The following is a 144,179-nucleotide window of genomic DNA, read 5'->3' on the forward strand; positions in this document are numbered from 1 at the left end:
TTCCCCCAAAGGAAATTCTGGAGTCAGACAGTCTAAGAGATGAACACTAGCTTTTAGGAAAACTCATGCCTCTTCTGAATTAGGCCAAATTTGAGAAAATACAAGAGCAGAAAATGATCCTTCATTGGTTGCATGAACCTCAACTGCAAAATCAGACAAAGACAGAGCAAAATGGGAAAAGGATGCTCCCTTCGGCCTTTGAACTTAGGTGTAGTCATCTGAAAGAAAATGCTGGCAAACCCAAACTGGAAATATACAAGTGAAGTAAGGCATTATGAGCATCCGCAGCTTTGAAGAAAAAGCTCAAGTGGGGTTTTAAAACCTGATTATGTCATTTCCCAAATGAAAGGTGAAAGATTTATGCGATCTGAAGAGAAACCAGAGTTTGTCATTTCCCAAATTAAAAGATTAAAAGATAAATAATGAGCGCCTCAATCGATACTTTAAAAAGTATACGTAGAAGACAGTACCTACTGGTGATAAAAGTACTTGGAAAGAGCAGAGTAAGAGGCAGTGCACAACTTCATATACGATGTAGAAAAACCCACACTAATCCTCATGCTCCTCAAGGGAATGGATGGAAATACGTTTTCACACTTACCGTGTTCACGCAGGCCTAAGTTCCCATAGGAGAACAACAGCTTGATAAAGGGGAGTTCATAAAAGAGCCTCAGGAGACAGTACAAACGGACAATAAGGTAAAGGAAAATCCTCAAAGCCCAGGCTTACAGAAGCACTAGAAGCAGAGCATACTCTGACCTCATGCTCTATGTCAATGGAGAAAAGAACAACCCAGATTGACAATGTGGACAGCCCGACTCAGAGGAAGTGAGCATCCTGGAGGAGTATGGGAAGAGAGTTCATCCCAGCAGTGACAGAGAAGGCTATGGAGCCAGGAGGGGGAGCAATAGGCTGCACCCTAGGAGGCAATGGTCACTTCCCAGAGGGAAGCACCAAGGACACACACGAAACCCTGCCTGCAGTCCCCCAGAGAAAGGACAGCCTTGGCCTGGGGAAACAGGGGCCTCCGGAGAGTGAAGTTGTGGAAATCAGCTGCAGATATGCATCCTCTGGCAACCACAGAGCACCAAAGAGTCAGAAGACACAGCACCAAGGGGTTTAAAGGATGCACTTTCTTGTAGTGGATACAGACTAGGTGTTGGTGTAAAGAAACCACCTCAGCAACCTAAAGAAAGTTCCTCCTGCTCCTAAAGAAACGTGTCTTGCGGATCAGGAAATAGGTACTCCAACACATCATCGAGGGAACACGGTTCTCAATGGTAGTCTCCAATGTGGAGATAGGAATGTTGAAAACCGAAATTCTTTGGGAGGCAGCAATACCTTTTAAATGCTTCAGAGGACATCCCATTGTGGCTCAGTGGCTTAATAATCAGCCTTGTCTCTGTGAAGCTGATGGTTCAATCCCCTGCCTGATGCAGTGGGTTAAGGATCCAGAGTTGCTCTCGCTCCGACTTTACCAGTGGGATAAAACTGGGAACTTCCATATGCCACTGAGGAGCCTGAAGAAGGGAAATTTTCAAATGTTACCAAAAAGAAAAAAAGGTCCCACCATTCCTTTAGAATGAATACAGAATAATGACCCAAGTAAGTGAAGACATGAAATAACACCAAAAATACAAAATCTGCATCTTCAGAATGGACATGGTCAAAGAAGAGTAGCATGTAGAGAATGGCAGCAACACTAACGCAAAAAAAAAAAAAAAAAAAAAAAAAAACTAAAGGGAAAATGCCACCCTGAAAGTGTCGACAAAATGAGGAGGTGCCCAAGGAGAATAGAAATGACTGAGGGAAGAGGATGCAAGAATGGTTGGGAGGAAGAGAGCCAGGGTCCTTCACATCCAGGAGGTAAGGTGAGATCAGGTGCCATGAAGAATAATGCAGACGGCAGGAGTGGGCAGCGCAGCATTCCTAGAAAGTCTCATGGAACAGACAGGACCTCTCCTTCGGCTGTACTTCTATACACTCTCCTTGACATTTAAAGCATTAGATTATAAGGATAAAATATTCCCAAAATATACTACACTAAATGTTCAAGAAAAGTCAGTTGGATTTGACAGCAGCATACAAAGCATATGTGCATGCTTTTATGTTATTTTTTTCTTTCTACTCATTACGATTTTCCCTTAGAAACTAGCACGCTGTGTGTTGGGAAGTAGAGAAAAAAAATGAAAATGTTCTTTAAGAATGTACACAAAGAACGTGGTCACATTTTGATGTATAAATGCTATTCAGAATTAGAGCTATGAAGTCTGAGTTTGAAACGTAAAATCAACAAAATTCATTGACTTGTGTGTTCATGGACTTTTTCAATTGGTATAAATTCTGTTTTAAACTAGATCTGCTTTTCAACGACTGAATTAGAGGTTCTTTATTTTATTGGACCCGGAGGAACATTAAACGAAAATCTCTAGGATACGCTTTAACTGTCTAGAAAGTTTAAATATCTATATTTTCACACTGACGTTGTAAATGAGAGGTACACATTTTGTATATCTTAATTTACACCTCACCACATAATGAAGTTTTTGCTATGAAAGGCAAGTTACATGGAGCAAAAATAAAGAGTTTAATAAATGAACTAAGACTCTGTGATTTGTTACATATTCGTTTTTTAATGTTTTTTTTATTGCCGCAGCAACAGCACTTGGAAATTCCTGGGCCGGGGATGGAACATGTACCCCCAAAGCGACCCAAGGCATGGCTGTCGGATTCTTAACCCCAGGCCAACAGCCAGAAATCCAACCTGTTTCTTAACAAATGAGAAATTAGTTCCTATTTAAAAATTAGTGTTTTGGAGTTCCTGTCATGGCACAGTGGAAACAAATCCGACTAGGAACCCGGCCTCGCTCAGTGGGTTAAGCATCTGGCATTGCTGTGGCTGTGGGGTTGGCCAGCAGCTGTAGGTCCCATTTGACCGCTAGCCTGGGAACTTCCCTATGCCTCAGGTGTGGCCCTAAAAAGGAAAAATCATAAAAATAAAATACAAATGAGTGTTTCACGGCTATAGGTCCGTGTCAACATGCCAGTTCTCTAGTGTGACTGGATTCACTTCAGAGCTGTGTCTGGACCTCAGGGAGAAAGACAGCCACCTCCTAGTGGCTGAAAGAGGAACAATGGTGCAGCCCTTGGACCTGCCACTAGAGAGAGGAGGCATGTGAGATGAGGCTTCAGGCTCTTTCATCTAAGAAGAAAAGAGAGAACACACTCCAAGATATGCAGGTTTGATGGCTATACGGCTCTAATATAAAATCACTCCGTCTGGGAGTTCCCGTCGTGGCTCAGTGGTTAATGAATCCGACTAGGAACCATGAAGGTGTGCTTTCGATCCCTGGCCTTGCTCAGTGGGTGAAGGATCCCACATTGCTGTGGCTGTAGTGTAGGCTGGTGGCTGCAACTCCGATTAGACCCCTAGCCTGGGAACCTCCACATGCCATGGCAGCAGCCCTAGAAAAGGAAAAAAGACAAAAGCAAACAAACAAACAAAACTAGGTCTCGACCTCAGGGTCGAAGGTCTTACAGTCAAGCTTTTTCCCACCTGGGCAGCTCCCCAGATTTCTACTAAGAAGAGCAGCTCTGGGGGCTCATATGTGTCATCACGGTGACGGGGATCCTCATGAGGTCCAGTGAGTCCAGAGGGTTTATTAACGTAGCTGAAAAAGAATGTTTTCCAGAAGAGAATATTTTGATCACATCGATTGATGATTTAAATGTTTGATAAATTTTAAGTAGCATTCATTGCTATTTTTAATTTTAAAATGACTTACTCAACTAGGACTAGAAAGACTCAGTACATTCAAAAGGATGACCTGTGAGCACAAGCAGGGGAGCAATGAGAGATCTTCCTGAGACTGTAAGGGAGTAAAGAGAAGTGACAGCTGCTCCCATGAATGTCAAGATAACGGGTGAAAATGATGAGAATGGTGAGACCGTGATATCTCTTGGTTCAAATGTGAGTGCCTCCACCCACCTGCTCTTCCCCCTCTGCTGCCCCCACCAGGGGATTTGCATGCTGTCCCCTAGGGAGGACCTGCCCTGGCCAGCCTGACATAAAAGGGCAGCTCTAGTCTGGCTTGGACTGATCAGGGCTCATCCGGGCACAGCTGACCATGAGGTTCCCTGCTCAGCTCCTGGGGCTCCTCCTGCTCTGGGTCCCAGGTGAGGATGGAGGGGAGATGAGAAGGGGAAGGGGGGCTGTGGGGGCAGGGCTGCTTTTTGTGGGCATGTGCAAACAGGTATGTGCACATCTCTCACCCTCTGCCAAGGGCAGATGTTTAGCAAAGAGAGAATGAGGATAAAACCAGACGGAATAAGTACCCATCCTCTGGTGAAAGTGTGGGCTAGTGGACACATGACCTCTAGAGATCTTTGATGTTGTAAGTCCTGGGGTTTTCTCAAGGTGAATATTTTGGGGACAACTCTCAATCAAAAATGAATCTAGCAGGAAGTAAATAACAAGTAGAGAATTGTGAAAATTACTCATGATACTGGCTCAGAATGCTCTTCTTCTCTCTCATTATTTCAGGATCCAGTGGGGCCATCGTGCTGACCCAGAGTCCACTCTCCCTGTCAGTCAGCCCTGGAGCGCCGGCCTCCATCTCCTGCAGGTCCAGTCAGAGCCTTGAGAGTTATAGTTACAATTTCTTGAGTTGGTACCAGCAGAAACCAGGCCAGTCGCCAAGGCTCCTGATCTATTTTGCTACAAACAAGGCCTCTGGTGTCCCAGACAGGTTCAGTGGCAGTGGGTCAGGCACAGATTTCACCTTGAAGATCAGCAGGGTGGAGGCTGAGGATGCAGGCGTTTATTACTGCCAGCAAAATAAAGAATCTCTTCCCACAGTGATACAGCCCTTGACACAAACCCCTCTCCTGGGGCCCCAGCTGCACACATGGGTGTGTGTTGTCTGGGGAGCAGAGGGGCAGATGCTCTGAGTCTGTGTAAGAGGAAGAGGTGGGAGAACCAGGGGCAGAGGGTGCAGCTGAGGCCTGTGGACCAGCAGAGCCTCAGCTCCTCCTCGGACACCACATGTTCAGACCTGTCAGCTGCCTGGCTTTGGTGAGATGCCCCCTTAGAAACTGGCCAGTGATAGGAGCTGGCCTGCAGGTCACCCAAAGCTTAGCTGAAGTCCATTTGTTCAGCCTTTGTTTTCTGCCTGGGCCAATCAGAACTTTTATCCTGGTGTGTATTGATAACCATAGAGGAGAGCATAACATCAGGTTAGAAACAATGGCACTACTAGAAAAGGATTTTTTTAGCTGCAATTTCAGCCTGTGTGATTCTATTTTCCAATGTAATCTCATGGCTCTCTCATGCAATGAAAATATCACATCTCTTTCACCCTTCTATTTCTTGTGGATTTTTCAATGTTGATTTTCCAAACCCTCTGACATTCTCCCTTGCTCTGGATTTTCTTGTCTTTTTGCAACTTAAATAATTTTGTGGCGATTACAAGCTTGATGGTATACTGTCATAAAAAGGAAAAAATGTCAAACATAAATAAAGTGACTCATTTCGTGAATACAAATCTCACTCACAGTTTCTAGGTATAGATATAATTAAATGAATAGCTGAAATGTCTCATTTTTTAAAGGCTTTAAATATATATCTGAATATATGTGTCCTGCACCTTTCAAGTCATGACACTGTCCCTGAGCTTATGTCAACAGCCCACTAGGGGGCAGTCAGGTCCAATTCTTACCGCACATGTCTATCCTCTTGCAAGTTTTGGTCCTTCTGGTCCAAAGCTTTTCTTTATCTGCCTACCACAGTGAGGATTACAACGTCTCTTCTGTCTCCCTCTTCACTTCTCCTCTCGGCAAATATTTACATTCAGACAAATGCTATAGCATGTTTTTTTTGTTATCTTTTTTTTAATACATATTCTTAGGTTAGTTCAATTCCACTTATAACCAACACTACGGCTTTGTGTTGCAATGAAGATGAATGATTTTTACTGAGTTTTACTTTAAATATTACCACTAAGCCCCAAAACAATAGGTGTTTACCTGTCTGGTTAGTAGGATTGCCTGCATTTCTGTGACCAGGAGTTCTTTGCTTTCATGTTTCCATAGAATCCAAGAATTCTCCTCTTGCTATTGTCTTAAATAAATCATTTTGATGCAATAAGCTTACCTAGAATTGTAGACTAATAGACAGTCTCATAATGGGTTTTAGATTTCACATGAGGCTGTCAGGGCCCAGAATTAAGAGCCCATCTCTTGATGGAAGAGCCTCCCAACTGCCCAGGATAAGAATATGGGATTTAAGATTCCCACATGGAAGTTTCTAAGAATTTATTATGGCCTATAGTTCTCAGTAAACTTTATAAGACCTCCATGCTTCCTTTCAGGAATACACATTGTATCTCATTTTATTTTACTTTCATTATTTTTTTTTAAATTTTTGCTCCTTTTTATCAACTTGGCCTAGCAATTGCTTTAGAAGAGTCCACCTACACATTTCTGGAAGCACTGAAAAGTGAGTGCAAGCAATGCTTCAGAGAGCATTTGAACTCTGGCTTATCTTTGCTTCTGGTGAAAAGTGAATGAGTGGATGAGAAGTCACTTCTGTGAGGCTAGTGGGTCCCTGAGGCAGAATTCACTGTTGTCACTACTGAGGTGGTTAGTAGATTTGTATTATAAGGTGAGGAGTGAGCACTAAAAAACTCACTCATCTCTTGTGTCTTTCCTGATATGATCTTCCCTTTTGCGTTAAACTGGTGATGTACAGGCATTGTTATTGAGCTTTAAGAAATCAATTAAGAGTTCCCTTATGTTGCCATGGCTTAAAAATCCAGGAATGTCACTGCAGTGACTTGGGACCAATCCCGAGCCTGGATCTTCCAAATGCTATGGGCTCAACAGAAAAAAAAAATCATTTTAAGAGTTTTAATTTAATGTTGGTTTTTTCCCCAGAATGTCTGCAGTGTCCCATTTTCACAATCATAAGAATTGCTAGATTCCTGAAGTCACTGACTATGAAAGAGAAGCACTGAACTTGAGAATTCTCAGCTGAGAGGCCCCATTTGGCTTTATGTGCATGACCTTATCTATGACGTTCTGAGAAAATCCGGTCTTGCTGAACCCAGGGCACAACCCAAATCTCCCTCCACAGGCAGGGTCTGCCTTGTGGGTCCCAGAACCTCCCTGTGCCCTCACTCCTCACATCTCAAGTCACCTGACATGCTTACAAGGTCAAAGAGAACCTCACATGTGCACGAGGGAGAAGATTGCTAAGCAGCCTGTACAGCCATGGCTTTGAAGGAGATTTTATTTCAGGTACAAATACTGGGTTTTAAGGGTGAGCTCAGAGTGAAGTTCCTGGAGCAGGTGAAGAACCTACAGAGCAGAGGAAGCTCAGGCAGATGATACAATGCAATGACCATCTTCCTTGGTGCAATTACTCCACGGGGAACAGGATTCAGCACATCATTTAATGTTTCTAGACAAAAAGCCTTCGTCATGAACACATGATTTCCCACTTCTCCTATTGATCATTTTTTATGTCTAAGGAATTTTTAAATTTGTTCCAAGAGAAAAGAAATAACAATGTGTCAAACATTAAATACAGATGCCTGTTAGGCAGATGGAGAGGAAGTTCTTGAGGATCCAGAAGAGTCATGTGTGGAAACATATGTTTCTCCATGTTTTGAAATAACTGATAGAGTCAGAGGTCAAAACATTCGCAGAGCCTTCCCTGGGCTTTCCATAACCCAACGTCCCTTTAAGCCATGGACTTGATCCTCTGGTGAGTGACAGTGTGCTGTTGGTTTGACAGGCAGCCAGCTCCAATCCCAGGTGCTCAGGGCTCAGGATCTGGTCCAGCCCACCTGCCCCTGGGGCCCCCTCTGCTGGGGCCTGATCTCAACACAAGGAACCTCCATCTGGATCCAGACAGGGAACAGTTCTTGCTGTCTCTCATCTTGATTGAAGCAGCCCAGGTGGGAACTCTGTGGGGTAACAAAGTCTACAAAACACGGTTCCCAGAGTGTGTCACAGTCTCCATCCTACAGAAAAATGCCAGCATGAACATAAACTCAAACATGAACAAGACAGTCTTGCCAAGCCATGAGTGTCCTGCACTGGCTGGAATGTTCAGGAAAGCAGCCCTGCATCTGGTTGTAGAAACACAGACATTGCCTGGTAACTTCAAAGCCAGGAGCAACACCCAGAATCATTTGGCTAGCACCATAAACAAAGCCAAGAAAGCAAACACTTCCAGAAATAGATACAATGAAATGGAAAACAACATTTTGACCCGATAAATATGTCACATTTGTAATTGTACCTTTACCTCTAGACCCTGATGAATGGCAGCAAAATGAGATTGTTGCCATCGTGTTCACATTATAGGTGAACATAGGTTTTGCTCAGTTACCGTTTCAGCATCGTTTCAAAATCCTATTATGGAGCATTTCCCAGGGATCATTCAGACAAAAGCTTCTTGTGGAATCTTCCATACTATTGTATTAGGTAATTTGTCTTGGTCAATTAAGCCTCAACTTGGGGTTAAATTATCCAGACTTTAATAAGAGGGCAAAGTCTAATTTTTCTAATCCCCAAGACTTTATTTTCAGAATAAAAGCCATTTAACATTGTCACTGTTATTCAGGGGCTGTTCAGGTCAACATGACCTGCATCAGTCTGAAACATTTGAGGAATCGTGTGGTTTTCCTATGTCATGACAGGTGGGGGTGACAGGCTGAATCCCTGAGTAGTGCTGGCTGGAAACCCTGGTCCACAGTGACCATTCAAAGATAAAGCCCAGGAACGTGTCTGTAACAGACACAGACTATCCTGTGACATGAAAATAAAGGACCCAGTCGTTATTCTCCTCGCAAACAGCATCTCCTTTGGAATTATTGACTCAGGGATCTGAATAAACATACATCAGTGAGAGGAGGAGGTTCTTACACCAAACAGTCAAGAACCAGGCAACTCTCGCTTTGAGGAGAAAGAGTCAACCTGGGAAATAATATTTTAGGAACACTCTCAAAAATCACATAAAATCATGCTTTTTTCATTATGTTTCCTCATGAAAAGTGAATGCTTTCTTCATAAATTCTTTGATTAGCCTGTCATGTATATAACACTTATATACACATGTGTCTGTGCATACGTATATGTAGGCATGTACATGGCATGATCGCCATATATAGATGGAGAGACAGGGCAGAGAGAAATAGAGACAGAGAGAAACAGAATTATGAAATAATATGCACCAGATTTAAACAGGTTCAGATATTTCCTTTTAGTGCCTGAGACATAACATTCTTATGCCTTTTCTTACTGTCTGAAATGGGACTATGAGCTCTCTGCACAGCAGACATAACATCTTTTTTCCTCAGTCAAGTCCTGTTTCTTAAGTGCTCTTTGAAATGTAATTCACAAGGTACCAGGAAACGATCCAATCTAACTGACTCTAACACTGACTCTAAGGTCCATAAGCAGTCAACCCGGGAAGAGCTGGCACATGGCAGCTCTTGCACCAGTTCAACTCCGTGCTGTTACTGGCAGAAAACATGAGTGATCAAAACAAATGGGGAGGGAGCTGTCCTCCCATCTGAACCATCTGGGGAGGCTCTGAGGCAGACAGCCATGCCCTCCTGGTACTGACCCTGGACCCACACGTCTGCACTCAGGGTCTCTGATGCATTCTTAGAGCAGCTGCCCCATGGACACCTGGTTCTTGCAATTAATTCAGACTTTCATGGTGAGATTCTGCCACCTGCTACTCCAAGAACTACAGATGCTATGTATCCATTTCATTCTAAACACAGGAGAACTTGATTTCCCTTAGGTCAAAATTGTGCCCACTCCCCCACCTCTGGCTCTTTCCCCTCTGCTGCCCCCACCAGGGGATTTGCATGTTGTTCCCTAGGGTGGACCTGCCCTGACCAGTCTGACGTAAAAGGACAGCTCAGGCCTGGCTTGGACTATTCAGGGCTCATCTCTTCACAGCTGACCATGAGGTTCCCTGCTCAGCTCCTGGGACTCCCCCTGCTCTGGGTCCCAGGGGAGGATGGAGGGAGATGAGAAGGGGAAGGGGGCTGTGGGGGCAGCACTGCTTGTCCTGTGTATTTGCCCACATGTATGTGCATATCTCTCACCCTCTGCCAAGGGGCAGGAGAGGTTTAGCAAAGTGATAATTAGGAAAAATCCAGAAGAAGCAGGTCCCCATCCTCGGCTAGAGATGGAGGCATAGGAAGTGCAGAAAAGTGGACAGGACATCTGGGGACCTCTTGTTATGTTGTAAACTTGGATGGTTGGAATTGGAAATTTTGTATAATAATCAACATGCAGAAAAGAGTTCAGTGTGAAGAAAAAGCAAGTAGAAAATTCTCATAATTACTCATGGGGTTTATGCCAATATACTCTTCTATATTTTCAGGATCCAGTGGGGCCATTGTGCTGACCCAGACTCCACTCTCGCTGTCAGTCAGCCCTGGAGAGCCGGCCTCCATCTCCTGCAGGTCCACTCAGAGCCTCCGTGGTAGTTATGGAAAGAATTATTTGAATTGGTACCAGCAGAAACCAGGCCAGTCTCCAAAGCTCTTGATCTATTGGGCTACCAACAGGGCCTCTGGGGTCCCAGACAGGTTCAGTGGCAGTAGGTCAGGGACCGATTTCACCCTGAAAATCATCAGGCTGGAGGCTGAGGATGCTGGAGTTTATTACTGTTTGCAAGATATACAGTCTCCTCCCACAGTGATACTGCCCTGAACACAAACCTCCCTGCCTGGGGGCCCAGCTGCCTAAGGTGCACCTTCTCTGGGGAACTGGGAGCTGATGCTCTGAGTCCATGTGCAAGGCAGCTGTGGGAGGGCTCAGGGGGTACATGGCAGCTGAGGGCTCTGGGCCATGAGCATCTGGGATGCACCTCAGGCTCCTCTGTTATGGCCCCATCAACTGCACAGCCTGGTCCTGGCAGAAGCAGCAGGGATACTTAGTGGTTCCTGTGTCCTGTAGCAACCAGGGATGTGACAGGGAGGCTGAGGGAAGGGGAAGCCCAATCCTCCCTGTTCCTACATTGGACAGTTAAATGCACCCAATGTAATAACCAATAAATGACACTGATATGTGGCAAGAAAAGTTTAACCATATTACAAATGAACCATGAGTGGCACATAATTCTCAATGTAACATTTGGTAATATTGGTGAATTGATACTTTTCCCATCTATCAGTTTCTTCCTTCCTTAATCTGTACAGGTCCACTTTCTTTAACATACTTGAGAAAGTATTCCACACGTGCTCTCCTCAGGGTGACTCGGCATGAGAATTATTTGTTAGAGACTTTAACTTTTGTTTATTAATATAGGTTGTTTACAATGTACAACAAATACAAGGTTTCAATGCCAGAGCCTATGATTTGCCTTAATTACATGTTTTGTAGCAAAAGGGGGGTTCTTTCAGTTTTTAAAATGGGCCTTAAAAATAAACTACAATCGTGAATAAAGGGGAAAATAAAGATTACTCCATTTACCCCAGGATAATCTAGAATGATAGGAGACTTGTAAAAACTCCCTGATGGGAAGCAAATGAGGACCCATCTAAACTAATAGGGTTGTAGGTCTGACACATGTGGTGGTCTGTTGTCAAAAGGAAAAGTTTCAAACAATAAATAAATGCATTTTTAATACAAAATGATCATTAAATGAAAATAAATGAAATAATATATTTTAGTGGAAAATGTAAAGAGCGTATAAATTCCTGCATTGAATAAATTCTGTAAATATCCCAGTTATACTACTGTTCCAAAGTGACATTTGACCAAATAATGTGCCCTGTCATTTACATGCCATGATAGAGCATTACAGACAGGAAAAGAAGCACTGAATTGATGAAACACCTGATCTATTTTTTCTGCTTAAGAATATAAAATACTTTAGAAATGAGGAAAAGAAATTTTATGGCAAATGAAATGAACACTTCAATGTGTCTATTCCATTAGGTCTAAAATTGTATAGAGAAATATCCATAGGAATAAGCAGACCAGAGCCCTCATGTTGTGAAACCTAAGGCACTTATTCAATTATTTGCTAACACTAATGCCTTGTTGAAATGCAGAGTTTCTGGAAGGTCCTGGGAGAAGGCAAGTGAAAGTGGGAAGCCTGGGGACTGAGTGATGCCATGGTCATCTGAGCCCCAAGTGAGTGACTATCTAGTGACCTGGAGCTTCCTCGTTGGGTGGGAGGATATAAACCAAAGGTACAGGAGCATCAGCAGATCAGCTCCTGGTGAAGACAATTGGAGCTACAGAACAGTGAACATGCATATGATGTATAATACCTGTGTATGTAAATAAAAATACAAATACACAGGTGTTCTTCCATGAGGGAGAAGGAAATCCTCCCCTTCGGGACAGCAGGATGGCCCTTGAGGGCACTATGTGAAGTGAGTGATGTCAGACAGCCAAGGAAAACACTGCCAGATATCACTTCTATGTGGAACCCAAAACAGCCCAGCTCTTGAGAACAGATGAGAATGGGGGGGACCGGAAGCTGGGCTGGGGCCTATGGGGTCCTGTTGATTAAGGGCAAAAGCCTGGACCTTGTAGACTCATAATTCTGGGGAGGGAATGCCCAGCAGAGGGGTCATAGTCAACAGTACTGGCTTAGGAGGTTCACAGCTGCCAAGAGACCAGATCTTCATTGTTTCCTCCACAAAACGGAAATGATAACTACATCATGGGAGAGAGGAGTCTGGTTATGCTACAGTGACAACCATATTGGGACATATAACTCTATCAAATGAAATGTTTGGCACCTTAAACTTGACAAGTGTGATACGTCAATTCCTTCAGCTCCCCCCTTGCCAACATGCAGTCGGTTCTCAATCCATAATAGTGAGATGTTTCAAAATGGGTCATGTTTCCCCTTTGCTCAAAACTTGCACTAGATTCCACTTCACACAGACCAAAAGCCCAAGTCCTCACAGTGCCCATGGGACTGCACCTGATCTGGACACTCCCTGGCATGCCCTGACCCCTCTGCTCGGCACCAGCCTCTGACTCCCTGGCATCCAGCCTCCCTGGTGTCCTGGCTCTGCCTGGAAGGAGCCACACCATCTGGACATCCCAGCTTTGCTCCTGATGGTCTGTCTCTCAGCAGGCAGAGCTTGTCTGCAGATGCCCAGTGGGGTGACTCTCAGCCCATCAAGTCAGCTCCAAGGTCCTCTGTTCAGTCCCTTCAGTCTATTCAACTAAACCCAGAGACTGGGCAGTCGATAAACTCCAGTCATTTACTTCTCAGGATTGTTGGAGGCTGTAGTTTGTGGATCATTCTGACAGTGAGTGTGGTTGGTGAGGGGCACCGTTCCTATCCTCATATGGAGGAAGGGACCAGGGACCCCTAGAGGTGTCTTTTTAAGAGCATGAATCCCAATGCTAAGGGCCCCACTCCCATGACCTAAGCACCTCCCTCTATAACATCTCTACCTTGAGTCGTTGAATTTCAGTGTATGGCAGAATTGGCACAACATTGGAATCCAAACATCCTTTAATAAAAATAATTCTTAATCTGTCAGTAAAGACTTTCAACACCAAAATTAAAAAAAGAAATTCAGTGTAAGAGTTTTGGGGGTACCCAAGCACACGGGCTCTGGCACCTGCTCTGTGGTCATGCCATCCTGCATTCATAGCACACTCTGCTCCACACTCTTGTTCCAGGGAGTCCTCATCTTCCAATGTACGAGAAAACATACTGCTTCATGATGTTCACACTTCTAGTCTGACTCCCTCTCATTGAACTGAAACTCCACAGGGTGAAGGACCTTTCTTTGGCAGCTGTCTGCACTGATGTATCTCTGTGCAATTGAAGAGAACATAGTGAAAATTGCTGCTAAATGCACATGGTTGTATGAGTGTTGTTCATTCTAATTAGGAAAGAAAATAACTACACACAGGTCAAATTAAGATACAGTTGGGGCATTAAATTGTGTTCTGCTACCACCCTACAGTAAGTAGGCAAGGGGATGAAGGGCTAAGGAAGAGATCCCGGATCTGACAGCAGGAACCTGGTATGTCCAGAATCAGCTGGAGTGAAGACCAGAAGTGAAAGAAAACCACACAACACCCCCTTTTATGCGGCGGGTGCAGGCACCACTTGACTGCCTTCTTCCTCCCAGGGGGAAATGTGTGATTACAAGCTACAGGGGGAGTAAGGCAGTTTGGCTCCTTAGGTACCAGGGAAACCAGTGAATAGCAGGCCCCTCACTGTCCCTTGGATCATCCATCACTAGCAGGGACCAGGGAAGATAACAAGAGGCCAGGCATGTGCACAGGGTATAGGTGAGGCAGGAACTGCTGGGGCAGCGGATGGACAGAGAGCAGGAGAACAGGCACCTTGAGGGGTCTGACCACACACTCCACCCATGCCTGCCCTGTAAGACCCTTGCAATCTTGGTCTGCCCTTCTGCTGTGACTCCACTGAGGTCAGATGTGCAGGTGGCATGGAAACCAGTTACCACAAATGCAAGAGAGACAGAAGAGAAGGCCACCCCTGGTTTCCCAAACCCAGAGCCACCCCTGTGGGTGGGAGGAAACTTTTGGTTAATTTTTCAGTACTCTGCTCCTGTAATCTGTTACTTTTTACACTGGACATTAGAATGTTAAGGGACCTCCAGAGACCCCTCAGTGCCAAGTCTCTTTGTCCTCATTACCAGTTTCAGGACAAACACCCAAATGGCTCATGTCCTTCTTGGGCTGTTGGTTTAGTGACATGAGCAGCCCTGAGTAGCCAAGGGAAAGATTTCTCTCCCAGGTCCATAGAACCATGACTGTGCCCATAACCTGAGCATGCCTTCTTGGAGAACAAAGACATTTGCAACTGAGAGATCAAGTTCAAGGACAGTAAGAAAGGTTTTGCAAGGGTGACATTCATATGAGGCACTCCTATTTCTGCATTTTGGTTCTTGAATCTTTGTATTCCAGTTATAATAAAAACCGTACCAAAAAACAGTTAATACCAACTCTGACTGTAACCAATTCTCTAAGAGGATATTCCAGTGTTCAGGCTGGTTGTATCTGGTGGAGGTAAACTCTATGCACAATGTAAGCAGAGAACCAAGGCTTCTCTGGAGCAAGAGGATGCCTATAGCCTGGGGGCAGCATTTCAGGGAGCTCTGGAAAAGCACTCCTGGATGGAGAGGAAATGTCAGTAGACATGTGATATTGGTGATGGGGGGAGGCACATGCAACCGTGCACACGTGTTTAGAGAAGGTTGCTGCTGGTCTCATGAAGGCGTCTGCTAATCACAAGGAGCAGACGTTACCATGAAGGATTTAAGTGCCTTTCTAGATATGAGGAGATGCAAAAACCGGGCTCATAAAAATTTCTCCTCTAAATATCCAACTATCCGAAGACCTGTTCTGGTAGTTTTCCCAGAGCGCAGAGTGGCTCACGCCTGATCTCCACTCAGAGCACGGTTCAGGGGGATTCAGGGTCGGCAGCTGCAGTGACTCATGCTTCAGCCCATGGAGAGGCAGATGGCAAGTGCCCATCTCCAGTTCACCGATTGTAGAAAAGGACCAATGAATTCTCTCCCATCCCTGTTGTTGAGATACCATGATGCCGAATAGGGGTTTTGTGAGCACAGGTGTGGGTGCTGGCAGAACATGGCAGACAAGAGAGGCAAGTGGACCCAGACAAGGAGCCCAGGGCTGTGACCACAAATGACCTTCCCTTCCTGACGAAGGGAGTGCATGTCCTAAAGCTGCCACCAGGTGGCCAGATGGTGCCCCAGGCTCTGAAGCCAGGGTGACAGTTTAGGGACCAGATGAGTCCCTGCCTTTGTCCTGTGGAGCAATTCCCTGAGGGAAAAGCCATATAGGTTGAGGTGAGGGCACATCCAGGCTGTGGAGCTCCTTCCTGGCCACTTGGGCCAGGTGATGCATGACCTCATTGAACAAGCACTGGGGTGTTCAGGAAACTGACATCCACAGAGCTGGTCACCTTGGCTCTCTGATCACTGAGCGCTTCCAGCCAAGGAGACATCAGTGACTGACCATGTTCATAGAGCACAGAGGTCCTTACACTAAGCCCAGTCCCAGAGATCCACCCCATACAATCAGCTTGGGATTCTTCAGCACCAATCGCCCAGGTTTTCCAGTCTCCTGAGCCTTTCACCTAACCATTACCCACTGCCCTTGAGTCTGTGAAGATCTCTGACTCAGGTTGTCTCACTGTGTGTTAAAGTGGGTTGGACACAGGACTTCATGTCCTGCCACTGAAAATACTTTCCTCTCAGGTGTACTAGATCCACTACTCTTAAAAGGGATTTAAGGCCTTGAACATCTACTTTGAAGGGATGGTAACATATCCTACATGAATTAAAGTTTCATTACTTTCTCTCCAGGTCAGGAGGCTATGGAGCATCCACAGGACTCTAGAGATGGAGGAGGAGGAAAAGGCAGCCTTGCAGCAAGGTTAGATTCCATGTGATTCTGAGTAGCCTCTGTATGTGCCTCAGGACATCTGGGCCTTGGGAACTTCATCAAGGTCCAGCCTGTGTGTCCCCTTCTACCTGATGATGAAGGCTGCTGTGCATACATAGAGTTATGTCCTGGTGCCTCACATGCCATTCAGCTCATAACAGCAGCTCAGGTCACGTGCCCAGCTCATGATGCCTAGACAGCATGTAGTCTCTGCTAGGGGTTAATGACAACCCGGGAGCCCTATGTGTCTTCTGCTGAGCAGTTACTCTGTTCTTGCTCCAATACCCCTGGTGGTCTGTCTCCATGGGGCTTTCTGTAGCCTCCATGCACTTTCCCCACCTGGGACAGGAACGTGAAAGGTCGTTTTACACCTAGGACATATGTTCAAATGCAGGTGGACTCACTGCAGAGTCTTTTTCTCTTCTGGAACTCTTGCTGAAAAGGACTCCTTCCAGGTCAGTTAATACATGATTCAGAATAACCCACTCTAAAATGTGTATGTATTGACTTCTGAATCTGCATAGAAATATGTGCTGTAATTATGTTAAATTATGTCTTCAATTTGGAGATTATTTTATCATTCCTCAGATCAGATGAATTCCAGAATAATTTTCCAGCATGATGCTAGAAACCATTGCTAAGAAGAGATATTTTGGGCCTCTATATTCAGCCACTGAACGTAAAGTTTCAAGGGGAATTGGAATTTGAATTATGCAAGTCCTAGTATTGATTTCTTAAATTAAGAACAATGTTAAGCAATATATATTTTAAAATGTTCTATAACTTTCTCCTCACCTCTTCTCTTCAGGGCTCTAATTATACATAATGTTGGAAGCCGTTCCACGGCTAATTGATGGATGTTAATTTTTTTATTTTTCATTGAAAGGCTGCACCCAGGGCATATGGAGGACCCCAGATTAGGGGTCTAGTCAAAGCCGTAGCTGCCAGCCTACACAACAGCCACAGCAACATCAGATCTGAGCCGTGTCTGCAACCTACATAACAGCTCACAGCAATGCCAATCCTTAATCCACTGAGCAAAGCCAGGGATCCAACCTGCATCCTCATGGATGCTAGTCAGATTTGTTAACTTATTACCAATGGCCAGAACTCTGAATGTTCATTTTTTTTTATCTTTTTTATCACCATTTTTGATTTTGCCAATTTTCTCTAACCTGTGACATTAAACTATACTTCCGCATTAATTAAATTTTTGGCAGCACCCAAGGCAAATGAAGTTCCCAGACCATGGACTGAATGTGCAGCAATGACCTGAGAAACTGTAGTGACCACACTGGATCATTACCCCTCTGTTGCCCAAGAGAACTCCAGCATCATCTATGATCTTCATCTGAAGCTCTTAACTCTATGGAGTCCTGCTTGTATACACTTTGTGTGAAAAGAGCAAACAGCATTGAGTGTGGGGCTACTTTGCTCCATTCCTGAGGCAAAGCCATTGAGAACACCCAGCCTGTGCGCATAAATGATGCGGGGTCTGCTTTGGCTGGTGGAGCCCCAGATAACCCTAGTCTGTGTGAGCACGGAATGCTGTGAATTTTCCTGTCAGACTTTCAGACAGACACTTCCCCAACCCTGCTAGGCTCTTCTCACATGGGCAGTGCTCAGTCCAGCAGGAATCCAGAGGGAAATTCTGCAGATATCCTGGTTCTGTGTTTGGGCAAAGAATGTGTCACACCAAGGACATCAGGTTATCAGATCGCAGAGGAATGGTCTTGAGCCTCAATTAGATCTCCAGGTACACAATTCAGGGAGTTGATTACATTCCCTGCAGTATTTTGAAATGCATCAGCCCCAACATTCCTGCTTTTTGATGGAGATGGAGCAAGAAATGGGGAACATTGAATGGAGGAAAACAAATACTCTCGCAAAAGGACAGTGCACTGAGTCCATTCTATGGTCTCCAGGGAGAAACATGTTTTCTGCAGCACATGTGTGCTGCCTGCTCTGACCTGAGTCCCCAGGGCACAGCCCCTGGGTTGTCACTGGGACCAGCCAGCCCTGCAGCTGTGCCCAGCCCTCCCCTCCCCCTACTGATCTGCTTATTCTCAGAGCACAGCCCACCACCCTGAACACTTACTAAGAGTCTTGGCCCACCCTGGGCAGGAGGCAGTAGTGCTCAGGAACCAGCATGGACATGAGGGCCCCCATGCAGCTCCTCAGCCTCCTGCTGCTCTGGCTCCCAGGGGAGGAGGGGGAACCTCAAAATGACTCCCAATGCTGACACCTACCCCTCATCCCTGCTCACTGTGCGACACCTGAGTGTCCCTATGTGTCTGGGACATGGGAGCATCCCCTTGGCCACTGGGCTCAGTACCTCTGGCCTCTTCAAGGAAGTCCTCTGATAACAGGAATGTGTGTTTTTGTTTCCCTTCTCAGGTGCCAGCTGTGCCATCCAGCTGACCCAGTCTCCAGCCTCCCTGGCTGCATCTCTAGGAGACACAGTCTCCATCACTTGCCGGGCCAGTCAGAGCATTAACAAGTGGTTAGTCTGGTATCAACAACAACCAGGGAAAGCTCCTAAACTCTTGATCTATTCAGCTTCCACTTTGCAAAGTGGGGTCCCATGCGGGTTCAAGGGCAGTGGATCTGGCACTGATTTCACCCTCACCATCAGTGGCCTGCAGGCTGAAGATGTTGCAACTTATTACTGTCAGCAGCATCATAGTGCACCTCCCACAGTGTTATAGGCAAGCCCAAAAACCTCCCAGGGAAGCAGAAGTGTGAGGCTGGGCCACCCCATCTGCTTCTGCTTCCTCCATCTCCTGAGAGCATTTCTCAGACCACCTTATGAAGTTCACTGCAAGCTTTTGGTAGAAGGGCCAGGGCCCTTCCTTGATACCCTAACTTTCTCTCCCCACCTCAGCCCTCACAGCACAGATGTGACAATGCCTCTCCTGAGAAATACATTCAGAGATGATGACCCTTGAGTCACCTTGCTTGTGATTCAAGGTGACTTGGTTCACATAGCAGGTGAAGATATTCTTGAGAGTCCAAGAAGGATTTTCTTAAGAGATATCAATTTTGAGAGAAATCCTGGTTTCCATACAAAATTCAGCAAATATACAGTGTGTGCAGATTTCATCTGGATACTGTTTTCAAGTTTGGGGGAAAACCATGGCAAGACCCTCCATTGTAAGACCGTTTTCTGTAAGAAACCACCAGCTTGTCTCCACAGGGGCTGTACCATGTTGCACCCCCATGAGCAATGAATGAGAGTAACTGTTGTTCCACGTCCTTGCCAGTATTGAGTGTGGTCACTGTTTTGGATTTAGGCCATGCTGAAAGGTGTGCAGTGGTATCTATTTTTAAAAAATATTCATTTCCTGATGACCTAGGATGTGGAACATCTCTTCTGTGCTTACTTATCCCTTGTCTGTCTCTTGGGTGAACTGTCCAGTATGCTCTTTGGCTCAGTTGTGGGCAGGTTGTTTATTCCCCTATTCTTCAGTTTTTACAAGGTTTGTTTTGTGAGTGTGTTTGTGTGTTTTGGATTATCAGTCTTTTATCCCTTGGGTATTTTGTGATTTGTCTCTGTTGGTGTTTCTTGTCAGGTCTTGTTTTAAAACAGTGAAGAAAATTTTAAACTACCTGGGGGTAAGTTCACATGGGAAGCCAAGCCTAGAAATGAGGCCTTCTCTGCACTCCCCCAAGAAGCCAGAGCATATCTGACTGCAGGTGCCAGCTGCCTACAATTCTGTGAACTCTACCCCCCCAGAATAATGGCTGCCTTTGCCTCCTTTTACTGTAGCAGACAGCAGTGGATCAGACTCACTGGGGGACTGAGGAAGGCAGTGACTGTTCCCTGTATTTGCAGTTGCCTTACTTGCTGGCCAGAAATATCTCTGGAGTATTTCTTAGGGCTTTATCCAGATGCAGGAGATTCCACATAATAAAGCACTTGGCCCCCACATGGAGTACAAGTAGAGGCCATAGGAGAACTTTGTGAAAAACAATAGACAATATTGCTAAAAATTTGCAACCCATTAAGAGACAAATTCTAAGAAATATCTATCACTTCCTGAAACTGACAAACATTAGGAAACTAGCACATCAGGATATGAGCAGAAAATTCTTCGACATAGTCCTTAAAAATATTTCCACAAAAGAAGTAACGGGCTCAGACAGTCTAATAGATGAACACTAGCTTATATAAAATTCATGCCTTTTCTGAATTATACACACTGTGAGAAAATACAAGAGCAGCACATGCTTCTTAATTTGTTCTGTGAACCTCAACTGCAAAATCAGACAAAGACCTAGCAAAGTGGGAAAAGTATGCTCCCATCTGCCTTTGAACTTAAGTGTAGACATCTGAAAGAAAATACAGGCAAACCAAAACTGGAAATATATAAGCGAGATAATACATTATGAAAATCAACTTTAATTTAAAAACTCAAGTTGAGTTTTATAAAATGGTTATGTAATTTCCCAAACTGAAAGATGAAAGGCAAAAAAAAAAAAAATGATTCCCTCAATAGACACATTACAAAGTATAGAGTAGTGAGTTCCCATCATGGCTCAGTGAAAACAAAACTGACTGCTCTCCATGAGGATGCATGTTCAATGCCTGGCCTAGCTCAGTGGTTAAGGATCGAGTATTGTCATGATGTCACAGATGCAGCTCAGAACCTGAGTTGCCATGGTTGTGGTATAAGTCATCCGCTCTATCTCCAGTTTGACCCCTAGCCTTGGAACTTCCATATGCTGTGGGTGCAGACCTAAAAAGAAAAAAAAAATTATAGAGTAAAATTCAGTATCTGTTAGTGATAAAAATACTGAGAAAGGGAGGAATAAGAAGCAATGCATACCTTAATAAAGTATCTGGAAAACAATACACTAACCATCATGCCACTCAAGGGATGGAAAAAAAATTTTTTTAGGCTTGCCTTGGTCATATAGGCATAAGTTCCCATAGAAGAACTTAGCTGTGTAAATCAGAATTCATAAAAAAATCCTCAGTACACCATAAAAAATAGACAATAAAGTAAGGAAATTACTCACAGCACAATGTTACAGAATCACCAAAAGCAGAGGATACTCTGACCTCATGCTCTATGTCAATGGAGAAAAGAACAACCCAGATTGATGACATCCACAGCCTGACTCAGAGGAAGTGAGGATCCTGGGGGATTATGGGAAGAGAGATCATCCCAGCAGTGACAGAGAAGGCTATGGAGCCAGGAGGGGAAGCAATAGGCTGCACCCTAGGAGGCAAGAGTCACTTCCCAGAGGGAAGCACCAAGGACAAATGTGAAACCAGTAGAAAAGCATGCAGTCCCTCAGAGAAAGGACAGCTGGGGTCTGGGGAATCTAGTGGCTCCAGGGAGTGAAGTTGTGGAAATCAGCTCCAGATATGCATCCTCTGGAAACAATATAGCACCAATGAGTGCGAAGACACAGCACCCAGCTTTATGCTTGATGCGCTTTCTTGTAGTGGATACAGACTAGGTGTTGGTGTAAAGAAACCACCTCAGCAACCTAAATTCCTCCTTGCTCCTAAAGAAACACCTCCTGCTGATCAGGAAATATCTACTCCAACACATCATTGAATGAACAAATGCATTCATTCTCAAGGGTAGGCTCCTATAAAGGAGAAAATGAAAGTTGAGTACTGAAATTCTTTGGGTCACAGAATACTTGTAAAACGCTATGGAGCACTCACCACTGTGGTGCAGTGGGTTAATAACCAGGCTTGTCTCTGTGGAGGTGCTGGTTTAATCCCCTGCCTGGTGCAGTGGGTTAAAGATCCAGCATTGCTCCAGCTCCTACTCCATCCCTGGCCTGGAAAATTCCATATGCCACTGAGGAGCCCCAACAAAGGAAATTTTAAAAAAATCTACAGAAAAGAAAAACTGTCACACCGTTCTTTTAGAATGAGTAATGTATAATTAACCAAGTAAATGCAGATACAAAATAACACCCAGAAGTCCAAAATCTACATGTTCAGAAAGGATATGTTCAAATAGGTGTAGAGTGTAAAAAAGGGCAGCAACACAAACTCAAGGAAAAAAAGTTCATGTGAAACCACCACCCTGAAAATATAAACAAAATGAGGAGTTGCCCAAGGAGTATAGAAATGACTGAGGGAAGAGGATGCAAGAATGATTGGGAGGAAGAGAGCCAGGATCATTCACATCCAACAGGTAAGGTGAGATCAGGTGCCATGAATACTAACGCAGAAGGTAGGAGTGGGCAGCGAAGTATTCCTGGAAAGTCTCATGGAACAGACAGGACCGCTCCTTAGGCCGTACTTCTATACACTCACATTGACATTAAAAATTCCCTAAATGGATGTACTGAAAGGCCCATCACACTCCTTTGAAAACAGAAAGAGAATGTCAACTTCGAGACGTATGATGGAAACATAATAGACCACAAATAAAAGTATTAGATGATAAAGATAAAATACTAGCAAAATGTACTACCCAAAATGTTCAAGATAAGTCTACTGGATTTGACAACAACATACAAAGTACATGTGCATGCTTTTATGTTAATATTTCCTGTAGTCATTAAAAATTTCCTTTAGACATTAGCACTCTGAGTGTTAGGAAGTAGGAGAAAAACAAAGGGAAAATATTCTTAAGAAGTTAGGGAAAGAAAATGGTAACATTGTGTTGTATAACTCCTATTCAGCAGTTATAGCTATTAATTTGAGTTTGACACATAAAACCAAGAATATTCATTGGCATGTCTGTTCATGTACTTTTTCAGTTGGTATTAATTTTGTTTTAAACTGAATCTGCTTTTCCAGCACTAAATTAGAGGTCCTGTCTTTTATTGGACCCAGATGAAAATTCACTAAAAACATCTGGTATATCTTCTAACTTTTTAGAACACTCAAAACTCTATATTTTCAATCCTATGTATATATTTTGTATACCTCAATTTAGCCCCACGCTATTATGCTGTCATTATTGAAATGAAAAGTTAAAGAAACAAAAAAAGAGTTTAATAAAGAAAATAAGACTCTGATATGTGTTACATATTTCTTTTTATTCATAGTTTATGGCCCCACCTGGAGCACATGGAAATGCTTGGGCCAGGGATGGAACCCATGGCTCCACAGGGACCCAGTGCAGCCAGATTCTTAACCCACTAACCCACAGCCAGAAATCCTACATATTCCTAATCTAATGAATAATGAGTTATGACTTTAAAATGAGTGTTTCATGGCTATAGGTCTGTATCAAAATGCCAGTTCTCTGGTATGACTGGATTCCCTTAAGAGCTGTGTCTGGACCTTAAGGACAAAGACAGACACCTCCTAGTGGCTAAAAGAGGAACAACGGAGCAGCCCCTGGACCTGCCAATAGGAAGAGGAGGCATGTGAGATGAGGGCTTATGCTCTATTATCTAAGAGGAGAAAGAGAGGACACATTCCAAAATAGGAAGATATTATAACTCTATGCCTTAAATTAAAAAAAATCACTAGGTCTGGTCCTCAGGGTTGATGGTAATTTACAGTCAAGCTGCTTCCCACATGGGCAGCTCTCCAGATTTCTACTAAGAGCAGCTCTGGGGGCTCATATGAGTCATCACGCTGACAATGATCCTCATGAGGTCCAGTGAGTCCAGAGGGTTTATTAATGTAGCTGATTAGAAATGATTTCCAAAAGAAAACCTTTTTGATCACATTGATGGATGATTTAAATGTTTGATATATTATTTAAGCAGCATTCATTACTATTTCTAATGTTAAAAATCTTACTTAAATAAGACTAGAAAGATTCAGTGAATAAGTTGTAATAGAGCTTCTCATTAAAAAAGGATGACCTGTGAACACAAGCCGGGGAGCAATGAAAGATCTTCCTGAGACTGTAAGGGAGTAAAGAGAAGTGACAGCTGCTCTCATGAATGTCAAGATAATGAGTGAAAATGGTGAGAAAAATGAGCCCCATGAGATTTCTTGGCTCAAAGCTGAGTCCCACCCAACCTCCTCCACTGGCTCTTTCCCCTCTTCTGCCCCCACCAGGGGATTTGCATGCTGTCCCCTAAGGAGGACCTTCCCTGGCCAGCCTGACATAAAAGGGCAGCTCTAGTCTGGCTTGGACTGATCAGGGCTCCTCCGTTCACAGCTGACCATGAGGTTCCCTGCTCAGCTCCTGGGGCTCCTCCTGCTCTGGGTCCCAGGTGAGGATGGAGGGGAGATGAGAAGGGGAAGGGGGGCTGTGGGGGCAGCACAGCTCTTCATGTGTATTGGCCCATATGGACGTTCACATCTCTCACCCTCTGCCAAGGGCAGGAGATGTTTGGATCTGTGAGCATGAGGAGGATCGATCCACATGAAATCCAAGTCCCTGTCCTCTGCTGAAGGTGGTGATGCAGAATGGGGGTGAAGTGTAGGCAGATTTCAGACACACTTTGTGCTTCAGAAATCCTGGGTTCTTTTAGAAGTTGATTCTTTAGGATCTCAGTTGAAACAAAAAATGATGTAGACTGAGATAAGGAAAAGGGAACTTTGAGAATTGGCTTATCAATTGTTGAGAATCTTTGACTTTCCTCTTTCCTTTAGGATCCGATGGGGCCATTGTGCTGACCCAGACTCCACTCTCCCTGTCAGTCAGCCCTGGAGAGCCGGCCTCCATCTCCTGCAGGTCCAGTCAGAGCCTCCTACACACTGATGGAAAGAATTATTTGAATTGGTACCTGCAGAAACCAGGCCAGTCTCCACAGCTCCTGATCTATTATGCTACCAACAGGGATACTGGGGTCCCAGACAGGTTCACTGGCAGTGGATCAGGCACAGATTTCACCCTGAAAATCAGCAGGGTGGAGGCTGAGGATGTGGGAGTTTATTACTGTTTTCAAGCTTTACAATCTCCTCCCACAGTGATACAGCCCTTAACACAAACCCCTCTCCTGGGGGCCCAGCTGCACACATCGGTGTGCATGTTGTCTGGGGGAGCAGAGGGGCAGAAGCTCTGAGTCTGTGTAAGAGGAAGAAGTGGGAGAACCAGGGGCAGAGGGTGCAGCTGAGGCCTGTGGACCAGCAGAGCCTTAGCTCCTCATCAGACACCCGATGTTAAGGCCTGAGAGCTGCCCGGCCTTGGTGTGATGCCCCCTTAGAAACAGGCCAGTGAGAGAAGTTGGCCTGTGGGACAACCACAGCTCAGCTGAATTCCCTTTTTTCAGTTCAGGTTTTCTGCTTGAAACTCTTCTGAGCTTTTTTCCAGATGCAGTCTTGGGAGTGATATAGAAAAGCATAATATCTGGTTAAAAATACTAATAATTGGTGCCACTGGATAGGGATACATGTAGTTGGCATTTTAGTTTGTATTATTCCATTTTCCATCACACTCTCATCTAATAAAAATACAATTTCTCCAATTTACCCTTTTATTTTTTGGACTTGTTGCAATGTTGCTTTCCAAACCCTTTAATGTTGTACCTCGAGATGAATGTTAGTGCCTTTTGGCAACTTAAAAAAAACTATTTGCGTTACAATCATGATAGTATATTGACATAAAAAGAAAACAATCAGAAAAGAACACATGTGGCTTTTCATGTGACATGTTTATTTCATGTTTATATTAGACACTAAGTTTCTAGTTATAATTTTAGAAAATGGACACATCAAATAGATCCCATTTGTTAAAATGCCCTAAAAATACGTCTGAACAAAAATGGGCATGCTGGTTGCATGCAATGACACGGTATGATCAGAGGAAAATAATTTAAGATGTCCAGGATGATAGAATCCAGTTTTTGATCAATAAATCCAATGAGAGATTATTTCATATCCAGCAGAAGAGATTCCATAGCAAGTGCAGATAAACTTGGATTTACTAGAAAGTTCAAAGAAGAAAAAGAAAGCGGCTTATGGAAGTTAGAACACACACAAAGAATGACAGGTCTTCAGAGCGTGTTTCTACACATAATCACAGTGGGCACAATTTGATCCAAAATGCAAATGGCTTGCTGCTCTGATGCCCAGTGTGGAGCCTGGGGACACTGCACATCCTCCTGTGAGCAGGACGCTCCCTGGACCCTGCACAGAGTCACAGCTCCTAACACAGGCCTCCCAAGGGGGCTCCATCCTCAGGGCACAGGAGCAGCTCTGGGGCCCAGAGGATGCAGAGCTTCCAACCAGGGCTCTGGGGAAATGTCTGGAGAGCCTGGAGGGAGAGGCCTGGAGGCTTCAGTCCCAGCCTGGGTCCCCTTCTGTGTAGACAGGGGGTATGGACCCACCAGGACAACCTCCCCACACAGGGGGTTCCTCCCATACCTCATCCAGGGAATGGCTGCCAGGGCCTCCCAGGAGCAGCCACTAGGCTCATTATCCTTCAGCCCAGTGGTCACTATATGTCAGTTGGGTCCAGAGGGCCAATGTCTTTGAGCAAGTCCCCTGTGCCTCACAGACCCAGGGGGCAGGGCTACTGGCACTGAAGCCTGCAGAGAGCAGTTTGATTTTCTGGCCCCTCTCCCATCTGGCAGATTCCATGGCCCCTGGTTCCTGAGCCAGACCAGCCCTCCTCTTGGTGGAGTGTGTGGTCTCCAGAATCAGAGAAGCTGTCAGCTGATCTCTTTCTTTAAGGAAAAGACACACATTCAACACTCTGGATGGGAATGGAAATCTCAACCTGTGTTGGGGGGGGGCACACTTGAGAGCTCACTTGCCTTTGGGGGAACATTTTCTTCAGAAGTTGCTGCCAGCTGTTGGGTGCCTGGGAATAGAATGTGGATGGCACCCCTTCTAAGGGACTTCAGCCAGCCGACAACCACCAGGAAGTTACCAGACAGCATAGAAGGAGGTCCTGGGTCAGTTTCAGCTGGTTTCCTTTCAATTCAGACAATTTCTGGGCTGGGGCTCAAGTTCAAAATTACAGGCTGTGGTCTTGGTCCTCACCCTGCTTCAGAGAGAAAAGATCAGACTGGATTGGGGATGTCTTTAGTTTCTCCATATCTGAGCTCCAAGTCCAGGGCCCTCCTCTGTAACTGGACCAAGAAGCAGAGGTGGTTGGGGAGATGACCAGCACTGGCCATGCCAGCCACATGAATGCTTTCCTCATGTCCCTCCAGCTCCACACCTGGCACTGGGCCAGGACTGGCAGCACCCCCTTGAGGGGACACCCTCCTGTCTCCCCTGTGGCTGCCATACCACAGGCGAGGCTCCCCTCCTGTCTCTGCCAGCGCCCTGTCCACACCTTGTGGGCTCCTGCCCAGGTGTCAGGTTTCTAACATCACCTTTCTCAATGGTCCATGCCTCCCCCTGCTTGAGCCCCAGCTCCCTTCCACCAACCCCTGAGAGCTGGTATCTCTTAGGAGATCTGGTGATGCAGGAAGATGCAGGTGAACCAACACATTTAGTTCAGGGAAACACAGTCAGTGGTTGGTCTGAGGAGCATCAAAGCATGTACCTCATCCTAGTCATCAGAGAATCAGACCATAGAGGAAAATTCTCCAGCTTCAAGAATAGGTCCAGGCACACAATGAAGTGGTATTATTAAATTCCCTGCAGTATTTTGAAATATTTTATCCCTGATATTCCAGCTCTTAGATGGAGATGGAGCAAGAAATGGGGAACATTGAGGGGAAGAAAACAAATACTCTCCCAAAAGGACAGTGCACTGAGTCCATCCTATGGTCTCCAGGGAGAAACCTGTTCTCTGCAGCACATGTGTGCTCCCTGCTCTGACCTGAGTCCCCAGGGCACAGCCCCTGGGTTGTCACTGGGACCAGCCAGCCCTGCAGCTGTGCCCAGCCCTCCCCTCCCCCTGCTGATTTGCATGTTCCCAGAGCACAACCCCCTACCCTGGACACTTACTAAGAGTCTGGGCCCACCCTGGGCAGGAGGCAGTGGCAGTCGGGACCCAGCATGAACATGAGGGCCCCCATGCAGCTCCTCAGGCTCTTGCTGCTCTGGCTCCCAGGTGAGGAGGGAGACCCTCACAATGACTCCCACTGCTGACACCTGCCCCTTGACCCTACTCACTGTGGGACACCTGAGTGTCTCTGTGTGTCTGGGGCATGGGAGCATCCACTCAGCCACTGTGCTCAGTACCTCTGGGCTCTTCAAGGAAGTCCTCTGATAACAGGAATATGTGTTTTTGTTTCCCCTCTCAGGTGCCAGCTGTGCCATCCAGATGACCCAGTCTCCAGCCTCCCTGGCTGCATCTCTAGGAGACACAGTCTCCATCACTTGCCGGGCCAGTCAGAGTGTTAGCAATAATTTAGCCTGGTATCAACAACAAGCAGGGAAGGCTCCTAAGCTCCTCATTTACTGGGCCTCCGCTTTGCAAAGTGGAGTCCCTTCCCGGTTCAAGGGCAGTGTATCTGGCACAGATTTCACCCTCACCATCAGTGGCCTGCAGGCTGAAGATGTTGCAACTTATTCTTGTCAGCAGCTTAACAGTGCACCTCCCACAGTGTTACAGGCCAGCACAAACCCCCCCCTCCCCGGGGAAGCAGATGTGTGAGGCTGGCCACCCCAGCTGCTCTTGGTGCCTCCAACCGCTGAGAGCATTTCTCAGACCACACTAGAAGGTCATGGCAAGTTTTTGCTAGAAGGGCCAGGGAATATTGTGTGCAGAATTCAAGTGGGTATTGTTTTCAAGTTTGGGAGAAAAACATGATAGGACTTTTCTTTCTGTATGCAACCACTGGCGTGTCCCCACAATGGCTGTACCATGTTGCATCCCCACCAGCAATGAATAAGTGTTTCTCTTGCTCCACATCCTTGCCAGCATTGAGTGTTCTCACTGTTTTGGCTCTAGGCCATCCTGACAGGTGCGCAGTGGTGTCTATTATTTGCATCTTCCTATGACACAGAATGTGGAATAATTTCTCATATTCTTATTTGTCTTCGGTCTGTCTCTTTGATGAACTGTCTTGTATGGTCTTTGTCTCAATTTTAGACCAGTTGTTTATTCCCATATTGCTCAGATTTTTAAGTTTTTGATTTTTGCGTGTGTGTTCTGGATTATCCATCTATTATCCCATGTGGATTTTGAGATGTTTCTCTCTTGATGTTTCTGGCCAAGTCATGTTTTAATACAGGAAAGAAGTGTTTAATCTACCTGGGGGTAAGTTCATCCAGGAAGCTAAAGCTAGAAATGAGGTCTTCTCTGCCCTCCCCCAAAAGCCGGAGCACATCTGACTGCAGGTGCTGGCTGCATCCACTTCTGCACACTCTACTCTCCCAGAATAATGGCTGCCTTTGCCTCCTTGCACTGTATCGGACAGCAGTGGATCAGACTCCCTGAGGGACTGTGGGTGACAGTGACCTGTTCCAAGAGGTGGAAGGGAGTGATTCTTCCTTGTATTTGCCTTTTCCTTACTTGCTGGCCAGAAATATTCTTGGAGTATTTCTTAGAGCTTTATCCAGATTCAGGAGATTCCACATAATAAAACACTTGGACCATGTGTGCAGCATAAGTTGAAGCCATAGGAGAACTTTGTGAAAAACTATAAATATTATGCCTCAAAATTTGCAAGCTGTTAAGAGGCAAATCCTAAGAAATATATATCACTTCCCCAAACAGACAAACATTGGGAAACTTACCTGTCAGGGTGATCAGAAAATAATTGGACAGGGTCCTTACAAATATTTCCACAAAGGAAATTCTAGAGTCAGATACTCTAAGAGATGAACACTAGCTTATGTGAAAACTCATGCCTCTTCTGAATTATGCCAAATTTGAGAAAATACAAGAGCAGAAAATGATCCTTCATTTGTTCATGAACCTCAATTGCAAAATCAGACAAAGACAGAGCAAAGTGGGAAAAGGATGCTCCCTTCGGCCTGTGAACTTAGGTATAGACATCTGAAAGAAAATGTTGGCAAACCCAAACTGGAAATATACAAGTGAAGTAAGGCATTATGAGCATCAGCAGCTTTAATTAAAAAACTCAAGTTGGGTTTCAAAAAACTGTTTATGTCATTTCCCAAGTGAAAGGTGAAAGATTTATGCGATCTGAAGAGAAACTAGAGTTTGTCATTTCCCAAATCAAAAGATTAAAAGATAAATAATGAGCGCCTCAATAGATACTTTAAAAAGTATACGTAGAAGTCAGTAGCTACTGGTGATAAAAGTACTTCGAAAGAGCAGCGTAAGAGGCAGTGCACAACTTCATATACGATGTAGAAAAACCCACACTAATCCTCATGCTCCTCAAGGGAATGGGTGGAAATACGTTTTCACACTTACCGTGTTCACGCAGGCCTAAGTTCCCATAGGAGAACAACAGCTTGATAAAGGGGAGTTCATAAAAGAGCCTCAGGAGACAGTACAAACGGACAATAAGGCAAAGGAAAATCCTCCAAGCCCAGACTTACAGAAGCACTAGAAGCAGAGCATACTCTGACCTCATGCTCTATGTCAATGGAGAAAAGAACAACCCAGATTGACAATGTGGACAGCCCGACTCAGAGGAAGTGAGCATCCTGGGGGAGTATGGGAAGAGAGTTCATCCCAGCAGTGACAGAGAAGGCTATGGAGCCAGGAGGGGGAGCAATAGGCTGCACCCTAGGAGCAATGGTCACTTCCCAGAGGGAAGCACCAAGGACACACACAAAACCCTGCCTGCAGTCCCCCAGAGAAAGGACAGCCTTGGCCTGGGGAAACAGGGGCCTCCGGAGAGTGAAGTTGTGGAAATCAGCTGCAGATATGCATCCTCTGGCAACCACAGAGCACCAAAGAGTCAGAAGACACAGCACCAAGGGGTTTAAAGGATGCACTTTCTTGTAGTGGATACAGACTAGGTGTTGGTGTAAAGAAACCACCTCAGCAACCTAAGGAAAGTTCCTCCTGCTCCTAAAGAATCATGTCTTGCAGATCAGGAAATAGGTACTCCAACACATCATCGAAGGAACACGATTCTCAAGGGTTGGCTCCAATGTGGAGATAGGAATGTTGAAAACCGAAATTCTTTGGGAGGCAGCAATCCTTTTGTATGTTTGTTTCTTTGTTTTTGTTTTATGTCTTTTTTATTTTTTAATTTTTTTTAATTTATTGAGGTAGGGTTGATTTACAAAGGTGTGATAATTTCTGCTGTACATCAAAGAGATTCAGTTATACATGTACGTATATCTATTCCCTTTTGCATTCTTTTCCCACATGGATTATCACAGAACATCATTTTTTTAACAGAATAAAATACATATATTTAAACACAATTCCATTCAGACAGATTCTTATATCATGGATCTTAAGAAACAGATTAAGTGTCTCCCTCTGCAGAAGTGGAATGGAAAATATGCTGAGACAAATAGGAAATTCATTCTCGGCTTTATCCCAGTTTGTATGGCTTTCCTCTTTAGTATTTGGTATTATGTATTACATTTCAATTTTTCTTTAAAAACTGGCATTATATTAAAATTGTGTCTATTATGCAACTAAAATTTATAAAGAAGAAAGCCTTATATACCATTAAATATATTATATAGCATAGTAAAAAGAATACCTTAACTGGTAAGAATAACAAAAATAATACACCCTCTGAAATAAGTAAAATATAAAATGCATAAATGGGTTAAAATACAGGGTAACTATATAAATATGTCCTCACAATTTGTTACATCTTATTGATTCTTCAATAAAGGCATTACACCATTCTAGGTGATGTGATAAACAAGACATTATAGACTTTACATAATACCATGGAGAGAAACGGTTATTAATAACACGTTTGCAGAACTGTGTTATTTAATTGTACAGTTGCATTATTTAATTATACTCATCATAAATTCTTTGATGGAGCGGAAACCAGAATCAGATCTAAGAAGACGTCAGCATTCCAAGAATGATGTCAAATAACCCCCTTCATGGTGGATTATGCACTGATTTACTATGAGATATCTTTCTTCTCCAGAGATTCCTTGTTTGTGTATCAGTTGCAGAGTTTTGGTTTGATGTAAGAGTCTACATGGATATGAGATTGTTTTGTTGTTCTCTTAATTGCAAGTTCATCTCCAGAATCCTGCATTTGTACCCACCTCTTCTCCTGATTTCTGATTTTGGTGGTATAATTGTGCATGGATGATTTCATGTCTTTACTGTATATATACCTTTACTGGTGAGCCTTGTCACTTGTGGCATTTTTGTTTCCTGTTGCTGCCTTTTCTTTTCTGCCTAGAGAAGTTCCTTTAGGATTTGTTGTAAGGCTGGTTTGGTGTTGCTGAATTCTCTCAACTTTTGCTTACCTGTGAAGGCTTTGATTTCTCCTTCAAATCTGAATGAGAGCCTTGCTGGGTAAAGTCATCTTGGTTGGAGGCTTTTTCCTTTCATCACATGAAGTATATCATGCCACTCCCTTCTGGCCTGCCAACTTTCAGGTGAAAAACCTGCCGATAACCTTATTGGGGTTCTCTTGTATGTTACTTGTTTCTTTTCCCTAGCTGCTTTCAGGATTTTCTCTTTGTCTTTAATTTTGGTCAGTTGGATTGATATTCCTGCTTGGGTTTATTTTATATGGTACTCGTTGTGCTTCCTGGATTTCAGTGAGTGGTTCCTTTCCCATGTTAGGGAAGTTTTCAGCTATTATCTCTCGAAATATTTTTTCTGTCCCCTTCTCTCTCTCTTCTCCTTCTGGCACTCCTATAATACGGATGTTGGTGCGTTGAACATTGTCCCAGAGTTCTCTGAGACTCTCTTCATTTGTTTTCAGTCTTTTTTATCTTTTCTGTCCCGCATCCATAATTTCCACTAATCTATCCTCCACCTCGCTTATTTGTTCTTCTGCCTCCTGTATTCTGCTGTTAGCTGCTTCTAGTGCCTTTTTTATTTCCGTTATTGTATTTTGCATCTCTTCTTGTTTAAGTTTTATATCTTGTATCTTGTTGCTCAGGGTTTCCTGTAAGTTATCCATCTTTGACTCCAGTTTATATCCAACGTCTTGCATCATCTTTAGCATCAACAGTCTAAAAGTCTTTTTCCTGGAGGCTGACAATCTCCTGATCACTTAGCTGATTTTCTGGGGTTTTTCCCTTCTCCCTCGTCTGAGTTATAGTTCTCTGTCTTTTCATTTTTATAGGTGTTTGGCGTGGTGACCTTTTTACAGATACAAGGGTTGTAGCCTCTCTTACCTCTGGTGCCTGCCCCCCTTGTGGCTGAAGTCGGTATGGGGGGCTTGCTGTAGGCTTCCTGATGGGAGGGGCTGATGCCTGCCCCCTGGCAGGTGGAGCTGATTCTAATCCCTCTAATGCCTCTGGTGGGTGGGGTTTAGTCTCTGGATGGGATTAGTGGCAGCTGTGTGCCTGAGGGGTTTTTAGGCAGCCTGTTTACTGAGGGGTGGGGCTGTGATCCCACCTGGATTGTTGCTTGCCCTGGGGCTTCTCAGTGCTGACAGATGGGTGGGGCCAGATTTCCCCAAAAAGGCCACCTCCAGAGAAAGGCAACTGCTGAATCTTCCCAGAGCTTTGCCTTCAATGTCCCTCCCTCACAACAAGCCACATTCATGCCTGTTTTCCCAGGATGACCTCCAAGAACTGCAGTCAGGTTTGACCCAGATTCCTATGGAGACCTTGCTCTGCCCTGGGATCCAGTGCACGTGAAAGTCCGTGTAAGCCTTTTAAGAATGGGGTCTCGGTTTCCCCCAGTCCCATGGAGTTCCTGCGCACAAGCCCCACTGGCCTTCAATGCCAGATGCTCCAGTGGCTCTTTCTCCCAGTACCAGATCCCAGCACCTGAGAGTTTGATGTGGGGCTCAGAACTCTCGCTCCTGTAGGTGAGTCTCTGTGAACCAGTTAGTGTTCAGTCTGTGGAGCTTCCCACCTGGGAGGTATGGGGTTGTTTATATCACAAAGTCGCCCCTCCTACCTCTTGATGTGTCCTCCTCTTTTGCTTCTGGAGTAGGGTATCTTTTTTAAGGTTTCCGGTCCATTCGGGTGGAGATTGCTCAGCTTCTGGTTGTGAATTTTGTTGTTTTTAGGAGAGAAGTTGAGCTCCAGTCCTCCTATTCCTCCATCTTAATCCTCAGCAGCCATACTTTTAAAAAGCTATAGAGGACTTCCCATTGTGGCTCAGTGGCTTAATAATCAGCCTTGTCTCTGTGAAGCTGATGGTTCAGTCCCCTGCCTGATGCAGTGGGTTAAGGATCCAGAGTTGCTCTCGCTCCGACTTTACCAGTGGGATAAAACTGGGAACTTCCATATGCCACTGAGGAGCCTGAAGAAGGGAAATTTTAAAATGTTACCAAAAAGAAGAAAAGGTCCCACCATTCCTTTAGAATGAATACAGAATAATGACCCAAGTAAGTGAAGACATGAAATAACACCAAAAATACAAAATCTGCATCTTCAGAATGGACATGGTCAAAGAAGTGTAGCATGTAGAGAATGGCAGCAACACAAATGCAAAAAAAAAAAAAAAAAACTAAAGTGAAAATGCCACCCTGAAAGTGTAGACAAAATGAGGAGGTGCCCAAGGAGAATAGAAATGACTGAGGGAAGAGGATGCAAGAATGGTTGGGAGGAAGAGAGCCAGGGTCCTTCACATCCAGGAGGTAAGGTGAGATCAGGTGCCATGAAGAATAATGCAGACGGCAGGAGTGGGCAGCGCAGCATTCCTAGAAAGTCTCATGGAACAGACAGGACCTCTCCTTCGGCTGTACTTCTATACACTCTCCTTGACATTTAAAGCATTAGATTATAAAGATAAAATATTCCCGAAATATACTACACTAAATGTTCAAGAAAAGTCAGTTGGATTTGACAGCAGCATACAAAGCACATGTGCATGCTTTTATGTTATTTTTTTCTTTCTACTCATTACGATTTTCCCTTAGAAACTAGCACGCTGTGTGTTGGGAAGTAGAGAAAAAAATGAAAATGTTCTTTAAGAATTTACACAAAGAAGGTGGTCACATTTTGATGTATAAATGCTATTCAGAGTTAGAGCTATGAAGTCTGAGTTTGAAACGTAAAATCAACAAAATTCATTGACTTGTGTGTTCATGGACTTTTTCAATTGGTATAAATTCTGTTTTAAACTAGATCTGCTTTTCAATGACTGAATTAGAGGTTCTTTATTTTATTGGACCCGGAGGAACATTAAACGAAAATCTCTAGGATATGCTTTAACTGTCTAGAAAGTTTAAATATCTATATTTTCACACTGACGTTGTAAATGAGAGGTCTACATTTTGTATATCTTAATTTACCTCACCACACTATTAAGTTTTTGTTATGAAATGCAAGTTACATGGAGCAAAAACAAAGAGTTTAATAAATGAACTAAGACTCTGTGATTTGTTACATATTCCTTTTGAAATGTTTTTTTATGGCCTCAGCTACAGCACATGGAAATTCCTGGGCCAGGGATGGAACATGTACCCCCAAAGCGACCCAAGGCACGGCCATCAGATACTTAACCCCCTAGTCAACAGCCAGAAATCCAACCTGTTTCTTAACAAATGAAAAATTAGTTCCTATTTAAAAATGAGTGTTTTGGAGTTCCCATCATGGCACAGTGGAAACAAATCTGACTAGGAACCATCAGGTGGGGGATTCGATCCCCGGCCTCACTCAGTGGTTGAAGCACCTGGCATTGCTGTGGCTGTGGGGTAGGCTGGAAGCGGTAGGTCCCCTTTGACCCCTAGCCTGGGAACTTCCCTATGCCTCAGGTGTGGCCCTCAAAAGGAAAAATCATAAAAATAAAATACAAATGAGTGTTTCACAGCTATAGGTCCATGTCAACATGCCAGTTCTCTAGTGTGACGGGATTCACTTCAGAGCTGTGTCTGGACCTCAGGGAGAAAGACAGCCACCTCCTAGTGGCTGAAAGAGGAACAATGGTGCAGCCCTTGGACCTGCCACTAGAGAGAGGAGGCATGTGAGATGAGGCTTCAGGCTCTTTCATCTAAGAAGAAAAGAGAGAACACACTCCAAGATATGCAGGTTTTATCACTATAAGGCTCTAATATAAAATCACTCCGTCTGGGAATTCCTGTCGTGGCTCAGTGGTTAATGAATCCCACTAGGAACCATGAGGGTGTGGTTTTGATCCCTGGCCTTGCTCAGTGGATGCAGGATCTGGCACTGCCATGAGCTGTGGTGTAGGTTGCAGATGCGGCTCGGATCCCGCGTTGCTGTGTCTATAGTGTAGGCCCGTGCCTACAGCTCTGATTAGACCCCTAGCCTGGGAACCCCCATATGCTGTGGGAGCAGCCCTAGAAAAGGCAAAAAGACAAAAAAATTAAATAAACAAAACAAAATTAAATTAAATTAAATTAAATTAAAATCACTAGGTCTATTCCTCAGGGATGAAGGACTTACAGTCAAGCTGCTTCCCACGTGGGCACCTCTCCACATGTCTTCCAAGAAGAGCAGCTCTGGGGGATCGTGTGTGTCATCATGGTGCGAGGATCCTCATGAGGTCCAGTGAGTCGAGCCGGTTTATTAACGTAGCTGAACAGAAATGATTTCCAGAAGAAAACCTTTTTGATCACATTGATTGATGGTTTAAGTGTTTGATAAATTCTAAGTAGCATTCGTTACTATTTTTAATTCTAAAAAGTCTTGCTAAACTAAGACTAGAAAGATTCAGTACATAAGATGTAGTAGAGCTTCTCATTCAAAAGGATTATGTGTGAGCACAAGCAGGGGAGCAATGAGAGATCTTCCTGAGACTGTAAGGGAGTAAAGAGAAGTGACAGCTACTCCCATGAATGTCAAGATAACGGGTGAAAATGATGAGAATGGTGAGACCGTGATATCTCTTGGTTCAAATGTGAGTGCCTCCACCCACCTGCTCTTCCCCCTCTGCTGCCCCCACCAGGGGATTTGCATGCCATCCCCTAGGGAGGACCTGCCCTGGCCAGCCTGACATAAAAGGGCAGCTCTAGTCTGGCTTGGACTGATCAGGGCTCATCCGGGCACAGCTGACCATGAGGTTCCCTGCTCAGCTCCTGGGGCTCCTCCTGCTCTGGGTCCCAGGTGAGGATGGAGGGGAGATGGGAAGGGGAAGGGGGGCTGTGGGGGAAGCACTGCTTTTCATGTGTAATTGCCCACAAGTTAGCTTCACACCTTAGCCTCAGCCAAGGGAATGTGATGTTTCACAATATAGGAATAAGGAAAAATAGGGAAGAAAAAATATCCATCCTGTGGTGAAGAGGGAGGCATAGGAAGTGTAGGAAGTGGACTTGACCTCTAGAGGGCTCCTTATACATTGAACATCTCGGGTTCTTGTGGAATTGAATATTTTGCCTATAAATCAGAATCAAAAAATAACCTAGCATGAAGTAAATAACAAGTAGAGAATTGTGAAAATTACTCATGATACTGGCTCAGAATGCTCTTCTTCTCTCTCCTTATTTCAGGATCCAGTGGGGCCATCGTGCTGACCCAGACTCCACTCTCCCTGTCAGTCAGCCCTGGAGAGCCGGCCTCCATTTCCTGCAGGTCCAGTCAGAGCCTCGTAGACAGTGATGGAGACTCGCTATTGCACTGGTACCTGCAGAAACCAGGCCAGTCGCCAAGGCTCTTATTCTATTTTGCTACCAACAGGGCCTCTTGGGTCCCAGAGAGGTTCAGTGGCAGTGGGTCAGGCACAGATTTCACCCTGAAAATCAGCAGGGTGGAGGCTGAGGATGCAGGCGTTTATTACTGCCAGCAATATAAAGAATTTCCTCCCACAGTGATACAGCCCTTGACACAAACCCCTCTCCTGGGGGCCCAGCTGAACACATGGGTGTGTGTTGTCTGGGGAGCAGAGGGGCAGAAGCTCTGAGCCTGTGTAAGAGGAAGAAGTGGGGGAACCAGGGGCAGAGGGTGCAGCTGAGGCCTGTGGACCAGCAGAGCCTCAGCTCCTCCTCAGACACCACATCTCAAGGCCCCGTCAGCTTCATGGCCTTGGCGTGATGCCCCCTTAGAAACAGGCCAGTGAGAGAAGTTGGCCTCCGGGACAACCACAGCTCAGCTGAGTTCCCTTTTTACACCTCAGGTTTTCGGCCTGGACCGAGTGAGAACTTTATCAGATGCAGCTTTGGAAGTGATAAAGAATAGCTGACTGTCAGGTGAAAACAAAAGATAGTACAACGAAAAATGGACCTTTAATTACAGAATTTTAGGCTCTATTATTATATTTTCCATTAAACTCTAAAGCAATGAGAATACAGTGTCTCCAATTTACCCTTTTATTTTATTTTATTTTCTCTTTTGCAACATTGGCTTTCCAAACCCTCTAACACAATCCCGTGAAATGGATATTCTTGTCTGTTTTCAACTTAAGTAATGTTTTGGAGATTATACCTTGGGTCACCAATTGTCCTAAAAGCCAAACAATCAGACAATAAACAAACGTAGTGTTTCACATGACATGCTCATGTCATGAGTATAAATCTGGATCCTATTTTCTAGATCTAAGTGTAGAAAATGGATACATTGACTAGATCCCCTTTTTCAAAATTCTTATTTGTTTGTTTTGCTTTTCTTAGGGCTTCAGCTGAAGCATTTGGCTTTCCCAGGCTAGGGGTCAAACGGAGCTGCAGCCACTGGCCTTTTTCACAGCCACAGCATCGCGGCATCGGAGCTGTGTCTGCGACCCACACCACAGCTCACGGCAGCACCAGCTCCCTAACCCACGGAGCAAGGCCAGGGATCCAATCCACATCCTCATGGATACTAGTCAGGTTCGTAACCCGCTGAGCCACAACAGGAACTCCTGACCCCAGTTTTTAAAAGGTTTTAAAATACGTCTGGAGAAATAATGGGCATGCTGGGTTCATGTTATGGCACGATGGATTCACGGTGAAATGCTTTCAGGGAGTTCCTGTTGTGGCTCAGTGGGTTATGCACCCAACTAGGACCCATGAGGAGGAGGGTTTGATCCCTGGTCTCACTAAGTGGGATAAGGATCTGGCATTGCCACAAGCTGCGTAGCTCACAGGTGTGGCATGGATCCGGCTTTGCAGGGGCTGTGGTGGACTTCCCTGACCTGGGAACTTGCATATATCACAGGTGTGGCCATAAAAAGAAGAAAAGAGTAAATAATTTCAGATCACTAGGATGACCCTTAATCCTGGTTGTGAAAAAGGGATTCAAAGTACATTTTGCATGGCAAGTGTGCAGTCGAACTTGGATTAACAAGTTCATAAAGAAAAATTTTAAAAAAATATCGGCTTCTACTAAGAAGTTTAGAGCCCAGAGAAAAGTTTTCAGAGGGTGTTTCTACACAAATTCCCAGTGGGCACAGTTTCATCCAAAATGCACATGGCGGGTTGCTCCGATGCCCAGTGTGGAGCCAGGGGATGCTGCTTGTCCTCCTGTGAGCAGGACGCCCCCTGGACCCGACACAGAGTCACAGCCCCTAACACAGGTCCCTTGCCTTTCTGGCCCCTCTCACGTCTGGCAGGTTCCACAGCCCCTGATCCCTGAGCCAGACCCTCCCTCCTGCTGGTGGAAGGTGTGGTCTCCAGAAGGCAGAGAAGCTGTCAGCTGATCCCTTTCTTTAAGGAAGAGACACATTCAACATTCTAGATGGGAATGGAAATCTCAACCTTTGTGGGGGGCACACTTGAGAGCTCCCTTACCTTGGGGAGCATTTTCTTGGTCCGTTGCTGCCAGCCGTTGGGTGCCTGGGAATAGAATGTGGACAGCACTCCATCCAAGGGACATCGGCCACCTGACAACCACCAGGACGTCACCAGGCAGCCCAGAAGGAGGTCCTGGGTCCTTTGCCGTTGGTTTCTTTTCAATTCCGACAATTTCTGGGCCGAGGCTCTAGTTCAAAGGTGACAGAATTGAGTTGTAACTTGTGCCTTGTAGCATTTTCTCCTCACCTTGGACACAAATCTTAGGCATTCCCAGAGCCCTTTCCCCAGAACTCCTAACCTTTCACCTCCTAATTATGTCTTTCCAGCCCCTTGAGGAACCAGCTCTCCAGAAATCTCTGAACATCCTGGTCTCTAGTCATGTCCCTGCTAAGGCCAAGGTGGTGAGCATGTGCACTGCTCCAGCATCTGCTGACTCAGCAGTTCATTTCCGAGCCCAGCAAGAGCTGGGCTGTAGGGCGGGAGTGCTGCGTTCTTACTCACACCGCACCAACGTATGATGCTGGTGTGCCCAGGACAAACCTGAAGTCTTCTCTCCCAAGTCACCTGCTTGAGCGCCCCTCGGATGCCAATGTCTAAGCTGATGAAGAGATGTTAGGGCCAGGGGGGTGACTGCTGTGGGGACTGAGGTCCTTCCCATACAGATGGAGTCCGCCTGCTGGATTTGCTTAGACCCAGTCCTCAAAGAGCCACGGCTCTGCTAAGACTCACTGCCGCTGAGACCCAAACATACTGATAACTTGCCGGCTTTAAAATGAACAGATCCCACTGGGCAGTTCAGCCACATAGCTGCTTATTGTCCTACAGACAAATCTAGCAGTGGTCCTTGAACTTCGGGGAGATTACTTTTTTTTTTTTTTCACCATTTCTAGGGCCGCTCCCATGGCATATGGAGGTTCCCAGTCTAGGGGTCCAATCGGAGCTATAGCCTCCGGCCTACGCCAGAGCCACAGCAACGCAGGATCCGAGCCGCGTCTGCAACCTTCATCACAGCTCAGGGCAACGCCGGATCGTTAACCCACTGAGCAAGGGCAGGGACCGAACCCACAACCTCATGGTTCCTATTCGGGCTCGTCAACCACTGGGCCACGACGGGAACACCTACTTTTTTTTTTTTTAACAACGTATAGTTTTTGTTTGTTTATTGAGAAAGTTGTGGCTTTCCACCACAAGCCTAGAAATCTAGGAAGTGCCTTTATATCTGAGCTTTTCAGAGCATGCACACAGAATCCTATCTCATCCAGCTGTAACCACCAGCACCATGTGCTGTGCTGATCACATGGCCTGCTGGGAGCCACAAAGTGGCTAAGAAGAATAATCCTGTGTGAGGCCTAAGTGTAAGCAAAGCTACAGCAGAGGCTGAAGAAACTCAAGCTGCAAAGCAGTTTCGAAGAATCCCCCAGCTGATCCTGTTTAGTAAAAATTCCTGAAATATGATTTCCTCTTCTATTCTTGCGCTTCTTTTCTGTCTGACGATTATGTGTGTTGTGAGTCATTCTTGGCTCATAATATTGGGAACTTTCTCAAATTCCTGAGCTTCCACCCAAGTATGGGCCATTTTTTACTTATAAACCTAAGCCCTTGTTAAATAGGGTTGAAAACAATTGAACCATGCATAAAGAACTTTCCTAAGAATGGGAAGTTTCCCTTCAGGGGAGTAATAGTAAATATTATGCAGAATTGCCATGTAGGCCTGGAGATCTTTGTTGGACTCTGTTCCGTCCCCATGGAGACAGATTAGGGGGTGGTTTCGGTGTTGCCCATGGCCCATCAATTGTGGATATTATAAGACAAGACATATTTTTTTCTATAATAAACGCTACCTGTTGGGACCTAGCAGGTGGAAATTATTATTATAATTGGCAAGATTTTTTTGATATATAGATTTTATAATTAATAAAGATTTTTATAATAGATAAGGTTTATTTAAGACAGTTTATGTTCGCACAACCTGCTAATGGTCTGAGGTCAGCCTGACCTCGAAAGCAAGCCACGTGTTAATACCCCACTCCCCATCAACGGCTATTCATGCCTGCTAGAGGAGCACAATAGGTAGCTTAGGCAAGAATATCTATCACCTTAGGCCAAATCATTGTTAAAGTAAAAATTAGATACCTATTATTCTGCTTGCTATTTACTTATTTTTTAAGAATAAAAGTACAGTTTGTACGTAATCGTCATTTAAAATCTAAAACTAAAAGAATAGTTTGGAATAATAAATTAACATATATTGTTGTTTGTATAATCATGCATAAAAGTAAAATGTATAAAAGCTGATGCTCTCCTTTCAATAAACGGGTCATCTGCAGCACTTGCTGAGGGAGTTGGCTCCAATTCTTTCTGCGCCTGTTTGTAGCCCCTCCTCCTGTTTGTCGGCTCCTGGCTGCTAGGGCTGGACCCCGGCAATAGCCCAAGTAGAGGAGCCACTCCTCTTGCTCCTTGAACTTGAGGCAGAGTCCTCTCCTTCCCTGAGTCTTCACAGATGTAGCTGACATCCAAAGCAGCTGGCTGACTCCCTATCATATATTACACTGCTGTCAGGGTGTCGTGTACACAGTGGTGAAATAGTTGTCTTGACAAATGGGAAAACCTGGAGAGATACACGTAAAAGAATGAAAATGGAACATTTTCACACACCATGTAAAAAATAAACTCAATGTGGATGGAGGACCTTAATGTGAGGCATAGTACTCTGAAAGAAAAGGAAATGTCAAATCCTTTTGATTGTTGATTGACTCCCTGATGTACACATGTGGCCAGCCTCACCTCACTGTATGTATTATATACGTGCCCTGCCTTAGGTATCGGTGAGGCTGTGTTCCCCACACAATGTGACCTGGGGTGGATGTAATCCTATCAGTTGAATTCATGACTGACAACGAAAACCTCAAGGTCTAGACTCTTGGGCCACAGCATCCAACAGCCTATAAGTTTCCTTGTCACCAAACTGCCATTAGATGGCAGACAAACACCACCATCCACAAAGGTCCTAGGCCTGATCTTGGAAATTCTGGGGAAGTAGGAGGGAGACTGTCCCATTTTCAAGAGGGAGCCCCTTCGAATATTTAAGGTCTCAGGTGTGGTGAGGACACTGGAGAAGGAGCTGCCGTCAGGGTGGGTGGTGGAGAAACCCGCTCTGGGTCCTGGGCTCTGGGGCTGGAAGCCTGGCCTGCCCCCCTCCTCTCTGACATGGCTGTGTCCACACAGCCCGTCTCTACCCTTGCTGAGCAGGATCCATCTCAGGCGGCCACCTTTCCCCACCTGCTGAAGCTGACACCGTCAGCTCAAAGATTAGAGACCTGATGTCATTGGCATCCTCAGGCCCTCTTAGGTCACCACCGCCTTGTGAAGGTCCCTTTGGGGACTCTCCTTGCCCTCCACCTTAACGTCCATGCACAGCAAAATCCAACATGTGGAAGAATCTCTGAGCCATGGGCACAGCAGGCCTTCCCCTTCTGCTCAGGGTTCGAGACCCCAGCTCTGCCCCGGTGTGCATTGTGCCCTGCATGTGCTTGGTGTGTGGGTGATGGTGTGAAAGGTTTCCTTGAGCCCACACTCTGGACTCTTCCTCTACTCAGGGAGATAATGCGATTTAGTGGGACTATTTCTAGGCACTCTTTAATGCAATGTAAATTGAGGTTTCTGGTCATCTGACCTTAAACTTTACCAAAAGCTTCTATAACCTTGAATGACCTTGTATTGGTGGTGGATTTGGAAACAGTTTATTTTTCATCCTCAACTTTCAAATTACAGGAGATATAAAACAGCCACAGTTTAGAACAAATCTCTTCCTAAGCCATTTCACTTTTTGTTTGGTTTTGTTTTTATTTATTTTTATTTTTATTTATTTTTGTCATTTGTCTTTTTTGGGCCTCACCCGCCACATGTGGAGGTTCCCAGGCTAGGTGTGAAATCGGAGCTGTAGCCACTGGCCTACACCACAGCCACAGCAGTGCCTGACCCAAGCCGTGTCTGCGACCTACACCACAGTTCTCGGCAAAGCCACATCCTTAAGCACTGAGCAAGGCCGGGGATTGAGCCCACAACCTCATGCTTCCTAGTCAGATTCATTTCCACGGCACCATGACGGAAACTCTCATTTTATTTTTTGGGTAAACTTAAAACTTGTAGGCCTCAAATTGTATATGTCAGTGCAGTTCTCGCCTGAACATGCATTATTTCCTAACATGTGGATAAACAATCTTTAAATTGAAGCTTTGAAAAGCCATATGCTGAGGTATAAATTTAATTTCTTTAAAACCTTTGTAATGAGCTTGAGATAGAACTTGATCTTGATCGGGAATAGGGACAGAAGAAGAAAGTGATCAGAAAACACACATAGGTAAACACACTTACACACACATGCACACTTCAAGGAAAAGTATATATGAAAACACATGCAGTGAGATCCTGCTGAGTAGCACAGGGGACTATATCTAATCACTTGTGATGGAGCGAGATGGAGGATAACGTGAGAAACAGAAAGGCTATTCATGTGTGACTGGCTCACTTGGCTGTTCAGCAGAACATGGCAGAACACTGTAAACCAACTATAACGGAAAAAATAAAATCATCTAAAAATGTTTTAAAAATAGGCGTTTCTGTTATAGCACAGTGGAAACGAATCTGACTAGTAACCATGAGGTCACAGGTTTGATCCCTGGCCTCGATCAATGGGATAAGGATCCGGTGTTGCCATGAGCTATGGCGCAGGGTGCAGATGCAGCTCGGATCTGGTGTTGCTGTGGCTGTTGTGTAGGCTCCTGGCTACAACTCTGATTTGACTGCTCTCCTGGGAATTTCCATAGGCTGTGGGTATGGGCCTAAAAAGAAACAGAAAAAGATAATAATAGTCCCCATTGTGGCACAGTGGAAATGAAGCTGACTAGGAACCAGGAGCTTGCCGGTTTGATCCCTGGCCTCGCTCAGTGGATTGAGCATCTGGCATTGCTGTGAGCAGTGGTGTAGGCAGGCAGCTGTAGGTCCCATTTGACCCCTAGCCTGAGAACCTCCATATGCCATGGGTGGAGGCCGAAAAAGTAAAACAAAAGAAAAAATTCTAAAAGTACTGTACAACACACACACACACACACACACACACAAATGCAGTAAGACTCAGCTAGCACTTGCCGAGATAACCGCTGCTCCAGGAGTCCTCATGGACAAGGATGACACAGGGACCCCTGGGTGCACACAGGCTTTCCCACTGTGTGTGGGGATGCAGCTTCTCTCCTTTGCAGCCACACCCTGAAGGCCTGGGGCTCCCTGGTCTGGTGACACTGACAGCAGGGCGGCTTTCTCTCCAGCCCCATGGCTCCTCCTCCCTGGCCTCTCTGCAGCTCACAGCAACTCCACAGGCTGTGGTCTTGGTCCTCACCCTGCTTCAGAGAGAAAGGATCAGACTGGCTTGGGGCCGGCTTTATTTTCTCCAAGTCCAGGGCCTTCCTCTGTGACTGGACGAAGAAGCAGTGGTGGTTGGGGAGATGACCAGCACTGGCCACGCTGGCTACACCAATGCCTTCCTCATCTCCCTCCAGCTCCACACCCGGCACTGGGCCAGCAGCGGCAGCACCCCCTTGAGGGGACAGCCTCCTGTCTCCCCTGTGACTGCCATACCACAGGCTGGGCTCCCTTCCTGTCTGTGCTGGTGCCCTGTCCACACCGTGTGGGCTGCAGCCCAGGTACGGGCTCCTAACCTCACCTGCCTCCATGGTCCGCACCTCCCCCTGCTTGAGCCCCAGCTCCCTGCCACCCACCCCTGAGAACTGGCATCTCTTAGGAGATCTGGTGATGCAGGAATCCGATGCAGGTGCAGGAAACACAGTTAGTTCAGGGAGACACAGTGGGTGGTTGGTCTGAGGAGGATCAAAGAATGTATCTCACCCAAGACGTCTGAGAATCAGACCATAATGGGAAATTCTCCAGCTTCAAGAATAGCTCCAGGTACACAATGAAGTGGTATTATGAAATTCCCTGCAGTATTTCGAAATACTTCATCCCTGATATTCCTGCTCTTAGATGGAGATGGAGCAAGAAAGACAATGGGGAGCCTTGAATGGAGGAAACCAAACACTCTCCCAACAGGACGGTGCACTGAGTCCGTCCTAGGGTCTCCAGGGAGAAAGGTGTTTTTGGCAGCAAGGGTGTGCTGCCTGCTCTGACCCGAGTCCCCAGGGCACAGCCCCTGGGCTGTCACTGAGACCAGCCAGCCCTGCAGCTGTGCCTAGCCCTCCCCTCCCCCGGCTGATCTGCTTGTTCCCAGAGCACAGCCCACCACCCTGGACACTTACTAAGAGTCTGGGCCCACCCTGGGCAGGAGGCAAGGGTGATCAGGACCCAGCATGGACATGAGGGCCCCCGTGCAGCTCCTCGGCCTCCTGCTGCTCTGGCTCCCAGGGGAGGAGGGAGACCCCCTGAATGACTCCCACGGCTGACACCTGCCCCTCATCCCTGCTCCCTGTCAGGCCCCTGAGTGTCTCTGTGTGTCTGGGACATGGGAGCATCCCCTCGGCCACTGGGCTCAGTACCTCTGGGCTCTTCAAGGAAGTCCTCTGACAACAGGAATATGTGTGGTTTTTGTTTCCCCTCTCAGGTGCCAGGAGTGCCATCCAGCTGACCCAGTCTCCAGCCTCCCTGGCTGCATCTCTAGGAGACACAGTGTCCATCACTTGCCGGGCCCGTCAGAGCATTAGCAGTTATTTAGCCTGGTATCAACAACAACCAGGGAAGCCTCCTAAACTCCTTTTATGTGATGCATGCACTTTGCAAAGTGGGGTCCCATGCGGGTTCAAGGGCAGTGGATCTGGCACCCATTTCACCGTCACCATCAGCGGCCTGCAGGCTGAAGATGTTGCAACTTATTATTGTCAGCAGCTTAACAATGCACCTCCCAGAGTGTGACAGGCCAGCACCTAACCCCCACCCCCACCCCCACCCCCGGGAAGAAGATGTGTGAGGCTGGGCTGCCCCAGCTGCCCCTGGTGCCTCCATCTGCTGAGAGCATTTCTCAGACCACACGTTGAAGGTCATGGCAAGTTTTTGCTAGAAGGGCCAGGGAGCATTTTGTGCTGAATTCATGCGGATATTGTTTTCAAGTTTGGGAGGAAAACATGATAGGACTGTTTTCTGTAAGAAACCACCAGCCTGGCTGCACAGTGGCTGTACCACATTGCATCCCCACCACCAATGAATAAGAGGTTCTTTTGTTCCACATCCTTGCCAGCATTGAGTGTTGTCACTGTTTGGGCTTTAGCCCATCCTGACAGGTGTGCAGGGTGTCTATTGTTTTAATTTGCATCTTCCGATGACACAGAGTGTGGAATAACTTTTCGTATGCTTACTTGTCATCGGGCTGTCTCTTCGATGAACTGTCTAGTATGGTCTCTGCCTCAATTTTGGACCAGGTGTTCATTGCCATATCGTTCAGTTTTTATAAGTTCTTGCTTTTTTTGTGTGCATGTTCTGGATTATCCATCTTTTTTTCCATGTGGATTTTGAGATTTGCTTCTCTCAATGTTTCTTGCCAGGTCTTGTTTTAATACAGGGAAGAAGTGTTTAATCTACCTGGGGTAAGTTCATCCGGGAAGCAGAGACTAGCAATGAGGCCCTCTCTGCCCTCCCCCAAAAGCCAGAGCACATCTGACTGCAGGTGCTGGCTGCCTCCACTTCTGCCCACTCTCCTCACCCAGAATAATGGCTGCCTTTGCCTCCTTACACTGTAACGGACACCAGTGGATCAGACTCCCTGGGGGACTGTGGATGACAACGACCTGTTCCACCATGTGGAAGGCACTGATTGTTTCTTGTGTTTGCCTTTTCCTTACTTGCTGGCCAGAAATATTCTTGGAGATTCCACATAACAAAGCATTGGGTCCATGCGTGCAGCACAAGTTGGAGCCATAGGAGAACTTTGTGAAAAAACATAAACATTATGCCTCAAAATTTGCAAGCGGTTAAGAGGCAAATCCTAAGAAAGATATATCACTTCCCCAAACTGACAAACATTAGGAAACTTGCCCATCAGGATGACCAGGAAATAATTGGATAGTGTCCTTGCAAATATTCCCCCAAAGGAAATTCTGGAGTCAGACAGTCAAAGAGATGAACACTAGCTTATATGAAAACTCATGCCTCTTCTGAATTAGGCCAAATTTGAGAAAATACAAGAGCAGAAAATGATCCTTCATTGGTTGCATGAACCTCAACTGCAAAATCAGACAAAGACAGAGCAAAGTGGAAAAAGGATGCTCCCTTCAGCCTGTGAACTTAGGTATAGACATCTGAAAGAAAATGCTGGCAAACCCAAACTGGAAATATATAAGTGAAGTAAGACATTACGAGCATCCGCAGCTTTGATGAAAAAGCTCAAGTGGGGTTTTAAAACCTGTATATGTAATTTCCCAAGTGAAAGGTGAAAGATTTATGCGATCTGAAGAGAAACCAGAGTTTGTCATTTCCCAAATTAAAAGATTAAAAGATAAATAATGAGCACCTCAATAGATACTTTAAAAAGTATACATAGAAGACAGTACCTACTGGTGATAAAAGTACTTGGAAAGAGCAGAGTAAGAGGCAGTGCACAACTTCATATACGATGTAGAAAAACCCACACTAATCCTCATGCTCCTCAAGGGAATGGGTGGAAATACGTTTTCACACTTACCGTGTTCACACAGGCCTAAGTTCCCATAGGAGAACAACAGCTTGATAAAGGGGAGTTCATAAAAGAGCCTCAGGAGACAGTACAAACGGACAATAAGGCAAAGGAAAATCCTCAAAGCCCAGGCTTACAGAAGCACTAGAAGCAGAGCATACTCTGACCTCATGCTCTATGTCAGTGGAGAAAAGAACAACCCAGATTGACAATGTGGACAGCCCGACTCAGAGGAAGTGAGCATCCTGGGGGAGTATGGGAAGAGAGTTCATCCCAGCAGTGACAGAGAAGGCTATGGAGCCAGGAGGGGGAGCAATAGGCTGCACCCTAGGAGGCAATGGTCACTTCCCAGAGGGAAGCACCAAGGACACACACGAAACCCTGCCTGCAGTCCCCCAGAGAAAGGACAGCCTTGGCCTGGGGAAACAGGGGCCTCCGGAGAGTGAAGTTGTGGAAATCAGCTCCAGATATGCATCCTCTGGCAACCACAGAGCACCAAAGAGTCAGAAGACACAGCACCAAGGGGTTTAAAGGATGCACTTTCTTGTAGTGGATACAGACTAGGTGTTGGTGTAAAGAAACCACCTCAGCAACCTAAAGAAAGTTCCTCCTGCTCCTAAAGAAACGTGTCTTGCGGATCAGGAAATAGCTACTCCAACACATCATCGAGGGAACACGGTTCTCAAGGGTTGGCTCCAATGTGGAGATAGGAATGTTGAACACCGAAATTCTTTGGGAGGCAGCAATACCTTTTAAATGCTTCAGAGGACATCCCATTGTGGCTCAGTGGCTTAATAATCAGCCTTGTCTCTGTGAAGCTGATGGTTCAATCCCCTGCCTGATCAGTGGGTTAAGGATCCAGAGTTGCTCTGGCTCCAACTTTACCAGTGGGATAAAACTGGGAACTTCCATATGCCACTGAGGAGCCTGAAGAAGGGAAATTTTCAATTCTTACCAAAAAGAAGAAAAGGTCCCACCATTCCTTTAGAATGAATACAGAATAATGACCCAAGTAAGTGAAGACATGAAATAACACCAAAAATACAAAATCTGCATCTTCAGAATGGACATGGTCAAAGAAGAGTAGCATGTAGAGAATGGCAGCAACACTAACGCAAAAAAAAAAAAAAAAAAATAAAGGGAAAATGCCACCCTGAAAGTGTAGACAAAATGAGGAGGTGCCCAAGGAGAATAGAAATGACTGAGGGAAGAGGATGCAAGAATGGTTGGGAGGAAGAGAGCCAAAGTCACTCACATCCAGGAGGTAAGGTGAGATCAGGTGCCATGAAGAATAATGCAGACGGCAGGAGTGGGCAGCGCAGCATTCCTAGAAAGTCTCATGGAACAGACAGGACCTCTCCTTTGGCTGTACTTCTATACACTCTCCTTGACATTTAAAGCATTAGATTATAAGGATAAAATATTCCCAAAATATACTACACTAAATGTTCAAGAAAAGTCAGTTGGATTTGACAGCAGCATACAAAGCACATGTGCATGCTTTTATGTTATTTTTTTCTTTCTACTCATTACGATTTTCCCTCAGAAACTAGCACACTGTGTGTTAGGAAGTAGAGAAAAAAAAAGAAAATGTTCTTTAAGAATTTACACAAAGAAGGTGGTCACATTTTGATGTATAAATGCTATTCGGAATTAGAGCTATGAAGTCTGAGTTTGAAACGTAAAATCAACAAAATTCATTGACTTGTGTGTTCATGGACTTTTTCAATTGGTATAAATTCTGTTTTAAACTAGATCTGCTTTTCAATGACTGAATTAGAGGTTCTTTATTTTATTGGACCCGGAGGAACATTAAACTAAAATCTCTAGGATACGCTTTAACTGTCTAGAAAGTTTAAATATCTATATTTTCACACTGACGTTGTAAATGAGAGGTACACATTTTGTATATCTTAATTTACACCTCACCACACTATTAAGTTTTTGCTATGAAATCCAAGTTACATGGAGCAAAAACAAAGAGTTTAATAAATGAACTAAGACTCTGTGATTTGTTACATATTCCTTTTGAAATGTTTTTTTATGGCCACAGCAACAGCACTTGGAAATTCCTGGGCCAGGATGGAACATGTACCCCCAAAGCGACCCAAGGCATGGCTGTCGGATTCTTAACCCCCTAGCCAACAGCCAGAAATCCAACCTGTTTCTTAACAAATGAAAAATTAGTTCGTATTTAAAAATGAGTGTTTTGGAGTTCCTGTCATGGCACACTGGAAACGAATCCGGCTAGGAACTCGGCATTGCTCAGTGGGTTAAACACCTGGCATTGCTGTGGCTGTGGGGTAGGCCGGCAGCTGTAGGTCCCATTTGACACCTAGCCTGGGAACTTCCCTATGCCTCAGGTGTGGCCCTAAAAAGGAAAAATCATAAAAATAAAATACAAATGAGTGTTTCACGGCTATAGGTCCGTGTCAACATGCCAGTTCTCTAGTGTGACTGAAGTCACTTCAGAGCTGTGTCTGGACCTCAGGGAGAAAGACAGCCACCTCCTAGTGGCTGAAAGAGGAACAACGGTGCAGCCCTTGGACCTGCCACTAGAGAGAGGAAGCATGTGAGATGAGGCTTCAGGCTCTTTCATCTAAGAAGAAAAGAGAGAACACACTCCAAGATATGCAGGTTTGATGACTATAGGGCTCTAATAGAAAATCACTCCGTCTGGGAGTTCCCGTCGTGGCTCAGTGGTTAATGAATCCGACTAGGAACCATGAGGGTGTGGTTTTGATCCCTGGCCTTGCTCAGTGGGTGAAGGATCCCACATTGCTGTGGCTGTAGTGTAGGCTGGTGGCTACAACTCCGATTAGACCCCCAGCCCGGGAACCTCCACATGCCATGGCAGCAGCCCTAGAAAAGGCAAAAGGACGAAAGCAAACAAACAAACAAACAAACAAAACTAGGTCTGGACCTCAGGGTCGAAGGTCTTACAGTCAGCTTTTTCCCACCTGGGCAGCTCCCCAGATTTCTACTAAGAAGAGCAGCCTCTGGGGCTCATATGTGTCATCACGGTGACGGGGATCCTCAGAGGTCCAGTGAGTCCAGCGGTTTATTAACGTAGCTGAACAGAAATGATTTCCAGAAGAGAACATTTTGATCACATCGATTGATGATTTAAATGTTTGATAAATTTTAAGTAGCATTCATTGCTATTTTTAATTTTAAAATGACTTACTCAACTAGGACTAGAAAGACTCAGTACATTCAAAAGGATGACCTGTGAGCACAAGCAGGGGAGCAATGAGAGATCTTCCTGAGACTGTAAGGGAGTAAAGAGAAGTGGACAGCTGCTCCCATGAATGTCAAGATAACGGGTGAAAATGATGAGAATGGTGAGACGTGATATCTCTTGGTTCAATGTGAGTGCCTCCACCCACCTGCTCTTCCCCTCTACTGCCCCACCAGGGGATTTGCATGCTGTCCCCTGGGGAGGACCTGCCCAGGCCAGCCTGACATAAAAGGGCAGCTCTAGTCTGGCTTGGACTGATCAGGGCTCATCCGGGCACAGCTGACCATGAGGTTCCCTGCTCAGCTCCTGGGGCTCCTCCTGCTCTGGGTCCCAGGTGAGGATGGAGGGGAGATGAGAAGGGGAAGGGGGTGCTGTGGGGGCAGGGCTGCTTTTTGTGGCATGTGCAAACATGTATGTGCACATCTCTCACCCTCTGCCAAGGGCAGATGTTTAGCAAAGAGAGAATGAGGATAAAACCAGACAAAATAAGTACCCATCCTCTGGTGAAAGTGTGGGCAAGTAGACACATGACCTCTAGAGATCTTTGATGCTGTAAGTCCTGGGGTTTTCTCAAGGTGAATATTTTGGGGAGACTCTCAATCAAAAAAGAATCTAGCATGAAGAAATAACAGTAGAGAATTGTGAAAATTACTCATGATACTGGCTCAGAATGCTCTTCTTCTCTCTCATTATTTCAGGATCAGTGGGGCCATCGTGCTGACCCAGACTCCACTCTCCTGTCAGTCAGCCCTGGAGAGCCGGCCTCCATCTCCTGCAGGTCCAGTCAGAGCCTAGATATGGAACAATTTGTTGAGTTGTCCAGCAGAACCAGGCCCAGTCTCCACAGCTCCTGATCTATGGTGGTACCAACAGGCCTCTGGGGTCCCACAGGTTCATGGCAGTGGGTCAGGCACAGATTTCACCCTGAAAATCCAACAGAGTTTTTGGCAAGGCTCTCCTCCCACAGTGATACAGCCTTGACACAAACCCTTCCTGGGGCCCAGCTGAACACATGGTGTGTGTTGTCTGGGGAGCAGAGGGGCAGAGCTCTGAGCCTGTGTAAGAGGAAGAGGTGGGAACCAGGGGCAGAGGGTGCAGCTGAGGCTGTGGCCACAGAGCCTCCTCCTCCTCGACACCACATTCAGCCTGTCCTCTGGCTTGGTGATGCCCTTAGAAACTGGCCAGTGAAGGAGCTGCTCGGTCACCAAGCTTAGCTGAGTCCATTTTTTCAGCCTTTTTTTCTCCTGGGCCAATCAGAACTTACCTGGTGTGGATGATAATAGAAAGCATACTTACAGGTTAAAACAAATGCATACTAGAAAAGTTGATCTTTTTAGGAATGCAGCCTTGGATTCTATTTTCCAATGTAACTCACTTCTCAGCAATGAAATATCAATCCTTTAGTTTACCTTCCATCTTGTGGAGTACAATGTTGAAATACAGCGGGCTAAATTTAATAGATTTGGGACTGGCCAGCCAATACTGTGGTTACATGCTTCGAGATGGGATATCCCATTGATGGCTTGCAGTGGCTTAATAATCAGCCTGTCTCTTTTTTTTTTTTTTTTTAAAAGCTATAGAGGACTTCCCATTGTGGCTCAGTGGCTTAATAATGAGGCTTGTCTCTGTGAAGCTGATGGTTCAATCCCCTGCCTGATGCAGTGGGTTAAGGATCCAGAGTTGCTCTGGCTCCAACTTTATCAGTGGGATAATACTGGGAACTTCCATATGCCACTGAGGAGCCTGAAGAAGGGAAATTTTAAACAGCTACCAAAAAGAAGAAAAGGTCCCACCATTCCTTTAGAATGAATACAGAATAATGACCCAAGTAAGTGAAGACATGAAATAACACCAAAAATACAAAATCTGCATCTTCAGAATGGACATGGTCAAAGAAGAGTAGCATGTGGAGAATGGCAGCAACACAAACTCAAAAAAAATGAATAAATAAAGGGAAAATGCCACCCTGAAAGTGTGGACAAAATGAGGAGGTGCCCAAGGAGAATAGAAATGACTGAGGGAAGAGGATGCAAGAATGGTTGGGAGGAAGAGAGCCAGGGTCCTTCACATCCAGGAGGTAAGGTGAGATCAGGTGCCATGAAGAATAATGCAGACGGCAGGAGTGGGCAGCGCAGCATTCCTAGAAAGTCTCATGGAACAGACAGGACCTCTCCTTCGGCTGTACTTCTATACACTCTCCTTGACATTTAAAGCATTAGATTATAAAGATAAAATATTCCCAAAATATACTACACTAAATGTTCAAGAAAAGTCACTTGGATTTGACAGCAGCATACAAAGCATATGTGCATGCTTTTATGTTATTTTTTTCTTTCTACTCATTACGATTTTCCCTTAGAAACTAGCACGCTGTGTGTTGGGAAGTAGAGAAAAAAAAGAAAATGTTCTTTAAGAATTTACACAAAGAAGGTGGTCACATTTTGATGTATAAATGCTATTCGGAATTAGAGCTATGAAGTCTGAGTTTGAAACGTAAAATCAACAAAATTCATTGGCATGTGTGTTCATGTACTTTATCAATTGGTATAAATTCTGTTTTAAACTAGATCTGCTTTTCAATGACTGAATTAGAGGTTCTTTATTTTATTGCACCCGGAGGAACATTAAACTAAAATCTCTAGGATACGCTTTAACTGTCTAGAAAGTTTAAATATCTATATTTTCACACTGATGTTGTAAATGAGAGGTACACATTTTGTATATCTTAATTTACACCTCACCACATAATGAAGTTTTTGCTATGAAATCCAAGTTACATGGAGCAAAAACAAAGAGTTTAATAAATGAACTAAGACTCTGTGATTTGTTACATATTCCTTTTGAAATGTTTTTTTATGGCCACAGCAACAGCACATGGAAATTCCTGGGCCAGGGATGGAACATTTACCCCCAAAGCGACCCAAGGCACGGCCATCAGATACTTAACCCCCTAGCCAACAGCCAGAAATCCAACCTGTTTCTTAACAAATTAAAAATTAGTTCGTATTTAAAAATGAGTGTTTTGGAGTTCCTGTCATGGCACACTGGAAACGAATCCGGCTAGGAACTCGGCATTGCTCAGTGGGTTAAACACCTGGCATTGCTGTGGCTGTGGGGTAGGCCGGCAGCTGTAGGTCCCATTTGACACCTAGCCTGGGAACTTCCCTATGCCTCAGGTGTGGCCCTAAAAAGGAAAAATCATAAAAATAAAATACAAATGAGTGTTTCACGGCTATAGGTCCGTGTCAACATGCCAGTTCTCTAGTGTGACTGAAGTCACTTCAGAGCTGTGTCTGGACCTCAGGGAGAAAGACAGCCACCTCCTAGTGGCTGAAAGAGGAACAACGGTGCAGCCCTTGGACCTGCCACTAGAGAGAGGAAGCATGTGATATGAGGCTTCAGGCTCTTTCATCTAAGAAGAAAAGAGAGAACACACTCCAAGATATGCAGGTTTGATGACTATACGGCTCTAATAGAAAATCACTCCGTCTGGGAGTTCCCATCGTGGCTCAGTGGTTAATGAATCCGACTAGGAACCATGAGGGTGTGGTTTTGATCCCTGGCCTTGCTCAGTGGGTGAAGGATCCCACATTGCTGTGGCTGTAGTGTAGGCTGGTGGCTACAACTCCGATTAGACCCCCAGCTCGGGAACCTCCACATGCCATGGCAGCAGCCCTAGAAAAGGCAAAAGGACGAAAGCAAACAAACAAACAAACAAACAAAACTAGGTCTGGACCTCAGGGTCGAAGGTCTTACAGTCAAGCTTTTTCCCACGTGGGCAGCTCCCCAGATTTCTACTAAGAAGAGCAGCTCTGGGGGCTCATATGTGTCATCACGGTGACGGGGATCCTCATGAGGTCCAGTGAGTCCAGCGGGTTTATTAACGTAGCTGAACAGAAATGATTTCCAGAAGAGAACATTTTGATCACATCGATTGATGATTTAAATGTTTGATAAATTTTAAGTAGCATTCATTGCTATTTTTAATTTTAAAATGACTTACTCAACTAGGACTAGAAAGACTCAGTACATTCAAAAGGATGACCTGTGAGCACAAGCAGGGGAGCAATGAGAGATCTTCCTGAGACTGTAAGGGAGTAAAGAGAAGTGACAGCTGCTCCCATGAATGTCAAGATAACGGGTGAAAATGATGAGAATGGTGAGACCGTGATATCTCTTGGTTCAAATGTGAGTGCCTCCACCCACCTGCTCTTCCCCTCTACTGCCCCCACCAGGGGATTTGCATGCCATCCCCTAGGGAGACCTCCCAGGCCAGCCTGACATAAAAGGGCAGCTCTAGTCTGGCTTGGACTGATCAGGGCTCTCCGGGCACAGCTGACCATGAGGTTCCCTGCTCAGCTCCTGGGGCTCCTCCTGCTCTGGGTCCCAGGTGAGGATGGAGGGGAGATGAGAAGGGGAAGGGGGTGCTGTGGGGGCAGGGCTGCTTTTTGTGGGCATGTGCAAACATGTATGTGCACATCTCTCACCCTCTGCCAAGGGCAGATGTTTAGCAAAGAGAGAATGAGGATAAAACCAGACAAAATAAGTACCCATCCTCTGGTGAAAGTGTGGGCAAGTAGACACATGACCTCTAGAGATCTTTGATGGTGTAAGTCCTGGGGTTTTCTCAAGGTGAATATTTTGGGGAAACTCCAATCAAAAACGAATCTAGCATGAAGTAAATAACAAGTAGAGAATTGTGAAAATTACTCATGATACTGGCTCAGAATGCTCTTCTTTCTCTCATTATTTCAGGATCCAGTGGGGCCATCGTGCTGACCCAGACTCCACTCTCCCTGTCAGTCAGCCCTGGAGAGCCGGCCTCCATCTCCTGCAGGTCCAGTCAGAGCCTTGAGAATATGGAAACAATTTTTGAGTTGGTACCAGCAGAAACCAGGCCAGTCTCCACAGCTCCTGATCTATGGTGCTACCAACAGGGCCTCTGGGGTCCCAGACAGGTTCAGTGGCAGTGGGTCAGGCACAGATTTCACCCTGAAAATCAGCAGGGTGGAGGCTGAGGATGCAGGCGTTTACTACTGCCAGCAAAATAAAGAATCTCCTCCCACAGTGATACAGCCCTTGACACAAACCCCTCCCTGGGGCCCCAGCTGCACACATGGCTGTGTGTTGCCTGGGGGAGCAGAGGGGCAGATGCTCTGAGCCTGTGTAAGAGGAAGAGGTGGGAGAACCAGGGGCAGAGGGTGCAGCTGAGGCCTGTGGACCAGCAGAGCCTCAGCTCCTCCTCGGACACCACATGTTCAGACCTGTCAGCTGCCTGGCTTTGGTGAGATGCCCCCTTAGAAACTGGCCAGTGATAGGAGCTGGCCTGCAGGTCACCCAAAGCTTAGCTGAAGTCCATTTGTTCAGCCTTTGTTTTCTGCCTGGGCCAATCAGAACTTTTATCCTGGTGTGTATTGATAACCATAGAGGAGAGCATAACATCAGGTTAGAAACAATGGCACTATAGAAAAGGATTTTTTAGCTGCAATTTCAGCCTGTGTGATTCTATTTTCCAATGTAATCTCATGGCTCTCTCATGCAATGAAAATATCACATCTCTTTCACCCTTCTATTTCTTGTGGATTTTTCAATGTTGATTTTCCAAACCCTCTGACATTCTCCCTTGCTCTGGATTTTCTTGTCTTTTTGCAACTTAAATAATTTTGTGCAGATTACAAGCTTGATGGTATATTGTCATAAAAAGGAAAAAATGTCAAACATAAATAAAGTGACTCATTTCGTGAATACAAATCTCACTCACAGTTCTAGGTATAGATATAATTAAATGAATAACTGAAATGTCTCATTTTTTAAAGGCTTTAAATATATATCTGAATATATGTGTCCTGCACCTTTCAAGTCATGACACTGTCCCTGAGCTTATGTCAACAGCCCACTAGGGGGCAGTCACGTCCAATTCTTACCTCACATGTCTATCCTCTTGCAAGTTTTGGTCCTTCTGGTCCAAAGCTTTTCTTTATCTGCCTACCACAGTGAGGATTACAATGCTCTTCTGTCTCCCTCTTCAAGCTTCCTCTCGGCAAATATTTACATTCAGATAAATGCTATAGCATGTTTTTTTGTTATCTTTTTTTTAATACATATTCTTAGGTCAGTTCAATTCCAGTTATAACCAACACTACGGGTTTATGTTGCAATGAAGACGAATGATTTTTACTGAGTTTTACTTTAAATATTACCACTAAGCCCCAAAACAATAGGTGTTTACCTGTCTGGTTAGTAGGATTGCCTGCATTTCTGTGACCAGGAGTTCTTTGCTTTCATGTTTCCATAGAATCCAAGAATTCTCCTCTTGCTATTGTCTTAAATAAATCATTTTGATGCAATAAGCTTACCTAGAATTGTAGACTAATAGACAGTCTCATAATGGGTTTTAGATTTCACATGAGGCTGTCAGGGCCCAGAATTAAGAGCCCATCTCTTGATGGAAGAGCCTCGCAACTGCCCAGGAAAAGAATATGGGATTTAAGATTCCCACATGGAAGTTTCTAAGAATTTATTATGGCCTGTAGTTCTCAGTAAACTTTATAAGACCTCCCTGCCTCCTTTCAGGAATACACATTGTATCTCATTTTATTTTACTTTCATTATTTTTTTTAAAATTTTTGCTCCTTTTTATGAACTTGGCCTAGCAGTTGCTTTAGAAGAGTCCACCTACACATTTCTGGAAGCACTGAAAAGTGAGTGCAAACAATGCTTCAAAGAGCATTTGAACTCTGGCTTATCTTTGCTTCTGGTGAAAAGTGAATGAGTGGATGAGAAGTCACTTCTGTGAGGCTAGTGGGTCCCTGAGGCAGAATTCACTGTTGTCACTACTGAGGTGGTTAATAGATTTGTATTATAAGGTGAGGAGTGAGCACTAAAAAACTCGCTCATCTCTTGTGTCTTTCCTGATATGATCTTCCCTTTTGCATTAAACTGGTGATGTACAGGCATTGTTATTGAGCTTTAAGAAATCAAATAAGAGTTCCCTTATGTTGCCATGGCTTAAAAATCCAGGAATGTCACTGCAGTGACTTGGGTCCAATCCCGAGCCTGGATCTTCCAAATGCTATGGGCTCAACAGAAAAAAAAAAAAAATCATTTTAAGTGTTTTAATTTAATGTTGGTTTTCTTCCCAGAATGTCTGCAGTGTCCCATTTTCACAATCATAAGAATTGCTAGATTCCTGAAGTCACTGACTATGAAAGAGAAGCACTGAACTTGAGAATTCTCAGCTGAGAGGCCCCATTTGGCTTTATGTGCATGACCTTATCTATGACGTTCTGAGAAAATCCTGTCTTGCTGAACCCAGGGCACCATGCAAATCCTCCTCCACAGGCAGGGTCTGCCTTGCGGGTCCCAGAACCTCCCTGTGCCCTCACTGCCCACATCTCAAGTCACCTGACATGCTTACAAGGTCAAAGAGAACCTCACATGTGCACGAGGGAGAAGATTGCTAAGCAGCCTGTACAGCCATGGCTTTGAAGGAGATTTATTTCAGGTACAAATACTGGGTTTTAAGGGTGAGCTCAGAGTGAAGTTCCTGGAGCAGGTGAAGAACCTACAGAGCAGAGGAAGCTCAGGCAGATGATACAATGCAATGACCGTCTTCCTTGGTGCAATTACTCCACGGGGAGCAGGATTCAGCACATCATTTAATGTTTCTAGACAAAAAGCCTTCGTCATGAACACGTGATTTCCCACTTCTCCTATTGATCATTTTTTATGTCTAAGGAATTTTTAAATTCGTTCCAAGAGAAAAGAAATAACAACGAGTCAACCATTAAATACAGATGCCTGTTAGGCAGATGGAGAGGAAGTTCTTGAGGATCCAGAAGAGTCATGTGTGGAAACATTGTTTCTCCATGTTTTGAAATAACTGATAGAGTCAGAGGTCAAAGCATTCGCAGAGCCTTCCCTGGGCTTTCCATAACCCAATGTCCCTTTAAGCCATGGACTTGATCCTCTGGTGAGTGACAGTGTGCTGTTGGTTTGACAGGCAGCCAGCTCCAATCCCAGGTGCTCAGGGCTCAGGATCTGGTCCAGCCCACCTGCCCCTGGGGCCCCCTCTGCTGGGGCCTGATCTCAACACAAGGAACCTCCATCTGGATCCAGACAGGGAACAGTTCTTGCTGTCTCTCATCTTGATTGAAGCAGCCCAGGTGGGACTCTGTGGGGTAACAAAGTCTACAAAACACGGTTCCCAGAGTGTGTCACAGTCTCCATCCTACAGAAAAATGCCAGCATGAACATAAACTCAAACATGAACAAGACAGTCTTGCCAAGCCATGAGTGTCCTGCACTGGCTGGAATGTTCAGGAAAGCAGCCCTGCATCTGGTTGTAGAAACACAGACATTGCCTGGTAACTTCAAAGCCAGGAGTAACACCCAGAATCATTTGGCTAGCACCACAAACAAAGCCAAAAAAGCAAATGCTTCCAGAAATAGATACAATGAAGTGGAAAACAACATTTTGACAGAGAAATGTCACATTTGTAATTGTACATTTACCTCTAGACCCTGAGAATGGCAGCAAAATGAGATTGTTGCAGTCGTGTTCACATTATAGGTGAACATAGGTTTTGCTCAGTTACCGTTTCAGCTTTGTTTCACCATCCTATTATTGAGCATTTCCCAGAGAACACTGAGACAAAAGCTTCTTGTGGAATCTCCATACTATTTTGTATTAGGTAATTTGTCTTGGTCAATTAAGTCTCAACTTGGGGTTAAATTATCCAGACTTTAATAAGAGGGCAAAGTCTAATTTTTCTAATCCCCAAGACTTTATTTTCAGAATAAAAGCCATTTAACATTGTCACTGTTATTCAGGGGCTGTTCAGGTCAACATGACCTGCCTCAGTCTGAAACATTTGAGGAATCATGTGCTTTTCCTATTTCATGAAGGTGGGACTGACAGGCTGAATCCCTGAGTAGTGCTGGCTGGAAACCCTGGTCCACAGTGACCGTTCAAAAATAAAGCCCAAGAACGTGCCCATAATAGACACAGACTATCCCGCTACGTGAAAATAAAGGATCCAGTGATTATTCTCCTCGCAAACAGCATTTCCTTTTGAATTACAGACTCAGGATTGTGACTAAACATACCCATCAGTGAGAGGAGGAGGTTAATATATATATACACATGTGTCTGTGCATACATATATGTAGGCATGTACATGGCATGATCGCCATATATAGATGGAGAGACAGGGCAGAGAGAGACAGAGACAGAGAGAAACAGAATTATAAAATAATATGCACCAGATTTAAACAGGTTCAGATATTTCATTTTAGTGCCTGAGACATAACATTCTTATGCCTTTTCTTACTGCCTGAAATGGGACATGAGCTCTCTGCACAGCAGACATAACATCTTTTTTCCTCAGTCAAGTCCTGTTTCTTAAGTGCTCTTTGAAATGTAATTCACAAGGTACCTGGAAACAATCCAATCTGACTGACTCTAGGTTCATAAACAGTTAACCTGGGACGAGCAGGTACCTGGCAGCTCTTGCACTGGCTCAACTCTGTGCTGTTACTGGGAGAAAACAAGTGTGATCAGGACTCATGGGGAGGGAGCGGTCCTCCCATCTGGACCACCTGGGGAGGCTCTGAGGCAGACGGCCATGCCCTCCTGGTACTGACCCTGGACACGCACGTCTGCACCAGGGTCTCTGATGCTTTCTTACTCCAGCCGGCCATGGGCACCGGGTGCTTAAAATTACATCAGACTTTCACAGTGAGATTCTTCTTCCCACTAACTCAAGAATTATGAATTTTAGGTATCCATTTTATCCTAAACACAGAATACCGTTATATCTCTTTGCTCAAATCTGAGTCCCTCCACCCCCCCACCCCTCAACCCCACCCAGGTTCTTTCCCCTCTGCTGCCCCCACCAGGGGATTTGCATTTGCATGCTGTCCCCTAGGGAGGACCTGCCCTGGCCAGTCTGACATAAAAGGGCAGCTCTAGTCTGGCTTGGACTGATCAGGGCTCCTCCGTTCACAGCTGACCATGAGGTTCCCTGCTCAGCTCCTGGGGCTCCTCCTGCTCTGGGTCCCAGGTGAGGATGGAGGGGAATTGAAAGGGAAGGGGGTGCTGTGGGGGCAGCACTGACTTTCATGTTTATTTGCCCACATGTGTGTGCACATCTCTCACCCTCTGATGAGGCCATGAACTGTTTAGATCAGTGAGCATGAGAAGGATCCATATGAAACCCAAGTACCTATAGGATGTATGGTGAATATTTACTTCAATACTTCCCTAACAAAACTCAGAGTTATTGACTCAGGCAATGGTGAATTAGGGAAAAGAAAATATCCACATTTTTTGAGCAGTGTATAAGTTCTCTAAGTTTGCCTACTATCTGTCAGATAGCATCTTTGATAAAAAGCTGGTTATTAATTATGAGCATCACTTCTTAGCCTGCATAGTATAGGGTAGGAAATTCTGATGCATTTTTGCCTCTGTGGACTCCCATTGCTATATTTCTATCCTATATAATGTATAGTCTGCAATTCAGGCCCCTCTGTCTTTCTTTAATAGACAGTGGGTACTTTTCATTTTTCTTGTGTCTAGTTTGGTAAATTTTGCATGCACGTATGTGTGTTTTAACTGATCCTTTTCCCCCTCGGTTTTGATATTTTAGGCCAAAAATAGTTTAAATTATTCTCTTAGCTTTTTCATATACATAGGCAGTATGCAAGCTTATGATATTTCTATTTTTATGTTTTTATGCTATCCTCCATTCCATTGTGGGGAATGTCTGAATACTAAACATAACTGAGATTCCCAGAAGAAAAAAAAAAGTGAAATCACATTATTTAATGCCCAGAACAGAGGAGTGTGGGGTTACTTCAAAGTTCATGTTATAAGCAGATATTAGTGCCTGTATTGAGTGGTGTCTCAATCAACACTCTTTTGTCGCCATTCTACATGCTATAAAGGAGTAAATTAATATGCTACAAAAGTAACATTGGAAAATATTTTTTAAAATAATACATACTCTGAAGCTAGTGAGTATTTCACCTGCAGCAAATATAACTCCGGCAGCTAGCCCCTCCCACTGACTTATGTCTTTTCGCATAAAAAATACACTCACCCATTCCTAAGAACCCCAAAAGACCCTCCCATTACAGCTCAGCTCAAAGGCCAGAATCTTGTCATCTAAATTAGATCTAGGTCCAGACGAGGCTCCTTGGTATTTCCTGAAGCACAGGTCCTCAAGTTCAATTCTTCTCAGTTTATAGACACGTGAAAAACAAGACACAAGATCCCTTCCTATATACACTCAACATACAGTGGTAAGACAGGCAATATAGTCATTCCTGCTTCCTGCTTAAAAAGAAGGCAGAGGGCTGGCACACAGGACTTGGGTCTACATCGATAACATAATCCAGCTGGACAGATGTTGGAAGTTGCTTGATTAGCTCTCAAATCCTGGGAATAATTCACCATGGGTTCTGGCACAGCTTTTAGTTCTGCCCTCCAGGTCACTTTTCTTTTTTATACAAAGTAATAAGGATTGGCGGCTGAGAAGTATTTTCAGGCTGCTTCCACCCTCCACAAGTCTGGACTCCAAATCCTCTCTTCACTCTATAATGCCTCTGCCCCTCTCAGTCCCAACAGCCCACCTCCAGTTACCACATCTGCACCCGGTTTCAACTGCGGTGTGACCAGGGGACCAAAACCTGGAGTTTAAAACAACAAAACTTTGTTATGTCACTCTATAAGAAGCTTGACACAGATTAGTTGGGGGACTCTGGCTCAAACTCCGGGATCTCATCTGCAGCCTGTGCCAGTCAGGAGAGCTCCACCTCAATCTGACTTACATGGTTCGTGGCAGGTGTCCTTCCCTCACCAGAGAGCAGCCCATCACATGGCCACTGGCTTGCCCCAGATCTAGTGACCCCAAAAAACAGAGAGTAAAGGTATTCAAGACGGAAGGCATGTATTTTTGTATCCTAATTTCCAAGGAGACAAAGTACTGCATGTTATTTTTCACTGGGACATGCAAATTATGTAGCTGGCCCTGTTCTCCTGGGATATATAACAGACATGTGCCAGATTGAAGCTTCCAAACTTCCTGTGAATGGGACATACCTAGAAATTATCATATTAAGTGAGATAAGTCAGACAGAGAAAGACAAATTTTATGTGATAGAATTTATTTGTGGAATCACATAATATGTAATACAAAAGAACTTATTTACTAAATAGAAACAAGACTCAGATTTTGAAATCAAACCTATAGTTACCAAAGGAGAATCATGAAAGGGAGGGATAAATTAGGAGTTTGGGATTAGCATATACATGGAGTTCCCATAGTGGCTCACTGGTTAACAAATCCGACTAGGAACCATGAGGTTGCAGGTTCGATCCCTGCCTTGCTTAGTGGGTTAAGGATCTGGCATTGCCGTGAGCTGTGGTGTAGGTTGCAGGCGAGGCTCGGATCCTGTGTTGCTGTGGCTCTGGCGTAGGCTGGCGGCTACAGCTCCAATTCGACCCCTGGCCTGAGAACCTCCATATGCCGTGGGAGCAGCCCAAGAAATGGTGAAAAGACAAAAAAAAATGCACACTACTCTATATAAAATAAATAACCAGTAAGAACATATTGTACAGCACAGGGAAATCTACTCAATAGTCTGTAATAACCTGTATAGGGAAAGAATCTGAGAAAAAAATGAATATGATGTGTATATGTATAACTGAATCAATTTGCTGTACACCTGAACCTAACACAACATTGTAAGTCAAATATACTACAATAAAATCTTTTAAAAGAAAGTCAACAAGAACAAAACAAACGATTTCACATGTATTCTAAAAAAAAATTATTATGACTGAGCTCTGCTATATCAGCAAGGAATACCCTACCTCCATTATTTTATTCCTTCCTTGAGGAATGAAATCAGGCCAGCAGAATTCAATTAAGGAAAAGAAAGAGGGTTATCTTACTATCCTTTCGAACTGACAGTAGCAGTATAACGTCTCACCCTTCATCTTTTTCTTTTCTTGTGTGTATGTGTGTCTTTTTAAGACCGTACCCAGGGCATATGGAGGTTCCCAGGCTAGTGGTTGAATAGGAGCTGCAGCTGCCAGCCTATGCCACAGTCATGGCAAGACCAGATCTGAGCCACATCTGCAATCTACACCACTTTCAGGACAATGCCATATCCTTAGACCACGGAGTGAGGCCAGGGATCGAACCCGCATCCTCATGGATACTAGTTGGGCTCCTTACTGCTAAGGCATGATGAGAACTCCTCACCCATCATCTTTTTTGCCTTGCTGTTTAGCTGTAAATCTCATCTTTCCACTTTCAAAATGCGGCTTGTTGTTGTTCTTAATTATAGATGTGTGGTAGGTATATGAAGGAATTTATGGTAGGTTCTACTCAGTACCATTGAGTAGACATTAACTCACTTGAGTCAAGAGAAAATAAAAGATTTTAATGTTTAAAAAAAAAACCCAATGTGAGAAAAGACGGTTTAGTAGAACTAATACGTGTGTACATATTGGAAGAGAGTGCTGAGTCCTCATGGACCCAAGTGTGCAGTTGAAAACAGCATTAAAGAGACATTTCTCCAAATCCTGTACTCAACTGCCAGTGAAGTAATTATGGTCCTGAGGGCATAACTCAAAGAGGGGCAGTGGTTGGTGGTGTCAGGATTATTGCTATGGTACTGGTCAGCCCAGTTTATTTAGCATCAGAGTGGCAGAGGCTGGAACGCTGAATCCTGTAGAATAACAAAAGTCTGGTTGCAGAAAAGCAAAGGAAAGGAAAGGTGATATTGCCAGGAGACTGGAGTTCAGTCACAGCCCACTGGAGAGTGAGCAAAGTCATGACCATGTGACCACCATGGCTGCTCATGCAGGAAGTTTCACTCTCTGTCATTTAAGCACCTCCTCCCACCCCCACCCCCACCTACCACATAATTTGCATATGTCTCCTGTATCTAAGCCCCTCAACATCTCTGAGGCCACATGCTTTTCAACGGGGGAAGACCTGATCTACCCAGAAAGGCCAGGTCAAGACTATGGGCTCCCAGCCTCACCTTCTCTGCTTCCTGCTCCTCTGGATCTCTGGTAAGAGAAATATTGGCTCTTTTCCCAAAAGTCCTCTGAATCTTTGGAGTTTCGGTAGTGGTGCAGTGGTTAACAAATCTGATTGGTATCCTTGAGGATGCAGGTTCAATCCCTGGCCTTGCTCAGTGGGTTAAGGATCCAGCATTGCCATGAGTTGTGGTGTAGCTTGCAGATGTGGTGGCTTGGATCCCACATTGCTGTGGCTGTGGTGTAGGCCGGTGGCTACAGCTCTGATTGGATCCCTAGCCTGGGAACCTCCATATGCCATGGGTATGGCCCTAAAAGAGACAAAAAGACCCCCCAAAAAAAGTCCTCTGAATCTTGACCCCCCCAAAATTACATTTCTATAAGAAATTGATTTCTGTTATTTCTCTCCAAACAGGATGCTTTGGATTTATCTTTTCTGTTTTCCTTCCTCAGCCAGTACCAGTGCAGAAACAACAGTCACTCAATCTCCAGCATTTGTGTCAGCGACCCCAGGAGACAAAGTTAACATCACCCGCAAAGCCAGCCAAGACATTGATGATGATATCATGTGCTATCAACAGAAGCCAGGAGAAGCCCCTAAGCTCCTTATTAAATATGCTTCCATTCACATCACTGGGGTTCCAACCCGGTTCAGTGGCAGTGGGTATGGAACAGATTTTACTCTGACAATTGGAAACATGATATCTGAAGATGCTACATATTATTTCTGTCAACAAGATGATAATGTACCTCTCACAGTGATATCTTCTCCTACAAAAACTTCCAAATGCCCTAAGTGGGGTGACCTCAGCTGCTACTTAAAATATTCAATATGTGGAACTAGGTGACCAACTGGGATTTATAAGTTTTCATCATGCAAATGCAAACTCACTTCCTTTTTCTATTTCTTTCTATAGTTTCTTCTGCCTCCATCGACAGATGATTGGATTAGGAAGATGTGGTATATATACACAATGGAATACTACTCAGTCATAAAAAAGAATGAAATAATGCCATTTGCAGCAACATGGATGGAACTAGAGACTCATACTGAGTGAAGTAAGTCAGAAAAAGAAAGACAAATACCATATGATATCACTTATATCTGGAATCTAATATACAGCGCAAATGAACCTTTCCACAGAAAAGAATATCACGGACTTGGAGAATAGACTTGTGGTTGCCTAGGGGGAGAGGGAAGGAGTGGGGTGGATTGGGAGTTTAGGGTTAATAGATGCAAACTATTGCATTTGGAATGGATTAGCAATGAGATCCTGCTGTGTAGCACTGGGAAGTATGTCTAGTCACTTATGATGGAGCATGATAATGTGTGAAAATAGAATGTGTACATGTATGTGTAACTGGGTCACCATGCTGTACAGTAGAAAAAATTGTATTGGGGAAATAACAATTAAAAAATAAGTCAAAAAATTAAAAAATTAAAAATTTCAAGGTCTGGCTAAAGTCATATCTGACTCTGAGACTTTCACTGAGCAATCAGGTTCATAAACACTGAACAAGGAAAGCAGTGGCTACAATACTCTTAAGGAAGGGAATAATGGAATCATAGACATGATTGTTTCATTTATAGTTCTTGTGTGTTGAAGCCCAGCAAGGGACATGATATCTAGGAATAATATACAGCAGAATGACCTACTGAATGAAAGCAAATTCGTTCCCAAATCCACTGCCATCAAACTGGGCTAGAACCCTGGAAGCCAGGGCAGATGGATGAAAAGCAAAAGTTTGAGGATTTCAGAGATTTATTTCCCCTTTTTAGGAGCAGACCGAAGAACCAAAGTAAAGAATCTAATTGATAAACATCCTCTTATCTTTTTAATATATATAGGCAATAAGCAAGCTCTTGGTTTCTCTGTTTTTATGTTGTCCTCCAATACATTGTGGGAAATGTCTGAATATGAAACCATAACTGAGACTCACAGAAGAAAGAAAAAGTGAAATCACATTATTTAATACTCAGAACAGAGAAAGAGTGTGGGGTTACTTCAAAGTTCATGGTACAAGAGGATATTAGTGCAAGTACTTAGTGGTGTCTAAATCAACACTCATTGGTCACCATTCCACATGCTATAAAAGAGTAAAGTAATATGCTACAAAAATAGTATTAGCATTCATAAGAGAAGAAGAAGAGGCATTGGTTTTCATGTAGCAGACTTTCTTACAGGTTAACATATCCTTTCCATCAGATAACCCAGAGGATCCAGGGCCTATGTCGTGGTTGCACCAGATGATATTCTTTTAATGTGAGGAAGTTCTACTTCTAATTACCCCTTCCTGATCCTGTCTGTAAACTAAAATCTTAAGATATAGGAGTTCCCGCCATGGCTCAGTGGTTAATGAATCTGACTAGGAACCATGAGGTTGCAGGTTCGATCCCTGGCCTTGCTCAGTGGGTTAAGGATCTGGCATTGCCGTGAGCTGTGGTATAGGTTGCAGATGCGGCTCAGATCCTGTGTTGCTGTGGCTATGGTGTAGGCCAGTGGCTACAGCTCTGATTAGACCCCTAGCCTGGGGACCTCCATATGCCGAGAGAGTGGCCCTAGAAAAGGCAAAAAAAAAAAAAAAAAAGAAGAGAAAGAAAGAAATAATCTACCTAAGGATTTAACACTCTATTTAGAGGAATTGCATCATTAAGGTAGTAATTTAGATGACTGATTTTATTTTGCATCCTTTCTATTATTACACAGGCTGCCACCACCTGGAGCCCACTGAGAATTTATCCGTCCCCTAAACTTTCTTTCGTCCTTGCTTCTGATAGCCAAGCATGTTCTAGAGTCAACAGGAGCCACTAGAGGGTCTCTCAGAAGCCTCCCAGACATAGGAAGCAGAGACCTCTCAGCCTCTGAGGATGAAGTAGCTGGGCCCTGCAAAAACTGCTACAAGAGGTTTTTGTTCTTGTCGGTACCACTGTGGGTGGGAAGCTGCTAGACTGCTGGCAGTAATAGTCTGCAGCATCTTGAGCTGCCACGCTGCTGATGGTGCGAGAGTAAGAGGTCCCAGATCCACTGCCACTGAAGCGGGTTGGGACCCAGAAGGCCAAGCTTGATTGCTATAAATAAGGAGCCTGGGAGGGGCTCCGGTCTTCAGTTGGTACCAGTGTAATTTGTTGGTGCTTACACCTGGGCTGCCATTGCAGGTGATGATGACATTCTCCCCTTGGGAAACAGCCTTGGAGGCTGCAGACTGGGTCAGCACAATTTCTCCACTGGATACTATCATCACTTAGGAGAGATGAAAAGAAATAGAGATATAAGAATGTCTTAGTACCATGAAACATGCTCATTTACTAAGATTCAAGCTAAGAAAGAAAGAAAGAGGGAAGGAGGAAGGAAGGAAGAAAGAAAGAGAGGAAGGGTTATCTTAGACTTAAATTCCCATGGGAAAAATTATCCTGGGTTTGGAGCTATCACCCTTTCTTACCTGTGACACTGAGCAGCAGGATGCTGAGAATTTGAGCCTGAAAATCCATGACGTTGGCTGAGGCTGTCACAGGCTAAACACACTGCTTCTTATAAAGCACTCCTTAAAAACAAACCCTGAGAGTTGTGTGGTTTCAGAGGAAGAGAGGTGCAAATCAGTCAGGATGTGGGTAAGGAGATCCTGATTTATAAGTCCATGTGGTCCTATTTACTTGTATAAGAAGAAGGGGAGGCTCTTGGTGCTTTTCTAAGGAGTGCACACACCTGGTCCAGGACATCACCTCTGTGTTCCTGTCCAGAAAGGCTTAATTTAATCTCATTAACAAGGAACGCTCTACAGGGCAGTGTGGGAAGTGACTTTACTCTGTGATGAGAACGTGTTACATGTGATGTCCTTCAGAATATACCAGCCATGGGAGTTCCTGTTGTGGCTCAGCAGTAATGAACCCGACTAGAGTCCAAGAGCACCTGGGTTCGATCCCTGGCTTCGCTCTGTGGGTTAAGTATCTGGCATTGCCACGAGCTGTGGTGTAGGCTGCAGATGCAGCCTGGATCCCGTGTTGCTGTGGCTGTGGTGTAGGCTGGCAGCTGTAGCTCCGATTTCACCCCTAGCCTGGGAACTTCCATATGCTGCGGGTGCGGCCCTAAAGAGACCCTCCCCCCAAAAAAGAAAAAACAGAAAAGAAAGAAAGAAAATCCCAGGCCCACAATTCTGCCTCCTCTTTCCCTGGCAGGTCCTCCACTGAGACGTTGTACATTCACTCAGGTCTCCATAAATGCCAAGGAACTCCCAAAGCATTGGAGAAATTACCCCCTCGTAGGCAATCTAGAATATAGATAGTCTCAGGGATATTTCTAAGCAGGGTGGGCGCTGTTTCCATCCAGAGAAAAGAACCCACCAGTAAGGCAGAGCAAAGTAAACGTTTCTCTGTGAAACCAAGGATACTCAGCCTTGGCTTGTAAGCCCCACTTGCATAGAACACTCGACCCCCTGCTGCTATTACAAGATCCTGGGCTTTCAGGAGCTAGAATGTATATTTTATTGATTTCCACTTTAATTTTTACTAAATTAAATTAAAAATTCCTTCTTGCTACATCCTTGGACTTTTGTTAGTGCTTCTTTTTCTAAGTTCTTAAGGTAGAAGCTTAGGTCATTGATTTGAGATCTTTCCTCTTTCTTTTCCAATTTAGGCATTTTTAGGCTTATATTTCTAATATTATCTGTTTATCAACTTATAGCAAATTGAGCACTAGACAGAGGAAAACATTGATCATTTCCTCCCTTGAGAAGCAACAGGAGAAACATGAGGAGCTGGGATGAAAACGTCACCTTGAGGGATCTGTTTGATGCCGTTCACAGACGTGATTTGGGGAAGCTTCCATACTTAATGTCCTTGGCAGAGGGACCACTTGGGAGCAAGGAAATGAAAACAAACAAAACGGTATATAGTATGACAGCTATAGCAGACGGACCTGAGGTTGGTCCTATGTGTGATGCCTACCCCATGGTGTTCATACCCCATATTATCCCTGCCTCCCCACCACGGTTCAGTGTGGGCAGCTCCTGTGACTTGCTTCGATCTAGCCCATGCCATTTTGCAGAGAGGGAAGGGATTTTGAAGATATCATTAAAGTCCCAAATCGGTTGATGTTCAGTTAATCAAAATGGAGATTATCCTTGGTGAACCTGATTAAAACAGGATAACAAAATGCTTTAAAAAGGAACGGAGCCCTCCCTGTTGATGGATTTCCCCTTTGCTAGCTTGGTTATAAAGGAACATGGAACAGAATATCAGGAACATTAAATGACCTCCTGCCTGTATCCAGCAAAGCCAAGCCCCTTAGTCAAGATAGTCACAAAGAAAAGAATTCTGCCAATAATCTGAATGGCCTTGGAAGCAGATACTTCAATGCCCCAGATGAGATTACAGCCCAGTTGGCACTTTGGTTTCAGCCTGGGAGATCCCGAGGTGATGCCCCAGCTAAAGCTGCCCAGACTCCTCACTCTGAGAATCTGTGATGATCAGGGTGTGTTGTTTGTGGAAAGTTGTTATGCAATAGAAAACTAGGAAAACAATAAACTTTCCTATGTAATGAGAAAGCGCTACAAATTTAGAAACTAAGGGGAGTCTGAGACCATAGACATGTTACAGGGGACTGCTTTGTTCTCTTGCTCCCTCTGGGGAGGATGTAGAAGCCCCCAAGAGGCCAACGTGTGGATGGAAAGGGAGGTGGTGACTGGCCTTCCTTAACTGCGCTGTGCACACTCAGGCTTCTGGACTCCATCCCACCTGTAATATCAGAACACATCAGAAAAGAAAAAGGGAGGAGACGAGAGAAGACCTTGGCCATGTCTACTACGATCAGTGTTCTAGAAAATGGGCATGAAAATTGAAGGAAGACAAAAGGACAAGTAAAAATAACTAAAACTGAGGACCTGTCTTCCAAAAAATTTTTAACCAAAGAAGGAAAAATAACCACGTCACAATTTTAGGTTTCTCAAGAATCATAGAGATCTTTTATGTGAGCTCTAAGAAAGTAATTAAATTTTAAAATAGGTTATACGAGACACACACACAATCCTTATAAGGATTTTCTATTCCATATTTTGACCCGTTTATCAATAAAGACACCAGATCGAGGTGTGTAGGTGGAGAGGAGCATCTGACAGGGCTGAGCTCAGTTAGCAGCTGCCTGGGGAGGTTTTTTGAGACCTGGAGCATTGTGGGAGGACTCTCCTGATTCTGCTGGAAGAAATAGTTTGCAGCATCATCAGCCTCCATGGGATGAATTGTGAGGGTGAAATGAGTCCCAGATTCACTGCCACTGAACCTGGCTGAGACTTCAGACTCTCAGCTGGATGCTGCCTAGACCAAGAGCTTAGGAGGTTGTCCTGGTTTCTACTGATACCGATTAACACAGCTAATAATGCCCCAAGTACCACAGACACTCTGCCTGGCCCTGCAGGAGATGGTGACCTGCTCCCCTGGAGATGCTATCTGGGAGGCTGGAGACTGGGTCAGCACAATGTCCCCAGTGGAGCCTGGAATGGTAAACAATAAACAGTAAGCTTAGCATGTGCACTGAGATGGTCCCAGTGTAGATCCCTGCCTTGGAGGGCTTGTAATCACAGTCACTATGGGTAACCAGAGAACTAGGTAACTTAAAACTTAAAAAGAAATGCTTTTATTCAAGAGACTAAGAACTCAGAGACACAGAATGAATGACAACCACAATGAGTTTGTCCAACATTTCTCTGTATTCCTTCCATCTCAGCTGGAATCCAGAAGCAGCAGGATCCCCAACAGGGGAGCCCCTGATCTCATCCCTGAGAGCTGGACTAGAGGCTACTCCTCAGGTCCTGATGAGAGGACTTTAAAGATGCAGTGAGCAGCCTGGAGTATTGCCTAGTGGCACAACATGCAAATAAGCTCAGAAGAGCTTGGGCTGGTGCTCAAAGGGAACACCTGCTCTTCTTACTGCACCCAGTGGGACGTGGAGTCACCAAAATTACCCAAGTGTAGCTCAAGCACTTCTCAAGGGATTCTGTGACGAGTCTGTTGCATCTTTGCCTTCTAGTGTGTCTTTAATGCCACATGGGGGATGGTTCTTGGGCTGCCATGTCTTAATGACATAAGTTGTTTCAGGAACACCATTGACCTCTAAATTTTAAATTTTGTATAAGAACAAATGACAATACACTTCAAGTTGTGACCTTTGTCAGAAAATGAAAAGAGTGGGGTTATGGTGGAGTGAAACAGGGTGGCCTGGTTCAGCTGGGGAACAGAAATGGGCCCCTAGAGTAAATGGCCTTTAACCCAAGTCCTGAAACAGGGTCAGGAACTGAAATGAATTAGGAATGCAAGCACCAAAACTTAATGAAGGCTCAGTATTTAATCAGTGAACTGCCTCCATGTAAAAAAGATAGGGACTCTCCATCTGCTTAGTCCTGAAAACCAGTGCTGTGCTGTACAGCACTGGAAACTGTATCTAGTCACTTATGATGGAGCATGATGGAGGGTAATGCGAGAAAAAGAATGTATATGTGTGTGTGTGACTGGGTCACCTTGCTGTACAGTAGAAAATTGACAGAACACTGTAAACAAGATATGATGGAAAAAATAAAAATCATGTTAAAAAAAAAAAGCAGTGCTGTATCCCCCTGAGGCCGTCAGAGGGAGAGGCATCATCCTTATTCAAGGTAAAGAAAGACCAGTCCCTAACTTTCCATTCACCTACCTTTCTTGCCACTAGAAGCTAGAGCTGGGAACCCCATGTTCTCTGACAGCAAGATATAGTGTCCCAGAGATACTGGGAATGTATTATTGGTATTAGATGTATTTTAGACCATGAAGTGACTAGAAAGATTGATATCTAAAAATATTTCTTGGAGGTTAAAGGGATCCAAGAAAGCAACTGAGAATCGGCTAGTAATGTATCTGTTTAATATCTTCATGTGCAAATACTTACATTGGCCTTTTCTGAATTGCTTCAGTACTGTAGCTGAAAAAGTGCCTTTTTGTTACATGTCAAAGAGTAATTCGTGGATTTATTAATATATACTTCAATCATTTTAAAAAATTCTACACGATTCATCTTTACTAAAGAAGACAAATCTTTGGCAAAATCTCTAAAGAAAGTCATCAGCACCAGCTCTAAGGACACCGGAAGAATGTCTGCTCACTATGGAAGCAACAGCAGCCAGGACTGGATTCAGAGCACCTGTAAATGAGCTTCCAACCCAACCAGCCCAGTTTGTGGGCAGACGTTCAGATGTTCTCATATGTCTATACTTTATCAACTATGAAGAGGCTTGCAATGTTGTACTTTCCTGCCCTGTAAAGCTGTCCCCAGGACCCTGCAGAGTCACAACCCTGAACACAAACTCAGGTCATCTGGGCAAAGAGGCTTTATCGTGCCAGTCCTTCCCTTTGCCTGAGCCGAAGGCAGCTATACTAGCTTGTCGAAAATTGTGTAAAATGCAAGGGAGGTGACATGCCTCAGCTTGCAGCTGTTTGCCACAGAGAGAAGCCGTTGCCCTTGATCCCCAGGATAGAATGAGGCATGTAATTTCACACCTCAGTTGATGCTAGTGAGTCCATCTCTAATAATCCAAAAATAGCAAGGACACCAGTTTTTCTACAATCTACTGTCCTACACAGGTAACTTAATAATTGAGAACCAAACACAAAGTATCCCATAGAATTCTGACAGAATCGTATGATATATGATTAACAGAAGGTTAAAGAAAATGTGGGTTTCAAAGTTAGTCAGGTCAGGCAACTTTCTGCACCACCAGCAGAAGGACACTATCCTCTCCCTGAAGTAAGGGATACAATTTATGCATTCTTTCTTTCAGTCCTATTGGGCAGCCCATAACAACAGCAGCAGCAGCTGCAATAACAATAATTGCACATACTGATGTTGTTTAGTCAGGATCCATCAGTTGAATTCAGGACTATATCAGTTTGCCCTGAATTCCAAGAAAATGATAAAGGCGGAAAGCTAAAATGTGAAGCTACTTGAGAAGAAGAAAAGCATCTACATGCTAAAAGCATACCAGCCACTTTCCATACTCATTAATGGGTAGAGATCTGTGCAATAAGACTGGGTAAATCTTCATGATAGAGCCCAGGGAAGCAGGAAAGATCTATTCCAATCAAACAGCATAGAAGAGTATGTAAGTAGTCTCATGCTGCACAAACAGAAATATATAGATATACCTTAGACATCCTGGAACCTAAACTCTTTATGGTTGTCGGAACAAGAAAGGCATCTCCAAACCCACCTCTGAGGTCTAGGCAACTTCTGTAGAATTCAAATGGTCTTGCTCCTTTTACAATGACTTCAGACTTCTTTGAAAGGCTTCAGTGGGGACACCATGGGATCATCTTTCCCTTTTCCCCTTCTCCTTCCTTGTCACTCTTACAAGAAAAGAGAAGAGAAGCTAAATGAAGGACTGTCTTATGAACATTACTAAATAATCAGTTCTTGAGAATGGGCTGCTATGAAGACATCATTGTTACAGAAGAGCATTCTGCTGTAAAAGCTGGTGCTGAAATGGCAACAGAGTGGAAAGTGTGGGAGGAGCCACAGGACTTGGGCTGCCCACTCCCTTCTCCACAGTGGAAAGAGAAATGTGCTATCTGGGGCCAGAGTCCCGAGAGAGGCTTTCATGCTCTGCAAATGACAATGAATTTGAGCATCATCTCCCTCCCCGGGTCTGACTATGAGGATGAAATGTGTCTCAGACCACCTCTCACAGAAATGACAGAAATCCCAAAGACACTGGATGCCAAATGAATCAGGAGCTTAAGAACTTGTTTCTCTTGTTGCTACATACAGTGATTATGGACCTACTGCTAGAGATCTATGACTTGGCAGATGTGTGTTAGTGGCTCCACCTTGTGGACAGATGATGAGAATGAAGACAGGGAAGGCCATTATCTGAGTTAGTGTCTAAAGTGCAGTCTACACAAGGATCTAGGGCAAATGAAATTGTGCCTAGGAAAAGCCACGTGGCTTATGAAAAACACACACCGGGAAGGGTTCTCTCTCTGACAAACCAGCAGCTTAGGAAAGAAGTGTGCCACTCACAAATGAGCGCACGCGCGCACACACACACACACACATAATTCCAGTTGTCAAGAGGTTAGGAAATGTTGATGGTGAGGTACATCAAAAACCAACAACAACAACAGCAAAACAGAGTTTAGCAGTAGTTAAAGTGATGAAGACAGATTTTATTCAGAACTATTGCAGCAGAGGAAAAGATGCCTCCATACAGACCAGGCTCAATTCCCAATACACTATGGGCACACGGGAATTGATAGCCAATGGTGAGAGTCTGAGAATGAAAAATTACTAAGAAGAACATCAGGTGTAAAGGAGGTTATGGCTAAACTGACTTAAAAGTGTCTTTGCTGAAGACAGGCCAGGGTGATCAGAAGTCACCTGGAAGATGATGGAGGATGAGTAAGCCAATGAGATATCAAGGGTGATCAGACATGAAGGACTCTTGTTACAATGACTTAGCAGAGTTCTTCCTGAAACTGGGTTTTATAAAGAAGTGCATAGATGGGCCAAAGAGAAAGTTCAGGAACATGAGTCATTTTTGATGAAGCAAAGAATCTTTGTCAAGTGTTTTTCTAGTTTTTCTTTGTGCTTCCCTCTTACCTGGTATCCAGAGAAGATGATATAAGAGCAGCTTAGCACCTTGCCAACTCTGTGCTCTCAGTCAAGAGTAAGGTAAATTTAAGAACTTGAAAATCTTCCTTTAAAGATGCTCTCTTCTCTCAAGCCTATGACTTGGAAACAAACACAAAGCAAATACCCCTTCAGAGGACTACCTTGCTGAGACCCAAGGAAGAATCAACTTTGACAAAAAAATGTCCATTTGATGCTATTATTTAAGAGTTACCAAAAAGGATGAGGGATTTGACTGAGATTTTATTCAAAGGATGGAAAACAGCTCCTTCATGGAAAATTGCCACCATGGGTAAAAAGGGCAATACAGGAGTTCCCGTTGTGGCGCAGTGGTTGGCGAATCCAACTAGGAACCATGAGGTTGCGGGTTCGGTCCCTGCCCTTGCTCAGTGGGTTAACGATCCGGTGTTGCCGTGAGCTGTGGTGTAGGTTGCAGACGCGGCTCGGATCCCGCGTTGCTGTGGCTCTGGCGTAGGCCGGTGGCTACAGCTCCGATTCAACCCCTAGCCTGGGAACCTCCATATGCCGCGGGAGCGGCCCAAGAAATAGCAACAACAACAACAACAAAGACCAAAAAAAAGGGCAATACATTTGTCAATTCAATCTGATGATCCAGCTTGTTGAATGAACAATTAAACAACAAAAGAGCTAAACTTACCCTGGGGATTAGCTGAGAGAGAAGACTCGGCCACTGACTCAGAAACTGTGTTCCTGGGTCATAGCTTAACACCCAAAGAAACATCCACTGACAAACAGGCAAAACAACACCAGAACTATAGGGTCCATCGGGGAGATGGACAAGGACAGCAGAGCACCATCTACCACCTCACAGAAAAATGTTTTTCATCTTTCACAGGAGATTCTATAGTGTACTTTAGAGGCAACCTAAGACCCCTATCAGAGAAATTATGAATACATGAGCCACAACCCCCAGTACCAGACATCTGTTTTCATAAAGGGGGCATCACCTACAAACACTGGCCCATCTGTACACCCCCAGGGCCCATCCTCAGGGGTAGGCCTGGGCAAGGGCAGGCAGAATCACCAGGTGTGACCACAACCCTCAGTTCCACCAGCTCCACTTTCATGCTCCATGGGCATTTGCATCAACCAACCCACTAAACTCATCACTGGCCCAGCCCTGTGGTAAGAGGCTGATAAACAGGTCTTTTCTGGGACAAGGTCTGAACAGCCTGAGGATGGTGAGAGGTAGCAAGATGGTGCCACTATTCCAGGTCCTTGGGCTCATGTTCCTCTGTCTTCCAGGTAAGAGTACAGCCCCAGCTGCAGTGTTCCCTCAGGGATGATCCTCATACTCCCCAAAAAGAGAATAAAAAGAGGACAGACCTGGTTAGCATCTGGCCTCATGGTGGGAAGTTCATTCCAGCTTTAAAAATAGAGTGTCACAGCATTTCTGGACCGGTCCCTATGTGCCTCTGATTGCAGGTTCCAGTGGGCAGATCGTGCTCACCCAGGCTGATAAGTTCCTGCCTGCTTCTCTGGGAGAGAGTCTCCATTAGCTACACAGCAAGTCAAAGCCTGCTTTACTAAGATAGGAAGCACTACTTATCCTGGTATCAGCACAAACCTGGGCAGGCCCCTATGGTCCTCATATACCATGGTTCCACATGAGTCATTGGAGTGCCTGCCAGGTTCAGTGGCAGTGGGTCTGGGGCAGACTTCACTCTCACCATCGAGAGCCTGGAGCCTGAGGACTATGCAGTCTATTTCTGTCTTCAAACCCTCAAGAGTCTTCCCACAGTGGTTGAGCCTCAGATATTAACTTCCCCGCCAGGGCAAGCCTATGGTCCTAGCTGCCCCATCCTTGCTGAGGTCTCCTCTGACAGAAACAACCAAGCAATAATACAAACAAGAGAAAAACAAGTCTGTATCATGGGCACAGACTGCCTGGGGCCTTCTGTCCCCTTCTTCCTCTCTGTGGTCTTAAGTATAAGTATTTTGCATAAAAGAAACTTCAAAGACATAGGCACAACTAGACCAAAAAAAGGTAGAGAAGAACCCACAGATAGACAGGTTCTCTCTCTCTCTCATCCCCACGTCTCCTTCTGAGTCTCCTCTGGACATTTAAGCATCACCTTCTCCATTTCTTTTTTTTTTTTTTTTAATTTTCCCACTGTACAGCAAGGGGGTCAGGTTATCCTTACATGTATACATTACAATTACAGTTTTTCCCCCACCCTTTCTTCTGTTGCAACATGAGTATCTAGACATAGTTCTCAATGCTATTCAGCAGGATCTCCTTGTAAATCTATTCTAAGTTGTGTCTGATAAGCCCAAGCTCCCGATCCCTCCCACTCCCTCCCCCTCCCATCAGGCAGCCACAAGTCTCTTCTCCAAGTCCATGATTTTCTCTTCTGAGGAGATGTTCATTTGTGCTGGATATTAGATTCCAGTTATAAGTGATATCATATGGTATTTGTCTTTGTCTTTCTGGCTCATTTCACTCAGGATGAGATTCTCTAGTTCCATCCATGTTGCTGCAAATGGCATTATGTCGTTCTTTTTTATGGCTGAGTAGTATTCCATTGTGTATATACACCACATCATCCAAATCCAATCATCTGTCGATGGACATTTGGGTTGTTTCCATGTCCTGGCTATTGTGAATAGTGCTGCAATGAACATGCGGGTGCATGTGTCTCTTTTAAGTAGAGTTTTGTCCAGAGAGATGCCCAAGAGTGGGATTGCGGGGTCATATGGAAGTTCTATGTATAGATTTCTAAGGTATCTCCAAACTGTTCTCCATAGTGGCTGTACCAGTTTACATTCCCACCAACAGTGCAGGAGGGTTCCCTTTTCTCCACACCTGCTCCCACACTTGTTATTTGTGGATTTATTAATGATGGCCATTCTGACTGGTGTGAGGTGGTATCTCATGGTAGTTTTGATTTGCATTTCTCTTATAGTCAGCGATGTTGAGCATTTTTTCATCTGTATATCTGGCCATCTGTATATCTTCTTTGGAGAAATGTCTATTCAGGTCTTTTGCCCATTTTTCCATTGATTGATTGGTTTTTTTGCTGTTGGGTTGTATAAGTTGTTTATATATTCTAGAGATTAAGCCCTTGTCAGTTGCATCATTTGAAACTATTTTCTCCCATTCTGTAAGTCGTCTTTTTGTTTTCTTTTGGGTTTCCTTTGCTGTGCAAAAGCTTTTCAGTTTGATGAGGTCCCATGGGTTTATTTTTGCTCTAATTTCTATTGCTTTGGGAGACTGCCCTGAGAAAATATTCATGATGTTGATGTCAGAGAGTGTTTTGCCTATGTCTTCTTCTAGGAGTTTGATGGTATCCTGTCGTATATTTAAGTCTTTCAGCCATTTGGAGTTTATTTTTGTGCATGGTGTGAGGGTGTGTTCTAGTTTCATTGCTTTGCATGCAGCTGTCCAGGTTTCCCAGCAATGCTTGCTGAATAGACTTTCCTTTTCCCATTTTATGTTCTTGCCTCCCTTGTCAAAGATTAATTGACCATAGGTGTCAGGGTTTATTTCTGGGTTCTCTATTCTGTTCCATTGGTCTGTCTGTCTGTTTTGGTACCAGTACCACACTGTTTTGATGACTGTGGCTTTGTAGTATTTCTTGAAGTCTGGGAGAGTTATGCCTCCTGCTTGGTTTTTGTTTCTCAGGATTGCTTTGGCAATTCTGGGTCTTTTGTGGTTCCATATAAATGTTTGGATTGGTTGTTCTAGTTCTGTGGAAAATGTCCTGGGTAATTTGATAGGGATTGCATTGAATCTGGAGATTGCTTTGGGGAGTGTGGCCATTTTTACAATATTGATTTTCCCAATCCAGGAACATGGAATATCTTTCCATTTCTTTACATCTGCTTTGATTTCTTTGATTAAAGTTTTATAGTTCTCGGCATATAGGTCCTTTACCTCCTTGGTCAGGTGTATTCCGAGGTATTTGATTTTGTGAGGTGCAATTTTAAAAGGTATCGTATTTTTGTATTCCTTTTCTAATATTTCATTGCTGGTATACAGAAATGCAACTGACTTCTGAATGTTAATCTTATATCCTGCTACTTTTCTGAATTTATTAATCAGTTCAAGGAGTTTTGGGGTTGAGTCCTTAGGGTTTTCTATGTATAGTATCATGTCATCTGCATACAGTGACAGTTTGATCTCTTCTCTTCCTATATGGATGCCTTTGATTTCTTTTGTTTGTCTAATTGCTGTGGCTAGGACTTCCAAAACGATGTTGAAGAGCAGTGGTGAGAGTGGGCATCCCTGTCTTGTTCCAGATTTGAGTGAGAAGGCTTTCAGTTTTTCCCCATTAAGTATTATATTTGCTGTGGGTTTATCATAAATGGCTTTGATTATATTCAGGAATGTTCCCTCTATACCCACTTTGGCGAGGGTCTTGATCATGAATGGATGTTGAACTTTGTCAAATGCTTTTTCTGCGTCTATTGAGATGATCATATGATTTTTGACTTTTTTCTTTGTTAATGTGGTGTATGATGCTGATTGATTTGCGTCTGTTGAACCATTCTTGTGAACCTGGGATGAACCCAACCTGGTCATGGTGTATAATTTTTTTGGTATGTTGTTGGATTCAGTTGGCTAAGATTTTTTTGAGAATTTTTGCATCTATATTCATCAATGATATTGGCCGTCCATTTCTTTAATCTTTGCATGTCCACCCAGGTCTCCAGGCACAGCCATCCAGCTCAGAGACTTTTAATTGCATCTTGATGGGGAGCAAGCTCAACACAGTTGGTCAAGAAGATGATGTCCATGCCCTAAGTCCTATGTCCTCTGCTGCTCTGTGTTCTAGGTGAGTGAAATTGTTCAAAATCACAGAAATACAATGAATGCTTCCTCCAATATTAGTTGCATTTCATTGGAAATGTGTTTTTGAGCTGTGATATGCACTAAATGCCACATTATTTAATTCTCCATCTCTCATGCTACAGAGATGAGCTTTTCTGTTTCATTTTTCTTTCTAAACAAGCTGTATAACACTAGAGGTCCAGTCTCTGTCTGTGAGTGCAGATTCCTCTTACTCATACTCCATAATTACATGCTCTGAGACTAGAGAGCATCTCAATTAGACTCTCACTTAGTCTCAATCTGCAGACCTGGAACCAGCCTCCCGTGCATTGATGAGAGAGACCATCTAGCCTCTCTTGAACTTGAAACAAAAGTCAAAGACTGGACATAAAGAAAGAGCCCAACTCATGTGTAATCCTCAATACAAAACTTATATTAGAGATTTGTATCAGAATTTCACCTGGCCACATGTAGGTGTAATCTAACCAGAGAAGCCTAAAAACTTCCAAAACCTGAAGAAGGGAACAGATATCCAGGTAGAGAAAGAACAGAGGGTTCCAATCAAGAGAAACCAAACAGAGCCTCATGAAGACATATCATAATTAAAATAGCAAAAGTTAAAAAATAAAGAGAGGATTCTTTTTTTTTCCCACTGTTCAGCAAGGGGGTCAGGTTATCCTTACATGTATACATTACAATCACATTTTTCCCCCACCCTTTCTTCTGTTGCAACATGAGTATCTAGACAAAGTTAAAGAGAGGATTCTAAAAGCAGCAATAGAAAATTAAAGAGTCAGTTACCAGGGAACACCCAGAAGGCTATCAGCTGGTTTCTCTGCAGAAACTTTGCAAGCCAGAAGGGAGTAGCCTGATACACTCAAAGTCCTGAAAGGGAAAAACCTGCAACCAAGGATACTCTACCCAGAAAGACTATCATTTAGAATGGAAGGAGGGATAAAGAATTTCACAGACAACCAAAAACTGAAGAAAATACAGCAATGCTAAAACCACCCTGAAAGAAATCTTGAAAGGTCTTCTCTAAATAGAAATGAAGCAAGATTCTATATGGAAGGAAAAATCATAATAGGAAAGGCAAATATATAAAAGGATTGGTGACTACTTAAGTAAGCCAGCAAATAGATTAAAAACAATCAATACTTTTTGTAGAAGCAATTATAGCTAAAATTAACAGCAAAAGGACATCAAAATCACAAAGCATAGGGGAGAGGAGTATAAAAATGTAGGTCTTTTAGAATGTGTTTGAGCTTGTATGACTATTAGTCTAAATCAGATAGCTATAATTATGGGTCAACATACTTGAAAACCAGGTTAACCACAAATCAAAAACATATGATAGGAGGTCCTGTCGTGGTACAGTGGAAACAAATCCAACTAGGAACCATGAGGTTGTGGGTTAAATCCCTAGCTCCGCTCAGTGGGTTGAGGATCCGGCCACCAGATCCTGCTGTGAGCTGTGGTGTAGGTCACGGACGTGGCTCGGATCTGGTGTTGCTGTGGCTGTGGTGTAGGCCAGTGGCTACAGCCGGATTAGACCCTAGCCTGGGAACCTCCATATGTCGCGGGTGCGGCCCTCAAAAAGACAAAAATATGAAGTAAAATAACAAAAACATACAATAGAGTCACAAAAACAAAGGAACATTTTAGGAATGTTCCTAAAAAGAAAGGAATGAAAGCATAATACAAAAGAATACCATCAAATCATAAAGAGAAAAACAAAAAGAAGAAATAAAAAAAAACTACAAAATCAACTGGAAAACAAGGTTTAAAATGGAAATAAGTACGTATCTATCCATAACTAATTTGACTGTCAATGGAGTGGAGTTCCCTGGTGGCTCAGTGGGTTAAGGATCTGGTATTGTCACTGCAGTGGCTCTGGTTATGGCTGTGGCATGGGATCCATTCCCTGGCCCAGGAATTCCTTATGATATCAGTGCAACTGAAAAATAGAATCAAATAAAATAAATGTCAATGAACTAAATGCTCTAATCAAAAGACACAGAGTGGCAGATTGGATAAAATAAATACATAAATTACAAAAAACAAGAACCTACAATATTCTGCCTACAAGAGACTCACTTCAGGACAAAAGACACACACAGATTGAAAGTGAGGGGATGGAAAAAGATATTTCATCCAGATGGAAATAACAAGAAAGCAGAAGTAGCAATGCTCAGTCCAGTCAAAATAGACTTTAAAACAAAGTTAGGAGTTCCCGTCGTGGCGCAGTGGTTAACGAATCCGACTAGGAACCATGAGGTTGCGGGTTTGGTCCCTGCCCTTGCTCAGTGGGTTGACGATCCGGCATTGCCGTGAGCTGTGGTGTAGGTTGCAGACGCAGCTCGGATCCTGCGTTGCTGTGCCTCTGGCGTAGGCTGGGGGCTACAGCTCCGATTCAACCCCTAGCCTGGGAACCTCCATATGCCACGGGAGCGGCCCAGAAATAGCAGCAACAACAACAACAACAAGAAAAGACAAAAAGACAAAAGACAAAAATAAATAAATAAATAAAACAAAGTTAAAGGGATAAATATAAGAAGAAGATATACATACACTTGTTAACATACATGCATCCAATATAGGAGCACTTAAATCTATAAAACAAATACTAACAGGTATAAAGGGAGAAATTGGGAATACAATAACAGTAGGAAACTAACATGCCACTGACATCAGATCTTCTAGATAGAATATCAATAAGGACAGATCTTCTAGATAGAATATCAACAAGGCAACATAGGTCCTAAATGACCCAACAGACCACGTGGATTTAATTGATAGCTTCAGGACATTACATCCAAAAAACAAACAAACAAACAAAAAAACAGAACACACTTTATTTTCAAGCATGCATGGAACATTCTCTCCATCACAAAATACAAGGTCACATGTACTATGTCACGAAACATGCCTCAGCAAATTAAAGAGGATAGAAATTATTTCAAGCATCTTCTCTGACCACAAGGGTATGAAACTAGAAATTACCCACAGAAAGAAAAATGGGGGAAAAAATCACATGAAGACTAAACAACATGCTATTAAAAAAAAAATAGGCTAGTGATGAAATCAAAAAAAAAATCCTAAGAATGGAATCTAGCTCTTTTACATTACTCATCTAATTTTAGACTTCATTACCTCATAAGGATTCTCATATTACAGGATTATTTTTCTAATAATAAATTTGGGGCTCAAAAACAGTAAGTCATTTGTTCATAATTACACAAGAAAGCATTGCCTAGTGACGGGGTCTATATTATTTCTATATGTCATATTCCACAGTCACTCTTAAAACTATTTTAGGTAACCTAGGTTGAAATACAATTGTATTAGTTGAAATATATTTAATCATCTTTGATATATAGCCTATATCACAGTCAGAAAAATCTCTTAAAATATGCAGCTCTGTCTGAACTAAAAGTGTTGGTCATTATTATACAAACTTTTAAATCAAAGTTCAAAATCATTGTGAAAAGTACACAAATATGTATACAATACCTATATGTTAAATTAAAATATACATACATATGTTAAACTACAGATAGGGAGATAAGATAGAGAGAGGTAGAAGTAGAAAGGAAGAGAAAGTGACACACATAGAGAAATTCAAATGTTTACATGGGGTAATATGTTTACAAGAGGTTTTGTTTTATTTTACATTTCTACCTAAATTCTCCATAAATCTTTTATAAAACTTTTATGGTTTTTTAAAATAATTTAAGTTGCTCTCTGTCTGTTTTCTTGCTCTGCAAATCTTACCATGACTTTCTGACTAAAAACCATAAAGTCAGACGTGGCTTGCCGTCATTGCTTTTGTTAGCTAGTCATATCTCTGAGAGACCCAAATAGGAATTCATGGTCTTGTTGGCTTGTATAGCATTGCCATCGACTGACAGAAGTTCATAACTGCACCCTGACCTCAGTTATGCCCCTGCCTCACACCCCCCCACACACACCCCCACACCCCATCCCCCACCCCATCTTTTTAGGGCCGCACTCGCTCATGGCATATGGGCATATGGAAGTTCCCTGGCTAGGGGTCCTGTCGGCCACAGCCACAGCCACAGCCACAGCCACAGCCACACCAGATTGGACCCCGGCTGAGACCTACGCCATAGCTCCTGGCAACACTGTATCCTTAACCCACTGAGCAAGACCAGGGATTGAACCCACATAGATATTTGTCAGATCCATTACCACTGAGCCATGAGGGGAACTCTGACACTGTTTCTTTTTAATTATTTTCATTTGTAATGTTTATGGAAATGGTTAACCGTATACAAAGATATGTAAAACACATACACTGGAGTATTTTGAAGCCAATCCATTAAGATTTCAGTACAGGAGTTCCCGTGGTGGCTCAGTGAAACAAATCTGACTAGGAACCATGAGGTTGCGGGTTCAACCCCTGGCCTCGCTCAGTGGGTTGAGGATCTGGTGTTGCTGTGGCTGTGGTATAGGCCGGCAGCTACAGCTCCGATTGGACTCCTATCCTGGGAACCTCCATATGCCGTGGGTGCAGCCCTAAAAAGAAAAAAGAAGAAGAAAAAAAAGGAATTTCAGTACGCTGTTAACAGATGAGGACTTTTTTCTAAAAAACCACCATGCTACTATAATACAGAATTAAGAGTAATTCTCTAATACAGCCAATATTCAGTTTCTATTTATTTTTTTAATTAAAAAATTTTTTTGTTATTTTCCCAATACAATTTTTTTTCTACTGTATAGCATGGTGACTCACTTACACATACATGTATACATTATATTTTCTCACATTATCTATTCACCTCCTTGATTGTCCCTAAATATGTTGCTACAACTATTCATAATAACCAAGACATGGAAACAACCTAAATGTCCCCATTAACAGATGAATGGATTAAGCTGTGGTACATATATACGATGGAATACTATTCAGCCATAAAAAAGAACGAAATCATGGCATTTGCAGCAACATGGATGCAACTAGAGATTACCAGACCAAGTGAAGGAAGTCAGAATGAGAAAGACAAAATACCATATGATATCATTAACATGTGGAATCTAAAATATGGTGCAAATGAACCTATCTACAGAACAGAAACAGACTCACAGAGAACCCCCCTTTGGTTGCCCAGGGGATGGGGAGGGAGTGGAATGGACTGGGAATTTGTCATTAGTAGATGCAGACTATTCCATTTAGAATGGATAAGCAATGAGGTCCTACTGTACAGCAGAGGGAACTATATCCAATCTCTTGGGATAGAACACGATGGAGGATGATAGTATGAGAAAAGAAAATTTTATATATGTATAACTGGGTCACTTTGCTGTACAACCGAAATTGACACGCATTGCTGTGGCTCTGGCACAGGCCGGCACCTACAGGTCTGATTAGACCCGTAGCCTGGGAACCTCCATATGCCTCAGGTGTGGCCCTAAAAAGACAAAAAAAGACCAAAAAAAAAAATATATATATATATATGAAACATGTCATGGGGCTGGGATAATCTTGAAACAAAAGTCAAAGATTGGACATGAAGAAAGAGCCCAAAATCACATGTAATCCTCAGTGAAAACTCTAAGAAGAAATATTTGAAAGTCCTATCCGAATGTCACTTGGCCACATATAGCTGGAATCTCAGCAGGGAAGCCTGAGGACAGGAGGGAGGGTTTTTTTCTCACAGAGCCTGGAGCAGGAGGGTTGAGGATGGAACATCACCCTGGTGTGTGACTTTCATTTTAATTATTGCAAGAAGGCTCTTTGCTGTTCCAGACAGAACAACTTGGACTTTACTGGTGTAGGGGGAGGTGCCACGGTCTTCTCTGTGCCACTTGGCTGTCTCTGTGGTTATTGTCTCAAAGTTTTTATCTTTCTAGATTGCCCCTTTCCTAGTCCTTTGGCAAGAAAGAGCTGGCATTTGTTAGGGCTCTTTATTATCACAGCCCATTCATATTCCCAGGGTGTTAACTTCTCCAGGACCTGGTCTGTGATATATGACACAAAAAGAAAGTCCAGGCATTTTCCTGTCATTTTTCAGGTACCAAGATCCCTATATGGTCTACCTTATTCTCTCTACCTGTGTTATTTTCCCAGGGTTGCCAAAACAAAGTGCCAAAAACTGGGTGGCTTTTTTTTTTTTTAACAGCCACACCTGCAGCATATGGAAATTCATGGACTAGGGGTTAAAGCAGAGCTGCAGCCACAGGCCTACACACCAGCCTCAGCAATACTGGATGTGAGGCACATCTGTGACCTACACCACAGCTTGTGGCCGGATCCTTAACCCACTGAGCGAGGCCAGGGATAGAACCCACATCCTCACAGACACTATGTCAGGTTCTTCACCTGTTGAGCCACAATGGGAACTCCCTGGGTGGACTTTCTAAGATAAATTTATTCTCTCACAATTCTGGAGGCTAAAAGCTCCAAATAGGGTGTAGGTAGGGCCATGGGCCCTCTGAAACCTGTCAGAGACCATCTTCCCTTGTGTCTTCCTGGCTTCTGGTGGTAGCTGTCAATCTTCAGCCTCCTGGTGTTTGCAGGTGCATCACTTCGCTTTCTTCCTCTGTCATCTGGTGGCATTCTCCTATTTTGGTTTCTTATATTTCCCTCTGTTTATAAGGACATCAGTTATATTGGATTAGGGACCCTACTGAAATGTGGCTGGATCTTAATTTAATTAATTCTATCTGTAACAACCTTGTTTCCAAATTAAGTTACATTCTGAGGTACCGAGGATTAAAACTTCGACATCCTTTTGGGGGGAACACAATCCAACCCATAACATCACCTTTTAGAGTTATTCTCTTTTTTTTTTTAACATGATACCTCAATTTTCTACGTGTCCTTAATGGGAGGGATATGGGGAAGTGGAAGTCACCTTGTATATATTTTTTAAACTTTCAAAAATAAAACGCAAACATAGCAGCAACAATAACAAGAGAAACGAGGACTAGCTTTAGGTGAAAAAGTCGGTGGTCTAAGTATACATCCAAAGTTTGGTTAAATAGTGAAAACAACTGAACATTCAGGGCTTTTAAAAATTTTATATGCATAATTACTCACATAGTAAAAATCAAAGCCATATTTACTAAGCACCTATTTTGTTCTTGATGAGAAAGCAAAACCTCATTCCCTGTCATAGGTGACCTGGCAGCTGAACTGGAGCTTCTAGGTCATTGGAGGGCAAAGTAGAGAGGGCAGCTTTGCCCATCCACCCAGGACAGGATTCCTGCTCTAGGAGCTGAATCATCAATTCCTTAACAATTGAATATTGTTTGCTAAAATAAAAAATGTTTTCATAATTAAATAGCATTGCTGACTACATTAAAAAATAACAAGGTGTCCAGGAGTTCCTGTTGTGGCACAGTGGAATCACATCCAACTAGTAACCATGAGGTTGCCAGTTCGACCCCTGTCCTTGCTCAGTGGGTTAAGGATCCAGCCACCAGATCCTTGCTGTGAGCTGTGGTGTAGGTCACAGACATGGCTCAGATCCTGCATTGCTGTGGCTGTGGCAAAGGCCAGCAGATACAGCTCTGATTTGACCCCTAGCCTGGGAATCTCCATATGCCGTGGGTGTGGTCCTAAAAAGCAAAAAGCAAAAAAAAAAAAAAAAAAAACCAAGGTGTCCAGTAACTTAAATGTCCTAAGTTTAAAATTGAAGAATTGAATGAGTTAAAATATAGAAACTATAAAACAATCTATTTCTCATTTTACGTAGTTTCTTTTCTTTGTGTGTGTATGTGCGCACAGCACGCTTGTGTGCTTATATGCATGCGTGTCTTTTATGCCAGTACCCTACTGTTTGACTAATAAATTTGTAATATAATTTGAAATCAGTAAGTGTGATGCCTTCAGTTTTCTTCTCTTCCTCAAGATGGTGTTGTCTATTTGGAGTTTTTGTGTTTCCATATAAATTTTAGGATTGTTTTTTATATTTATAATGAAAAATACCACTGGGATTTTGGTAGGAATTGTATCGCATCTGTAGATCATTTTTAGGGGCATTTTAACAATATTAATTCTTCAAAGCTACAAACACGGAATAGGAATATCTTTCCATTTATTTGTGTCTTCTTCAATTTCTTTCATCAGGGTCTTATGCTTTTCAGTGTACAGAACTTTCACCTCCTTAGTTAAATTTATGCCTAAGTATTTCATTCTTTTTGATGCAATTGTAAGCGAGATTGCTTTCTTTATATCACTTTCAGATAGATCAGTATAAAAAAGCAACTGATTTTTGTATATTGATTTTGTATCCTGAAGCTTTACTGAATTTTTCTAACAGTTTTTTTCGTGGAGTCTTTAGAGTTTTCCATGTGTCATCTGCAAATAGAGGAAATAATTTTGGAAATAATTTTACTTCTTTGTTCCCAATTAGAATACTTTTTTTTCTTGCCTAATTGCTCTGGCTAGAACTCCCAGTACTATACTGAATAAAAGTGGTGAGAGTGGGCGTCCCTATCTTGTTCCTGATCTCAGAATAAAAGCTTTCAGCTTTTCACCATTGCATATGATGTCAGTTGTGGGCTTGTCGTCTTTGGCTTTTATCATATTGAGGTATGTTCCTTTCATACCCAGTTTGTGGAGAGTTTTTATCATGAGAAGATGTTGGATTTAGTCATATGCTTTCTCTGCACCTATTGAGATGACTGTACAATTTCATCTCCATTTGGTGTATCCCACTAATTGATTTGCAGATGTTGAATTATCCCTGGAATAAACCTCACTTGGACATGGTATATGGTGATTCTAATGTATGACTGGATTTATTTTACTAATATTTAGTTGGGGATATTTGCATCTATGTTTATTGGGGATATTAACCTGTGATTTTTTTTCTTTTATTGTAGTATTTTTGTCTGGTTTTGGTATCAAGGTAATGCTGTCTTCATAAACTGAGTTTGGAAGTATTCTATACTCATCTACTTTTTGGAACAATTTGAGAAGAATAGATATTGACTCTTTAATTGTTTTGTAGAATTTACCAGCAGAGCCATCTGGTTCTGAACCTTTCTCTGTTGAGTCCCTATGATTGCTGACACAAGAAGTATATGCACTTTCATTTTTGTTCTATGCTATCCAGTGCCTGATGCTATGTTCCTAGAGACAGTCCTTTATATTTAACCTCCAACCTTTTACTCCCTCTGCTTGAGCAGAAATCACCTAACTGGAGCTCCTGGCTTGCTTAGAGCAGCACCTCCAAACCAGTTAGCCCACCACCTTGTACTCCAATCTTCCATTCTGTTGCCAAGACTATGAGAAGGAGTCAAGTGCTGTAAAGAGACAAGATAATCCACATAATTTTTCTAAGGCTGGAATAGGAAAGACTGGTCCAGAAGTAGGAATTTTATGTACTTGTCATTTCCTGTTTACATTATTCCATGTAAATCTCAGTCTGTCTCCTCACCTCAGGCACTGGCTTACTGCTCGGGGAGGTATAAACAGGATGTTACTCCCCTTGGGGTGAAACCCAGGTGGCACTAGGCCAGAGAGACCCTGCATTAGTCTAAAGAATATTTCCTAAGATATGCGGTTCTCCATGTTCCTCGGAGATCTTTACATCTTTTGTCATATCTCATGTGCTCATGATACTATGTTTCTGCTGTCTGCACAGCAGTGAGCCCCCAGAAATACCAGTGTGGAGAAGAAAGGGAGGGAGCCAGGGAGGGAGAGAGAGAGGAAGAAAGGAAAGAAGGAAAGAAGGGAGGGAGGGAGGAAGGAAGGGAATTTTTGATTGAGTCATTAAAATTCTAATTTTTTCTAATGAACTTATATATCCATGTAGCTTCCATGTGATATAATTCCCAAGTACACATATCTACCAAATTCATTCTGAAGAGCAATCACTGAGTACTCAGTATCAAGGCACAATGGGGAATATAGACGTACCCTGATGAGGTCACTCACCCCAAGCTGTTCCAAACTGATTATAAAATTCCATGATGCAAGGCAGAATGTGGGAAGTAGGATAAATACCACATTACCAAAGGGATGGCATGGCCTACCTGGAAGGTTTGTGTCACTCAGTGTTCACCTTCTCCTTAAATAGCCAAAATCTCTTAGGCATCAATGGAGAACTTCATTATGTATAAAGCTCCTCATCCCCGAAGCCTCCATTCTAATCTGGAAGCCCAGCCCCACTGCATGGTAGTAACTCTGACCCATTTTTCTCTCATATTCAGTAGTCGTGAAACTCATTAGAGGAGCTTTATGCTAAAGATGGCCCTTGTCAACCTGTGTCCATCAAAGATAGCATGGGACCTCAGAGACCCCACGCTCCACTGCCAACCCGAACTTCACACAGCAAAAAATAAATTTCCAATGCATTAACTCATTCAAGCTTTGGATCATATCTATTAGAGTAACTTTCATTGTCCTTCATTTATACACTTACCAGGATAAACATTATTCCTGTACCAAATGGCAGCATTTAGTTGGAAATCACTGAGTTGGTTCTTGGAAGGCAAATTTTTAGACCCTGATTATGTGCCTACATCCTCAGTGTCATTAAGGGGACCTGATTTTCTTAGTTGTAAAGTCAAATAGTTAAGGCCTTTCCAACATTAAACTTGATGTATCCTATTCTGAGTTCCAGAGCAGCTGGCACGCAGAAGAAATATATTTTCACACTGAACAGGCTTATTTTTTCATCTTTCACTGGATTTTGGAAAATGCATTAAAATATCCCCTCTGACTTAGGGGGAACAGATGGCACCTGTGCCAAGAATTTTCCTGGTTAGTGAAGATTTTGCCGAGTGTCTCAGGAAAGGTGACGGAAGTGCTTTCGCTAGGAGGCAAGACGCCTGGTTCTTCCAAGTCAAACGGCCCATAAATCTACAAAGACCCTCTAAGGACACATTCAGCCTGTTTTCTATTCTGTCAGACATGGTCCCACACTCAGCTGCAGCCCAGATATCTTGGTTAAGGCAGCACCAGCAGAAGCAGTTTTCAGGGCTTCAGAAACTACCCAAAGTGATCACCAGAGGGCGCAGAACAAGAGAAGAGAAGACCAAGAAGACGGCCAAGTACCATGTGACTGTTGAACCATCCTTGTTCATTTCATTCACTCATTCATTCAGTAAAGGTACATTGAACATCAGTTGTATGCCAGACACTTGTTAGTCACTGAGAGCGCAGTGGTGAGTGAGATGCCCTGTGAAATGCAAGAAATAATGAAGAATGTGAACCATATTCTTTTTCATGGAATTAGAAGATACGATATCCTGGGTAAAGACTAGCATCAACGATGTGCTATGTGTGGTTATTTGTGCGATCCTGCAGTTCCCCTAGGTTGATGCGTCCTCATGTATATGTCTTACATTTGGGTGGACTCTTCCTGGTTTCTGTGATTAACTTTGGCAGCTACCCTTCATCTTCTCTGAACTCCCAGCCAGGCAATTACAAGACTGACTAAATATTTACCCTTTCTCTTCACCTCACTTTAAAAGACTTTGTTAGAGTTCAAGGAATAGAGGTGAGCACTTCTAATCTGAAGGGGTCCTAGGTTCCTTCCAGGGACCACTAGTAGTCCACTTGCAGTATCACAGTCATGCCAATGCAAAGAATAAATACAAAAGTATTCCGTATCTGTGCATCTTCTTGGCATAGGAACTTCTAGTTACAAAAAATTATAAAGAAACTGCTTGAAAATCTTCTTGTATTAGGTTCTTTTGGAGGAAGTAAGTCTTTGACAAACTCCTAAATTTCTTCTAAAATTAGTTTCTATCTCTTTGGGAGCCAATTATTCCATTTATTTGGGGAGATAAGGAATTGTACACTTCATTTAAATGTTCAAAAAGCAACAGCCTCCTTCACTGTGGAAAACAATATGGAGATCCCTCAGAAAACTAAAAATAGAACTATCACTTGATCCAGCAATCCCACTCCTGGGCATCTCTCCAGAGAAAACAATGACTTGCAAAGACACATGTACTCCAATGTTCATTGCAGCACTCTTTTCAATAGACAAGACATGGAAACAACCTAATGTCCATCGACAGAGAAGTGGATCAAGAAGATGGGGTACATATACACAATGGAATATTACTCAGCCATTAAAAGGAAAGAAATAACGGCAGTTGCAGCAACATGGATGGACCTAGAAATTGTCATGCTAAGTGAAGTCAGTCAGACAATGAGACACCAACATTAAATGCCATCACTGACAAGTGGAATCTGAATAAAGGACAAAATGAACTTCTTTGCAGAACAGATACTGACTCACAGACTTTGAAAATCTTATGGTTTCCAAAGGAGACAGTTTGAGGGAGTTGGGGGATGTGTTGGGGGTATGGGATGGAAATCCTATAAAATTAGATTGTGGTGATCATTGTGCAACTATAAATGTAATAAATTCATCGAGTAATAATAAAAAATAAAATAAAATAAATAAATAAAATGAAATTTTTTTTTAAAAAAAAGCAACAACCTCCTTGAGGAGAGAAGGATGTGGATGAATGTAGTCAAAAGTTGTAAATTTCTAGTATAAGATAAATAAGTGCCAGGGAGGTTGGGTACAACGTGATAAATGTAATTAACACTGCTGTGCATTATATATGAAAGTTTTTAAAAGAATAAAATTTTTTTTAATGGCCACACCCATGGCATATGGAGGTTCCCAGGCCAGGAACTGAATCCAAGCTGCAGCTGTGACCTATACCACAGTTGTGGCAATGCCAGATCCTTTAACCCACTGCCCCAAGCTTGGGATTGAACCTGTGCTTCTGCAGCAACCCAAGTCAATGCAGTCAGATTCTTAACCCACTGTGCTGTGGCAGGAATGCCTGAACTATGTTCTTCAAATAGGTGGATTGGGGAGTTCCTGTTGTGGCTCAGTGGTTAACAAATCCCACTAGGAACCATGAGGTTTTGGGTTCGATCCCTGGCCTCGCTCAGTGGGTTAAGGATGCGGTGTTTCCGTGAGCTATGGTGTAGGTCACAGATTCTGCTCAGATCCCGAGTTGCTGTGGCTGCGGTGTAGGCCAGTGGCTACAGCTCTGACTGGACCTCTAGCCTGGGAACATCCCTATGCCTCAGGTGCGGCCCTGAAAAGACAAAAAAAAAGAAAAGAAAAATAGGTGGATTGTATGTCATGAAAATTATATCTCAATAGCACTTTCACCCCTGATCACTACCAGAAAAAGAAAAAGAAAAAATAATAATAAAGAAAGTGGCCCCCAAAGGGTGGTCGAATGGGATAAATCCTAGCAGCAGGTGCTTTAATTCTTAAAAGGTTTTTTGTATGTCATTATAATCTCTTCCTCATTCCTAATGTCCATGTGTGTTTCTCTCTTTTTCCTTTGCCAAACTCTCCAGAAATGTGTCTCTTTTCAAATAAACATTTCTTGGTTTTAGTCACCAAAATAACTTTTTTATTTTTTACGTTCTTGTTTTCATTTTTACTATTTGCTTCCTTCTACCTTCTTTTGGTGTATCTTGTTCTGTGGCTAGCTTCTTGAGTTTAATGCTGAAGTTATTATGTTTGGCCTCTTGGCACTTTAATCAGGAAAGGAAATACATTTTTGTTTGAAAGCCACTTTTATTCCATGGATTTGGATATGTAGTTTTCTCACTGTTGTTTATGTTTCAATAATTCCATGCTCTGTAATTTGATAGATTTCCTTTTTAAGACTTTTAGAATGGTAATTTTTAAATTTCCAAGTCAATGATTTGGTTTTTTTATTTTAATGATTTTTATTTTTTCCATTATGGTTGGTTTATAGTGTTCTGTCCATTTTCTACTGTACAGCAAAGCAACCCAGTCTCATATATATATTCTTTTTCAAGTCAGTGGTTTGTTAATTGACTACTTTATGGCTACATTCTAGTTTTATTGCATTGTGGTTAAGAAAATATTACCAAAATGGGAGTTCCTATTGTGGCTCAGCAGAAACCAATTTGACTGGTATCCATGAGGCTGCAGGTTCAATCCCAGCCTTCCATCCAATCACTCAATATGACCAAACTGTTCCCGTTATAAGAACAGTTGAAGGCGAGGGTGAACATAAATGTGAGACTTGGAGGCACTGACCGGCACTGACCTTCCATGACAAGTGAGGTGTGACCTTCCCCACCTTCCCTACCACCAGCAGCCTCTCTCCCAGCCTCTAATGGTTCCTGAGCCCCAAAGGCCCACCCATCTCCCGACCTCAGGAAGATTGGTGGCCTCAATACCAACAGCCTTGCTCCCATATTTCCCAAAAGATAATCACAAAAAACAAACCACTCTGATATAAATTTATTTCCCAGTCGGGGCTCTTCAGTCTTATGATTAATCATCTTGTTATATAACATCTATTATATTTGATTTTATCCCTGTAAGTTTCTCTTCCCTCTAATTCTATTTTTCCAGTATTACACATTGTCCATCCTTCAGTTAGCAGCTGCCTGACCAAGCCCTATCCATTGCATTAGTTGGCCAAATCATTTTAAAGACTTGTTTTTAATGCATCTATTTTTTTTTTTTTTTGGTCTTTTTGCCTTTTCTAGGGCTGCTCCTACAGCATATGGAGGTTCCCAGGTTAGGGGTCTAATAGGAGCTGTAAGCCATTGGCCTATGCCAGAGCCACAGCAACGCGGGATCCGAGCCGCATCTGCAACCTACACCACAGCTCACGGCAACGCCAGATCCTTCACCCACTGAGCAAGGCCAGGGATCGAACCAGAAATCTCATGGTTCCTCGTCAGATTCGTTAACCACTGAGCCATGACAGGAACTCCTTTAATGCATCTCTTATAAACAACACACGGCTGGATTTGAGTGTCGTATTCACTATTCTTGGTCTTTCAATTGTGAAATTTTCCGCTTGAATATTGTCAAGGTAAATGTTTTCCCCAAAATTAAAATAAGTTATCTTGTGGTTACCATTGTAGCTCAGTGAAAAATGAAACCAACTAGGATCCATGAGGATGCAGGTTCAATCCCTTGCCTCGCTCAGTGGGTTAAGGATCCAGCATTGCTGTGAGCTGTGGTGTAGGTCGCAAATGTGGCTCAGATCCCATGTTGCTGTGGCTTTGGTGTAGACTGGCAGCTGAAGCTCCGATTCAACTCTGAGTTATTTTTTTAAATAAAATAAAATAAGTTATCTTGCATAAATATTGTGAACAAGTGCCAAAGATTCATTTAACTTATTAATGGCAGAACTAGATGATAAAACTGGTTACAAAGAGGTTATATAACAACACACACATAGGCACACACAACTATCATTCCTGGAATAAGATTGCTAAACAAGATGCAAAACTGATTAATGTTCTACAAAGCTAAAACCGTAAACATAGGGGTTTTCTTCTCAGACCGAAACCATGCATCATTTTCATAATATTAGTTTTTCTAGGTTAACATCTAACTTTGGGGAATCTAGTTTTTAATCAGCAATAAATAGAAGTCAAGCAACCTTTATTTCTCTGAAATAAAGGTCAAATGACCCTGAAAGGACCTAGTGTTGAAGAAAAAATTACTTTGACAGTTGTTAAAGATGGTAAGGAAGACTTTATTCAGGACCATCACTATTGGGGCAGGGACCACTATGCAGCAAAGGGATCATACAGAAGAGGAGAGAGGTTGAGCTCAACTCCAAATACAGGGAATTTAGAGCCAATGAACAGGATGGAGTGGGCAGCTAGGAAATCACTAAGAGGAAACACCAAGGGTAAGGGGGATTCTGTTGAAAATGACCTGGTGAAGTCTTGCTGAAGGCAGGCCAAGGTCCTTAGACATTCCCAGGAAGATGACAGAGTATAAGGAATTTAATTAGATATCAAGGAGAATCAAGGATGGGGAATTCTGTACCATATGATCCAGCAATCCCACTCCCAGGCATATATCCAGACAAAATTATAATTCAGAAAGATATATGCATGACCTGTTCACAGCAGCACTATTCAGAATAGCCAAGACATGGAAACAACCTAAATGTCCATCAACAGAGAAATGGATTAAGAAGACATGGTACCCACATGCAGAGGAATACTACTCAGCCATGAAAAAGAATGAAATAATGGCACTTGCAGAAATATGGATGCAACTAGAGATTATCATACGAAATGAAGTCAGAAAGAGAAAGACAAATACCAAATATCATTCATGTGTGGAATTTAAAATATGGCACAAATGAGCCCATCTACAAAACAGAGACAGACTCATAGACATAGAGAACAGATGTTATTGCCAGTGGGGAGGGGTGAGGGAGGGGGATGGACTGGGAGTTTGAGGTTGGTAGATGCAACCTATTACATTTAGATGCATAAGCCATGAGGTCCTACTCTATAACACAGGAAATTATAACCAAGCTCTTGGAATAGAGCATGATGGAAAAGAATATTTTAAAAAAGAGAATGTACATATATGTATAACTAAGTCACTTTGCTGTACAGCAAAAATGGGTACAACATTGTAAATGAACTATACATTAATTTAAAATATAATTAGTTTAAAAAAAAAAAGATGGGGAACTCTGGTTAAACTGACTTAGCCAGATTCTTGCTAAAACTAGGAAATGTGGGGATACACACAGAAGGCTAAAATTCAGGACCCACTTGAGAAGAGAGTTCAGAAGAGCCTGAGCAGAATTTGTTCAAGGAAAGAATTTTTCTCAATAGTCATCTTTTTGCCTATTTTCAAGTTTTGGATAATTTAGCATTTATTATGTTGGTTCTGTTGGGGCTTGGTCCTCCCATCTTATTTTATATTTCTATTGATCATATTTTCCTCTTGATTTGTAAATTTCCTTTTCTGAATTTTGCTATGAGTTTAGGAGGGTTTTTTACACTTTTTTTTTCTTCTGGTGTCTTAAGGATTTTTATCCCACTGCTATGGAATGCCTGTCCCTTTTTATTTCCATCACCCTTCACACGGCCTGAAGGGTGAGTGCCAGGCATCTCAACCATGACCCCATCTTCCAGTGCCCCTCATCCCAGTCCCAATGCCTGCTCCCTACAACCCTGAGGTGCAGGTGCTGCATCTAGGACTTTGTGGGGAAAACCAGTATTGGCTGCTTCAAGGGCCCCTCCTGTTTTTGTAATGTAATGAAAGATTCTAGATTCTAGTTTCCCCATCAATTGAATCACATAATTTAAATCTTTGCAGTTTTCCACATTTTTTTCCTCCTAATATGACCCTTTAAGGGTCTCCAAGCATGAAATACATTTATTCTCACTTTTCTATTTCTTCTGTCATTGCAAAGAGGATTTTGAAAGAGTGGTGGACCGGTCCTTTACATTCAGTTTAAAAGTCCAGGAAGTTCCCATTGTGGCTCAGCAGTAACAAACCTGACTAGTAACCATGAGGATATGCATTCAATCCTTGACCTAGATCAATGGATTAAGGATCCAGCATTGCCTGGAGCTACGGTGTAGGTTGCAGACTAGGCTCAGATCCTGCATTGCTGTGGCTGTGGTGTAGGCCGGCAGCTGTAGCTCTGATTCGACCCCTAGCCTGGGGACCTCCGTATGCCACAAGTGCGGCCCTAAAAAGCAAAATAAAATTTTAAGAAGTCCAAATTATTTCTTGCTTCAATCTGTTGGGTTTTCATTTTACTTTGTTGTCTGTTCGTTTTCCTGCAAGCCTGCCCTCTTCCTATCCTGCCCTCCTAGGTTTGAGAGGCTAGCCTCAGCCACGATGATCAGGGTACTTTGCGGACAGTGCTCAGGGGGCAGAGGGGTTAAGGGGAAGACAGTGATCTGTTCCTCTTTCCCCAGCGCCAAAAGAATAGCTTAAATGTGTATGATGAGTAGTACGGGAGGAAGAGTCAGGCACCAGCCTTGTTTAACCCCACATAGAACCTAAAGGAGCCAATTTAATAAAGGTACAGGTGAAGCTGATGGGTTAAACACACATTTACTCACAACACCTCCCTGTTAAACAAAAACAAACCCAAAAATGCAAAAAAGATTTTTTAAGAATATTATTTTAAAGAAATAAACCCACAAGGTGGAGTCCCCTGGCAGCTCAGTGTGTTAAGGATCCAGTGCTGTCACTGCTGTGGCAGGGGGGTTATGCCTGGGAACCTCTGCATGCCATGGCAAAGAAAGAGAGAAAGAAAGACAGAGAGACAGAGGAAGGAAGGAAGGAAGGAAGGAAGGAAGGAAGGAAGGAAGGGAGGAAGGAAGGAAAGAAGGAAAAGAAAACCCATAAGGACAGGAAGAACAGAGTAGAGTCAAGTACTGGAAGACAGGCAAGTGATCAGGTTCTGAGCACCCCTGAATGTGGACTCCAGAATTTTCTCCTCACCTTGTGGGATATCAGCTTAAGTCAAATACAAGTGACAGACAATATGATCCTAAGGAGGGAGGAATCAAGCTAAAGTCAAAGAATCACCTGCCTTGGACTCAACTATGAATAATGAGCTGGAAAAAAATCCTGATGCACAAATTTCAGGGTGGATTATCAGACACAAATGTTCCAGAACCAGTTAGAGAAGTACCCCCATCCTTCAAAACTTGCAAAGAGCAAAATTGTACCATTAAGTCCCTGACATGCAACAAAATATTAGGTTGAGGGGCAACCAGCTTAACTGACCCACAGAGGTAATCAGAAGAGCTGGTGGAACTAGAAAAGAGAGAGACTGGAATCCTTTGGAGATGGGTTCAGGATGCATATCAAGGGACTGAGACAATGTCAAGTGATGGGCAGGAAAGATCCAGCATCCAGATCCTTGCCCAAGATGAACAAGACTGGAGGTAGGGAAGTCCAGTGGTCAGAGGCATGGGAAGCACTCAGTGATGGGTTCTGAGCCAACAGGGAGCAGAGAAGAATGTCCATGAGGACTTGTGGATTTGGGCAATAAAGACAAAAAGTATGAAGAACAAAGCCCAAATTCATGGACTCCACAGAAGCACGCAGAGCTGGCCCATTCACAGTAGTTGTTCATGATGGGTTTCTCTACCGCAGGATGAACAAGGACCCAGGGCTGGATGCCAAGGAGACAGGGGGCCAGGAAACCCCAGGGCAGAGCTCAAAGGGCTCATCACTAGTGTAAAACAAGCCAAAACTAGCTAGAAACCACAACACTCAATATGCAAATCTCATTGGCCGAGCTTCTCCAAGGGTTCATAAATTCTGGCACATTGCTGCTGTTTTCTCTTTCACTCTAGAAAGTCAAAAATATCTGCAGCCTTCATGTATTCATAGAAACAAGGAATGTCTACATTTTCCAAAGTGGGACCAGAATCTTGGGTCATGTCTAAGGCATGTGCATTTGCACATGGTAGGCAAAGGACTTTGCTTCTCCCAGCACATCTTTCTGCAGAGATCCATGGAAACAAGACTCAACTCCAAAGCAGCAAAGAAGCAGCAAGTTCTCAAGTGATCTCCTCTGACTCCCTCCTCCCAGGCTAATGAAGCCATGTTGCCCCTGGGGGATTAAGGGCAGGTGTCCATTGTGGCACCCAGCCCGAAGACAAGCAATTTGATCAGGTTCTGAGCACCCCTGAATGTGGACTCCAGAATTTTCTCCTCACCTTGTGGCATATCAGCTTAAGTCAAGTACAAGTGACAAACAACATAATCCTAAGAAGAGAGGAATCAAGCTGAAGTCAAAGGATCACTGCCTTGGATTCTACTGTGAATGATGACCTGGAAAATATCCTGAACAACAGCTTCAGGGTGATCATCAGAGACAAAAGTTCCAGAGCCAGGTAGGGAAACCCTCAAGCCTTGCAAAGAGCAAAATCATGCCATTGGGTTCTTAACCTGCTGAGTGATTTACTATATGTTACTGTGGGAGGCAAAGCGCTCAAATAGCCTGGGTAAGTATGTCAAATAAAAAGCAAAAGTGGTGTTTCTTGAAATGTTAGACCTGAGGAAGGAATATTGATAACTTACCAATAATTTTCAGAATGACTTATAGATGTGCACTTAGTCAGTGTCTCTCCACCCCGCACCTGACAAGCAGTTTAGAATTTATTCTAAGAATCTAGGTTTGCTGGGGGCTACATGGGAATCAGCTTCAGTGAAGAGTTTGTTGGAATGATTCACTAAATTTTCTATTTCCAGCATAAATCCAAGAACCTCTCAGACTAGTTTATTGACACTGCTTTTCCTCCATAAATCCATCTCATCTCCGTCCATCATGGACACTTTGTAGAATGACAGGTCCTGGCAGAGACTCACAGATGCTTCTGAGACATCCTTTGCCTTCAAAGAATGAACAGCACACATACTAAGGATCTCAGTGATCCACAAATTAGTTTTTGCCACAATGATTCTTATGATAAAAATCTTTCATTAACAGCAAATTGTTTTATAATAGTTGTTCTGCTTTATAATAATTGCATGCTTCACTTTCTTTTCTTTTCTTTTTTTTTTCTTTTTTTGCTTTTTAGTGCCGCAGGTGCAGCATATGAAATTTCCCAGGCTAGGGGTCAAATCAGAACTACACCTGCTGGCCTACGCCACAGCCACAGCAACTCAGGATCCAAGCCATGTCGGTGACCTACACTACAGCTTATGGCAATGCCAGATCCTTAACCCAATGAGCGAGGCCAGGGATCGAACCCATGTCCTCATGGATACTAGTCAGGCTCATTATCCGCTGAGCCATAACAGGAACTCCCGAGTTTGCTTTTTATCAAAATTGGTACAGCCTTATTGTTTCTGAAAACCACAAAATGAATGTATTCACATAAATTTAAAAGGTTAAATAATTTATGATATACAGGACAATAGAAAGAGAAAACGTCATTGCCTCTTTCTTCCACGACAACACGCCTCCTTAATTGATTTGAAGAAATAACTACTGAGCATGATTTAGTGTACTTCTTTCAGCAATTAGCCTGTATTCATAGCCATACATATTCAATTAAAATGAGATCATGATATCACGCAATACATACCATACAGCCTATAGGGATTTTTACAATCATCTTCCACGTGACTACATAAAAACCTACCTAAAAAAAAAAAAACCCTACTTCATCCTCCTATTGGCTGCTTTGTGCTCCATTAAAAAGCTCTATCATAATTAGGTTATGATGAGGATTTCCATTTTCTACCTTTCAAGCAACATTTCAATGCACAGTCTTATATACACATTTGAGCCTACTTTTCTTTTTCTTTCTTTTTTTGGTTTTTTTTTTTTTTTTTTTTTGGTCTTTTTGTCTTTTCTAAGGCTGCATATGGAGGTTCCCAGGCTAGCTGTCTAATCAGAGCTATAGCTGCTGGCCTACGCCACATCCACAGCAATGCAAGATCTGAGCCATGTCTGCAACTTACACCACAGCTCACAGCAACGGTGGATCCTTAAACCACTGAGCAAGGCCAGGGATCAAACCCATAACTTCATGGCTCCTAGTTGGATTTGTTAACCACTGAGCCATGATGGCAACCCCTGAGCCTACTTTTCTAATCATTTCCAACCCTAGGACACTTTTTTAAAGTTTCATTTTTCTCCCCCCACCCCAATGTTTTCTGCTGTGTGTTTGCTTCCACTGGGTGACTTCACTCCCAGGATCTCATCTGCAGGATACTGCAGCTAAGTGTATGAGCTCTGAATTTGAATCCCAACTCTGCCACTCAAAGGGATAGGAGTTTCCGATGTGGCCCAATGGGATCAGTGGCATCTCTGCAGTGCCAGGACGCAGGTTCCATCCCTGGCCCAGCACAGTGGGTTAAGAATCTGGCATTGCTGCAGCTGAGGCATAGATTTCAATTGTGCCTCAGATCTGATCCTTGGCCCAAGGACTGCATATGCCTCAGGGCAACCAAAAAAGAGAAAAGGGGGGTGATAGCATTAGTTTCTAGATTTGGGGGATAATTAAATAAAGTGATCCATGTACAATGTATGGCATTTTGTAAATGCTCAACAAATTTCAACTATTATGGAGTTCCCATCATGGCTCAGTGGAAGGGAATCTGATTAGCATCCATGAGGACACAGGTCCAACCCCGACCTTGCTCAGTGGGCATTGCTGTGAGCTGTGGCATGGGTTACAGATGAAGCTCAGATCTGGCATTGCTGTGGCTGTGGTGTAGGCCAGCAACTACAGCTCTCATTCAGCCCCTAGCCTGGGAACCTCCATATGCCTAAAAAGACAAAAAATAAAATTAAATTAAAAATAAAGAAATGTTAACTATTATGATTGGTACTGCTTGCATTACTGCAAAGAAAGTCACTTTCTATACTCTTTAATATCTTAGTTGACTGTGTGCTCAGTGAACTATTTTGGACACTTAATTTCCACTCTCTTCTATCTCCAACTTGACAACTCTCTTTCCTCTCTTCTGGTGAGATCCACTGCTGACTTTGCTCTTTAAGGCAACTAGAAAAGTGCTCAGTGACAAAATCAAAGAAAGTTACCTTAATCTTCAGAATTACAATCTTAAGTTCTCTTGTAAAACTTACTATTTCAGTGGTTAGTATTATTCCTTGGTCCCTTACAACTTATCAGCTCTGATCTATTGCTGATTTTCAACTATTTATTGTTGGAGTTTTTTCCTTTTTTCCCTGTTCATTCTGCAAATGTTTGCTGAGCATTTGTCAAATGAAGATACTGGACTGGGCCTTCCAAATATAAGACAATGAAACATCGGGAGTTCTCATCATTGTGCAGCAGAAACGAATCCAACTAGGAAATGTGAGGTTGCAGGTTCGATCCCTGCCCTTGCTCAGTGGGTTAAGGATCCAGCATTACCGTGAGCTGTGGTGTAGGTTGCAGACGTGGCTCAGATCCTGCGTTGCTGTGGCTGTGGCATAGGCTGGCAGCTCTAGCTCTGATTCGACCGCTAGCCTGGGAACCTCCATGCGCCCCGAGTGCAGCCCTTAAAAAGCAAAAAAAAAGAAAGAAAGAAAAAGACAATGAAACATCAAACAGCTAACAATCCAGTAAGGTAGAAAGAATCTGGCAACAGATAAGAGCGATTAAATGTTCTAGGTCCAGTGACCTTGCCTCTGTGCTCTACACAGTCGCGCCACTTGCTGAGGGAGAAGGTCTCTCTTGAGTTGAGTCCTGAAAGACATTAGTTGTTCACAAACTAATGCAAGTGAGTGAAGGTGTTTCCAAGCAGAGGGAGAGTTTGGTAAAAAGCTGGAAGTCACAGAAAGACTCTAAAGAGTTTAGGATGGTGGGAGCAACATACGCTGAGATGGGGCTGGAAGGTTAAGAGGGAAACAACTATAGTAAGTGAAGCTGGACTCACAGCAAAGTGAGGACTTCAGCATCCTTGATGGGGTTACTATGGAAACACCAAGGCACACCTTGATTTCCAAAACAGCAGGCACCTGATTCAGCCCAATGTGACATGGTGGGTACCCCTCTAGCTCTACCTGTTCTGTGACAACTGACAACCAACGAAGTTAAGTCTGGATTTTCTACTCTGCTGATCCTTGTTTTTGTTTCACACGTCATCTATAGCTTCATGCCAAAATAGAGTTCAAGGTAAGACGCGGGCCTTGGTTTGATATACATGTAGTCTATCTTTTTTGAGACAATATGGTGGCAAGGAAGAGGTTCAAACAGGAAAATACTCTCTAATTATGATTAACTGAGAAAAGCTAAAGAGTCCCATAATGACACTGAATGAAGTTCATCATTTGCAAAAGCCTCCCCCCCCCAGGAGACTATAAAAAAGTGCAATTTTTTAAATGAACTTATTTACAAAACAGAAATAGACTCACAGACATAGGAAACGAACAGATGGTTACCAAGGGTGAAAGGGAGTAGGAGGGATAAATAAGGAGTCTGGGGTTAGCAGATACACCCCAGTGTACACAAAATAAACAACAGGGACCTACTATATAGCACAGGGAACTATATGCAGTAGCTTACAATAACCTATAATGGAAAAGAATGTGAAAAAGAATATATGTATGCGTGTGTGTGTAACTGAATCACTTTGCTGTAACCTGAATCTAACATAACATTGTAAATCAACTACAGTTTTTTTTTTAAGTGCAGGGTTTTGGTGTTTTTTTTTTTTTCCTTTTTGTTTTTGTTTTTGTTTTTTGCTTTTTAGGGCCGCACCCAGACATATGGGGGTTCCCAGGCTAGGGGTCTAATTAGAGCTACAGCTGCCGGCCTGCACCACAGCCACAGCAACATCAGATCCGAGCCGCACCTGCGACCTACACCACAGCTCATGGCAATACCAGATCCTTAACCCACTGAGCAAGGCCAGGGATCGTACCCGCAACCTCATGGTTCCTAGTCAGATTCATTTCTGCTGCGCTACAATGGGAACTCTAAGTGCAGTTTTTTGTAATGTGCGTCTTTCTTTGTAATTCATATTCAACCTACTTCCCAATAAATGAATAAATACATAAATAAATAATAAACATACCATTGTAAATCAACTACAATTTTTTTTAAATGCAGGGTTTTTTTTTTTTTTTTTTTTTTTTTTTTTTTGTCTTTTTGCCTTTTCTAGGGCCGTTCCCACGGCATATGGAGGTTCCCAGGCTAGGGGTCTAATCGGAGCTGTAGCCACCAGCCTACGCCTAGAGCCACAGCAATGCGGGTTCTGAGCCGTGTCTGCAACCTACACCACAGCTCACTGCAACGCCAGATCCTTAACCCACTGAGCAAGGCCAGGGATCGAACCTGCAACCTCATGGTTCCTAGTCAGATTCGTTAACTACTGAGCCACAACGAAAACTCCTAAAGTGCAGTTTTTAAATGTGCTTGTCTGTCTTTGTAATTTACACTCAACCTACTTCCCAATAAATAAATAAATAAACAAATAAATCATGGACATGGTTGATTTCTAAAGAAAGGGACCATCAGGCCTTAGACAGAAATATGTCATCTTCTAGTATTTTAAAACACACCAAAGAAGACAAACATGCTCTGCCAGAGAAGCCCAGGGCCTCCACAGCTGCTTGCAAAGGGAGTTAGGCTTCAGTAGCTGACCCAAGGCTCTGTTCCTCTTCAGGGAAAAGGGTTTTTGTTCAGTGAGACAGCAGACAGCTGTCACTGTGGTGGACGTTCGGCCAAGGAACCAAGCTGGAACTCAAACGTAAGTCAATCCAAACGTTCCTTCCTTGGCTGTCTGTGTCTTACGGTCTCTGTGGCTCTGAAATGATTCATGTGCTGACTCTCTGAAACCAGACTGACATTCTCCAGGGCAAAACTAAAGCCTGTCATCAAACTGGAAAACTGAGGGCACATTTTCTGGGCAGAACTAAGAGTCAGGCACTGGGTGAGGAAAAACTTGTCAGAATGATAGTTTCAGAAACTTACTGGGAAGCAAAGCCCATGTTCTGAACAGAGCTCTGCTCAAGGGTCAGGAGGGGAACCAGTTTTTGTACAGGAGGGAAGTTGAGACGAACCCCTGTGTGAATGGTTTCGGCGCGGGGACCAAGCTGGAGCTCAAACGTAAGTGGCTTTTTCCGACTGATTCTTTGCTGTTTCTAATTGATTGGTTGGCTTTTTGTCCATTTTTCAGTGTTTTCATGAATTAGTTGTCAGGGACCAAACAAATTGCCTTCCCAGATTAGGTACCAGGGAGGGGACATTGCTGCATGGGAGACCAGAGGGTGGCTAATTTTTAAGGTTTCCAAGCCAAAATAACTGGGGAAGGGGGCTTGCTGTCCTGTGAGGGTAGGTTTTTATAGAAGTGGAAGTTAAGGGGAAATCGCTATGGTTCACTTTTGGCTCGGGGACCAAAGTGGAGCCCAAAAGTGAGTACATTTTCGCTCAATTATTTGTGAGATTTTTGTCCTGTTGTGTCATTTGTGCAAGTTTTTGACATTTTGGTTGAATGAGCCATTCCCAGGGACCCAAAAGGATGAGACCGAAAAGTAGAAAAGAGCCAACTTTTAAGCTGAGCAGACAGACCGAATTGTTGAGTTTGTGAGGAGAGTAGGGTTTGTAGGGAGAAAGGGGAAGAGATCGCTGGCTTTTTCTCTGAATTAGCCTTTCTCATGGGACTGGCTTCAGAGGGGGATTTTGATGAGGGAAGTGTTCTAGAGCCTTAACTGTGGGTTGTGTTCGGTAGCGGGACCAAGCTGGAAATCAAACGTAAGTGCACTTTTCTACTCCTTTTTCTTTCTTATACGGTTGTGAAATTGGGGACTTTTCATGTTTGGAGTATGAGTTGAGGTCAGTTCTGAAGAGAGTGGGACTCATCCAAAAATCTGAGGAGTAAGGGTCAGAACAGAGTTGTCTCATGGAAGAACAAAGACCTAGTTAGTTGATGAGGCAGCTAAATGAGTCAGTTGACTTGGGATCCAAATGGCCAGACTTTGTCTGTAACCAACAATCTAATGAGATGTAGCAGCAAAAAGAGATTTCCACTGAGGGGAAAGTAAAATTGTTAATATTGTGGATCACCTTTGGTGAAGGGACATCCGTGGAGATTGAACGTAAGTATTTTTTCTCTACTACCTTCTGAAATTTGTCTAAATGCCAGTGTTGACTTTTAGAGGCTTAAGTGTCAGTTTTGTGAAAAATGGGTAAACAAGAGCATTTCATATTTATTATCAGTTTCAAAAGTTAAACTCAGCTCCAAAAATGAATTTGTAGACAAAAAGATTAATTTAAGCCAAATTGAATGATTCAAAGGAAAAAAAAATTAGTGTAGATGAAAAAGGAATTCTTACAGCTCCAAAAAGCAAAAGCGAATTAATTTTCTTTGAACTTTGCCAAATCTTGTAAATGATTTTTGTTCTTTACAATTTAAAAAGGTTAGAGAAATGTATTTCTTAGTCTGTTTTCTCTTCTTCTGATAAATTATTATATGAGATAAAAATGAAAATTAATAGGATGTGCTAAAAAATCAGTAAGAAGTTAGAAAAATATATGTTTATGTTAAAGTTGCCACTTAATTGAGAATCAGAAGCAATGTTATTTTTAAAGTCTAAAATGAGAGATAAACTGTCAATACTTAAATTCTGCAGAGATTCTATATCTTGACAGATATCTCCTTTTTCAAAAATCCAATTTCTATGGTAGACTAAATTTGAAATGATCTTCCTCATAATGGAGGGAAAAGATGGACTGACCCCAAAAGCTCAGATTTAAAGAAATCTGTTTAAGTGAAAGAAAATAAAAGAACTGCATTTTTTAAAGGCCCATGAATTTGTAGAAAAATAGGAAATATTTTAATAAGTGTATTCTTTTATTTTCCTGTTATTACTTGATGGTGTTTTTATACCGCCAAGGAGGCCGTGGCACCCGTCAGTGTGATCTGTAGACCCCATGGCGGCCTTTTTTCGCGATTGAATGATCTTGGCGGTGGGTCCCCAGGGCTCTGGTGGCAGCGCACCAGCCGCTAAAAGCCGCTAAAAGCTGCCGCTAAAGGCCACGGCAACCCCGCGACCGCCCATTCAACTGTGCTGACACAGTGATACAGATAATGTCGCTAACAGAGGAGAATAGAAATATGACGGGCACACGCTAATATGGGGAAAAGAGGGAGAAGCCTGATTTTTATTAGAGATTCTAGAGATAAAATTCACAGTATTATATCCTTTTAATAAAAATTTCTATTAGGAGATTATAAAGAATTTAAAGCTATTTTTTTAAGTGGGGTGTAATTCAGTAGTCTCTTGTCAAATGGATTTAAGTAATAGCGGCTTAATCCAAATGAGAGAAATAGACGCATAACCCTTTCAAGGCAAAATCTACAAGAGCAAAAATTGAACACAGCGGCCAGCCATCTGGCCACTCAGATTTTGATCACTTTTACTGAGTTTGAAGTAAATACCATGAAGGTATAATTGCTGATTAAAAAAATAAGATACAGTTGTGACACATTTTTAAGTTTCAGAAATTTAATGGCTTCAGTAGGATTATTTCACGTATACAAAGTATCTAAGCAGATAAAAATGCCATTAATGGAAACTTAATAGAAATATATTTTTAAATTCCTTCATTCTGTGACCAGAAATTTTCTAATCTGGGTCTTTTAATCACCTACCCTTTGAAAGAGTTTGGTAATTTGCTATTTGCCATCGCTGTTTACTCCAGCTAATTTCAAAAGTGATACTTGAGAAAGATTATTTTTGGTTTGCAACCACCTGGCAGGACTATTTTAGGGCCATTTTAAAACTCTTTTCAAACTAAGTATTTTAAACTGTTCTAAACCATTTAGGGCCTTTTAAAAATCTTTTCATGAATTTCAAACTCCGTTAAAAGTTATTAAGGTGTCTGGCAAGAACTTCCTTATCAAATATGCTAATAGTTTAATCTATTAATGCAGGATATAAAATTAAAGTGATCAAGGCTTGACCCAAACAGGAGTATCTTCATAGCATATTTCCCCTCCTTTTTTTCTAGAATTCATATGATTTTGCTGCCAAGGCTATTTTATATAAGTCTCTGGAAAAAAAATAGTAATGAAGGTTAAAAGAGAAGAAAATATCAGAACATTAAGAATTCGGTATTTTACTAACTGCTTGGTTAACGTGAAGGTTTTTATTTTATTAAGGTTTCTATCTTTATAAAAATCTGTTCCCTTTTCTGCTGATTTCTCCAAGCAAAAGATTCTTGATTTGTTTTTTAACTCTTACTCTCCCACCCAAGGGCCTGAATGCCCACAAAGGGGACTTCCAGGAGGCCATCTGGCAGCTGCTCACCGTCAGAAGTGAAGCCAGCCAGTTCCTCCTGGGCAGGTGGCCAAAATTACAGTTGACCCCTCCTGGTCTGGCTGAACCTTGCCCCATATGGTGACAGCCATCTGGCCAGGGCCCAGGTCTCCCTCTGAAGCCTTTGGGAGGAGAGGGAGAGTGGCTGGCCCGATCACAGATGCGGAAGGGGCTGACTCCTCAACCGGGGTGCAGACTCTGCAAGGTGGGTCTGGGCCCAACACACCCAAAGGACGCCCAGGAAGGAAAGGCAGCTTGGTATCACTGCCCAGAGCTAGGAGAGGCACCGGGAAAATGATCTGTGCAAGACCCGTTCTTGCTTCTAAACTCCGAGGGGGTCAGATGAAGTGGTTTTGTTTCTTGGCCTGAAGCATCGTGTTCCCTGCAAGAAGCGGGGAACACAGAGGAAGGAGAGAAAAGATGAACTGAACAAAGCATGCAAGGCAAAAAAGGCCTTAGGATGGCTGCGGGAAGTTAGTTCTTCTGCATTGGTTCCTTACCGGCTCGTCGATCGCCCACAAACAACGCACCCAGTGGAGAACTTCCCTGTTACTTAAACACCATTCTCTGTGCTTGCTTCCTCAGGGGCTGATGCCAAGCCATCCGTCTTCATCTTCCCGCCATCGAAGGAGCAGTTAGAGACCCAAACTGTCTCTGTGGTGTGCTTGCTCAATAGCTTCTTCCCCAGAGAAGTCAATGTCAAGTGGAAAGTGGATGGGGTGGTCCAAAGCAGTGGCATCCTGGATAGTGTCACAGAGCAGGACAGCAAGGACAGCACCTACAGCCTCAGCAGCACCCTCTCGCTGCCCACGTCACAGTACCTAAGTCATAATTTATATTCCTGTGAGGTCACCCACAAGACCCTGGCCTCCCCTCTGGTCAAAAGCTTCAGCAGGAACGAGTGTGAGGCTTAGAGGCCCACAGGCCCCTGGCCTGCCCCAGCCCCAGCCCCCCTCCCCACCTCAGGCCTCAGGCCCTTTCCCCAGAAGATCCTTGGCAATCCCCCAGCCCCTCTTCCCTCCTCAGCCCCTCCCCCTCTTTGGCTTTAACCGTGTTAATACTGGGGGGGGGGGAATGAATAAATAAAGTGAACCTTTGCACCTGTGATTTCTCTCTCCTGTCTGATTTTAAGGTTGTTAAATGTTGTTTTCCCCATTATAGTTAATCTTTTAAGGAACTACATACTGAGTTGCTAAAAACTACACCATCACTTATAAAATTCACCCTTCTCAGTTCTCCCCTCCCCTCCTGTCCTCCGTAAGACAGGCCTCCGTGAAACCCATAAGCACTTCTCTTTACACCCTCTCCTGGGCGGTGGTATGAGACTTTTGATGTCCCCTCTTCAGCAAGGCCTCAGAACCATTTTGAGGGTGACAGTTCTTACAGTCACATATCCTGTGATCTAATTGACTCTAGTTTACCGAAAGCCAGTCTCTCAAAAGAAGGGAACGGCTAGAAACCAAGTCATAGAAATATATATGTATAAAAAATATATATATACATATATGTAAAATAACAAAATAATGATAACAGCATAGGTCAACAGGCAACAGGGAATGTTGAAGTCCATTCTGGCACTTCAATTTAAGGGAATAGGATGCCTTCATTACATTTTAAATACAATACACATGGAGAGCTTCCTATCTGCCAAAGACCATCCTGAATGCCTTCCACACTCACTACAAGGTTAAAAGCATTCATTACAATGTTGATCAAGGAGTTCCCGTTGTGGCTCAGCAGGTTAAGACCGTGACTGCTATCCAGGAGGATGCGGGTTTGGTCCCCAGCCTCGCTCAGTGGATTAAGGATCCAGTGTTGCTGCAAGATCACGGGCTCAGATCCCGTGTTCTATGGCTATGGTGTAGGCTGGTAGCTGCATGCAGCTCTAATTTGACCCCTAGCTGGGAACTGCCATATGCCACATGTGAGGCCCTAAAAAGAAAAAAAAAGAAAAGAAATATCTTACACCCAATTTATAGATAAGAGAGAAGCTAAGGTGGCAGGCCCAGGATCAAAGCCCTACCTGCCTATCTTGACACCTGTACAATTCTCTCTTCTAGGGTTTCCAACACTGCATAGAACAGAGGGTCAAACATGCTACCCTCCCAGGGACTCCTCCCTTCAAATGACATAAATTTTGTTGCCCATCTCTGGGGGCAAAACTCAACAATCAATGGCATCTCTAGTGCCAAGCAAGGCTCTTCTCATGAAGCAAAACTCTGAAGCCAGATCCATCATGACCCAAGGAAGTAAAGACAGGTGTTACTGGTTGAACTGTATCCTTCAATTCAATATGCTCAATTTCCAACTCCCAGTCCCCGTAAATACAACCCCCTTTGGGAAGAGAGTCCTTGCAGATGTAGCCACGTTAAAAAGAGATTATACAGAAAGGCTAGTGAGGATGCAGTGAAACGGGATCTTTCATACATTGCTGGTGGAAATGTAAAATGCTGCAGGCACTCTAGAAAATAATTTGCCAGTTTTTTGAAAAGCTAAACAAAATAGTTTAGTTGCATTCTGGGTTATTTATCCCCCAGAAATTAAAAATTATGTCCACACAAAAATGTGTACATAATCATTCATAACAGCTTTGTACGAAAAGCTTTCCAAAAACTGGAAACAGCCAACAGGTCCCTCAACAGGTGATTCAACAGGTAACTCACTAGATGCCTCAACATGTCTTTCAACAGGTTCAATGATGGACACAATGCAGCAAGAAAAAGAAACAAGGTGCCAATAAATGCAGCAATTTGGATGATTCTGAAGTTCACTATACTTAGTGGAAAAAAAAAAACAGTTTTAGCAAGTCACGTGGTATATGATTCTTTTTACATAACATTCTTGAAATGACAAAATTATAGAGGTGGAGAACATATTACTGATCGCCAGGCAGAAGTGTGGGGTGGGGGGCCAGAAAGAAGAGTGGATGTGACTAAAAAGGGAGATCTTGGTGGTGATGGAATAGCCCTGTTTATTTTCTTTTCTTTCTTTTTACAGCCACACCTGTGGCTTATGTAAGTTCCCAGGCCAGAGGTTGACTATGAGCTGTAGCTCTGGCCCATGACCCAGCCACAGGCATCCATGACCCACTCCATGGCTTGCAACAACACCAGATCCTTAACCCACTGAGCAAGGCCAGGGATCGTACCCGTATCCTCACACAGACAAGGTTGGGTCCTGCTGGTCCACAAAGGGAACTCCAGAATAACCCTGTTTCTTGGTTAAAGTGGTGGTTACATACATCTAGGCATGTGATAAAATGGCATAAATAACACACCCACACACATTGTACCAATGTCCTATTGCTGGGTTTGATATTGTGCTGTACATATGTAAGAAGTAACCATGGGGGGGTGGGGTGAAGGGTACACCAGACTTCTCTGTTCTATCTTTGCAACTTCCTATTAATCTATAATTTATCTCAAAATGCCAAGGGGGGGAGGGGGAGAGAGTGGGGTGGTTGGGGAGCTTGGGGTTAACAGATACAAATTATTGCCTTTGGAATGGATTAGCAGTGAGATCCTGCTGTGTAGCACTGGGAACTATGTCCAATCACTTATGATGGAGCATAATAATGTGTGAAGATATAATGTGTACATTTATGTGTAACTGGGTCACCACACTGTACAGTAGAAAAAAATGTATTAGGGAAATAATTATTAAAATAATAATAATTACAAAAAATAAAAATAAAACAAATTTTTTAAAAAAGAGGAGGTCATTTTAGGCGAGGGCGGGCCCTAATCCAGTGCCTGGTGTCCTGCCATGGAGAGGAAGATTAGGGACGCAGGGATGCACAGGGAGAAGGCCATGCGGTAATGGAGGCAGAGCCTGGAGTAATGCACCTGCAATGATCTAACGCACATCAAGGATGCTGGGGAGCCATCAGAGCCAGGAAAGAGGCTCGGCGTGGCTTCTGCCTCAGAGCCTCAGGAGGAACCACCTTGATTTCAGGCTTCTGGCCTCCAGAACTGAGAGAGACTAACTTCCTGTTGTTTTAAGCCCCCACCCCAGCTTGTGATACTCTGTTACCAGCCCAAGCTACTTAATATAATGGGGATGACAAGGATAAGAGTTCAGTCCTCAACAAATTCTATCTGTACTGACAAGTCAGCCTTAGTAAACTATGAATATTCCTACAATCTAACAGGACAGTCGGGAGTTCCCATCGTGGCTCAGTGGTTAATGAACCTGACTAGTGTCCATGAGGATACAGGCTGGATCCCTGGCCTCACTCAGTGGGTTAAGGATCCAGCGTTTCTGTGAGCTGTGGTGTGGGTCACAGATGCGGTTCAAATCCTGCATTGCTGTGACTGTGGCATAGGCTGGCAGTTAGAGCTCAGGTTTGACCCCTAGCTTGAGAACTTCCATATGCTGCAGGTGCAGCCCTAACAATAATAAAATAAAATGAAATAAAATAAAATAAAAAGCAGGACAGTCAAGTGATGCATAAGGAAAGTGAACCACCCCCATGAAACAACAGCCTCAGAGAAGAGGATGGTTTAGGGAAATGGGAAAAGACAAATAGTCTGTGGGCCTGTGGCACCTTCTGTGGGAAGACGAAAGGGCCTGGCACACACTTCAGTTCACTAGAGTCTAGGGTCTCAAGAAAGAACAATGGGACTTTTTACGCCGGGGACACAATGGAAGAGTTCAGTCTTGGACGTGTCAGTGGCTGCACCAGGCACAGTGTAACAAACAAATAAACAAACCTCTGTCTCCACTTCCTCTTTCATTTCTTAGCCTCTATCAACAAGCCTTTGCTGCTGCTTCCCCACCTCCTCTATCTTCTTTCCCTTTGCCAATTTCTTTCTCTCATCTTCCTTTCCTGATTTTTTTTCCAATTATTCATTGGTCTGTCCTCTCTTCTCCCTTCACCTTTTTATCCAAAAGGATATGTTTACATGTCAGCTTGCTTAGGGATCTGCGGGAATGTGTTAGCATCAAATCTAAGATACATGGTTAATTGTGAGAAATTCTTCTTTTTAAAAAAAATTGATAGAAAGTTGCAGTCCATTTTTGAAGCCTCTATGATATACATTAGATCTGGAAAAGGACTCCAAGTTTCCAATCTGGCCCTTTGTCCTAAGATCAGACAGAGAGGACGCAGAAGGGAACTGATATGCCCAAGGGTGCTTGGGATGGGGGGGTGACCATAGGAGTGGCGGGTGGTGGAGGTTGTGGATTAGCAGTGTGACTGCCCCAATCTTGTGACACTAACAAGATTATTATTAATCTAAACCCATTCCCAACCACGAGGAACTTTTCACTTTCTTATTGTGTCTATACATATAATCCATATGCTGCTTCTAAGAAGTCAGGTATTTTTGTTCCAAATAGTGGATGCTCAGTTCTTTTCACTCAGGAGTGATGGCTAGGCAAGCCTCTAAGTGTGCTGAGATGCTATCTCTGCCTGGGAGAAAGGTACCCACCCCACTGCAGGTGGAGGACCTGCTAAGTTTTCCTTAACAGACCTCCTTTTATCATCCTTGCATCCAGTGTGGATTGAGTAAATTCACTGCTTTATTTTTTCTTTTTACAGCTGTACCTTTTGCATACAGAATTTCCCAGGCCAGGCGTCAAATTGGAGCTGCAGTTGCCAGCCTACACCAAGCCACAGCAACACAGCTTGAGGAAATGCTGGATCCTTAACCCACTAATCGAGGATCAAACACGCATCCTCATGGACAATATGTTGGGTTCTTAGCCTGCTGAGACACAACAGGAACTCCCCTGGCACCACTTTAGAGGCCAGAGAAACAGCACAGATAAAATTCCCTGCCCTCATGAAGCTTATAGTCTAGCTGGGGAGATATCATAGGCAAGATAAACACATACAAATACATCATCTTAGGTAATAATATATACTAAGGAGAAAATTACAGGGGAGAAAGAGGACAGGAATTGCTAGGGTAGGATTATAAGTTCAGATAGTTCATCAGGAACACTGTTGCTGAGAAGATAACATTTAGGTAAAGACCGAAGTAGTAAGGAAATGGACCGTGTGCCTAAGTGGGTAAGACCATTCTAGGCAGCAGGAACAGCGATGAAAGCACTGAGGTGGGTGTTCACTGCACAGAGTTGTTCACTGCACAGAGTTGTGTGGGGAGGGGTAGGTCTTGCAGGCTCTTATGGTCACAGGAAGAATTGTTTTACTCCCACTGAGATGAAGGTTGGTGGATTTTGAGCAGAAGAATAATTCTGCCTGGTTTATATATAACAGGATTTCCCTGGGTGCTCTGATGAGAATAATCTGTCAGGGGTGGGATAGGGAGAGATATGGCAATAGGAGCCTTGGCTAGGAGCCCACGACAATAATCCAAGTGAGAGGTGGTGCTGCATTGAAAGCAGGACTAACAAGACCTGCTGACAGTGTGGATGTAGAAAAAGATAGAGGAGACGAAGGTGCATCTAGGGTTTTCTGCCTGAGGAATTAGAAAGATAAAGTTAAAGCTTATAGAAGATGCAGCGCTCTGGGGAGAAAGACCAGCAGCTCAGTTTTGATCCATCTGGAATTAATTTTGGCATAAAGTATGAGGTATGTGGGTTAACATTATTTGTTTTTTTTTTTCCATGTAGCTATCCAACTGTCCCAGCATCATTTATTTTAAAAGACTTTCCTTTCCCCTATTGGATTGTTTTGGCACCTTCACTGAAGATCAACTGAGCATAAAATTGGGTCTATTTCTAAGCTCTTGATTCCATTCCATGACCTATTTGTTCATCTTTACCCAGTAGACACTGCCTTGATGATTAAAGCCTCTGTTACCATGTCTGTTTTGGACATGGTAAATCTGAGATGCCTATTAGCCAACCAAGCAAACACGGCCCTTAGAGAGCTAGATATGAGAGCCTGGAATTCAGACGAGAAAGGTCAGTCCTAGAGACATACATGTAGTGCCATCACCATGCGGATGGTGTTAAAAGCCATCAGACTGCAACAGACTGTGAGAGGGTACCAAGCTAGAGAGCATGGATAGAGAAACCCAAGCACTGAGCTGGGAGGTGCTCCTACATTAAGAGATTAGTGAGATGAAGGACTGAGAAGATTGATCAGAGAAGAAGGAAAATCAGGAAAATGGTGCTGTCCTGAAATCCAAGGGAAGAGATGTTCCAAAGAGGAGAAACTGATCAGTTGTCAACTGCGTCAATTGGGATGAAAATGGACCATTGGACAGAGGGATGTAGTGGGTCATGGGTGAATAGATAAGAGCAGCTTCTATAGAATGGCAGGGGCAAAATTCTCATCTGATCGGCATGGGTTCTAAAGAAAACGGGAAGAAAAAATTGAGTGCATGACCAGTCCTTTCAAGTAGAGAGGTGGAAAAGGGAAGGAGGAAAATGAGGCCACGACACATGAGAGAAATGACAGCATTTTTAAAAATTTTTTATTTTATTTTATTTATTTATTTTTGCTTTTTAGGGCTGCCCCTGCAACATATGGAGGTTCCCAGGTTAGGGGTCTAATCAGAGCTATAGCTGCCAGCCTACACCACAGCCATAGCAATGCCAGATCTACATGACCTACACCACAGCTCACAGCAACGCCGGATCCTTAACCCACTGAGTGAGGCCAGAGATCAAACCCATATCCTTATGGATACTAGTCAGGTTCATTACCACTGAGCCAAAATGGGAAATCCTGAGTAATGACAGCATTTTTTAATGTGCCAGGAAGCAAAACTTGCCACCCCGAAATGTCTCTCAGGCATGTGGATTATTTTGAGCTGAAAACAATTAAGGCCCAAAAAACACAAGAAGAAATGTGGACCTTCCCCCAACAGCCTAAAAAATTTAGATTGAGGGCCTGTTCCCAGAATAGAGCTATTGCCAGACTTGTCTACAGAGGCTAAGGGCTAGGTGTGGTGGGGAAACCCTCAGAGATCAGAGGGACGTTTATGTACCAAGCATTGACATTTCCATCTCCATGCGAATGGCCTTCTTCCCCTCTGTAGCCCCAAACCACCACCCCCAAAATCTTCTTCTGTCTTTAGCTGAAGATGGTATTGAAGGTGATAGTTTCAGCCACTTTGGCGAGTTCCTCAGTTGTTCTGGGTCTTTCCTCCTGATCCACATTATTCGACTGTGTTTGATTTTCTCCTGTTTATCTGTCTCATTGGCACCCATTTCATTCTTAGACCAGCCCAAAGAACCTAGAAGAGTGAAGGAAAATTTCTTCCACCCTGACAAATGCTAAATGAGAATCACCCAGTAGAGGAAAATGATCTGGTGCTGCGGGAGATAGAAGAGAAAATCGCTGGAGAGATGTCACTGAGTAGGTGAGATGGGAAAGGGGGGACACAGGTGGAGGTGTTGCCCTCAGCTAGGAAGACAGACAGTTCACAGAAGAGAAGCGGGTGTCCGTGGACATCTTGCCTCATGGATGAGGAAACCGAGGCTAAGAAAGACTGCAAAAGAAAGGTAAGGATTGCAGAGAGGTCGATCCATGACTAAAATCACAGTAACCTACCCCAAACCACCATGTTTTCTCCTAGTCTGGCACGTGGCAGGTACTGTGTAGGTTTTCAATATTATTGGTTTGTAACAGTACCTATTAGGCCTCCATCACCTCCTCTAATACTAACAAAAGTGTGAGACTGGTCAGTGAAAAATGGTCTTCTTTCTCTATGAATCTTTCTCAAGAAGATACATAACTTTTTATTTTATCATAGGCTTGAAGAGCAAATGAGAAACAGCCTCCAACCTATGACACCGTAACAAAATGTTTATGATCAGTGAAGGCAAGAAACAAAACATACACAGTAAAGACCCTCCATAATATTGTGGGTGGCCCAACACAGGCCAGGTTGTAAAAGCTTTTTATTCTTTGATAGAGGAATGGATAGTAATGTCTCAACCCTGACAGAGATCATGTCACTGAATCCTCCAAAAATTCATGGGTAGTTTGAATTATAAGGAAACTAAGACTTAGAATAAATACTTTGTCCAAGATCCCAGAGTTAATGCCAAAATCAGTTTTCAGACTCAGGCAGCCTGATCAAGAGCCTAAACTCTAAAAACACAGTCCCTTAATAACTACTATTCACAGTTGCACTTTCAGGGGCAAAGACTCATTGAATCCTACAATAGAATGAGTTTAGATATCAAATCTCTCAGTAATAGATGAGGAGACTAAATAGCGGGGCATGGCCTGGTCACTTAAAGACAGAATTGAGATTCAAGGCTAGTGTTCTTTCTACCTGTTTTGTTTCTACAAGATGTAGCAATGAGCTAATTACAGACCTCTCAGGGAAGGAATTCACAACCCTCAGCAAAAACCAAAGACAAATCTAAGACAACTAAGAGTGTTGGTTTAATTTGGAAAAATAACTCACTAACCAAATGCCCCTCTTAGCACCCCAATGTCTTCCACCATCACAGTGCTCAGGCCTCAACCATGCCCCAATCACCCCAGCCCCAGACTGGTTATTACCAAGTTTCATGATGACTGGCCTGAGAAGATCAAAAAAGCAATGACATCTTACAGGGGACTACCCCGAGGACCAAGATAGCAACTGTCATAGCAACAGTCACACTGCTTTGGTCAAGAAGCAGAGCTTTTGGGGAACTGAAAACAGAACCTTGAGCACATCTGCTAGTTTCACCCCCATCCCCTTTTGGCAGGCTGGGTGGTGCTCTCCACACCCTTGCAGTAGTTTCCATGGCCCCCTGCACCTGGACCTCACAGCACCTGGCCAGGTCAGTGTCCAGCCCAGAGATGGAAGTAACATGGACCCTGGCCTTGTTTAATACTGTTCTATCTAAATTCACTGCCCCATCTCCAGTCTTAGAATTCTCCCACTTGAAAAACTCAATGACCTTGATGGTCAAGCACCCTCCAAGTGGTCTGATGTGATAAGAGAACCCAAAGACACTGCACATGAGAAAGAAGTTGCGAGCAATCAGGTTCCTCATAAGGCCCATGGAGGTCCAGGAAGTATTTGAGAGCAGCAAGATACAATTCATGTGAAATAGTTTGGGCATCTCAGAGATAGATGGCTGGGAGGGATAGAGAGGAGTCATAGCAACATTTTAGAACATATTTCAGTACATTTCCTAGCACTCAGGTCAGAATCCTTCTCTGCTACTATCTCCCCTTTCCATCCATGCCTCTAGCCATCCACTCATCCATTCAGCCATGCATTAGCCCTTACCCAACTCAGAGGGTTAGTTGTTTGCCCTTCTATACCAAGCAACCCTAACTGCTATAGGAAATGTCTGCTTGTATGATGGGATACGTGGATACCCACCTTCATTCTTTCCACACACTGTGATGAGCATCTTCGATACCTGGCCTTGTACTGCGTTCCATAGATAACAGAGTGAACAAGACAGAGCTCTCAGTCTCAAAGAGCTCCCAGCCTAGTGTAGAAACGAGTTAGCAGAAATTCCACACAGAGCAGTGGGACAGAGGGTGGGGTGTCTAGAGAGCTCCATAAAACCACATAGAAGGGGCAACAGCACATATGTTGGAGCTCTGGGGAGAGACAGACCTTCACCCCACTGCCCAAACATTAGCCAACCTGGGATTTGCCTGACTCCAAGGGTGTCCTCATAAATCTCTCCATTGCTCCAGCCCTGTGACTGGGAAGCCAGAGGTTAATAAGCTATGACACGGGAACTCATCACTTCCAAACTCATTTACCCACTCTAGGTTCTAAGTGCTTTGTCTATAATGGAATATAGAAATAAAACCTCTGTCCCAGTATCAAGTGAAATTTATATAGAATCCACTTAGTACAGGGCAAGTCACAGAGTATGTGATCCACCTATGATCTCTTCTTCTCCTTAATTAGTAGCAGGTAATAATTAATATTATTTTACAGTAATGGTTTAATAATTATGATAATTCATAATTATAAATTATAATACGCTGATAATTATAACAATAATTACCAATATATTATGTTGTAATAGGTAATAATAACCTTGGATTCCAAGGCTGAGCTCAGTGGACAATCTCCCTGCAGTGATTCTACTGGGAAGCTTTTTTAAGTTTAGTCTGAAACCTTAATTTCTCCCAAATTGCAGAAATATATCACAGTCCCTCTGGTCTTCTTTACTTATTTGACATGTAAAGGCAGGACAAATCTCTCAATCTGAAAGATGGAGAACTAGGCACAAAGTGAAGGAACTATTTCTGACTACAGTATCTCACCCACAGGTCTGAGGACCAAGTTCAGTTTGCCATATTTTCCCTCAATTCATAGTGCCTGACACCATAATGGAACATAAAAATGTTGAGGGATTAAGGTGGAAGGTGCATTTCCCAAAACACCAATATTTCATGCTGGGGAAAAAAAGAAAGAAATGGGCTCTCCAGTCATGAGTGCGTGGTTTCAAGTGGTGCAACCATTCAGCTGTCTTCCTAGCCAGAAGGTTGGTGAGCTGAGAGTGTGCTTACATCCTTGTGGAAAAGGAAGCTCTCAAGTCTAAGACATCACAAACTCTTCTTGGACTACCTTCCAGCTGAGACCTGGCTGCCCACCCACTTGGTTGATGGGCAGAGAAGCGATGGTTCCTTTACTGAAGTTCTCTGACAACTCTGACAACTGGAACATGGATTTTTGGCCATCCCTGTTAGAAAGAGACACATAACAAGGAAAAAAACTAACATCACAGATAGAGGAGAATAAGACTATAAACAGAGAAATGACTTGGGGAATCAGCATATATTCAACCCATTCTCTTACAACTTCTGCCCCAACACCTGCTCCTGGATTCTTTCATTCTACATACATGGAGGAGCATGTGCCCTGGGGGCTGAGAGGTAGATGAGGGAAGATGCACAGTGAAGAGGAGGACACAGCAGTCCCTGTCTTTGGAGGGGGGCTGAAACACGACCTACAAAGCCTCATCTTGAGCCCTTTAAAATCCTCAGTAACTAAACAGAAGCTGAAATCTGTTCCCTGGACCTGAATAAAAGGAGGACTCCTACCTACTTCCATTCAATTCTCTGTTCTCTTCACAGACTCAAAGATCCACTGGGCTTCCCATATATATTATCTTCTGCTGTCGACCAAAGACAATAACCTAGACATGAGGAAAGTCTAGACTGAGAATCACAAATCCAAACAAATAATCTGCCCCAGACTTTTACATTCCATAGAGCTGTTTAAATTCTGTTTTAATAAACAGAAAATACTTTGTGGGTATGTGTGTGTGTGTAGCATTTTATTTAGCAATCTAATGTTTATAATTTAATTCCATAGTGTCTAAATGAATTCAGCAAGATGGCGGGATGCAAGATAAGTGTATAGAAATGTGCTGTCTTTCTTTACACTAACAGTGAAATATCAAAAAGAGAAAGTAATTCCATAGTGTGTTCAATTCAAGTAAATTTTTAAAGGATTAGAGGAAAAAGGAAAATAAAGAGAGCTGGAAGAGAGACAAAAGATAATAAAGATGGGAACAAGAAGGAAAGAGATAAAAAGACAAAGAAATAGAGAGTAACTAGGTACAGAGAGTTCTAATCAGGTCTTTCCTCTGAGGGCCCGGCCCAGGCTGGAGGCTTCTGCGAACTGCTGTGCATTGATCTGAGGGTCAGCTGGTAGGCCACGCACTGTACCAGGGTTCACTGCTAGGTGACAATCTAGCAATTTAATCTAGCAATGGTGATTGAGCAAAGGGTCTCCACTGACTTTACTGACCAGAGCAGCCACCAGAGATGGAAGTCTTCCTCAGATTGCAGCAACAGTGCAGAAAGCCCTACCCCAGCCAAAGGGCTGGATGGGTCTGAGGCTTCATGCCCTTGTGTGAGTTTGTCTTCGCATTCCTTCCCCCTCCCCACTCTCTTAAGACTGTAAATGCTTGAAGACACAGTGTCTCCTAAATCCACTGTGAAAACCCAGCCTGTTGGTTCTGTGAACCACCAGAGAGTTACTTTATTTCCATGCTTCAGTTCAACTTCATCTATGGTTTATTAAGGATTTGAACTAGAATTTTTGCATCTAGTTCAAATCCTTAATTCAGTTTTACCCTTTTTGCAGTGCTCAGCACAAGGCACAGTGCCTCGGTTGTACAAGCATTTGCTGAATAATAAATGAGTGAATGAATAATGAATTGTTGATGGTTGATGTATGTTTGTAGAACTATTATGAGGTTGTTTTTCTGTGTGCATGGTTGTGTTTGTTTGTTATTTGGAAACCCCAGCTCACAGAGTGTGACATTATTACCCCAGTTTACAGATGAAGAAACAGAACCAGAAAGATGGAGAGACTTGCCCAAGTGGAAAAGCCGGCTCTCAGATACCTGCCCTCTGTTTTCAAGCTGATTCCTCCTTCGGTTCGACACAACCGCCCCCACGTCTGTTACATCATCATCCAGATCTTCCCAAAGAATCTGCTGCACTTGGAATTCACTTTACAAGAGTGACCTTCAGGGATTGGTCTTCCTTTTCTGTCCTTGTACAGCATATGCTACCTTCAATCCCAACAAATGTAAGTTCCAGTTCATGTAGGAGATTGGCACCTTTTGGAGCCAGCCAGCTAGCAATGAAGTGTCATTTCTCCCAACCCCAGGTAATCTAGTCCAACTCCACCAAAAACACCCCCAACCCAGCACCAAGGCCATTCTCACCACCTCTGTACACACACAATAGGCACTTCCTCTCTGAGTGGAAAGGACAAATACACTTTGGGTAAAGTGGTTTGACCAGAGGCAAGAAGAGTCAACAGGAAAGACCTGCTTATTTGCACAGAATAACTGAGATGCTTTGCTCTTTCAACAACTGGAAAGGATTATGTGTTTCTCACCAAACACATTTACCAAATCATCTCATTTAGTTATATTAATAAATCTTTTAAAAAATTTCGTGTGTGACTAAGTTATTTCCAACATTTATTCTAAAAAGACATACTGGAGCTATAAAAATTCCAGGATTCATTTAAAGTTTTGAGAACTTTTTGCTGTTAAGAATGTCTTAGAGACAGGAGAGAGACTCTATAGAAGTTAAGGTTAGCATCATCAAATGTTGCTTTGACAATGGCCCTAAGAGTTCAGGTCACTGAGAAGAGATAAAAGGACATGGAAGTCACAGACCCTACCTCAAGAAGTCTGTGTAGAAAATAAAACATAATCCTTGCCCCCAAAAGGGGGGTGTAAAGAAGGGAAAATTAGAATAATGCTGAAGTGGGCACTATCACCCCAGGAAGAGTCAACTAAAAGTATCAGTGGGATTGGGATTTGGTCTGAATTAATCAAGAAGTTTGGATAGAGTTCCCACTGTGGTGCAATGGGATCTCTGGTGTCTCCAGTGCACTGGGATGCAGGTTCAATCCCTGGCCAGCACAGTGAGTTAAGGGTCTGGAATTGTTGCAACTGCGGCGTGGGTCACAGTTGTGGCTTGGACATGATCCCTGGCCCGGGAGTTCCATATGCCTCAGAGCAGCCAAAATAAATAAATAAATTAATTAGTTAATTAAAAGGAGAAGAAAAAGTTGGATACAAGCTGAAGGTTAAAATTCACAGACTATGAGGGCTGAAGAGAAGTGGCCAGAAAAGTCAGCCTAGCCTCTTTTTTGTAATAAATAAGGAGACTAAGCCTTCAAGAGATTGACTGACTGAACACTTTGTTGTTGACTAGGTAGTTAACTTGTTAACCTCCAATGATTAGTAGTTAAAGTTGAGCCAAGACTAGAAACCAGTCTCTGTCCATTTCTCCTTCCTATAATCTACATTCTCAAGCAAACACAGGCCTTGGGAAATGAGTGAAAAAGAGCCCTGGATTTCCCTGATGGCATTAAAGACCAGAGGGCCCCTGGCCAGGCTGCCTTGTTAACTTCTAACCAGGGAAATGACTGATCCTCAGATTCACTGGCCCAAACACCCATGTGGCTTTTGGACTGGTTAGCTTGGACTCATTTGCACTGGACCAGCTTGCACTGAGTTGGATCAGTTTGACCTAAATCAAATTGAAAGCTGGAAGACCACTGAAGGTCACAGTGGCATTGTTTCTCCTCAGATTCTTTCCTTTAACAAGAACCCACCCAACAGGCTATGGCAGAGCCAGCCCTATATATTCATGACTTACCAGGCAAGTCACTGCATAGAATCAATGTGTTCCTGAAAAGTCAATATTCCTTTTTTGTCCCCTTAAGGGCCATACCCGCAGCATATGGACGTTCCCAGGCTAGGGTTCGAATAGGAGCTGCAGCTGCCAGCCTACACCATAGCCACAGCAACATGGGATCCGAGCCTCATCTATGATCTACACCACAGCTCACGGCAACATCAGATCCCCTGGCCTACTGAGCGAGACCAGGGATAAAACCCACATCCTCATGGATACTAGTCAGATTCACTTCCGATGCACCAAAACAATGGGAACTCCCAAAAGTCAATATTCTTTAACGGACATTAATGGGGAATTTTTTGAAAGTGAAGGGTCTGCCTTCCAAAATAAAACATAATTTATTCATTTGCCAAGTTGACTGTTTTTTTCCTTGAAGGGATATGAGCCTCTATTGGGGCTGATTGATCCTCAGGAGAACCAGACATCTTCTGGTTCAGGACGAATCCCCGAAACTCAAAATCAGAGCCCCCAGGGTCTCTCCTTTCCTTGGGATTCAATCATCAGGTTGTTGAGAATTTGAGAAGGAAGAGCCACAGGAATGTAAATGGAAAAGGACTCCATAACCTACTGGATTTGTACTTTTTTCTCTTAAAAAATAAAATCAGTCAATGACTATTAGAGAGGAAGTCCTACCCCAGAGAAGGATAGAACCTTCACCCACAGACTGGTATAATATTCAATCCAAGTCATTATTCAGGATGAAATCACTCAAAGTATTTGGTCTGTGTCGATTATCAAAAGTGAAAGTCTACCACAAAGAATGTTTTTGAAATGTGCCCATCAAAAAAAAAAAAAAAGAAAGAAAGAAATGTACCCACCAATTACCAAAGGAGACAGGTTGTGTGGGGCAGGGATGGGCTAGGGGTGTGGGATGGAAACGCTGTAAAATTAGGTGGTGATGATGGTTGTACAACTATAAATATAGTAAAATTCATTGAAAAAATCTGGAGAGAACTGACATCCTAAAAGGAAAAAAAAAAATTACCCATGAATCTAAAACCCTCATATGGCAATTATTTCCACTTCTCACACCATATTATTTCCGACTGTTTACCTATGTATTTCATTCATAGCCCCAGGGGTAATTCACACAGTTGCCACAATTTTGTGTTCAACTTCCTTCACTTGCTGTTTGCTCACAGCACTTCTCTTTTCGACTTAGATACTATACTGATCTTTTTGAAAGGTACATGTCATTTTCTCTTATGGACAGGGCATCATTTTCCTTGGCCTTCTCCCTCATTGCTGGAACACGTAACCTGTAGTCTTGACTCTGAGGATGGTCCACCATGCTGGCATACTACTCACCTTGAAAATGTGACTCAGACACCATGACTGTAAGAGTCTGCCTACTTTGCTTGGGGTAACGTGTTCCCAGGACAATAACTGGTCATGTCCTAACTTAAGCTGTTCTCTAATTATTTCAAGTGTGTGTTTATGTTGTCTCATTAAACTCTTGGGGGATCGCAGGGCTACTTTTTTTCAGCCCTAAAGCTAACCAATAGCTAACACTCATGAGCAGAAAAATGGAACTTATTATTTGACACCAAGTGAGTGCCTAACATGTGTCAGACACTTGTTAAGCAGGCCACATTCTTTTTCTTATTTAATTCCCATGAAGAACCCCATGAAGGAGGTATTACTACTCCTAATTTACAATAGAGGAGAATAAAACTCAAAGATTGCTTTGATCATCACGAGAAAAAAACAAAGCCAGAGGAGTTTATAAATATCGATTTCTGGTATTCCCGTCGTGGCGCAGTGGAAACTAAATCCAACTAGGAACCATGAGGTTGCGGGTTCGATCTCTGGCCTTGCTCAGTGGGTTAAGGATCCGGTGTTGCCGTGAGCTGTGATGTAGGTCACAGACGTGGCTCAGATCTGGTGTTGCTGTGGCTGTGGTGTAGGCCAGCGGCTACAGCTCTGATTAGACCCCTAGCCTGGAAACCTCCATATGCTGTGGGTGTGGCCCTAAAAGGGCAAAAAAGACCAAAAAAAAAAAAATCAATTTCTTGAAATCTAATATCTTAAAATTTAGAACATTTGAGAGGAATCTTAATTCTTAAGCCAGAAAGGAAAAACAGCTGTCCTGGAAATGCCTCTCCCTGATGTTAAATTAAATCACCTATTGTATTCTGTGATCCCACACATATACCTGCATATACCTGGGGATTTTATTGTTTTTAAAGTTTTATTGAAGTAGAGTTGATTTACAAGGTTGTGATCATTTCTGCTGTACAACAAAGTGATTCAGTTAATCCATGTACACACATCCATTCTCTTTCAGATTTGTTTCCCACATAGCTTATCACAGAATATTGGGTAGAGTTCCCTATGCTATACAGCTGGTCCCAGTTAGCCAGACACCTTACATGGGGATTTTTTTCCTTTTTCATTTTATACACAGGGATTTACTCAAGGGTTTAAGTGGTGCTTGACACTCTCTTTAGAGCGGGTGGCTGATACAGAGAAAATGGGAAATCGAACTAGTAGGACATCATACCCTAACCATCAAGACTCACTTTTAGGCCCAGGTACTCCTGCTAGAATAATATTGCAGGGAGAATTCAACAAGGGTGAGTTTCACCATTCTGAGCCTTAATCAGAAACGTGGACACTGTATTAAAGATAGGAAGGATCCTTGAGGTGACCAAGAACAGTCCTGTATTTTACCAGGGAAGAAATCTGAAATGTCAACAGACAGAGGAAAGGTCCCCCAGAAGCTGGGAAAACAGCACGATGGAAAACAGATCCTCATCACTTCCTTCATCTGAACAACAGGTGAAGAGGCAAGGGGGTTTCCATAGAGCCACCTCACAAGGAAAAAAGGTTGCTATTTTAAGAGCCCAGCCCTGCACCTGCACTATCCAGATGGGCTTGGCAAAAGAAGAAATGAAAACAAAATTTTCTCACTACAGGGCTGCTATCAGGGTCCAGGTCACAGGTTGCTTAAGCCACCAGAGAGGAGCCAGATGTTGCTCCCCCCATGGGTGGGATATTTCCTCCTAATATTCCTGATTTCAGCTACTACAGAGCTTGTCTCCATAACACCAAGGGAAAAGCAAGGCCAAGTCAAGAAAGGGACTGTCTAAAACCCTGTCTCATGCAGAGTCCCCCACACGCACCCCTCCTAAATGTGCTGATTAAGCAGAAAGAATGGAAAACAGAAGGCCCAGCCATAGGTTAGACACAGAGGAGTTAAGAGCCCACACATGTCCAAAAAAAAGGGTCATTCAACTTTGGAGTCGCCAAGAAAAGTAAAATATATGTGTGTATATATATATATATATATATATATATATTTTTATCACAGTTTCTTCAGTAGAGTAATAACAGTGCGATGAAAAAATTATACACTTTAGAACAGAAAGACCTGACTCTGTAGCTCCTTTGTAACTTGGGTGACTGGCCTTGAGCAAGTGAATGACACTATCAAAACCTTAGTTTTCTCATCTGGAATTTTAAGATAATAACAGAATTCCTCTTTGAAGGTTACCTTAAGGACAGGGACACCACGAAAGCACCCAGCAGAGGGCCTAGGTAAAAACAACTACTCTTGCTCTTTTTATCAGCCTACATGCAAGTATGGATTTACAAGTTTCAAGCTTAGACAAGATGCTTCACTGCTGTTTCTTCATTTTGGAACATTAGCAATCAATCCCATCCTCAGAGCTCCGATAATGATACAGCAGCCACCCTTCAGCATCTTCCTCTTCCCAAGAACCTACATTCAGAGTCAAAGGATTCTCTGAATGTTAGTGTAAATCATGTTATCACACCTCCTTGTCCTAGCAAAACTTGATGATTCAGAATCTGTCGTGTGCAGTTATCAAAATCCACAAAACCGGGAGTTCCCATCGTGGCTCAGTGGTTAACAACCCGACTAGGAAACACAAGGTTGCAGGTTCGATCCCTGGCCTTGCTCAGTGGGTTAAGGATCCAGAGTTACCGTGAGCTGTGGCATAGGCCAGCAGCAACAGCTTCGATTAGACCCCTAGCCTGAAAACCTCCATATGACGTGGCTGCAGCCCTAAAAAGACAAAAAGACCAAAAAAGAAGGAAATTATTTCATAAAATATCAAATAAATTTCATACTTGAGTGTTGCAAGAGCTTTATAAACAATAAAGGACATCAGTTTTAAGAGGTTCCTGTGATGGGGACTATGGGATGCCTCTGATTTCTGAACTAGGGCATTTTTTTTCTTTTTGTCTGCTCTCATTCTGCAGAAGAGCAAACATCTGGTGCTCACTATGAAGTCTTTAAAAACAGTGGACTGACTCCAAAGATGTGCTGGAGACCCTCCTTGGCACCACTGTGCCAACAGTCTAGCTGTCAGTAGGCCCTAGTTTTCCAGTCTTTGGGATGAGGGGGTTGAACTGGGTGACTGTGAAGGTTCCTTCTAAAATGCTATGATTCCGGAGTTCCCGCTGGGGCACAACGGGATCAAAGGCATTTCTGCAGCACCAGGACTCCATCACCAGCCCAGCACAGTGGGTTAAAGGATCCCACATTGCCACAGCTGCAGGTAGGTGGCAACTGCAGTGTAGGTTATAACTGCGGCTCAGATCTGATCCCTGGCCCAGGATTCCATATGCCAAGGGAGAGGCCAAAAAAGAAAAAAAATTAATGGTAAAATACTAGGACTCCTTCATGACAATATGAAGAATTTTTAAGGTCTTTTCTTTGACCCTGACCTGCTATGTATAACATAGAAATAAATACTTTGACATGAAAAAGAGGTTTTGTAGTATTCCTTTTAGAGAGGATTTTTTTATGCGTTGCCAGATAAAAAGGCATATAAAGAGGCACCACTCTGAGGAAGGTAACTGGCCAAACAGAAAGTAAGATAACAGCTCCACCAGGGATGGACTGGGCCCACCGTGAGGTTGACCTAAGGACCCCCTGAGGCGTGGGCCTGGTGCCAGGCCTCCAGAGACCTTTAGGAGCTCACCATCACAAGCATGTGTTCACCCACGTGGGTGCTGAGAATATGCCAACAGAACTAAAGACTAAACAAGACTAAAATTAGGAGATTAGCCAGATGATACAAACAATGTAGTCAGAAGGAAACAAATGAAATCTAGAAATCCCTGGCTATGCTGGTTTGGGTGTCCTGTCAATGAGTCAACACTGGACAAACTTGTCAAGGCAACTGATCTAGTGTGCTGTAGGTGCAGACTGAGAGATTTCTACCCTCAAATGGCATGTGTATAAATGACTGACTCAAGATGGAAATAAAACCTAGTAAAACTGCACAGGATTTGAAATCAGACTTGTACTTGGCTCAGGTTTTGCTCCTGTGTTATACTGACTGAATCACTCAGTCCAGATAAAATAAGCCTCAGGATAAAATTGAGGATAAAAACACCTGCTTATGCTATACACAATAGCTAAGACGTGGAAACAACCTAATGCTCATCAACAGAGGAGTGGATCAAGAAGATGGGGTACATATACACAATAGAATATTACTCAGCCATCAAAAGGAAAGAAATAACAGCAGTTGCAGCAAAATGGATGGACTTAGAAATTATCATGCTAAGTGAAGTCAGTCAGACAATGAGACACCAACATCAAATACTATCATTTACATGTGAAATCTAAAAAAAGGACACAATGAACTTCTTTGCAGAACAGATACTGACTCACAGACATTGAAAAACTTACGGTCTCCGGAGGAGACAGTTTGGGGCTGGGGTATGTGCTTGGGCTATGGGATGGAAATCCTGTGAAATTGGAGTGTTATGATCATTATACAACTACAGATATGATAAATTCATTTGAGTAATAAAAAAATAAAAATAAAAATAAATCTCTTTCAAAAAAAAAAAAAAAAACCTATGTTTTCCAAAGGAGACAGGTTGGGGGGTGGGGGGATGCACTGAGGGTTTGGGATGGAAATGCTATCAAATTGGGTTTTGATGATTGTTGCACACCTATAAATGTAGTAAAATTCATTGAGTAATTAAAAAAAACCACCTGCTATGTCCTAAACAATGCTGAATAATGGTCATACAAACAATAGTCAAGAAAACAGTCAAGAAAACTCCTAGCAAGCTTATTTTACATAACCCTCTGAACAACATCTCCCAGGGAGGTACACAGAACTCAGCTCATAAGAAGCAACATGGCGCAATTTCCTGCTCTGCCAGCAACATGAAAGGAAACTGACTTATCCACATGTGATAGGCTCACAGGTCTGCTCTCCTTACTGCCTCCATGCTGGGTATTACTTAATCCTGCATAACCAGACTGGTGGGAACGAATTCCTTCAAGACCTTTCTAGAGAGACACCCGTTATCATAGAAACAGAAACTCAGCTTCCACTTTTAACTGGTCAGAGTTTGTAACCAAAAAACTTACAGAACTGGGCTATCAAAAAAGCATCTAACGCCAGGCTTGAGGCTTGGCGCCAAGTGGGTTGTTTCTGTATTTTTCAGTGAGATAATATCTGTAGAATTTACTAGGAAGCTTAGACCTTTTCAGGAAATATACAGGAATTCATGTATGTCCTACTTCACCCTCAAGCCAGTTCTTTGCTATCTGTAGAAGAGGAAGATAGATGTGTATAAATAAGCTGTAAAAAAAATTCTGTTTATTTTGGTTGAAAAATAGCACTTGTAAAATCCTTATTGGACATTGTAAATCAGTATCATCATTGAAAAGAAATTTAGTAACATATATCAAAAACCATTAAAATCTCATTCCTTTTAACTCAATAATTTCAAGAAGTCTCAAAATCAAGCATTAGAAAAATCTTACATGCCCAACAGTAGAAGTGGTCAAGAAAGTAACAGAAAGCCAATTCAATGGACTTATAGTCATTTGAGAGGAGGCTTCTGAAGTCTATGTGGCAACATGGAAAATTCAATTAATGAGGCATTTGTAAAGAGTGGAATTCTAATTCAAATTCCCTTAGAATTAGCTCTACAGAAAAATGCATGTGCCTTCACAGAGGCTGGAAGGAAAACATGGACAAAATGCTAAGATTGTAACATTAAAGTACAAAATTGTGAATTTTCATCCTTCAAAATCTACGTTGATAGGATTTCATTTTTCCAAAAGTAATATTCAGAAACAGGAAAATATTGCCAAAATTGCATAATGGAAATCAGAAATAAACAATGTCTTGTTTTCAGATTTGGAGAGAATTCCTCCTGAACACCAGCTGTGTGGAAGGCCCTGGGGAGTTCATTTCCCAGCCATGGAGACCCTGCACCAGCATCCAAAATAAATAAAGTGCTGTTACTTAACCAGACAAACGTGAGCACTTACTGCTCCCTAACAGTTTGAACTAAGTGATTTGCAAGGTTAAATTCCACTGAGTTACAGAAAATGCTTTTCAGAATCAGAAAACATCTTTTACTGTCAAGTGACAAGCCAACCATAAAAATAATTGAGCCATTCTGGATTAAGAACTGAAAAGACTTTAGATTTAGACGACTGTCTAAAATACATGACCAAGGGTATGTCTAGGGACAGCTGTATGCCTTGGTCAGTTAAGTCACTTCTAATTTCTCACATCCATTTCTCTATTCTTGAAAGTATTTAAAAAGGCAAACATAGGTTAATGAAAAACACTCAAGGGCATCAAATATTTTATTGGCTCGATTACTGAAATTGTTTCCATTTCATTTTTAGAAAGGTAATCCATGAACTTGGTTAAATATTCAAATAGTACAAAAGAAAAATCATGGGAAATAATTCTCTGTTATGCCATGTCCTCCAGAGTGAGAAATTTTTAATAAAATATTGTAGTTCTAAAGTTGGTTGTTTTAATAAAAGTGAAACCAAAAACTAGAATATTAGAAAAGATATAACAAGAAGCAAGACTCAAGAGATATACCCTGTATATAGAGCAAAGTCATTCTTGAACCACTTGAGAAACCGAAACATTTGGAATTCTTTTAGAATTATCCTTATTACAAAATTCAAGCTATCAAAGTGTCAATTATGTTAATGACAGAAAAGTATTTAAAAAAATAAGTTCCAGAATTCAGTCATTTATTTTGTCATTATTTATATCTGATAGGCAGTCCAAATGAGAAATTATTTCTAGAAAAGGCCATGCAGAAAATGGATTTTGTCCCATGAAATGAGTTTATAATTAGTAAGCACTTGTCATAATTCAAAAAAAAATTACAAAGTGACTTAGAGAAAGAAGCATTCCTCTTTTCTCTGCAAAACTTTTATTTTTTATTTATTTATTTATTTTTGCTTTTTAGGGCCACACCCGTGGCATATGGAGGTTCCCAGGCTCAGGTTCTAATCAGAACTACAGCTGCTGGCCTACCCCAGAGCCATAGCAACATCAGATCCAAACCGAGTCTGCGACCTACACCACAGCTCACGGGAATGCTGGATTCTTAACCCACTGAACAAGGCCAGGGGTAGAACCCAAACCTTCATGGTTCCTGGTCAGATTCATTTCCGCTGCTCATGACAGGAACTCCTCTCTGCAAAACTTTTAAATGTAAATGTAAAACTCCTTACAACCACACGTCTTATGTAACAGCAATCAATATTTTAGGAATATGAATGTGTGTGGTGAGTTTTATTGTATATGAATTATACCTCAATAAAAAAATAAGCAATGCATTAAATAAAACACAGGAAAATTGTACATAAGAGAAAGAAGCTGATCTAAGCCGTCAGTCCAGAGGACACAGGTCTCAGCTCTTTCAAGTACCTCAAGATGTCCCCAGATTGACATTTACAAGTATTCTCAGCCTGGGTTCAGCCTTATTTGGAGACTCAACTTTTCATGCCTAAGACAGTTTACTTTGATGAAACTGTGCTTTTTCCCCCCAATTAAAGTTGCATCTATCACCCTCTTCATCCTTGCTAATTGTATGTTGCTTACACACTCTCTTTATTTACCTTTCATCAAGAACTTTTTCCTTAAAGAAGTTTTAACTCATTTCCCAAGACAGATAAAGCTGTAAAGCATTCTGTACTTATTGAGGGAAAGGAAGGCACACAAGTGAAAGCACACCCACTTGCTGGGGCAGGGAAAGAGGCGGATGCTTGGAAAAGACAATCAAGAATTATGTGAAATTATGCTTCCACCTCACTGAACCCCTCTTTGGATTTTCCAACCACACACACACACACACACACACACACACAGAGCCTGGGTGGGATGCCAGGGCTGAGCTCTCACCCCACAGTTTTTGTACAGGCAGCAGGCTGGCAGCACTCACTGTGGGACCCCCAGTGGCAGCTCAGGGCCACTCCTGATGGGGCTGCAGGCGCCTTCAAGATCAGAGACCCACTACATTTTCACAGTGTCCACTATGGAGAGTTTGACATTTTCTCCCCATGGCAAACTTCCCCTCTCCCTAGAATCATCTCCTGTGACCCCTGAGGATCCACAGAAGATCATCTGCCTGAAGAAGTCATGGAGAAGCTTCAGGCTAGCAGGAGTCCCAGCCCAGCAGCCTGCACTTTAAGCCATGGGAAAAGCTTTGTGTATTCAGGGGAACAGACAAAGGTAAGGGTTGGGTGAATAGAGGTACCTCATTCTCAAGGTATACGTCTGGACTGCAAAAAGAGTCCTCTATCTACTTAATGTTTGCTGGTGAGTTAGCCCAAAAGCTGATGTACTGGAATCAGTCACTTTAGGTGAGATGGTTTGCAGAAACAGCAGAAGTTGCAAAATATGGAACCTTGCACACAGCAATTTGAAGTACTTATTCAGGGAAAAAGGAAAGATGGATTTAAATGGCATTTACTATTATAGGATACCTAGGGCTGAATGCTGTAACCAGCGACCACTGGCACTTCTGGGCAAGTTCCTTTAGGCCAAGCATCATCAGTACCATGGAGTTCAAGATTCAATGGACACATGCGCCAAACACCCCAGAGGGACAAGGAAGGACTCTCGAGTTCCCCTGGTACTTTCCCATGAGACCTGACAATAGCTTGTCCAAAATGGTAGTAAGGGCAGCTCTGAGGTGGAGACTGACAGGGACAGATCTCTTGGGGCCAGGGCTTGTCTAGGGCAATCTCCCCGCCGTGGGTCGCGGGAAACCCTAATCTGCCAGCATATAGGTAGGGTTAGAGGCTGCCTAGAGCAACCCAGCGGCTCCAGTGCTTGACCGGAGCGCCCCCTGCTGGCCTCCGTGAAGAGCGAACACTCAGCGCTTGGAGGGCCACTCATTAAAGCCTAGGGCTTAATGAAAAAGACCCAAGATCTTAAAACTCCGTTGTGTGTTGCATCACATCCATCCTTACATACGTATCATCTTCATAAAAATGTTATTTGACATATCCCCTCACATACTCGCTACTTTCTGTTTTAATAATATTGTCTGGGTCCTTTAGTAAATCCAGAAATACAGGAAAATAAACGTCACGTAATTCCATCAGCAAAATAACTATGACGTTTAACATTGTTTTAATACGCACATGGGGGGTGCTTTTTGGGGGCTGCACGGGTGGCATAGGGAGGTTCCCAGGCTAGGGGTTGAATCAGAGCTGTAGCTGCTGGCTACACCACAGTCCCAGCAACGCCGGATCCTTAACCCACTAAGTGAGGCCAGGGATCAAACCTGCATCCTTATGGATACTAGTAGACTAGTCGGGTTTGTTCACCACTGAGCCATGACAGGAAATCCTGTGCATAAATTTCTGTCTAGACTTCTAAGTATTTGCTCAGACTAGATTCCAGGATGTGACTAAAAAGGATTTATTCATTTGAACATTCTTGATAAATATTGCCCCCCAAACCCCAGAAAGATTAGATCAGTGTACAAATTCTACCAGAGATCTAAAGAGAGCTTGTTTCACCTTACCCTCTGCAACACTGATTACATTATTTGCTAATTTTATAGGCCAAAAAAAAGGCATCTGGTGGTTATTGTTTTAAATTGGATGTGTTTTGTTTTATTGTTAGTGAGGTAGAACTTTCTCTGGTGTTGATCAGCTATGTGTATTTCCACTTCAGCCAATTATCTATTTTACTATTTTACTGTACAGTCCTTTGTGATTCTCTTATCAATTGGGCTATCAGTCAGGGTTCTTAGATGCAAACAAGAGAAGTTGGTTCTGGCTAAATTAGGCTGAAATGGTATTTATTTGAAGGATATAAAGCAGCTCCAAAATGGATGGGAAGGCTGAAAAATTGGGCTCAGAAAATACAGCAAAGTTGCCTGATACACGGGCAATATGGCCACGACTCACCCTAAAATGGTCTGAATAAGATGCTGTATTGATGTTGCTACTCTGAATGTCATTTCCAGCATTGCTGCCACCCACCACTGAAGTCTGGATGCCACCAGCAGCATGAACATGGTGTCTCTTTCTCCATCTCTTTGAATCTGGGCTGGCATTTTGACTTGCTTTGAGCAATGTAAGTGAGAGAGTCCTTGTATAATCTCTGAGAAAGATTTCCTTCCAACCAGCTTCCACCAAAATGTTCCTTCTTAGAATCCAGCTGCCATGCTGTGGGGAAGCCCAAGATGGCCCATGAAGAGTGAGCGGCCCAGACCCCTCCAGACATTCCAGCCTCGTCCAGTTTCCCCCATGGAAGCCATGTGCGACAGTGACAAGTCACGTCCACCAAGCTCTGCTCAACTTGCAGGACGGTGAGCAAAGGAATGGTGGGGTTAATTTTAAGCTGCTGTGTTTTGACGTGGTTTGCTGTGCAGCAGTAGATAACTGGGATACTCTCTTAAGGTTCAGATCCTGAGTAAGAACTGCCAACTGATCAAGTGGAGGTCCATGCCCTGGGTGCCAGGAAGCAGGAAGAATGGACATGTTAGCTGCAATAGAAAAGAGAAAGACTGACCCCACCCACAGCAAGTTCCCACAGTGAGGAATTCCCCAGGTAGAAGGAGGGGATTCAGATGCTAGAGGAAGCCAAAGAAAGAAAGGAAGGAAGAAAAAAAAGAAAAAGACAAGGCCCGTTAGAGTTCCCTGGTGGCTCAGTGGGTTAAGGATCTGGCATTGTTGCAGCTGTGAGTTGGGTCACTGCTGTGGTATGGGTTTGATCCTTAGCCCTGGAACTTCCACATGCCCTGAGCAAGGGGGGAAAAAAGTCTGTTAAAATCAGCAGCTGCCTTTTATGTATCTCTCTATATATCTGCCACATATATATATACATATATATACATATATTGCTTTTTGGGGCCACACCCGTGACAAATGGAGGTTCCCAGCCTAGGGTCAAATCGGAGCTACAGCTGCCAGCCACAGCCACAGCAATGTAGGATCTGAGCCGCATCTGCAACATACACCACAGCTCATGGCAACACCTGATGCTTAACCCACTGAGCAAGTCCATGGATTGAACTGGCAATCTCTGGTTACTAGTCGGATTCATTCCTGCTGTGCCACAATGGGAACTCCCTGCCTTTTACATGTCGATCTCACTCTACAGATACTGATAATTGTGTTTCCTTCCCAAGAATTCTATTTCTCTCTCTCTCTCTCTCTCTCTCTTTTTTTAAGGCCACACCTGCAGGCATGAGGTTCCCAGGCCAGGAATTGAACCCATGCCACAGCAGGGACCCAGGTCACTGAAGTGACAGCCCAGATCCTTAACCCATTGTGCCATGGGGGAACTCCCCAAATTCTATTTCTTACGTCCACTTTATATCTTATTGTGTTTGTGGGATTCCTAAACAATGAATCATCTTAATAGAAATATAACTGGATTTAGTAAGTTGCAAAGTTGCCGCCCCAGGTAACCAGTGACCCTCATAAATAAGTGCCCACACGAGAGAGTGTCCTGGCAGTGGAAGCATCTCACACAGCCCAGACTTGCTGTGTCTTGAAACTGTAAAGAAAGCATCCTACCAGCCTTGTTAAAAAGTCTTCAAATATACTGCGAAGCCCTCCTGAACCTTTTCTATAAACTCATAACTGTTTTCCTGGCCCAGACTCAGCATTCCCACCCTCCTCCCTGCAGCCAGCACTGACCACTCATCCTTCTCTGCTGCCCAAACCCCCCACTGGCAGGATTAAAAGCCAATTCCTTAGCTGTAGGATGGCCCTTTGGTAAGTACTGCCTGCGTTGCCCTCTCTCAACTCCTCCCCAAGGTCACCATTACTGGTCACCATACACAGATCCTCGAGGTTATCTGCAGCTCCAGGTCCTCACAAACCTTTGCCTTTGCACATCCTTTTCCCTCTCCGAGGACTGCTTCTTTCTATATCACGCTTCCCCCACTCACCACTGCCTGTCTGGTGGTCTTTGATTTTTCCTTCAAGATTCAGCAACTAGAGTAACCACTTTGAAAAGTCACTAAAATATGAACAGTTAGGAAAAAAAACCACACACAAACAAAAAACAGGAGTTCCCAAAGTGGTATAAAGGGATCCGTGGCATCTCTGCAGCGCCAGGACACAGGCTAGATCCCCAACCTACCACAGTGGGTTAAAGGATCTGTCATTGCTGCAGCTGCAGTGTAGGTTACAACTGCAGCTTGGATCTGATCCCTGGCCAGGGAACTCCATATGCCCTGGGGCGGCCAAAATAGAGAAAAATCCAAAACAAACAGACAAACAAAAAACAGGAATTAGAACAGTATGCTATTAAAAAATTTATTTAAATCAAAAGAAGAGGAGTTCCTGTCATAGCGCAGTGGAAACAAATCTGACTAGGAACCATGAGGATTCGGGTTCCATCCCTGGCCTCGCTCAGTGGGTTAAGGATCCGGCATTGCCATGAGCTGTGGTGTAGCTCGTAGACGCAGCTCTGATTTAGCGTTGCTGTGGCTCTGGCATAGGTCAGCAGCAGTAGTTCCGAATAGACTCCTAGCCTGGGACCCTCCACATGTCACAGGTGCGGCCCTGAAAAACACAAAAAGACAAAAAAAAAAAAAAAAAGAATAAGAGAGGAACAGACAAGAAGATAATGAAAATATATGTCCACACAAAAACTTGTACATCAGTGTTCATAGCAGCATTATTCATAAAAATGTAAACAACTCAAACGTCCATTAACTGATGAGTAAATAAATGCGGCATATTTATACAATACTATTCAGCAATAAAAGAGAGTGATTTACTGATACATGCTACAAGAATGAAAGAAAACTGAAATCATTATGCTAAATAAGACACAAGAGATCATATATGTATGATTCCATTTATATGAAATTCCAGAAGAGGCCTATCTAGAGACAAAAAGCGAATTCACGGTTGCCTAGGATTGGGGGACGGGGGTGGAAGGCACTGGGGGCAAGTGGGGAGTAGATGCCAATGGACAAAGGATTTCTCTTTGGATTGATGAAAATGTGTTAGAGCTGTGAAAGCAGCTGCACAACTCTGTGAATTATCTAAAAACCACTGAATTGTACAATTTAAGTGAGTGAATTGTATGGTATGTGAATTATATCTCATTAAAGCTGAGAAAAACACTGAATTAAAAAACTTTTTTTTTAAGATAGTTAGGAGTTCCCATTGTGGCTCAGTGGGTTAAGGACCTGACATCCCAATGATGTGGGTGTGATTCCCTAGCCTCACTCAGTGGATTAAGGATTCATCGTTGCCACAAGCTGCGGCATAGTTCACAACTGTGGTTCAGATCTGGTGTTGCCGTAGCTGGCCTGGAACTTCCATATGCCGCAGGTATGGCCATAAAAAATAAAAACAAATAAACGTAAATACATAAAAAATAAAGACACAGTTAGGAGTTCCCGCTGTGGTGCAGCAGGTTAAAAATCTGACTATAGCTGCTCAGGTTTGCTATGGAGGTGTAGGTTCAACTCCCAGCCTGGCACAGTGGGTTAAAGGAGCCAGCGTTGCCACAGCTTTGGCATAGGTCACAGCTGTGGCTCAGCTTCAGTCCCTAGCCTGGAAACTTCGTCTGCCTCAGGTTCGGCCATAAAAATTAATTAAGATACAGGTAAATGACCACCTGCACTATGAGGCTTTCATGACTCCTCCAAGCAGAATACACACACACACACACGCACGCACGCACACACACATCTCAGTAATCCTATATGGCACTTCATAAGGGCATCTAAAATAATTGCTACAAATATTTCTCTCCGCAAATTCCAGGAAAAACATGTTGGCAAGTCATTTTAAGAAAAATTTTATTATAGGAAATATCCTATACACAAAAGTTCAGAGCTGTGAGGCTAGGACTCAGCACATAGCCTCACCATCTACCACCGCCCCACACTCTTTTCAGCAAGCTATTCTGCCCATCCCAACACTCTTCATTGTGAGGCCCAAGGAATCTAGAAAATATGCCTACAGCAGTCTAATAGAAACACAACAGTTATTAAATGCTTTGTGTGTCAGTAACTGCTCTAAGCACTTGGCATGAATTAGTTTATTTAATCTTGAAAATTACCCTAAAAGGTAACACCTTCATAGCCTTTTTATACTCCGTAACTCAAAGCTTACAGGTGAAATAACTTGTCCAAAAGTTAGTAAGCGAAAGAATGGAATCCCAAACTAAGGTTACATCTTAATCATACTACTCCTCTCAGAAAAAAAATAGTGTACCTCAACTGATCATCAAACCTAGACACTAAAAGAATGGTATTCTTACCGGGAGTGAAGGCCACTTAGGTCAAAAAGGTCATCCGCTTGAGATGCAGAAGGTCTCAGTTCAAACTGGGGCAACCGAGTGCACCATCCTGGGAAGGCCTTCATTTGACTTAACACCGTGGGGCCAAAAAAGAACCCAGGCTTCCCCCAAGAAATCAAATAGGCCTTTAAAAAAGCAGAATGGAGTTCCCTAGTGGCTCAGCGGGTTAAGGATCTGGCACTGTCATTGCTGTGGCTCTGGTTGCAGTGGTGGCAAGCATTCAATCCCTGGCCTGCAAACTTCTGTACAGCACGTCCCCCTCCCCCCAGAAAAAAGCCAGAGCAAGGACAACACCAGAGTTCCCCTTCAATTCTGGGATCTTGCTCTCTAATCCTGTAGCCACTATTGAGCACTTGAAATGTGTGTAGTCCAAATGACATGTACTGAAATAAAATATACACTGTATTTTAAAGACTTAGTACCCCCAAAAAGTGTAAATATCAACTACATGTTTAAATAGTAATATTTTAAATCTGTTGGGTTAAATACTTTATTCAAATTAATTTGGCTCTTAGAGTTCCCATTGTGGCTCAGTGGTTAATGAACCTGACTAGTATCCATGAGGATGCTGGTTCAATCCCTGGCCTCGCTCAGTGGGTTAAGGATTAGGCGCTGCTGTGGCTGTGGTGTAGGCTGGCAGCTGTAGCTCCTATTCACCCCTTAGCCTGGGAACTTCCCATAAGCCACAGGTGCAGCCCTTAAAAAGAAAAAAAAAGTGTTTTTTTTTACCTTTTTGTATGGCTACTAGAACATTTAAAATTACCATGTGGCTCACATTTCCATTGGGCAGTGCTGCCCTGGGTGCCAGCTCCTGTGAGCTCTCTCCTTGTGAAAACTTCTCATGGGTTCTTGAAAAAACACAAGGCAACGCCACTGCTACAGGAACATGGGCAAAGCAGAGCTAACCTCAGGTCAGAGTTCTGGAACCTTCAGAACTCATCAGGCACTAGAGACCAGCCTAATGCTCCACTAAGAACAGCTTTTAAGATGAGTGCACCTCTCTTAGAAACTCAGCTGGGAATACCCCTGAGCCTGGGAACTCCCTCCAGTGTCCTTCCGCCATCAGGAGAAATGAGGGGGTCTTACTGCCTGGGGGTCCCAGGCTGACAGAGATGCATAGATGCAGGGAAGATGCTACTTCCTCTCCCATCTTGCAGCTGAGCAGAGGTGTGCTCAGTGGTCCAACCAGAAAATGGAGTTCTCAACACGCAACTTATTTTATTCATCATTCTGCAAAACACATTGTCTGCAGAAGACTGGGTAGACTTTCCGGGAAAGACCCTTCTCTGCCCCTCTGAGTTCCACCCCATGCCCACGTTAGCCATCACACGTCCAGCCCTCGCAAAGCATCATTACAGATGTTGATCCGCAGAAGTCAACTTGGGCACATTTGAATGGGAGGCTATATTGGAGTGTTTTGCTGTCTTGCAATACAACCCAGTTACTAAAAAAGCAAAGGCACTGAAACTGTGTTAAAAACATCATCTGATTACTGGGTTAGTGGAGGGTGAAGGCTGATGCAATCCTAAATCTGGCCACATCAGCTTCTAGGTGGGACAGGAAGTGAGCGAACTCAAGCATTTGAGAAGAAAGGCCTGAGAGGTGGTTGTCATGGCACCAGTCAAGTCTTTGAGGGCTGGAGTCACAGCATAGGCTATCTGACTCTTCCAGTCCAGTGCCCGGGTCACAGAAAGTGCTCAATACCTGTTAACCAAGGGAAGAGAAGAGTAGATCGTAGAACATTCAGGTCCCCGGGGTCCTGGGGTCAGCAGACCCTGAGAAATCAGAGATGCAGCCCCTGACAGCCAGGGAACTGGCCTATCTATACAGCCCAGGCTTGGTGTTGCCACGAGCTGGTCTGGCACCCACAGTGAGGCTGCTGTGTTCTCCTGTGGATCATAAACAAGTTCATGGAACACAGTCAGACAAGGCCACTCCGTGACTGCGATGACAAACACCAGATGACTCCATGCCTGTTTTGTCTCCATAGAACACAGACAAAACATGAACATGGTCCAAACCACAAATGGGACCAGATTATCCCCATCCCCCAGCTACTGAGTGGTGATGGCTGCTTCTCACCAATCCCAGCTTTAGCCTCAACTCCATTCTTCTTTTTTGCTTTTTCTTTTCTTTTTCTTTTGGCATTTTATAGCCTCACATGTGGCATGTGGAAGTTCCCAGGCTAGGGGTCAAATCAGAGCTGCAGCTGCTGGGCTACAGCACAGCCACAGCAATGCAAGATCTGAGCCACATCTGTGACCTACACCATAGCTCACGACAATGCCAGATCCTTAACCCACGGTGAGGCCAGGGATCGACCCCACATTCTCATGGATACTAGTTGTGTTCTTAACCTTTTGAGCCACAATGGGAACTTCATCACTCCATTCTTCTTCGCAGTTAAAATGTAAGATGCCTGATAACAGAATCCTGCTTCCTGGTCCCATCCAATCCAGAGCAGAGCCCTGCTTCCTTGAGCCTTCCTTCCTCCAAAGCCCCAGACATAAGCCTAAATCGCCTAAGTCCCAACAGCCTTGGACTGAGATGCCTTCATTCAAAGGATCAATAAAACTGTTCAACTATGTATTCTAAAGAGTCTCCTGCTACAGGGAACTAACAATCCTTAGCCATAAACATCCTTCCCAGGCTAGCAGTGCCTATGGTTGCCACTGCATGTACACCCCTGGGCTGGGGAAGGGGAGAAAAGAAACAGGAACAGGAGAGAAAATGTGTGGTGGCAGTAAGACCCCTACCAAGGGCCTTCCCCGGCCAGTCCTAGGTTGTCCAATGCTCCCTTCTCCCACTAAAATAAAGCTCATTAGAAAATAAATATTTCCCCATTACAGGATTTCCCCATGAGCCTATACACAAACACACATAAACAATAAATCCTCTAACCTCAGTACTTTAACAAAACACCAGGTACTTGCAATTCAAGTGACAAACGATGGATACAACCAAGGAACACAAACCCTTCAAGAATCCTACAACCACCTGGAATTTCAATAAACCAGAGAAGTCTGGCCTGTTTTCCAGGGTATGACCTGAACAAGTAACTTAAACTGAGCCTGTCTCCCACTTCACAAAGGATGAGAGTAGTGCCATAAAGTTGCTGTGAGATAACTGACCAAAGGCCCAGGATGGCATCTGGCACCCAAGAAGTGATGACAGGTAAGGGTCTGTCCTCAGTCACCTGATTGCTACTTTCCCCACCTCGTGGCCCCTCTCCCCCACTGTGCTGACATCTTGGTCGCCGTTCTGCCCAAAAGGCTGGAAGCATCTGGAGCATGGGAGGTGTCTTACTTGTCTCTGCCCCCTCCACTAGAGCCTATTAGGAACTGGCACATGATAGGGACACAGAAAAGACTTGATGATAGAAGAGTATCAAGCCTTGACATGCTCTAGCTGAAACCAAAACTCAAAAGATTTGATTCAAATCATGTGATTTTTCCCCTTCAATGCCTCCCAGAAATGTAGCAGCTTAACTTGGTTATAAACCTTTTCCAAATACCAAAATTGCAGCTTGCCCTCTGCCCCTCAGACTGACCACAAGCCTACAAATTGTGTCCCTCCAACAAATCACATTACTAAGTTTTATTGAGGACACTTAAATCAAAATCTACCACCAGAACAAACTGCTGTACGTGTGCCTAAAGCACAGCAGGTGTTTT

The 144,179-nt window shown here is 43.4% G+C and overlaps 4 long non-coding RNA genes and 3 gene segments (V, D, J or C); 5 read left to right on the top strand and 2 right to left on the bottom strand.

Moving 5' to 3' along the window:
* On the top strand, positions 4,035 to 110,985 carry LOC100736878. The segment is given in 4 exon segments: positions 24,456 to 24,606; positions 24,989 to 25,298; positions 106,632 to 106,666; positions 110,464 to 110,985. Coding segments are annotated over 4 exon segments (723 nt in total).
* Positions 28,270 to 29,129, top strand: LOC110259980. The segment is given in 2 exon segments: positions 28,270 to 28,346; positions 28,540 to 29,129. Coding segments are annotated over 2 exon segments (408 nt in total).
* LOC110259983 lies at positions 56,171 to 56,720 on the top strand. The gene is made up of 2 exons (XR_002342536.1): positions 56,171 to 56,247; positions 56,613 to 56,720. It is a non-coding gene; the product is annotated as an uncharacterized LOC110259983 (long non-coding RNA).
* On the top strand, positions 61,770 to 66,885 carry LOC106509767. Its single transcript, XR_001307614.2, has 4 exons — positions 61,770 to 61,921; positions 65,822 to 65,946; positions 66,367 to 66,577; positions 66,831 to 66,885. It is a non-coding gene; the product is annotated as an uncharacterized LOC106509767 (long non-coding RNA).
* Positions 68,480 to 69,849, bottom strand: LOC102158624. The segment is given in 2 exon segments: positions 68,480 to 69,155; positions 69,355 to 69,849. Coding segments are annotated over 2 exon segments (470 nt in total).
* LOC110259985 lies at positions 74,220 to 77,523 on the bottom strand. The gene is made up of 3 exons (XR_002342539.1): positions 77,218 to 77,523; positions 76,530 to 76,660; positions 74,220 to 75,277 (listed from the first exon to the last, which is right to left on the bottom strand). It is a non-coding gene; the product is annotated as an uncharacterized LOC110259985 (long non-coding RNA).
* On the top strand, positions 77,701 to 93,629 carry LOC110259984. 2 transcript variants are annotated; one of them, XR_002342538.1, is made up of 3 exons: positions 77,701 to 77,825; positions 81,229 to 81,358; positions 91,953 to 91,969. It is a non-coding gene; the product is annotated as an uncharacterized LOC110259984 (long non-coding RNA). The 2 variants fall into 2 exon arrangements; XR_002342537.1 differs by lacking the exon at positions 91,953 to 91,969 and adding an exon at positions 92,057 to 93,629 and having other exon boundaries at positions 77,702 to 77,825.

The sequence above is a fragment of the Sus scrofa genome, chromosome 3, assembly GCF_000003025.6.
Source record: "Sus scrofa isolate TJ Tabasco breed Duroc chromosome 3, Sscrofa11.1, whole genome shotgun sequence".
NCBI classification, from domain to species: domain Eukaryota; kingdom Metazoa; phylum Chordata; class Mammalia; order Artiodactyla; family Suidae; genus Sus; species Sus scrofa.